Source organism: Tetrao urogallus, assembly GCF_951394365.1.
Source record: "Tetrao urogallus genome assembly, chromosome: 3".
Classification (NCBI taxonomy): domain Eukaryota; kingdom Metazoa; phylum Chordata; class Aves; order Galliformes; family Phasianidae; genus Tetrao; species Tetrao urogallus.
The window spans coordinates 45,908,822-46,053,000 of NC_136815.1; the positions used below are offsets into that span (position 1 = coordinate 45,908,822).

At 39.6% G+C, this 144,179-nt stretch overlaps 3 protein-coding genes across 7 annotated transcripts in view; 2 read left to right on the plus strand and 1 right to left on the minus strand.

Moving 5' to 3' along the window:
- ABHD3 (abhydrolase domain containing 3, phospholipase) overlaps positions 1 to 16,082 on the plus strand; it is a gene marked incomplete at both ends in the record, with an annotated part of 20,904 nt that extends 4,822 nt beyond the window's left edge. Inside the window, 6 exons of the mRNA XM_079533289.1 lie at positions 1,337 to 1,382; positions 4,127 to 4,239; positions 8,322 to 8,495; positions 9,148 to 9,196; positions 9,281 to 9,446; positions 15,904 to 16,082. Coding sequence (XP_079389415.1) covers positions 1,337 to 1,382; positions 4,127 to 4,239; positions 8,322 to 8,495; positions 9,148 to 9,196; positions 9,281 to 9,446; positions 15,904 to 16,082 — 727 coding nt within the window. The remainder of the gene's footprint in view (positions 1 to 1,336; positions 1,383 to 4,126; positions 4,240 to 8,321; positions 8,496 to 9,147; positions 9,197 to 9,280; positions 9,447 to 15,903) is intronic.
- Positions 16,083 to 26,344: 10,262 nt separating this feature from the next.
- Positions 26,345 to 50,710, plus strand: ESCO1 (establishment of sister chromatid cohesion N-acetyltransferase 1; the record flags this gene model as incomplete). The annotated part of the gene is made up of 10 exons (XM_079533416.1): positions 26,345 to 26,541; positions 27,145 to 28,516; positions 29,066 to 29,177; positions 30,408 to 30,471; positions 32,241 to 32,355; positions 40,142 to 40,273; positions 47,425 to 47,514; positions 48,638 to 48,781; positions 49,053 to 49,240; positions 50,563 to 50,710. The coding sequence occupies 10 exons, from the start codon at positions 26,345 to 26,347 to the stop codon at positions 50,708 to 50,710; spliced, it is 2,562 nt and encodes an 853-aa protein (XP_079389542.1).
- A 4,058-nt stretch (positions 50,711 to 54,768) lies between these two features.
- GREB1L (GREB1 like retinoic acid receptor coactivator) lies at positions 54,769 to 111,032 on the minus strand (the record flags this gene model as incomplete). Of its 5 annotated transcripts, none has more annotated exons than XM_079533152.1 (32): positions 54,769 to 54,932; positions 55,578 to 55,716; positions 56,285 to 56,485; positions 57,091 to 57,232; positions 58,022 to 58,249; positions 58,559 to 58,724; positions 59,382 to 59,586; positions 59,911 to 60,072; positions 61,946 to 62,085; positions 62,308 to 62,463; positions 65,676 to 65,778; positions 66,290 to 66,852; positions 68,107 to 68,351; positions 68,726 to 68,841; positions 72,193 to 72,532; positions 75,547 to 75,680; positions 76,106 to 76,298; positions 77,619 to 77,799; positions 79,335 to 79,532; positions 82,103 to 82,237; positions 82,785 to 82,913; positions 83,747 to 84,073; positions 88,175 to 88,360; positions 90,047 to 90,184; positions 91,753 to 91,872; positions 92,208 to 92,345; positions 93,812 to 93,946; positions 97,246 to 97,368; positions 99,598 to 99,774; positions 102,483 to 102,659; positions 110,460 to 110,657; positions 110,876 to 111,032. In XM_079533152.1, 32 exons carry the CDS (start codon positions 111,030 to 111,032, stop codon positions 54,769 to 54,771), a joined length of 5,916 nt encoding a protein of 1,971 aa, XP_079389278.1. The 5 variants fall into 5 exon arrangements, with proteins under 5 accessions (XP_079389278.1, XP_079389277.1, XP_079389276.1 ...); XM_079533151.1 differs by having other exon boundaries at positions 110,864 to 111,032; XM_079533150.1 differs by having other exon boundaries at positions 97,246 to 97,383; positions 110,864 to 111,032.
- Between the last annotated feature and the right edge of the window lie 33,147 nt (positions 111,033 to 144,179).

Here is a 144,179-nt window from a genome sequence, read left to right on the forward strand (position 1 = left end):
AGGTCAGCTGCTGAATGCCAGAACTGCCCGATTCAGTAGCCTTCAATTCGTGAGTGCAGAAAGGGAAGCCAACCCACTCATACTGGTAATGCGGCAGGAAGAGGTTTGTCACCTCTTGACTGCCACTGTGTAACTTAGTTTTGTTATTAAGGCTTCTGGTCAGAATTGGGTATAATGAGTGGATTAGTCAATGAGTAAATTCCTTTATGTAATCATATTCCTGCAACTGTGCTTTAAAATACATTGTCATTGTTCCAAGATTGCTGCTTGAAATGTGGCATTTTGTAACTGCAGACTGGCTTCTGGTATTGACAATATGAAGTTCTTCAAGTATATATGAGTGTTTGTGCTCATTTCTGGCTATTTGTTCTCTGTTTGGACATCTGGGTGACTGCTTTATAAATTGTAAAAATACAGCAGCACTCTTAGCTGTTTAAACTGCTTTTAAAATCACTATTGCTTCAAAACTTATTTGTAAACAGCACTAGAGGAAGAAAGACCCCAGATCAACAACTTAGAATTGTTTTTAAAATAGTCCCAAAAGAAAAATCTGCATTTGATCACCTAACAAAGGAAAATAAGACATTAAAAAGGAGAACTTTAGGTTTTGTTTTTAAACAGCAACATTTGAAAAATAGCAAAGTAAGTCATTTTTTTCATTATTTATTTTTTCACATGCCTTTAACCCATCTAAATGTGTATGTTTTATTTAACAAAGTTATCCCAATGACATGGTAGAAAAGCAATAGAAAAATAAGATTCATTAAGAAAGCGTTTATTCCTAAGGCAACATGTAACTGCTAGAAAATTCAGCAACTCCAACATAGAGAAAGCAGAAATATTGCTGTGCAGGACTAAAAAAAGATCTTGTACATAATGTAGATGCAGCTGTTGTAGTTTTGATTTGGGTCATTTATTGCTATTTCATAAAATGATGTGTGATGGAGAATATCTGCATGTAGCTCTCCCGTTGCAGAGCACTGCTTTAGGCTCAGCACTGCACTGGCATAACTTACAGCCTGTAATTGGCCAGCTCTGAGTGCAGGCAAGCAAGGTCCATGCACTGTTGTCAGGTAAGCCATGCAGTTCTCATCCTGCAGTCTGACCTAGACTGACAGATCACAGAGTTCACTTACAGTCCCATTGACTTCAGTGAAATCCCATTCTGGTATAAAGGTCACTCTGCACCTGTCAGATTTCAGCATTTGTAGAGCAGTGAATGTTTATGTGCTGAACTGGCTTGTAATTCTTTATGTATTTTCATTTGTGTGCGCGCATTATTTTTTTAAGATGAACAAACAATCCGTATAATTGAATTTCCTTTCTCAATTTTCAGATGTGTGGTTTTTAACAATCGAGGAATTGCTGGCGAGGAACTTCTGGTAAGGATGAATGTTAAGATAAACATCTCTCATGTGTAATCAGTATATATATAACCATCGGTGTCTATTTGTAAGGCTCTATTTAGATCAGAGAGGCTCATAGCATATGTTGAAAATGCAGAGAAGAACACCTTATCTGGTAGATCAATAACGAGCAGATATAACCTTTTATTTTAAATCTCAGAGACCAACTGGTCAAGACAAAATTGTTTTTGAGTAGGAGCAGTGGTAATTACTTTTACAATTGCCAGTATCAATTTAAGCTAAATTCTGATGTGGTTAAAAGCTTGTGCTGTTAAAATTGATCTGTATTATGTGTTACTGAATTAATGAAGCAGATTTATACGGATAGCCGTGTCTGAAAATGAAATGCATTTTTCTGTATTTCTCTGCAATTATGACACAAACTCAGCTACAAAATAGCTTTGCTGTGTGTCTGAGACATACATGTCACGTTAGCCTAGAAATAACTGGCAGTCCCACAGATGATAAGATTGTGGAGCTAAACATTTCCTGCAGCTGGGCACAAGGCGTGATGAAATACTGCTGAATAAGCTTTGTTTCTTCATATGTGTTTTGTTGAGAGTTTTGCAGCTGGTATGAGTGTGCATAATGCTCGGTATTGTTTTGCATTTTTTAATCCCCTGGTTTCAAACTTAAAAAGCTCTGAATGTTTCCCATAATCAGATAAAATATTTCAGTGCAAATATTGCCATGTTAGGGTAGTTTTCTGCATACTTCTGGAGATGGATATACAAAGCAGTTTTGTGACACACAAAGTCCTTATTGATAAATTTCTGAAACGCTAACAGAAAAGATCTCTTGTTTGGATGCATTGTGTGTAATTTAGTGTAATCGGATTTACATATTTAAGCATTATAAATTCTTACTGTGAAGCAAAACAGCTGAAATTGTAACATTTTCTGTAAGGGAGTTTCTTTACTTCAACATGAAATCCCTAGTTAATGAGTTTGAAGCATGGTTGAGCAGCACAGTGGAAGTTAGTCATGCAAGTAATTATTTTTCTCATCTCTTTAAAGATGGATGTAAACTTACACTATGTGATAGCTGTATAGGGAATCAGCTAAACAAATTAGCTGTCTTTTTTTTTTTTTTAATTAAAAGTTACTGTGAATTGTTGTTATGGAACAGTCAAATACTAAATGACCACAGCCAATGCGAGCTAAGACACTGTCTTAAAATACCTTAGTACAATAAATAGGTATCCTGATAAAAGTATCAGGAATTAACTGAAATTAAATAGTTTTATAACTTTAGTTAGTTTTAGTTTTATAAACTTTTAATCTGATATACTTTCACTTAGAAGACATTAGACCTTATTTACTAAATGTAATTTATTTTTCCTTGTAAACTTGACAACTTAATTAAAATAAAACACATTTGCACCATTTATAATTACTAGGATGTAATAAAGGGTACAGTGATTCATGTGAATGAGAATTGGAAATGCAACATAAATGGAAAGCATCTTCAGCTTTAATTATCCAGATTTAGTTTTCTCTCCTTTTTTTTTTTAATCTTTTACTTTAACATTTTAATATTCATGTTAAGTGTACTTCAAGTAATTAGCTTCTTCTAATTAAACTTGATAAAATTGTCCACAAACATCCAAGCTGTTTAAGTGAAAACAGTTTAAAACAGCAACAAAAAAGGAAGAAAAAAAAAAACACCTTAAAATACAGTGTTGCTTCAAGCAACAAAAATAAAATCAGTTAATTTAAAATAGAATACTTTTATAGTTAGTTTTAATGTTTGTACTGAATTCTGGCAGACTAGCCACTACCTTAAGTGAAGTCGAGGTCACTAACATGTTTAGTAACAACTACAGAGTTAAAATCTCTCTTGCTGTTAAAAAAAACTAGAGAACACCATTAGAAAAACAACAACAAACAAACAAAAAAACCCAAAAACCCATCACTGTGATTCCTACTGTTCCTGTAAGCATTTAGCTCTCTTACTCTGCTCCACAAAGTCTTCAGGTTGTGACCTGTGGTAGTTGTATGCAGGTGAGGCTCAAAAGCCAGGCTTATCCTACCTTCAGGTAAGCAGGGAGGGGAGTATCCAAGTACCAGTGATGGCAGTGGGAGGCATTCCACATTCCAGTTCAAGATCTGAAGAGATCTTGAAGATCTCTGGTAGAGATAGAGAAGGAATATAATATATGTGTTGCGTTGCTTTTGTTAATAGAGAATAGTAGTAAAGTGGGTAAACTGCATACTGAATTTTTATTTATTTGCTCATATTGTGTATAGAATCTAAATACAGTCTACCTTTCCAGTTTGAGCTGGCAGAACTTGAAATCTAGTATTTTCTTTGGCATTTGAATGTGCGTGGTGATGGTCAAATTGTCATTATAGCTATTTTTTATTAGTAAATTATAACCTTTATGATGGTTTTCATTTCCTTAGGTTATCTTAAAAATACTGGTGCTTGTCTAGTTATATCTAGTTTAGCTAGTGACTCTGTGGTCAGACTTCACCTAATGATTTGATAGTTGCAGGTAGTGAACATCTTTACTACTTATTTTATTTTGTAATGATAGCAAGCGTCTTCTTCGTCCACCTCCTCCTGAAATGCTTGGGTTTCTGTTTGCTATTTAATGCACTTTCAGGATAAGTGTTAAATTTATCTTGTTATATAAATGCCCCACTGTACAGTTTGCTTTGTCCTTAAAGGTTGATAAAAAAGCTTATGGTGGCATTTTTCCCTATGACTCCTTACAGACTCCAAGGACTTACTGCGCAGCTAACACGGAGGATTTGGAGGCAGTTATTCATCACATACACAACTTGCAGCCCTCAGCTCCCTTCATGGCAGCAGGTGTTTCTATGGGAGGGTAAGGTATTATGTAACAGAACTCTTAGCTTATCTGTGATCTTAATAAGACTGTTACAGCATGATTGTAAATTGTAATTATTCGGCAATACTTACTGCAATTAATTTTGGTCTGTCTGTACTTGTGAATATTCAGAAGACTTTTAGAAGCTTAACTTCCTTGAGGCTTTTAGCTCTGTGTCAGGTAAGGCAGAAAGTGGCCAGTGTTCAAAAGATGCGAGGGAGGAGAACAGAGGGACAAACAGGGAACACTGACAGATTGACAGAGAAACAGGTGGGCTATATAATCTGTGGAAGCTATGAAGACCATCTTTGGAACAAAGGAATATAAAATAGAGACTAGAGCTAATGTATCTGTGTAAAATATCTTTCTTAACAGTCTCTGGAATTTACAGGCTTTAAAAAGATTTTCAGCCTGCCTGGGCTCTGCAGTGTGTGGGTAGGTTGTGCTGGAAGAGATGTGGGTATCTGCTCTGTCTCGCTCAAAAGCAAGTAGTAGCATTGTTACTGAAGCCAGCATGGGTTGATTTTAGCATGTGGTGTTAAGACTTGCTGTGTCCTGGCTTGTGTCCAAAAAGCATAGTTAGAACAGATAGTGATAGAACAGTTGCTAGAAAAATCACTGCTAGAAAGTAGGAGAAATGTTCAGACAGCCTCTTGAACAAAAACTGGACGAGCGGAGAGCTTCTCTTAGAAACATAGCAGGCACAGTGGAAACTTTGAGATTTCTTTGTCATGAGTTTTATGGACAGTGTGCAGATAACAGACCTGTACATTGACATTAATCTACTAATGACTTGTAGGAGCTTTGGGATAAATATGGGCTTATTCAAGCATTGTAGTTATTACTAAAATCAGGAACTTGGAAGCCTTTTAAATCAGTTAGGCCAATGTTTTTCCATTGTTGCTATTGAAATTTGGTCAGTATATTCAGGATAAAGAGATATGGACCTCTTCAGTTTGTCAGTATCAGTCTTTCCAGAAAGTCCAGGTTTGGGCCCACTACTCCAGATACCACCTCCTAAGTGCCAAGTACAGAGAAAGAATCACTTGCCTAGACCTGCTTGTTTTGCTTGTACTAACATAGCACAGCATATTGTTAATCTTCATTGCTGCCAGGGTGCGTTGCTGATCCATGTTTGGCTTGCCCAGTCTTTTTCAGCAGTGCCACTCTTTCTCCAGTCATGAATCTGTCTTAGCTGTAAGATTTCATATTTGCCTTTGCTGAACTTCACAAAGTGTCTGCCAGTCCATTTCTACAGCCTGTTGAGGGCACTGAGGATGGCAGCTTTGTCTTTTTGCACCTGCCACTCTCCATAGTTTGGCCTGCAAGCCCACCGAGGTTATAGTTCATCTCATTATGCAGTTGTTAATGCAGTGTTATGCAGTATCAGCCCCAGTATTGGTCCCAAAGGAACATAATGTTAGATCCAACTCCTTCAGTTGTGGATTTCACGTTTCTGATCACAGCCATCTGAACCTAGTAGTATAAGCCAGTTTTCCACCACGTTACAGGTCACCTATTAATACTCTGTCTCTCCACTGGCTGCATGGAGACCGTGGAACATTGTAAAAAGCCCTGCTAAAGTCAAAGTAAGCAACGTTCTCTCTTTTCCTATAATCTTTGAAAGCGGTCAGCTTATTAGAGCAGTCAGTCAGGCATGCTTTGTCCTTGCCTGTTACCAATCACTACCTTATTCTCACATGCTTGGAAATGGCATCCAGATGAGAGTCCCAAATTTGGGCTGACCAGCCTGTATTTCCTCCTCCTGTTTTTGCAGAGTGTGTGACATGTACTTTTTTTCCAGGCATCAGGAATATCTTATAGTTGCTGCAGTGTTTCAAAAGTGATAGCAATTTCACAGAGACCTTGGTTCTCTCCTTCCGGAGCTTTGGTGCACCATAGTTCATCCCATATATGTCCAGTTTGCATAACTGAGTCCTCGCTCAGTCTTCCTCTTCCATAAGTAACACTACAGTCTCCCATATTCTGCCACTGGGCAAAGGGACCTAGTAGGTCTGAGAACAGACCTAACTTCAGCAGTAGAGACAGAAAATGGAAGGTACTCTTGGCATTTTACAAATGTTTTGTCCTAAGATCCCCTGTTCTGTTGAGTAGTTGGTCCAGTGCGGAATACAGGTTGGTCAGCCTCATTCTTTGAGGAGATCCTCTAAAAGCCATTTCCAGTCACACAAAGGATGAGACTGGATTTATCAAGGACACAGTATGCTTGAATGATCTGATTGCCTTCTGTGGTGATATAACTGTTGAGGGGTAAGGAGTGGACGCTGTTCTGAGCATTTCGTTTGTTACCAGTGTACTTAGGGAAGCCCTTCCTGTTCTGCATGTTCCTTCCCAATTCCAATTCCAGCTGAACGTCAGGTATTCCATAGCATCTCCTGCGTGCTTGTGCAATGACTGTATCTCCTTGGCAGCCAAACCCCACCTGCCCCACCTTCCACCTTCAGGATATTTTTTTTTAACTCAATCAAAAGTCCACATGGGGACTGTCTCCATACTTCAAAATTAATTGGAGCACTCACATGTTTAAAATTAAGCAAGAGCAGAGATTTCACCAGGAGATATTGTGAATATCATCCCCTTGTCCAAATCTTACAATATTTTTCATTATTTATCTTTTTTCAGTTTTTTCTGAATTTCCAGTTAAGTTACATAGGATGTATTTGCCCATTTGAAAAGAAAAATAGACATTCACTTTACAAAGGTATCAATATAAATAATCGTCTGATCTTTGGTACATATTATTTTGGAAAGAGATTTAGTTTTCTAACATAAATATTCCTAAACCTTCTCTCCCCTACATACGTTCTGTAAATGCTGTTAGAAGCGGTTTCTTCTGCTACTGCAACATTTTTAATTGGTTTATGGCTCATTTTTCTTCTTGGAGTATATAGACCCAACCTATAGATGGCTCATAGGTTCCTCCTTTTCTGTGAGCACAAACTACCTAGATCCTATATGTATCACGCACAGCTTTCCTCATTGGTTTAACTTGAGTAGTTTGCAGGCACACATTCCCAAGCACTGTTAGTTATTCTTTTCCTGCTTATTCCTACCAACTGGTGAGTAGGCAGGAACCTACATCTCCCTTCTGTACTGCTATCCTGCAATTTGGTGGTAGTGTGCAGGAATAAATTCTCTGTGATGGCAGGCTGGTTTGCATTGTCATTGCTATAGGCTGTCTTCTACAGTACAGCAGATGAAGCCAAGGTATAGAGTGTTGGTGATCCAGGAAGCTACATTAATTTGTGGAGCTTCTAATGTTTTGACTTCAGGACTTGATGTTAAAATGCTGCTTGGAAACCTTGGGGTATCAGGCAGTCAAGTGAAACAGTTATTTTTCTTTTACTATCTTCTTGCTAATTTAATTTTTCAGCATCTGAAGACTCAGGTACTCATGAACTCTCCCTTTTTTCCAACTCAATTAAACATCAGCAGTACAGACTGTAAGTCGCAATTGGTCAGAAAGGCAAGATTTATACTAGTTTTTTGGGTCATGATTTGTTAGTTTTATTAATTATCTATCATTTCATTCTTTACATGCTTTCTGTTAAAGAAAACATGTTCTCTCGTGTCTGAAGTGGGGTAAAGGCATTACTTTCAATTCCAAAGACAGTTTCATAATGATACAAGTGCGCCAGGTGTGCATTTATCAGGTAGACTGATTAGATTTACTGGTTCAGGAAGTCTAAGAGTTGTAAAATTGTAAAACCCACTAACAGTCAAGACTACCTGCTCCATGAGTAAGGTATATTTGCTTGGCATTTTCCTCCCCTTTAGTGATATAAATAAGACTAGCACATATATCTTTATTTTTAAATGCACTTCTACCCACTTCCCACACGATGCACTCAGTTCCTTTCTGAATGTAGAGAGAGAAAGCAAATTTCATGAGTCATATGTTGATAACATTGACTACTTTTTAGAAATATTAGGCACAACTGTAAGGCTCATGCTGTAAGGAAAAGCAGACAAAAAGGCGCCTGATTTTTATGTTTGCTTCAATCTAAAGCAAATAACTTGATAGTATATATGTTTCTGTTTTTCATTTCTGTTTGTAGCATGCTTCTTTTAAATTACCTGGGCAAAACTGGCAGAGACACTCCTTTAATGGCAGCTGCAATTTTCTCTGCGGGTTGGAATGTTTTTGAATCTGTAGAATCTCTGGAGAAGCCGCTAAACTGGCTTCTTTTCAACTATTACTTGACTACTTGTCTACAATCCTCTATCAGCAGGTGAGTTGCCTTCTAAACTATTTGGCAAGATGGAAGGATGTTAGCATAAGGTCTATAGCAGGTACAATAACACTGGCAAAATTAACACTGTAACAACATTTTACAAAGTTGTCCTGCATGCATTTTTCTACTGGCTTTGAAATCAAAGGGATCTTTGCAAGAAAAATTGTCATCAATGTGACTACATTTCTCTGTTCATCTGGGAGTCAGCAGAAGATTAATGTACTTCTGGATTTATGGAATTAGCCAATTTAATTTTTTAGACACCTACACATACAGAGTTTGAGCTGTATACTTATATACATGTATTATATATACTAATTCTTTTAAATCAGCTTTGATTGCAGAAATGTGGAGAGAATTAGTTAATCCTCTGTTTTGTAAAATTAGGTTGTATTTTATATTTCAAATATTTAATTCTCTGAACGTCAGCTTCTTATGACTAATGCAGATTTTGACCATGTTGCTGGATGTGCCTGCAAAGAAATGAATGATTCTTATGTTCTTGATTTCCACAGGCAGATTTTTCATACAATAAAATTAAAAAAAGTCATGTTCTTGATAGGGAGTTGTCTATACAAATGTATCTATGGACCAGAGGGCTTCTACATCTGTTCATATAACCCTACAATTTTTATTCCTTTCTCTCTAGGCATCGGCAAATGCTGGAGAAATTATTCGATATGGATCTCGTGATGAAGGTATGCAAAAATGTTACTTTCACTTTATTTTGATGGTGTTTTCCAAATGCTGACATAATTCCCTGTTTGAATTCTGTACTTCAGGCTAGAACTGTTAGAGAATTCGATACACAGTTCACTTCAGTCATGTTTGGCTACCGTACAATTGATGATTACTATGAAGATGCCAGCCCATGTCTCAAGCTGAAGTCTGTAGGCATTCCAGTATTATGCCTAAACTCTGTGGATGATGTTTTCTCACCAGGTCATGGTAAGTTTAGCTTTTTTGTTGTATGTAAATATTACATACACATAGGATCACAACCTCCAGGAGCTGGTCAGTCTTGCAGTTTACTTAGTATAAAACACATACAAAATAGTTGGGTACAGAGGGGCCTGATTAAAATAGAACACAGAAGAAGCATATGGGGTGGCAGCTATTAGCTTTTAGTCTCTATATAAAAGCAAAGAAATACGGGCATTTAGGGTGTGATTATTTTTTTTTTTTTCTCACTGTAAGAAAGCTACCAGATGTATTGCTCTCCCAAAAGTGCCTTTTTCTATTAACCAAGTATGGAGACAGCCTGTAACAAGGAGCTTAGTTAGAGATGTGTGGACTGTAGGCATCCAGAGTTAACAGAATTTAAAGCAAATATTCTTTGTTACCATTTTTTCCCCAGTCCCTACAAAGAATGTCTGGGGTTTGCTTATGTCTAGGGTTATGCAGGTGACTCAAAGTTCCCTTGTTGTTGCTCATGATTCCAGTGATATGAAATCCAGTCCCTGAAAATTAAAAAGGAAGAAAGCATGTGGACCAAAATCTAGGGCAAGAGAAAAGATACAGAAGAGTTGAGCTTCTAAAAGGGGATGTGTTATAATCAATAAAAACCCAGCTGCATGAAGCAGCAATATTAGATAGTACCTGATTGGCTGAATACCTTGCTTTCCTTTCTCTTCCTATTTTCAGCCAGCCATGCAATCATTATGAACACTGTGCTTTTGATCTTTAACCCTGTTGCTAACTGTCTCAAAAAAGATCTGCTTATTCCCGCAGTCTGTGTATTGGCTACAGTGTCTGAGAAGGAAGAGAGAAAAGAAAACAAAAGTTAATGTATAAGAAAATCACTATAATGAACAGCTGGTTGAGAACACCAATGCAGTGAGCATCTGATACCTTTAAATACAAAGTTCATTCTGTTGATTTATCTCAAGGAAGTTTTCTTCTGTTATCAGAAGTCAAGTGAAATTATTGTAGAATGAATCACAAAATTGAAGTTGCTAAACAGATTAGAACAACAAACAGAAGAATGAAGGAACTGAAAGATACTGTATACACGTGTATGTTCTATTATGTATGCCCACATGTAAAGCATACACTGAAAAATGCACATATTTTATGTTAGTATTTTGAAGACCTGTTAGAGACAAATGTGTCATGAAGAGAAAAGGGCCATTCCAGTGGAGTGCACTAGAAAAACAGTCTTTTTTTTTTTTTTTTTTTTATCCTCTTGAACAAAAATTGTCTGTGCTATTCAGGAACAATATATAGAGCTGGCAGCCACCTATTCCTTACATTGGCCAAAACAGTGACCTTAAAAAAAAAAAGTAAGATCAAGGTAAACATAGTGATACTCTTCCAAAATACTTCATTGACCTTTGACAATTAATAGTTCAGAAATGTATTAAGACAGCGTTTTATTTACTAGCCTCTGTAGGATTTTTTTTTTTTTTCTTGAGTTACTTTCCTGCTGCAAGCATACAATGACTTGGAAATGATAATGGATATGGCTATGACCTTCAACTCTGTATCCAAATGTAAAATCTGGCTAGTCATTCTGAAGATAATTGTTTACTCATGGATGACTTCCCCCATAGTACCACTAGGTGTTCTAGTGTGCCATGTTTCTGCCTCTCTGATTCACCCGTTTAGCTTTAGCTTGGTTTGTGGTTTCTATTCAAAAACGAAATACTGTGACAGGACTAAGCTGGCTAGTTAGCACAAGTAGCTGCAGTGGTGAACTAGACAGCGTACTTGTATCTCCGAGAATATGTTAACTTTATTCCCACTGGGAGTGGGACCTTCGCTAGATAGACTACAGCTAGTGCACAGATACTCCATCCCCCAAATCTGACATCATGAAATTCAGTCTGAACACAGGTAAACACTTCTTTTTTTTTTTTTTTTTTCCCCTCTGTGGTTGGCCACACACTGGAGCAGGTTGTCTGAATAAGTTGTTTGAACACATCCACCCACGGAGGTGTGTCCATCAGGTTTTGAACAGTTCTGGGCAGCCTGTTCTATCTGGTCCTGTCTGAGAGGGAGTGAGCTAGATGATCCCAGGAGGTCCCTTCCATATTCACTGGATCTGGGATTCTGTAGCTTGACAAACCATTGGATTGAGTCCCCTGGAGTATGGCTGTACTGCATTTCTCCTCTCTTGGAACTGGTCTTTAAATGAAACATGGCTCTTGGTGAACAGTGGATTATAAGGATGGTCTCTTGTTTAAGGTTCAAACCTATTCTTAGAACTAAACAATAAAAAATGCCTAAGGTGTCATGCAGTATAGAGAGAGGTGAGGTAGAGCATCATGAAGAATCTGAAACAATAAATGTTGCTATCTGCTAGAGACTGTCCATCCCCTCTAGAACTCTGACTCTAGCTTGCCGTTCTCAATGAAAATGTCTGTGGGAGCAGGCATTCATTTATTTCTTGTTCATAGAATTGCACTGTTGTCGTGATGGTGATTCATTACTCTAGAACAGGTCACCAGAAAAAATACTGATACACAGATAATAGTATGACTGTTACAGATGTGTATCCTTGACTCCTTTTTAGTTGGTGCCATATGTAACAACTTTTTGCATTGAGTGCTGGTAGGAAACACAGGGCACTCCAATTAACAGCCTAGAATTCGCAGCCACTACCATCAGTTGCTGGAGGTCACCCATCTTGACGCTTCAGCTGTCCTTTGCTATCAAACCTACAAGGCTGGTGTTATTCTGGAGAGTGACTTTGTTTGTTTTGGTTCGTTGGTTTGTTTGTTTCGTTTTGCTTGAACTTTAAAGTGTGTGAACACATGTAAGCCTATGGCAACCAGAGAGATTTTCCAGTGACAGCTACATTGGGGATTCAAAGGCACAAACTTCCTTTTCAACCAGACTCCAGTCTTCTGCTCTCTTTGGGAACTGATTATTTCATGCCTCATTGTGGTTCATCTCTCCCAGTAATGCATGCCAGCTTTTAAGATATCTTCAATTCCTTTTGTAGATAGCCCTCTATCTAGGAAACAGGCCTAGAAAACTCACTGGAGAGAAAGCTCTGCCAGAACTCTTTTGTGATTAAAGATCTTTTATAAAGCCAGCCACACCTGTCCTCCTACTCCAGAGTTTGAGGAATGCAAACCCAAGTCTTTTTTATCAATACACAATTTGCACTTGAAGAGAGACATTGTTTATAAAGTGCAAGTGCTGGCTCTGCTGCCTCTTATTACCTGAAAACTTCTTCCATGGCTTCTATGCTTTGTACTTCCCAGCAATTTTTTAAAAATATATTCTGAAAATACATCCTTTGATATTAACTCAGGGTTAGAAAGACAGAATTCATTTGCACATCCTTAATGTTGATGCCTAAATGTTCACAGAGTTTGGCAGTTGATGTATCTGTACTTTAATTCTGGAATGCAGTTCTCATATCACGTATTACTAACTAATGAAAGCAAATGCTTTCTTTGCGTCTCTCACCAAAACTAATTGAAACAAGCCATTGCTTGAGGAAATATGTAATACAATTAAGTCAAGCCCTTTTATTTTGTAAATGTCAAAAATAAATTAAGAAGATGGAATGACAGCATTCAGTATCAGTGTCGCATTTAACTTTTCATCTGAAGTGGATTTTTCTCCTCAAAGACTTTCAGCGACATATTAGGCATCCAACTTACATCATACTAGTGCTTAGCTAATTGCTGCTGGTGTGTGTTGTGTCTAAGCTGAAACCCTACCCTTCAAGTTAGGTACTGTGCTTTTTACTGAACATCTCCAATGCTCTGAATCCAAACTTGATATAATTTCTCTTGGGTGTTACTTTGCCTCCTTTTCTGTAAATATCGTAGTTTTTCTGTTGTCCTGCAAAGATACCACAACAAATTAATTCTGAACAAGGTAATTCTGCACGGGTATTTACACTGTGATTCTGTGATCACAAATTAGAGATCTGTGCACTGCTGGATCAAGCAGCAGTACAAATTTTGGTCAGTGGAAGCATACGTACAAGATTAGATTTGGACAAAGATGAATAGTAATGTCTTTTGGCATGCAACCCTGTAACCCAGAGAGCATCATATCCAGTGCTCCATTTTCTGCACTTTACATTGCAGAATTTGCTCTGTTGCACTATGGGCTTATTTGTGGATAGCTAACAGTCCCTGGAAACAGCTTTGAGAGAAGCATCATGTGGTTGCCAAATGTGCCAAAATGCATCATTTGCATTTTGGCACATTTTTCAGTTCTCTCCTGAGAAGCTGCAGAGCAAGAAACTCTGCTGGGGAAAAATCATACAAATGGTGACCTAACTGTGTCGAGAATGTGCCATGGACAGGCTTTCCTGTGCTCTGTAGGGGAGGTTAGAGCAGATACGTAACAGCAGGTCAAACTTGGCAGCTACTGAACATCCTCACTGCAAATGGAAATAAATGGCTATGTATTCAGCACAGTGCTGCAGCTTTTGATAAGAGCATGATCTGTGGCAGAATTCTGCTGTAAATGAATGTAAGATAGAATAAAGAACATTCAGGATGGGGAAGATGATGTTCACAAAGACCTGCATATGGCTCACACTTTACCCAGCACAGAAGAGTGCTGTTACTTATTTCTGTCTGGCTACCTTGCTGACTTTTCTTTTTAGCTTTGCCTCAGCATTGTTATAAAAGGCCCAGGTCCTGCATGTGGCATTTCCAATTTTCCAGCTGAACAAAGGAAAAGTGAAGCAATTTTTGTGCAGACAGTGAGAAACACAGTTCCTTCCACTTAGTAAAAGACTGAAATCACTTACTAAATGCTGGAATCAATCTACTTAAATGCATGCAACTTTAAAAGAATGAAAAAAAGGACAGTAGTGAGTAATGAAGAATCTCAACTTTGCAAGAGAATTCCCACTGCTCTCTGGAGCTCAAAGGCTGTGCACTACTCAGTACACAATCAAGTTCCTATATCGTGGGCAGGAGCCAGATAACACAACATTCAGAAAAAAAACTAACTGTGCTGCATGTGCAGTGGTTTTAGCATCCATGTTGAGGCCTGGGGAGGAACAGAGCCAGAGTTGTGCCGCACACTGCTGGGATGGACTTCTGAGGCACAGGCTGCTCTCATGAACGTTCAGATCCAGTGCTTCTCCCCAAAAATATTTTAAGGTGGGATCTGTTTGCTACTGTCACTGCATTCAAGATCCCATGCAGCTTCTCTAGCTGACAGTCCTTCTTTAGCTAAGGAACGGGCAACATGCTGTTCCTTTAGTTGATGAAAATGAGGGCAAATCGGCATCTGAAGCATGCAGCAGTGAGCCTGCCAAAATCCAAATGAAAGGAGGGAACGTGTGCATAGAAAAGGTAAAGATGTACAAAGATAATGACTATTCACCTTTATTGCAGGAAATGCATAAGCAGTAAAGAAACACAGACCTCCAGAAAGCAGGGGGGACAAAATTCGATCAGAAAGGATATGGGCAACTGACCCACCCTAAAGTGAACCTGATTTAATGTCTCTTTTAAAAAATGCTTTTTAACGCATAGGGCAGCATTGAAAGTCCTGTGAACAAGTCACTGTTTTCTGTTGTGGTGCCAAGGCAATTTTAACTTAGTGTATGACCTGAAATCGGATTTATTTTCTTGTGGAATCATAACCTTTTTTAGACAAATACAGTGAAATTCCTATTACTTCCTTCTCTCTGGACAAAATGGGTATTCTTTTCCTGCTGCTCTGTCAGTCCTGAATAATTTTAAAAAATCTGAATGAATTTTGGTGGCTTTGTGTTGTTGTTTTGTTTTGTTATTATGTTTGTTTTTATACCACAAAGTTTATTATTTGTAAACTGGAACTTTAAACAGCATTCTTCACTGGAATGTATAGAGATTTCTGCTTGTTCAGGAGAATAGCATATTTAGTGTACGTAAAACTTCAGAGGAAACTGCTTAAAATAACAGTTTCTTGAATCAAGAGCACAAACACCACAGTTCCATAAAATTCTGCCGCTGTGTTGACCAGTTCATATGGTGACAGTGTTATCCCATTTCCTCATCATTTGCTTACCCTGTGTGTTTAGATGATGAGTTCCTCAGAGCAAGCACTATCTCTCGCTATATTTTCATGGTGTGGTCTAAACATACAGGTGTAATCATATAGAAAAACAGATGCAATAATGATAATCCTGGGTTATCAGGATTAAGATGCTCAAGACCCCAACCAACCTGGCCTTGAACACCTCCTGGGACAGAGCATCCAGAACCTGTCTGGGCAGCCTGTTCCAGCCCCTTGTCTCCCTCTCAGTGAAAAACATGAACACGTGATTTCTGACAGTTTTACAGCAGCCAGAAGGATCACACAGAAAACCTGAAGAGGCAGAAATGGCTTTTAACACAGCTCAGTTTCTAACTCCTGCTCTACATTTAAGCTTATAGTGCATATTTATTCATATATAGCATGATAAATACCTAAAGTTCTTTTTCCTCCCTTTTAGCTATACCAGTGGAAACTGCCAAACAAAATGCAAATGTAGCTTTGGTTCTGACTTCTTGTGGAGGCCACATTGGTTTTCTGGAAGGAATATGGCCAAGGAAGTGCACTTACATGGACAGAGTCTTCAAGCAGTTTGTGCAAGCTGTGTTTGAGCATGGAAACAAAATCTTTAGCATGTAGCTTTGGCTATAGCACAATGGCACATTCCAACAAGGGCAGTTAAGCTTAATGCACAAATTTTAACTACCATAAGCCAGCAAATGGAGAAAGTCCATTACTACACGCAAAAATATTTTTTGCCTAAGATTTTGTAGCAAGAAACTAAATAATATGTTGTCACTTTTGTATTTATTTTTAATATGCCTTACTAAGAATGATCTTAAATGAAACAGCATTCTGCATACATCAAATTGCACTTAACCAAAATCATCAAGTAAATAGATTGTAATTCCTCAAGATTTTAATTTAAACCAGTACATATTTAGGAGAGTTAATTTAGATGGCTTTTAATATTAAAATGGCAACATTCAAAATAACATTTGTTGTCCTGCCAAACAGTACAAGTTGGCCCATTCCTTAGCTGAAGATCTTAAGAAAATATAAGGAAGGAACTCAAAGAAGCACTGATTCTTCAAACAAGTCTAAATTGTGGCATGCTATTCCGTAGCATTAGACTGATCAGCTTTTGCTGTTTTACCCTGACAATATCCAGATTTAGGGCTAGTTACTGTGTTTTAAACTATGCCAATGCCATATTCATTTTACGTGTGTATTTTTTTTATGCAGCTTATGTATAGTGTTTACATATAACCAAAAGATTCCTTTAAAAGAGTACTGTAATAACTTATGTAATTAAAAGACATTTTGCATTTCAATGTTTGTGTATAGCTGGGCATTGTCATGTCTGTACTAGATACTCCATATAACTGGTAAATTCAATTACTGTCTGTTATGTTTGTATTACCTTGCAAGAACGTTACAGTTTTAAATAAGAAACCATAGAGCACTAGGAAATTATGATATAGTCTGTTTTAAATTAAAAAATGTATCATTCTGAATCCATTATCTCCGCTATCATTTCCAATAATTTCCAATAAGAGTGTAACAAAGTGTTTCAAGAAAGATGGGAGCTGGACATGGTGGTGTCATTGGTTTGCTTATTTGATCACGTGTCTGCACTTCAGCAATAGGTTGTCAGTCATTGAAGCCTCCACAAACTGATTGCTGCCCTGGTGGCTTATGAGGTGGCTGCCTGAGACAGTGCTGTTTGCAGCCCTGAAAGAGAAAGAGCTACAGTGGATCCTCGAGGAAAACGGACAACTTTGAAAACTGCTGGGAAGGTCTGATTTAGGGCAGAGTGAAACGAAATCTTGTAAGTGGCTTCTGTGGAGGTTCTCTCCCATGCTAATGATTGTTTTGGGCCCAGCATCACAAAATCAGGCAGTGGAGATGCCTTTGCATTTTCATTATGTTTTGAACAGGGTCAGTGCAAGAAGAAAACATGGATACAAAGCAAGTCAGGTCATCTGTCTTAAGTAGTATGTGAACAGTCCTCTTGCAAGGCAAGTATCCTAGTAAAGGCAAAGGCAAGGGAAGAACAGAATTAACTTTTGCCTTCAGATAAAGCAGAAATCAAGATACACTGCATGAAAGCTAATTTTATAAGGTGGGAGGTTACGTTAAAAATTAGGAAGTGTTTTCAAGTTTTGACTTTTTAGGTAAGGCATTGGGCTTTGTACAGATAATAAAGTCTAACTTACTTCTTACCTAATAAGGACAGTGGGAAAAGCAAAATGAAATTTTATGCATGTTGCTACAACAGATGAAATCAGCACATTAGTAGGGTGCCTTACTCATTCTTAAATTCATTCCCATTATAGAAGTTATGTTCCTACAAAAACAATGAGCAATAAACTGTGTATTGAGCATTACATTTGTAAAATCATTTGGGTACGGTACTGTTGAAAACTCAGCAGCAAAATAAAAATAAAAAACCACTTATATTAAAAACACACCTTACTTATTAAATAAAAGTAACATGGTTGATGGCAGAATTTCCGTCTCTTTGCACTTATTTCATTTAGGTCCAATTCCACACGCAGATCCACATGATACATTTCTAAGTATCTATTAAGTGTTTGTCATTCCCTCGATGTAGAGTGTTTTTGCTCACATCCTGTTGGGGAAAATGCTCTGTCCAAAACACTGAATGCTGAGAGACAACAATCAAATTTTACTGCGGTTACCTTCAAACTTTCCTGGTCAGATTTTCTGAAATATAAGATACAGACACTTAAGAGCTAAAGAGACACAAGAGCTAATAAGAAACACTATAAGAAATTTTCCTATGTAGTATTTTATATGTTGTACACAAAGCTTCACTAGCAAGCTAAAATACTGAGTCCAGGATGTGCACTCTGTTCAGAAGTGTGAATTCATATAGGCTCTTTGGCTTTTCATGGGAATCTGAGAAAGCAAACAGCAATAGGGAAACAGGTGTTGGAGATGGGGAGAACAACGTTGTTAGCAAAACACGTTAGAGGTTAGTGGAAAGACAGACAATGAGAACAAAATTCCAAGTCACAAAGGTACAGACACTTTGTAATTGCAACTTTCTTCTTGCTTCAGAACTGTGTAATAGCTGAAGTTGAAAGGAAAATCTAAAAACTGTCTAGTGCAATCCTCCTGCTCACAAGGGTGCCTATTACAGATATGCTCCAGAACATAACCTCAGCTTGCTCTTGGAGCTTATGCAATGTACTGTTTATACCTGTGAGGCCTTCAGTCACCCAGAAACCATGCTGGATCTAAGCAAAGACTAAGGTTTTAGAGTACAATGTATTAAGTCTTGTCAAATAGACCTAGACAAAATGAAAATTTAGAATAGAAATGAAAATATTTTTCTAAGGATGCAAAGAAACTAACCCATTGCATACATTTCACAATGAACAGAAGGATTAATGCTTTTTTTAGGAAGCCAGAACACATACCAGTATGGCTTACAAGACTTAACCAGAATGGGCAATGGAGAGCAGTAAACAACTCCATGAGAGCTGCTGTTGATGAAATGGCAATTAATGCTGTTGGCATGAAGCAGGTCTTCATGGTTGTGTTCGTAAGGCACCGAGTATCAACATTCAGACATCCACATGCTGACTGTCATGGAACACAGTCACTCTAAGAACTAGATTGACCACTACAGGGACTGGAAAAGGCCTCTCCTTTCCAGAGTTACATCCAATATGTGTTTCTGGAAGCTCCCTACCTCCTCTCAGCTGCAAGTTGCCTCTTCCAACTGAGATCCAGTAGGCAATTGCTTGAGCCCTTCAAGCCAACAAAACAAAGCAGCTTGCTTTTCTTAACAGTTCCCAAACGTTTCAGACTTTGGGCCCCTTCCCTTTTTCTGTAATTGTTTGCACCTCTCATGCACAGCTGACACACATTTACAATCACTGGCCTGGCCCCAAATCACTGACATAGCTATATCTCCAACATACACGCTGGTTCCCTTCCTCAAAGCAGGTTAGCAATGTTTCTTGCCAGCCTGGAAAACAACAACTGCAGATAACTGCTGTAGAAATATCCCAGCCATATATATGTATACACATACGTATTATTATTTGTTTCCATTCCAAGAGAGGGAAAGCAAAAATCTGCCAAACACACAGGAACCCACAATGGTCAGCAGTTCTTCACTGGGGCAAAAACCTCTTCTTCTGTGGGATACAATTTTCCTGTCCTTTTTTTTTTTTTTTTTTTTTTTTTCCTACTAGACATGCAAGAATCCAGCCTCTTCCCTCCTCTTGAATGAGAGTATGGGGACTTCATGAATCTGCAGAAAGGATAGGAATAAGATCCCCGTGCTGTCTCAGCTTCCTTTCCGGTCCATTAAAGGAACTATACATACAGTGATTAGAAAACCACTAGTCTAAACCAGCTTCACATGTGGCTTTGGCTAACCTGACTGAGAAATTCTTCAGATGCACTGGCAGCGTGTGCAGGGTTAATCACAGCAGAGAGGTTTAAGACAACAACTACTTCTGCATCTGTCAGTCACCACTTCCTTGCCCAGATGAGGTACCTGATAACCAGCCAGGCAGGTTCAGTATGTGTTAACATGTCAAAGGGGCTGCAAGGTCTCTGTGCTAGCAGGACTGCCGTGGTAGGACACAGGATCAAGAACTCAGACTGCAAGTACGCAGCAATTCCTTCTTGAGTCAGCTGCCATTAACAGGCATTCCAGCAGTATTACACTTAAAATTAGTAAATAAAACTAGGTTAAAATAAAATCCTTCTGGCTTTACACCTGTTCAATCAACACGCTGCACCTGTGTGAATGCAGTTTCTCCTTCCTCTGCAAGTCCTCTAGACTCAGAGTAAAACTGCCCCTAAGCACTGTTGTTTACAGTCACCACATCCTCTGAGGAGAACACATTTCTGAGACGCTCCTGTCCTATCAGCAGGGGAGACATCAGCTCGAACACTCAAACTGAAATTAGTGCTTCCAATGCTGCCACCTTCTGTGGGAAAGCTGGAAGTTTACTCGTATTCTTCTATTCCATTACCTGAGTTTTCTTGAGTTTTGGAATGCAATGCTTTACAAGAACGCTTGCTTCTTTACAAAAATTTGCTGTTCAGCAGATTACTATTCCATGGAAGGATGTGAGAAAAACCTAGCTTTACTTGCTTCATGGTGCTAAGAAAAAAAGATGTAAAAATATCTTGCTAAGTTTACAAAGCTAGCCATCACATTAAAAAATGCTTTTATCATCCTCCAGGAAGTTTACAGGCAAACCAGTGACTAAAGTATCTTTCATCTGGAAAGAATTCTGCACTCCTGCAATAACCTACAAGGGACCATGTGCTGCTGCATTCACTGTAAAGTCACAGCAGATTATCATGCATTGAAAAGAAGCTGTAACAGGAAGTTATAAATAACATTTCCTTGCTATCAGCTTTTTCAAATGCTGCAGCTGCTGAAAATCTCCATTTGCCTAGGAGAAACTGTGCTTCAGAGAGGTTTGTCAAGAAAAAAGACTTATCAAGGGAAGTTCCTTGTTTCAGATAATAAAGGGGGGGGGGGGATTACAGGTAAAGCAAAATGCCTCTACATAATTTGATTTATATATTTAAAAAAAAATAATTCAGCAACTTGTGTATGCTTCCCAACAGTTAATCTAGTATATCTAACAGCTATAGAAACAACAAAATGTTTGAGATTATAAAAAAAGGACTAAAAATTTTAGTATCAAAATGAAAATATCATCTTCAAAATACTTCAAATATTAACAAAGGAATATTTAGAGAAAGTTTATGCTGGGTAGCTCTCAAGTACTACTTTTGTGATCTCTGTTAGTTTGAAATCTGCGCAAGAAACTGGGAATCTATGGGAGAACACCTGTCACACATTACCATGCACAAAAAATAAAAAAATAAACAAAAATTCAACTTTCAAAGTCATTTACTGGGTGGCTAATGCTGAGGTTCACCACACTTGTCTCCACTCGTTCTGATGGAGCGATATATTCTCACCAGCATGAAAATGTATAATCAAATCAACTGAGAGATGGCTGCGTTAGCAAGCAGAACATACCAGTGCCAAAACCAACAAGTATACTACATGCATTTCAGATCACACTTACTTTAGTTTTCTCCTGGCCTGGAACCTCAGAAGGAGAATACTATGTATGATACTAGGTTCCTCAGCATTAGTGCTGAGGAATGGGTTGGGTTGGAAGGGACCTCCAAGCCCACCCAGTCCCACCCCGTGCCATGGGCAGGGCTGCCACTCAGCAGCTCAGCTGCCCAGGGCCCCATCCAACCTGGCTTCGAGCACCTGCAGGGATGCGGCACCACAGCTTACCTGGGCAGCTGTGCCAGCGCCTCACCAATCTCTGAGTGAAAAACTTCCCCTGACATCTAAATTTCCACTCTTTTAGTTTAAACCCTCTCCTTCTAGTCATATCACTATCTACCTGTGTAAATAGTTGATTTCCTTCCTGCTTATAAGCTCCCCTTAAATGCTGAAAGGCTGCTATCAGATCCCCCCAAAGCCTTTGCTTCTTCAGGCTGAATGATGATGAGGAATGAACTTCTGAAGCAACCCCCTCTGTTGCTCCTACTTGTCAGGCTCCCTCTTGGAGAGTGCCAGCCAGATTCCTTTTGAGTGACATCAAACCAGCAGACATATCCCCAGAACATACATAACACACTCCAGCCCTAGTGGTGGCAGCATTTATTGGGCTGAGCTGAAGCCACCCTGGGCTGGTGCATCTGTAAACCTCAGCCCTGCTGATTTAACTCAGAGCATCTCCTATTACTTGCTAATGCGGATGTTAGCTCAGAGCTTGAAATATCCTGAAAGAATGAATCCACGGGGTAAAGTTAGATGGAGTACAAAACCATAATCCAGAGTAACAAGAATCATAGAATCATTAAGCACCTCTAGAGATGAGGACTCCACTGTTTCCCTGGGCAGCCTGTTCCAATACTTGAAGATGGTAAGACATATTTATATACATGTATGCTAGGTGCATGTTATGTACATGTTTATGCATATGAAGGATGCATTTATGTACTTATGCACGTATTTATCTATGTATACTGAAATACAGATCTCAAATATTGGCAGAGGTACTGTGCACTATCTTGATTTCCTGTCAAAGTTCACTAAAGTTGTTGGAGGTAACAGCATGCTAAAAAACCTAAACTTTCTATATTACGCAGCCAAACTGCTCCTAAATTGTAGTCATGAATCTAACTCTCAAAGGAGAATCTAGCTGCTGATGCGAGCTTCTAGTAAGACAGTCATACAATAAATTATTTTCCAAAAATGCTTCTCCTATATGTTTAATTGATGTAATTGCTGTAGGCATATTGACTAATCGCCAAAGGGAAGGGGCAAGTCTCTTAAGCTACAGATCTGCTGTTGGAAAAATATGAATCTTTAAGACTGTCTCTTCACTGAATTAATAAGACCGGAACATCTCAGAGAACAGAGAAAAAAAAATTACAGATGCATGGTTATGCTATAGAATGATTTGTGAAACACGGTGCACAACTTGCCCAGCTGCCGGCATCTTACTGCCAAACGTGGTCAGACAGCGGCGATGAGACGAGCAGGAGTGGCATCACACTGCACCAGGGGAGGTTCAGGTTGGATATTAGTAGAAATTTCTTCTCATACAGAGCTGTAAGGCAACGGCACAGGCTGCCCAGGGAGGTGCTGCAGTCACCGTCCCTGGCGGCGTTCAAGAACCGTGTGGATGCGGCACTCAGAGACGAAGTCAGCAGTCACGGTGGGGACGGGCCGACGGCTGAAACAGATGACGTTAACGGTCTTTTCCAACCTTTAACAATCCTATGAATCCCCGCTGGTTGGTGCAGGCACCTCAGCTCAGAGGACAGCGCGAAGGAAGAGCCCGCCACACAACCGCACAGCACCACCAGCCGAGGCAGCGTCTTACTGCGCCTGCGCAGCCCCTCCCCGCGGCAATGCCCGGATGTGAGCCGCTCCGCGCTCCGCCCACCCTCTCCGCCCCGCCCCTCCTCCCCCCGCCCCGATCCCGCAGCTGGCAGCCCGGTGCGGAGGGCGGCTCGGCGCCGCCGCACGTCCCTACCCTGGCGCGAGGTAAGCGGGCCGGGCGGGCGGTTGGTCCGGGAGTCGCTCCCATCCGCGGGTACGGGCCGCCGCCTGACGGTGGCTCTCGTCGGCTCCGCGCCCGCAGCGCTTCGCCGAGCCGTGCCTTCTCCCCGCCTCGGGCCTGCCGGCCCGGGCCTGCCGCCGGCCGCCGAGCCCCGCGATCGTGGCGGGGGCGAGCGGGCGGTGCCGGCTGTCGTCGTGCCCGGCGGCGCGCGGCCGTTTCCCTCAGCACCCCCCTCGCCCCGCGGGAACGGTCGCCCCGCTCTGAGGAGGGCCCGTCTGGCTGTGGGGCTCCCGCGGGTCCCGCTCCGACAGCGCTGTGGCCGTGGGGCGGTACCGGGCCCGCGCCGAGGCCTTCCCTTTGCCTTTCTCTGAAGTTCCGAGGTCCGTATGTCAGCCCGGCCCTGTCAGGCAGGTGTCTCCCCTCCCCCCCCTCACCCCCCTCACCTCCTCTCCAGCCCGTCAGAAGCCGAAGGCTCGTTCCTGCCTCGGGGGTTCGGCGCTGCGGGTGCTGCGGCGTTGCTGGGCTCTCCTCCACTTCGTGTAGCGAAAGCTTTGGTCGTTGCTTAGTTTGTTCTCGCGTTTCTTCAGCGCCTTCCCTTCTCCTAACCTGGCTTTGTACCAGAGGGACTTCTTCGGGGCAGGAGCTGAAGAACTGGCAGGTCCTTGCCCAGCTGCCGACGGCGTTAGGAGAGAGGGATTGGCTGCTAAGAAGCCGGAGCTGTTTGTGGAAGGAGGATGATTTGTCAGTGCCCTGAAAAGCAGTACCGACGAGGGAAGGATCGCAGTTTTTGCTTTGCTCTTGAAAGTCTTCCTTGAACGTGCCCTGTCATGTGGCCCGGAGTGGCTGGAAAGCACCAGGAAGGTCTGTGTGGCTGCATGGTGTGTGTGTCACCGAGATCCCACCGATGCTGGGAGTCACTGGTGTTCTCTGAACTAAGAGACTGTAAGCCCACAGCCTCATTTGGTCTCTGTGCCTCTTGTTTTTGTCCTGAGTGCAGTTGTAAGCTGGTCATACTGCATCTCTTGACTTTGGGAAGTGGAAAACTTGTTTTTCCTATATGGCACAGAGCACATTCGCTATTAGCAAGGCTCTGTTTTCTGCTTCTTAGAGAGAAACATGGAAATAGAATCAAAGAATGGCTTAGGTTGGAAGGGACCATCAAGGGAAGGGACTCTGCCATGGACGTAGTTGGCAACCACTAGATCAGACTGCTGAGGGCCCCATCCAACCTGGAAAAGAATCAATATGAGAAGTGCTATTAGAGATTTTTTTCGTTATATATGTTCTTTAATGCCACCTCAAATGTATGTTGCTGGTCACATGACTTCTTTAAACAAGAAAGTCAGAAAACAGCATTGGTGTCTGTCTAAATTTGAGCATCGTTCATCTTGTGTGTTTAGAGATGGCCTCACAAGAGAGTGGGTAAATGATAATGGGGTTAATGACAATTGTAGGTGTGAAATATTGGAAAGAATACATAGCTCTTTTCTTTTTGTATGATGAATGGTTATTAGAAGTTGCTTAATGTGAGTATCTGCCAAATTGCTGGGAAAAAGGCATGTGTTTGTGAGTGCTGGAAGACTGACTGATGTTGTGCTGAAACAAAATATCTAAGCAGTGTTGTATAGCTGGTAATTGTGAAGTTCCTGCTTGACCGTGAAATCTGTTTCTTTACATCGGATGAGTTAACACTTGAAAACTATTAGAGTTCTCTTTTAGAAATTTGTCTGGCTGTCCTTGGCAAAAATTAATGGATAAATCTTGACCTAAAAAGGTGGTAGGGAAGTTCTGAGCACTGTGTCTTCCAGCAACCTCAACTTTTTAGAGAGATGATTATACCTTTACTGAACAATTATTACTTAAAATGGTACCTTTGATAAGAGAACTTAAAAGCTGTAGAAGCCACAGGTGTAAAAGAGCCTGGAATGGCTTCACCAAGAATCTGTCAGTTTTTAGACTCTAGTGCTTATTAACTGCTGCTTCTTTAATATTATTTCAGGAGACATCATCTTCCATAATGCCCAGGGCAAATGTCTCAAAAATGCTACTTCCTAGACTTTCTGTCTCTGAACCGTAGCATAATTGGTATTAGATGGAGAAGTTGTAGACAGTTGCTGATGTCCTTAAAGTTCTGTAGAAGCAGACTCAAAACTTAGAATGTAATGAATTGCTGTTGCTGGGATGCACAGAGTTGTGAGGAGGCCCACTATGAAAAAAGGGCACCTTACTGTTTTCTGGAAAAATGCAAAAGTCCAAGAAACTTGAAATATGTACTGTATCTGCCACAGTTCAGTAGGTAAGACAGCAAAATGCCCAGCGTTCTGAGATGTGTAAATAAAAGCAGAAATCTTTGTCTGTTTGTTTTTAAATTGAATATCAAAGGAGTTTTAAGTATTGTTTGAGGGGTTGGAAAAGGGTGGGAATATTGAGTTCAGAGTCTGAGAAGAAACTTAATAAAGTACTGACTTGATCTAAGTGCTGTGTGAACATGTTGTGCTTTTCATAGGTGTCATGAAACGTCTTGTTTGTAAGCATATACGTAAGGAATGCTCTTGGCACACCGTGATCAGTTACTTTGGCCTAAACATCGATTGCCTCTTGTAAAAACCTGTAAGTAAAATAAACGTAATTTGGTTGCTTCAATGATTTGCTCTCTGAACAAAGTTAGCATGGCCTGCCTCTAAAAGGAAAAGTGAATATCAGTTACTTTATTTTATAAAAGGGGCAGATCTTTGATTCTATTGTAACAGCTGTCAAAGACTTTGAAAGCTGAATCAATTGTTGTGTTTTGCAGAAATGGCAGCTCAGAAAAGGAAGTCTGCGTTAGTAGAGCCGTCTGCTAAACGTCCCAGGCTGGACAAGAACAGCAGACCATCATCAGCAAAGAAGGAGAAAGAGGTGTCAGATGCAAAACATGTTTCAAATAAATCGAACTCTAATCAGTGTGCAGTGCAGGAGAAAACTGTACTCAGAACCTCTGTCAAATCAAACAGGTCAGTGATAAAACAAATAAGTAATTATTCTACATTTTCTTCCTAGACTGAATTAGTGCAGAAAACAGTATAAAGAGAGTGAATTGGAGTTAAAGGTAGTTAAAATAGTTAAATATTAAATAGTTAAATATTGCTAGTGGGACAATCAGCTTTATCATTTTGATATCTTCTACATGATCTTTTTCCGGAACCGTTTTAGTGTCTTGAAATGCAGAAGGACTCCTTCAGAAAGGGTTCTGGAGGGAAAATAAAGCTGATACTTCATTTAAAGGCTACAAGTATCAACAATTAACATGTGCTAGAAATGTTGTAAGGCATTTGTTGCGTTGCCTACTACAGGCATTCATGTGGAGTTCATGGTTCAGTCTTGCAATATGTAAAAAGGCATTGAGCACTGCACTTAAGAGTAACCAGGTGGAAGTGATGTCTCTTTAGACAGATTCCAGAGAAAGTGATTCTAAAAGTATTACAAATATATAATTTCTTATAAAGAGGGGGGGAAAAAACCAACAAACCACAAGCAGAGGTTAGTAGGAATGTGACATTTTTAATGACAAATTGGATTTTTCTGGGTGCTGAAGAATAATTATTTGAATATTTCAGTGTCAATGCAAATGAATGTGAACTAGGAACACGCATGACTACGAGGTCGTCGGGATTCAATTCAAATAGTAAAACAGTACCTGACAAAAAGGTCCAACAGCAGCCCAAATCTACAAAAAGTAAAGAGGTGTGCCAGAAAAAAACTGTGCAAGAAATTCCTAGGTCAAAATGCATAACTGCTCCAAGTGAGCCTGGTGCGAGGAGATCACAGAGGCTGCAGCAGCTAACACATGTAGAAGAGTCTGCACGATCCCTTCGCAGCAGAGAAGTTAAAGAAGGAAAAGCTTTGGATGTGAAACAGAGTAGCCAGGTGAAAAAACCTGCTCACAATGTTGCACCAAAAGTGCTTAAGCCTCCTGGAGAGAAAGCAGAGCAGAAAAATACCAAAATAAAGTCAAACAATGCAGAAGATAAAGAAACACATGTAGAAGTGACCAGCTCTCCGAAAGAGAAGAAATGTAAGGCAGACAAGAAAAATGACAATTCAAAAAGCCTTCAACTTAGCGTTGAAGACTCGTCATTATGTCCTGATGACGACCTTGAAGGAGTTAAGAAAGACCAAAAAGACTCTGTATCTCCAATTCCTAGCAGCACAAAGAAAGTGAAAGTAGATTCTCCGAAGCCAAATTCTAAGACAGTAACTAAGGAAAAGCAGCAAGCGCACCAGAACGTAAAAGGCAGTATCAAGGCAAACAAGGTTTCACAGCCATCTGTAAGTGAAACAAAAGTAGCTGATCAACCTGAGAGTGATGTGAAATCCAAAAGGGTGAGCATCCTTGAACTTTGTGAAGAAATTGCGGGTGAAATTGAGTCAGATACAGTAGAGGTGAAAAAAGATTCCCCTAATGCTGAGTGTAGTAAAACAGAAGAAGAAAAGCATGCTGAAGTACAGCTGCAACAAAGTGAAACGCTTACTCAAAAAGAACCTGCTCAAAGTGCTCAGTGCAAACGTTTTTTCCCTAGCAAAAAAGGAATGCCGGTCAAGTGTACTTTGAATGGTAGAAGTAACTCCTCAAACAAAAACTCTAAATGGACCAAAATCAAATTACTGAAAGCTAATAACGTGAAGCAGACTAACTTAAATTCTGTTAATGCCCCCAAGCTTTCTTTGTTAAAAAATTTCCCTGAAGTTTCAGAGGCAAGTCAAATAGCTACAGAAGCACAGCATTCTAAGGCAGAAGGTCAGCTGCCAGTGACAAGACTGTCTGAGAATGAAAGTGCAACTTGTGTGCAGGACAAGTCAGACCCTTCATCTGAAAGAGCTGGAAGTAAAGAAGTGGCATTAGAAATGAAACAACCCACGAAAAGAGGTGCGGAAAATGGTTTGTTGCATAATTTGACAAAACATTTCTCTGAGCCACGACCTGATGAGGTAAGTCATTTTAGTTACAGTGCGTGATGGGGAGGGTGTTCTGAGTCTGTTTTGTTTTCTGAGAATGCCTTGCTTAGAAGGTTTGTTTTAACAAAGACTTTATTTTACAGTAACTTATGCTTTCAGATGTGTTAAAGGTCCTGTCACTGATGTGTTATCATAGATGAAATGACAGTAAACTGGAAAATGGATCTGTTCATTCTCCCAAGTTCCTTAGCCAATTAAATGTTGGTGGTCAAAAATTTCCTGCTGCAGCCAAAGGTTGTACAGGTTCATCTGGATGTTTTGTGATGACTTAAGCTTTTCTGAAAAGATGCATTAAAAGAAGTGGAGTGGGGGGAGTGTTCTCTACTTCAGTATGGACTACCTAAGCTGATGCATTTTGTCTACTTGAAATTGAATTTCAATCTGTGATTGAAATAGGAAAAACTGGTGCTGTATTCAAGGTGTTAATACTGTGTTAATTGACTGGTTTTGATAATATATTAGAGGCATTAGATAGTTGTTTGCTTTTTTTAATTTAAATCTAATCTTCTGTGTTTTATTTAGAACTTCGAATTACGTTTGGAATCAAGTCCAGAAAGCTCTCCAGTCAAGCATCTTACAACTCCTAAACCATCAAAACAATTAAAAAAAGAGCCTGGAGAATGCAACTCACAAGGTAATTGCTTACTAATAATTTTTGTTCTTTTTCTGATCAGCTGCATTGGAAGTAACAGTATTCCTTCCAGAGGGATGTTTCACAGAGCCAAACTTCCAGAACTGGAGCTGTTCTCTGAAGGTTTTAATCTATCTTTGCATCTAACACAATAACCATGTTAGTAGCAGCAAATGTGGTTTTATCTGAGGGTTCTGAAGTGAGAAGTAGTATGTTTTTCTTCCCAGCTCTGCTTCTGGTAATTCTTTGTGATTTATGCATGAATATTTTAATGCTTTAATGTGCTCCATTTCAGCGTAAGTGAAGTGACAACTTATTCATAAGCAAGCACAAAGAACAACCTTTCCGTGTAATAAATTAATAAGAAAACCTTCAATTTTTCAATTTGTGTCTCTTTTTGTTGATGATCCTCTACTGGTTCCCACTTCTTTTGCATAGATATCAGCACTTCTTTCTTCTAATTTGTTGTGCTTATCTTGACCAACTTATGAATTGTGTAGTCGCTCTCCCATTTTATTATGTATTTTTGTTTTTTCAGCCTGTGAATTCTGTTTGTAAGACCTTGTGATTAGTGAGATGTAAATATTTTAGCTCAAGTACGCTTGATTAAGAAATACTATCAGTGGATCACTAGCATATCTTTCCCCTTGAAGTTGTTCATCCTTTTGTTTTGTGCTCTAGAATTCTTTATTTGATAGGGTTTTGTTTTGTTTGAAAATCTGATCTGGAGAGCACTGTTTAATTATTTTGTTCTACTAACCAGTTACAATTTTACTACTATTTTAGGATATTTTTCTAGAGCTGAATACTCTGTGCTGTAAGAGAATGTGAAAATGTGGTGTTTTGTTTTTTTGTTTTTTTGTTTTTTCTAAATCTATTCTGAATTGCTGCTTCAGTGTCATGGAGCATGCTTCAGGTGATGGCATTTATGATTCTAATACTATAAACTCTGGTGTAGTTTCACTACTGCCCGTGCTTAGCGGTTGGCAAGCTGCTCTGCATGAAAAAGCCCAGAAAATGTTAAAGAAAATTGCATATTGTTTAAGTATATGTGGTGAAACACTTGAATACTGCCTCAAAAGTTGCATCTTTTTATTGGTTATGAGCAAATTGCAGCATTATCTTGAACTTCAGTAAATTAGTTTCAGTGTTTAAATGAACACGCTGTGTAGTTCAAATTTCCTTTGTAGCTAACGACTTTCTAATGCAATGACAATCTTTGGTTAGTTGTAGGTTTGGCTCCCAAGCAGTTGACACACACTTCATCTACAAATCAAACTTCTGAAACTGAGAACAGGTATAGTATTTCATACGTGATGGAATGGCTGTAACCTTTCTTAGAGTTACGACCGTTTTTATTATGAGACTGTTCTCCTAACCTCCAAATCAGTAGTTTCTTATTTTTATTAAATAAAAATAGACTTCAATTTTATCTAGTTGTTAAAAGATATTTTTGTTCTGTTAAGAAAGTGAAGGAAGTACTTTTAAATGACTGTACTATTTTAAAGTAGGGTTTAGCAAAGTCAGGCAAACATTTCTAATAATCATCTGATTTGAAGAGGAGACTAAGAAAAAGTATGTAAGGAGGAATTACTATGTGATTTTTGCTTAGTGGATTTTTTTGTCTACTTGTTTTAAGGATTTTACTTGTCGTCTTGTTTTAAAGATTTTCCTAATCCTTAAAGTAGGATCTTCTTTGTATGTGTTTTTTTTCAGGTAAGGAAAAGAGCACTTAATTTGAGACTTTCCTGTGATTGCTGTAAAACTAAAGTTCGGTGCTCTTTTGGTCAGCTGCCTTAAAGAAAAGGGATGTTGGAACTATTAAGTTCAAACTGACACTGTGTACCTAATGTTCAGATTCTGTAGACTTGTAACTTTTTACTATAGTTTTATGACATACTAAAGAAAATAATTTCTTCATCCCTAAAATCTTGAACAGCAATGTAGTTGGCACAGTGGTTAGTCAATTGCTTCTTCTTTCTATATTCATAACAAAGACAAAACATGATTCATTTGCAGTTCTTCCTCTGAGGCCAGATTAACAGTTCAGACTATCCAACACTTTTGTACGTGTTAAACCATACTTGTGGAGTCTCACAGGCAGTGAGGGTTAACGTAGATGTAAGTCTAGTTAAAGGAACGTGTTCGTTCGTAACTGTTCAGTAGCTTTCTGGCATTTACTCAAGTGTACTACATTTTTAGCCATAATATCCGTATTGCCTTACTGTTATGGGGATGCATATATCCTGAGAGCTTTCTTAGCCTGATTTCCATGTTACCTTGATTTGTCCTAGGCTTAAACCATCATTCTGTCTGTGGTACCCTGCTATAATGCAAGAGTAATGCATGTTAGCTACAGCATAGCTCTCTTTTTAGGTGCTTTATCAGAAAAGGTTACAGGGAGAAAAAAGCAACCCTTAAAGTAGCCAGTTAATGCAAATTTTGGGGTGTGACTATGACAGACTTAAACTGACTGAGAATATTGTAGCAATTTGAATTATTTATTCCTTAAGTCCACTTCTTCTTCCCTCTCCCCTTCCCTCTCTTCTTCCCATCTTCCCTCACTGACAGCAATAAGTCTGAATTGAGTTTGAGAGATTTATGTTATCTGTTTTATAGAGCTGTCTGGAATTTGTGGCAATACTTACAGGGTTTGCTTCAGCAGCCTGACACGTGATACCTGTAACTAGTAATCTAAACCTCGTGTGGGAAATGAACGGCATTAGGCACCATCCTTCATGCTCTGAAAACACCTCCATTTTTATTCTCTTAATAGGTGTGAATAACCTATCCTACTTGATAATAAATTCCACCTTTTTTTTTTTTTCATTACAAAAAAAATCTTGTCATTGGTTTAGACACAAACTGTATTTTTAGTTAGTCCTCTTATTTCCCCATTATTCCATCTGGTTTGCAAGCTAAAATATATAGGGCTATGTTTTGGAGCTTGAAACTTACATTTGCATCCTTTCAAAGTTTGGTTATACTAATCACAATGGTTTTAAGTGTCTGGAATGACAGGTATGAGCAGTCCCTTCTTAATATGAAATATGTTTGTATTTCTAGGGCTCCATTGACAAATCCTACATTAACATCAAAGTGCAGTAACTTGCTGCCATCCGAGGAGCACATTCAAAAGCTAAAAGAAGCAGGAAAAGATGGTGAAAAGCAGCTGATCATAGTAAGTAACGCCCTTTTAGTAAGGTTTATAGTTTCTCAAACAGCTTACTTTTGAATTAGCAGTGCAGTGTTTTTAAGAGCAAAAGTCCTCACTTGTACGTACTACTATTGCTATTCTTACTGATTCATGGAACTGAAACCCTTGCTAAATTGTCATTTGGTATTTTTAGAGGGAGTGGTAGCAGAGTGACTTACATTTAAAAGTGATTCTTGTTAGAAAAATTCTGCTGCTTTGAAAAGACTGACTGCTCAGTAGAAGTTCATTTGCTTTAGGGATAATGAATGTGCATTTGCTTACATGCAAAAACTCAGTTTCTTAATATTTCAGATGCATAGGGGGATTTGCATCTGGTAGATGTGTTGTGAATGGTTTTATTCCTGCATCATTCAAGTCTGCAAGGTTCTGAGACAAACTTTTTGTCTTGGAACAAATGTATATTTATTTTTCTATGAACACACTGGTTTTCACCATAGTATGTCACAGAAGCCTTGGGAAATTGAGATCTGGGAAGCTGCTGAGGGAGGGGAAGCCAGAGCGTGAGGAAGAAGGAGCCCATGGGATGCTTCTCAATGAGTTTACCACTCTCATGTTGCGTTGATGTTCTGGCTAAATTGCAGTATTTTTCGTGCAAGGCATGAATTATACATAGGAAAGTATTAACCAAAATAGAACCAGCTGAAACTCGGAATGCTTTAATATTTCAAAAGCAGAACTTCTAAGAAGTGATTTGATAAGTATATCCTTGATTTGCTTAAATGATACCCATTTAGATGCTTGAATCCACAGAATGGTAAACAGTATAAAATAGTATATTATGAACGATAGCTAATAGCAATAACAATAGCTAACAATTTACTTAAGTAGTTTGGCTGTTGCCTCTTTAAAAGTCATTTTACCAACAAAGTTAATGTGAGTGATTAAATAGCTACTTAGAATTGTAGAGTATTCCTCATCACTGCAGTGTATTTTACATATTTTTTAGTTAACAGAGTGTGACTGATGAGTTGCTTAGGACCTTTGGCAAGAAGAAATAACTTGCTGCTTAGCTACTGAGGGGAGTAATTTTTTCACCAGATATTCAAGTAAAAGTTGTCAGTTGTTTAATCCAGCAACATTGTAGATTATAAAGAATGGTCACCTCTGAAGAGTAGTGGAAGAAATGAGAGAGACCTAGTTCTTGTTTTCTGTAAGTATTTCTGGACAGTGCACATTTACAAAATGTGCAGTTTACTTGTAAGCAGCAGCTTCGTACCATCTAGTATGTTTCAGTTCTATCACTTTGCGCAAACCTAATTCACTTCAATTTCACCCTGTTTGGAGTTGACTTTTTTGTTCTCTTGAAAGAGCGTTTTGATAATTGCCCATAGTTTGCTTTACCTGCAGAGCACTGGGGAATGTAGTACTCAGATATTCTGTTAGCAGTACCAAAAATACTGAGGATCTCAAATGTCTGTTATGCCACCCTGTGAAATTGATGTTTGTTACTGCGGAGACAAGACAAAGTTGTGTCAGCAGTAGTTTGTGCTAACATCTGGGGGTGAAAGAATTGCTAAGTGGGCCTTTGAAGTACAGACATAGTTCATACAAATGCTCAAAAGAATGGAATTAAAGGCATCTAACAAACTATGGTACTTTTTGAAGGAAATAGTTGTGTTTTGCAAATTCGTGGTGAATTTCTGAAGTGTTCATTCTGAATGGCTGAACAGCTCTGAGAGATCTGGGGGGAACTGGTTCTATGAATTGGTTTTTGTTGTTCTTAGGGGGGTAGGTTTTTGGTGTGGGGGTTTTTTGTGTTTGTTTGTTTTGGTTTTTTTTTTGGAGATAGTTTCAAAGGTGCTTGTGTATTTCTGCAATGCTCCTCTAACAATAGTGATGCAGTCTCATTCTTCTTTAATTTGAACAAATATGAGAAGTCCTGTTTTTTATTCAGAGCAGGGAACATTTAACTCACTCTTTGTTATATCTTAAAGTAAGTAAATGCCTGAGAGGTGCCTGTTAACTCTCTTGATGGTATCTTGAGGTTCAGAGTTTGAGATGTTAAAAATATCATCTGTGTGTTCTAAATGTTTGGGAAGATGGTATGATGAAGCTAGGCATTGTTTTCTACAGTATGCCTTAATTTCTGTACTCGGTCCTTAAGGGTATATATTACTTTCCTTCTTCTTCCAAGTGATTTTTTTCTTTTTCTTTTTTTTTAAATATAGAATTCTTAACAAGCTTTAAGGCTATTTAATTGCAAGAAGTAAAATAATGACTTCCATTTGTAGAAGCAGTACTTACTAGCTGTACTTGCAACGTTCTTTTTCTTGGTGTACATCATCTAGTCATCTGAGCAACTTTCAAACATTACATCATCATCGTTGTATAAAGGCAGAGCTAAGACAGGATGAGTTGTTTCCGTGTTCCTTGGATTTGCTTTGTCTTGCATATCTTAAAAAGCAGAGATCTTCCAAGTGTGACACTTAAGCTGAAAAAAAAAAGAACAGGGCATCTAATGCTGCAGCTCTTTGTAAAACAAGCAGTGATGGAAAACAGTGCTACTCAATATGATGTGCAGTGAGGTAGGTTCTGAGCTAGGTACATCTGCAGGAAGGTGAGATTGAGCTCCAAAATATATGTTCCAACTCCCCACTTCAGAGAAGTAATCTGTGAATTGTACCGTACAGGTAAAGTGAAGTTCCAAACTGGAACTTTTACAGAATTATGCACTTTTTTCCTTATATTTGAATATGAAATCATCTGTTCTTTCAGTTTCACAAGTTAAAGGAAGTGTAAATGTGCAAAGCAAGTATTGTCAGCTTGCATGAGATTTTGCTTTACATCCAAGACGAGGAAAGTCATCTGTTGTCTTCTTGTGAAATTCTGATTTCCTGCCACATCTAGAACAAAATTTTGACCATGAAAGTATGAAATGAGAATGCTACAAAAGAACGTTCTGAGTAGTATCTCTGTAGCTCACAGGTTTTCTTCCATTTTATGCCACTAAGGACACATGTTTCTCTGCAAATAAAGCTAGTCTGTTGAAAATGGTGCTCACCAGTTTTAGGGAAGAACGTGTACAGTGATTGAACAGTGAAAGCACATAATCAAAGTGATAAAAAATAAAGCATTGCAGAGATTCTTCTGCCTTTCTAATGATCTAAGCTAATACCTGGATGGAAACAAGCCTGAAGAATTGTAGGTGATTTTATGAATGTCAGTAATTGCGTGGATCAGGATTGATTGATGAAAAGTCCTTTGATTCTGGTGCTGTGTATGGAAGTGGTGTGTAATTTAATTCAGTTTATACATTTGGATGTCATACTTGAAATATTCCATATATTTTGTTTAAACTTGGACATAATTTTCAATTTGACTGAAATAGATGTTTTCATTTAAGTTGAAACCACAATCCTTGATGGAAACAATAAAATAAGTGTAAAAGTGATTTCTCATGAGGTTGAATAAACCTGTATAACAAGCATTTAAAATAGCAGATTTCTTCCTTAAACTGGAACAGTCCTGTTGGCAGTTTCTCTGAAGAAGTGGAGAGTGATTTGGGGTCAATATTGTGGTGTTCTCAGTGGTTACATGCCGTCTCCTGCAGTCCCAGTAAGAACAAGGCAGTGGTTACTGTATGAACGTCTGGGAAGGGATTCAGTGGAGATGAGAGTAGTGAGTCTCCCTACTTCTCGTGTAAATCTTACCCTCTGGGACAGCTCTGCCCCTCTAATGATCACCGTCTCTCATGTCATTCCTTTTCATTTCTGCTCCACCAGCAAAGCCCAGCTTTCTCTATCAAATCCAGGTGGCGTGTGTTCAGCATCCTTTGTCCTGAGAGTTTTGAAGACTGTTCCCTAAGGTTAGCTGGGACCTGATGCGGGAATTCAAGCACATCAGGGCACTCTGTGATATACTTGAGCTGTGTTTTCACATGGGTTGAGAATGAATTGTGCAGATTTGGTTTTTAAGTTCGTATTTTTTTCATGTTGCTCTAAGTGATGACCAGTGAGGACATTTCATTTTGCATTTTCTCTAATATATTAAAACAAACAAACAAACAAACAAAAAAAACAACAACACAAAACTGATACATCACAGTTCTGAAAGTTCTGAGTTGGCTAAAATTTCTTTTCAGAAAGATGAGTGTTGCTGGTGATTTATTTTCTTGTTGCTATTGTTGTAATTGCCACGCACAGCAGTTCATTTCCAAGTGAAACTTGTTTCTGAGTTGGGTCGTGTCTTCTGATCCTCTCATCCAAGGGGATCCACCCATCAACTTCTGTCTTGAATGCATCTTTTGTTTAAATAGCGTTCTTTGATGTTTTCATTTGCTGTGGGGAGCCTGAAAATCTCTGTGTTGTTCCTTCCTGTTCTTCTCCATTGTATTTCCTTTCCAGCCTGCCTGTTTTATGGCTGGGTTATATTCTTGCTCTATATGAGAAGATGAGAAGAAAAAATAATCTTGCTCTAACACACACTAGGTAATAAAGGAAGAGGTGACCTAATCTGTGCCTGAAGAGAGAGGGAAGAATAAAAAAGGCCCCTTTTCATCTCCTACAGAGGCACCAAATGCCTTTTTTGCTTGCAGGGCTCCCTATTCCACACATGGAGGATCAGCAGACATGCATCTTCTCAGAGAAGATATTGGTAAGATTTTTCTTTCTGTCTAACACAGATTTAAGAAATCCTTCTGGAGAATGAGACAGCATTGTTGCAACGTTCCATTACAGTTAGCCTAGAAAAGCAGTGCCTCTCACCTATCCTTTACTTTTATGAGTGAGGATTGCCTGATGTATCGGGAATGCTTAACTGCCATCTACACTTGCAGAATCTCATTTGGAAGTAGAAGTATTCCTGCTCCTCGTTGTTTCTGTTTAGAAAACTGAGATTTCCATAGAATAACTCATTTTTCTTCCTACAACCACACATTTTCTTAAATGCTGCTCTGATAAAACCTCTTTGAGTTCTGAGAGCCAAATCTGACACGATTTTCTAGTTCTGGCAAGTCACAGAATCAGAATTGCAGGGGTTGGAAGACAGAGAGATTGAGTCCAAACCCCCGTTCTAAAGCAGGTTCCCTACAATAGTTGTCAGTATATTTATTGTCCAGTTTCTAGAATCTGATGTTGGCTGACAAGATTGACGCCCATCAATTTGAAGTTAAAGCAAGATAAATAAATACCGTAATTAGATTGTGAAAGCATGTTGGGTTTTGTTTGTTGGCTTGTTTGTTTGTTTTTAATTCCCCACATCTGAGTTTTTAAGGGTTTCCTTTACTCCCAAGTGTGGTGCATAACGCTGGTTTGCTCGTATGTCTTCCCATTAGGGAGAACTGGCGACCTTGAATGCAGTGTTGTTTGGGAGCACTTCTTACTCTTGATGCATGCCCCTTCCCCTTTTACTTTTGCAATGGCGCAAGGTTAAAAATAGCCAGATTCTCTAGATGTTTTCTCAAAGTGCAGAATGCATTCTTCATAACTCCTAATTTTATTTTCCGTGTTCTAGTTTTGTATCATATGGATTTACAGAGCTTTTTTCTTTTCCTTCCTTGAAGCCTTATGTCCTGCAGTGTGTGTCTGAAACTCTTTTTCAGTCACAAAAAAAGGCTATTGCCATTATTACCCTCAGGACACTGCTAAGTATTTGCTAAACAAAAAAAAAAGGAAAATAGAGGCAGCATTTGTCGAGGCTACAGAGTTCAGAAGATTGCTGTAGATGCTATAAAGTGTTTTTCTGACGTTCACATAGCAGATTTATAGCATTAACCTGTTTGTGTGTCGCACATTGGTGCAACTGAGTGCGTGTCAAAATGATATCAGCAACATCTAAGGAAGGCAAACTATCAAATATGGCAATACTGCCAAGACAGCATGTGTATTTACAATATGAGATGGGACAAGCTAAGGAGCTTGGCAGCTTTGAGGATTTTCTAGCCCCTTGTTTTTAATGACATCCTACGTAGCTATTTTATTTTTTGTTTGGTTTTGGCTTGAGATAGGTGTTTTGGCTTAAACACCATTAATTTCTCATCGAGTTGAACTGTTTCATTGTTGAATTGTTTCATTGCAGTACTGATATGTTAGGAGTTACTTTATGTAACAGATTTTCTAATTACTTTTTTTTTTTTAAGTGTACTCCAAGCACCAGAGTAGATTCCTTCTTCACTTATTGTACCCTTGACATGAGGCATATGTTCTCTACCTTCATCTAGAAACTGTTTGGTTCATTTTAAGATAATCACCATCACCTCCTGCTGAACTGCCTTTTCTCTCATAGATAAGCCCTTGAGCATACTTTGGTGACCAGATGGGGACCTCCTTTGGTATTATGTTGCTTCCTTAAGGGAAGTCTACAGGTGGAATGAAATGTACTGGATTCAGTTTTTACACCTTTAGAAACTTCATCTTGTCCTGACTTTGTGAATCTAACCTCAGGATGCATCTCTCTTCTTCCTTCATCAAAGTAGTGTACTTCTGTTTGTCTTTCTGTATATGATATGAATGCATGAACTGGCACACCGTGTCAGATTCACCTTCTTTCTTCTGGCTGACTTCCAAGCATGTGCTCTTATAGAGAGGTTCAATTCTGGATCTGCGTGACCAAAGCAGTTGTACCTGTAGTCTCTTCTTGGAAAGAAACTGATACCTACGTGTTGGAATTCTCTTAATGACTGCTTGAAATAAGTTGCTCTCGGTGGAGAACTGAGCTGGCACACAGAGCTTAGACTTGCTTAAAAATATCTTTGAAGATGGAAGGAGTAAGAAGTAGCTAATCAACACTTCTGCACTGTAACAACATGCATTTATCTGTGAAGTAGACCTGTGAATGTATCAGCTATTAGCAAACAAATGTGGGTGATATATTTTCTAGCAAACTGTGTACTTTCAATTTGTGCACAAATATCTATTTCTTTAAAAACAACATGCACAAAGCCTCATCTTTTGCTTACAGAATATCATATGCATCTGAGCATACAATTACTTTGTAACATGTTATATATGTTAAAGTAGATTAAAAGTGACGTTTACTGCTGCTTTCATAAACACAATTTTCAGATGTAGTTACAGAAAATTGCGTTTGAGCATTAAGCCAAAATTGAAGACATGCTTTTTCTGCTGGAGTCTTCAATCTAAACTGGTTTTGTTTCACTCTTTGTGAAAGAGCACTCTCCTCACCTGATGCTGCAATCCTTATTAGGCACTGACTGCTCAGTCTGAGCACATTTCCAAATTCATGTTGCCACCTGGATGAATAAATCCCAAAGCAATATGCGCTGAGTGGTGCCCTTAATTGGAAAATGCTTGGTTGTAGAGTTGGAGGGTTGCACAAAGCGTTTACAAGTAAAGTTGTATGATCCATTCATATTGTAGCTGCAGAACTGTAGAGCACACCAAATACTGTGGGTCTGGATGTGGTTTAGTGTGTGTGAAGAAATGGTTGTATTTACTGCAAGTAGTGTAACAAAGGGAGTTGGTGGGTTTTTTTTTAATAGAGAAAGAAGTCCATTGTCCATAACGTAGGAAGGATGAAATCTAATTTTAGTAAGGGTAGTGTTCTAATGATAGGCAGTGGGAGTGTATGTCTCTTTTAAGGCTGTGTGGGCTTTCGAAAGATGGAATTCTAATTTCTCTACTTATTATTTCTTGTGTTTCACTCAAATTTGGCCTCTGTATTGAGTGTGTCTAGAAGATCAGTTACACTGTTATAAAGGGCATTTCCAATGAGATGGAAGCTCTGTTATATTTTTTGTGCTTGGAATTGACATGGCTTTTTTTTTCTTCTTTTCTTTCTTTTTCTTCCATAGGATGCAGGTCAGAAGAGATTTGGTGCTATTTCTTGTAATATTTGTGGAATGCTTTATACTGCATCAAATCCAGAGGATGAAACCCAACACCTGCTCTTTCATAACCAGTTCATAAGTGCTGTAAAATATGTGGTAAGAAAATATTATCTTTTACTTGCTGTGTACTACTTAAAGTTCATGCTACACTGTCATGTTTGAATAGATTAATATCACAGGAGGCCACTCCACTGTTGGAAATTAATTGTTTCAAAAGCCATAGTAGACAGGCTCTATGTCACTTACAAAAGCATTCATTAGGATAGTGATGTTGCATTGCCATTATATTCCTTTTGTACAGTTCCTTAGTTGTGGGAGGTGGGGACACGGTGGTGGTAGGAAGACAAAGTAATGTCACTGTTTTGAGAGAGCTTAATACAGGTTTGTGCTTGCAGTGGTCGGACTAATTGTCAGGAACAGATCTGACTTTTTGTAATTGTGTAATGTTAGCTGACTTCTAAATTGCTTTTTCTTAATTAGATGCAGTTCAAGAAGACTGCCTGACAGTCCAGTTGATAGAACATCACAGTTTTTTGAAACTTTACCAAATTTATAGTGCAATTGTAATTTTTAAGTATAAATTTCAACTATTGTTCAATAGGTTTGTTCTGTGTGCTCTAGCTAAGTATCTCTCCTATTCAAACTGAGATAGAAAAATTTTATACAATTTGTCTGCCACTGTAAAATCAGCTATTTCTCAGTAGCTGATATTACAAGATCTATAGGAAATATCTGTTCACATGTCTGAAATCCAGAACAGAATCCCCAAAGTCTATTTTCTTTATCACACATGTTACCTTCAGTACTCTACACTCGAGTAGATAAGACCTCCAGGATAGCTGAACTGAGGCCACCAATTCATTTCATGTACGTACCAAATGGCAGTAGGCTGCTTTTAAATCTCAAGCTCAATTTATTCCATGATTCATAAATACAAAAATATACCTTCACAGCTAGCGTTTGAAACTGCCTGGTAAATGGTTCTGGTACTTGTTCTGCTCTTGGTTAGTTTTTGCTGAATAACGCAGACATCTTGAAAGATCTCTTCTGCTACGTGACTGCCACCTTGTAGGATGAGAAAGGTTTTCCCATTTTACTCCTATTTGCCTTCCCCCCATATTCCCACGTATTTTAAGATCTTAAGTGTTAGCAGAGATGATACCAGATAAGTCACTAGAAAGCATTAGTTCTTTTGAGCAGAAGCTGGTATATGAGTTCAGTAGATATTTAAAGCAGCTGGGTTCACATGGCTATAGGAAGCTGCACTGAAGTTTGGAATAAAATATTTCAGAGATTGAAAGAGCTGAAATTTCTTACTTGTATATAAAAAGTGAGAGAGTGGACTGCCTTAAAGCAGCTGTAAATAACTGAAGTTAGGGAAGGTTTACCTCAAATGAAAAGCATACCTACTGTTCTTTCTGCTGCCAGGCATCTTGTTAAACTTCACGCAGTTTGTATTTAAGCAAATGGTTTGCCTTGTCAGTTCAGTAAGTGAACATCTGTATTTCTGAAATGTTAGGGCTTCAGTTACGTTTCATGACAGATGACTACAGAGTGGTGATATACCTGGGTATTCTGTACCAGAAACCGTAGGGTAAGGTGCAAAGGAAGGAGTTTTTGAGTCTTTAACTTCCCCTCTGGCTTTTTTCCCTGATAAAAATTTGACTGACTCGGTTTTCTGCCTTGCTAGGTAGATACGTCTCTACAACTAATCAGTCGTTGGTGGTTTGTTGACTGTAGAGTCGTAGTGTTCATGACAGAAATGCCTTCACCTCCTCTTAGAAAATAATTAGAATTGTAGATAGGCCTTCTTGCCAGTGAATTAGTACACTAGGTATCTTCTTACTAATGCTTTGTTGCCCAGATACCAGAAGAATGCTTGCTTGCTATCCTACTTTTGCTAGGAGGTTTCTAGTGGGGATTTCTGAAAGGATGATTTGGAGGAGATGTGCTTGGTTTCTGAAGACTTATATGTAGTTACTGTATTGAACCTGTAACTACATTCCTTTCCCTGACAGAAGAGATGGTGCCATCAGGCAATTAGAATGTTTTAGAGAAGATCTTAGTTCAACCTAGGTGACCTTGGATGTTACTGTGTTGGCTCTCCAAATGTTGGCTTTATGTCGTTAACACATGTGGTGCTATTGTTGATTTGGAGACTGTTTTAAAATATTTTAGGAGCATATTTGTTTCCTGTTATTAACATTCTTCATCGCATACGGTGCAGTCCCAATCTGACTTGAGATTAACTTTTCCAGTACCTGAAGGGAACCTATAGGAAAGCTGGGGAGGGACTTTCTATAAGGGCAGGTAGGAACAGGATAAGCGGAAATAGCTTTAAACTGGAAGAGTAGATTTAGAGTAGATGTTAGAAAGAAATTCTTTACTGTGAGAGTGATGAGACACTGAACAGGTTGCCCACTGAGGCTGTGGGTGCCCCATCCCTAGAAGCATTCAAGGCCAGGATGGATGGGGCTGTGAGCAACCTGGTCTAGAGGGAGGTGTCCCTGCCTATAGCAGAGGGTTGGAACCGGGTGATCTAAAGGTCCCTTCCAACCCAAACCATTCTATGATTCTCAGCCTTTCTCCCTATTGAGTGTCTCTTGTTATGTACTTGGTGTTTCTGTTGATGATTCATCTCACAGAATCACAAAAAGAAGACTGTATGTATATGATGGCAGAGCTTCTGTTACTGTGAACTGTGAAAACTGGCTTTGTTGTTGTTGTTAGTGGGCTTGCCCTTCTTCATGCAGCTGCTTTGTGGGTTATTTTTGCCTTTTTTATTTAAGTACCAAGTAGCCAGAAGATAGTCTGCGTATAAACAGTAAGTTATTTACTGTGTTCAATAGAACATATTTTTTAAAATATGTTTTAAATATCATATGTATATTATATAGTATGTTTTAATTATTTTCTTACCTTTAGTAAAGAATCTTTTTTAGATATCTCTGTAAGTTGCGTGATGTCCTCAGAGGTAGGACAGCCTGGCAAGGAGATGGCAGAGAAACTCACTTTGTCACTGATGGCTGACAGAGACAACAAGGAAGTTGCAGGCCTTATGTGGAAAGAGAGAAAAATTGGGAAGTGGAATGGTATTTTCTAGATTAGGGAACAGCAGATTGGCAAGGAACGGTATGGCTTTCCTGAAGGGTGATATTTGCTGTTAAACAGAAGTAAGCAAACTGGAAAAGCAAGACGATAACGTGGTCAGGGACAGCACTGAACAGGAGCAGTGTAGGAGATGTGCTGCTGTAGACCAATGCAGGAAGCTGTCTCACTATCCTTCTGGTTTCAGACATCTGAAAATCTCCAGAAAAATACACCATTCTGGCATGTGCTTGCGTTGTGTGATGGCACACACATCAGTTGTTAACTTCAGTGCTAAAAAGTGGATGGATATGTGATTCAGTTTCAGTTTTAAGAAACAGACATTTAGCTGTCTCTGTGACACCATGTATTATCAATTCAGTATTTCAGCACAGACTTTTTTTGAGAGAGACATTATTTTTAATGAGATTTTTATGTTGTGAAGATAAATATTTAAGTTAGGAAATGTATGTGGATTTAGTTGCGTGCTGTGAATGCAGTTAATGCAGTGTTTGTATTTCTAGCTCATTCTCTCAGTTAAGAGTTCAAGAAAGCAGAAGGAACTGTTTGGGCTGATGTCAAATCTGCCTAAGTTTTAAACAGGTATTCTACTGAACAGCACAGGTTTGTCACTGAGATTCTTAGGATTTTCAGATCATAACAACCAGCTTCCTGGAAGCTGAGGTTAACAGACTTGAAGATGCTGATCGGCTGCATGTCATCTTCTCTTGATTTGCATGAATTCCAAAATTGATAATTCTGTGCAAAGTGAAATGTGATATCACAAATTAAGTTCTTACCATTAGCAATCTTCTGTAATATAGTTTGTGAACTGTGTTAGAACAGCTGCATCCACTGATCTTAATGCATTCTGTAGTCGGAACCCCTTCTCCATGTTACTTGAAGGGAGGCTGGGTATCTGGGACTTGATGAAAGAGGCAGGAAGAAGAATGCACTGGGCCTATTTCTCTGCTGCAAATTATTGTAATGTTTCATACTAAAGGGAAAATTCCACCAGTGCTTTTCTACATGAAGGTATCTAGAATTATTCAGTATTAACCACGTCTCACTCTCTAACTCAGTCGTTTTGGGGAAAGAAATTGTGTAAGAAAAGTACACCACCACTTTTGATCTATATGTATTCACTTGGGAAATAGGGCATACAGTCAAGCCAGCACTGACAGAAAAATACCAGCTTTGCTGTCATACTTAGTACTCTTACCTAAGAACTTCTAAAACATGAGGAAATGCACAGGAAGCAGTCTCACTGTGTTTTCCAGTGTATGTCTTTAGAAGCAAATCTGTGTCAGACAGTGTCACTGAGCACAACATACTGTGTGTAGAACTGAGCTCAGAACACTTGAGTTACAGGGCTGTGGGAGCCGCCTTTCCACCTGTGTGCTGCATTGTCATACACGTATCCAGTGTGCTGCAGTGCAGCTGTATTTACTGTCCTTACCACTTCATCCTGATGGACTAACAGCTTTGTCCTTTTTCTGGTCTCTCTTCTGTACTTTTATTACTGTCGTACTCAAGTAAGCAAGCACAAGCAATCTTCAGTCTTGTTTGAATTGGATGGGAAAGTTATCAAATAGCTTGGAACATTATGAAATATCAGGTAGCTTTTCAAGCATTGTGAGTCCCTGTGGGGTAAATAGCCATGGCATGGAAGGGAAGAGGGCATTGCAACTGTTAGTATGCACCAGTGGGGCTCGGTGCAGCACTCATCTGCCCATCTGTGGTGATGAGGTTGTATGTGCCACACTACAGCTACTCATGTAGGTCATCTGCTGTTTTTGAAAGGCTTCCAGTGTCAGAGAGGAGTGGTATAATCACCTTCTTCTACCCCAGGCCTTTGCAGAACACGTGTCCTGGTGAGAACAAGAGCTTCCCTTTTCATTCAGTTCATCACAAGCGATGTACAGGAGTGCCAGGGCATCTTGTTCTGCAGTAAGTCTCATTGCCCTGAAGTAATGTCAATTAAAAGGGAAGGAAAAAGCATTTTCTGACATTGTAGTAGAATACTGTAAAATACACTGCAGACGCTACTCTTTTGTTTCGTACTGTGGTAATACGTTGCTGCCCTCTGCCTGCATTACAGTCCAGTTTTAGTGACAAATCTCGTGCATGATTTCTGTTAGTTCCTTCCTTCCTGAGGCTGAAAACTAAGGATGCTGGGGAGGCAGATACATGAAATGTTAGTTTGTGTGAAATGCATGGAGCTGTTTCAGTAACAAGGGGCTTAAATGTGTCTTCTCTAAGGTAAACAAATGAACTAAAAATGTTGGATGAGCTCAGCGTTTGCAGAGAGGTTTTGAAGAACTGTACCTAAAAGATATGCTTCAGCATCAGTTCCAAAATTCTTGAATTTAGAACTTCTCTGATTAGTTCCTATATGGTACCAATCAGTTAAGAAGATAAATAGGTAAACAGTAGTGAGTTTGGAATATTAGAGAGCAATTTTATCTTCACAGTTATTGTACTTTGACTGAATTAGATTTAGACTTCTGCTTTACAGGCTGTTGCCTGGACATATAACAGCAGCGTGGTGATAGCAGAAAATGTTTCTGAACAGATTTCACTTTGCTGGAAATACCTGGCTGTTAGGGTAACAGAATGCCTGGGCTTTAAACGTAGAGAGCATTTTTGTGCATGAGGCCTGCAACGTTCTGGGTGCTGTACAGGGCTATTTAGCTGTTGAGTGATGCTCAGAGGTGGTTTAATGTAGGTTATCAGAAGCTTTTCTTGTCCGAGGTTGGAGAATAATAGGCCTTGCCCAATTTTTTTGTCCACCTTTTCCAACAGTCTCAAAGCACACATCACAGTCCTACGAATGACACTTGTTTGCTTACCTGAATCATGTTAGACCGCAATAAATACGAATCCAAATGGTTGTGTTGATGCCTAGTGCAAGCAGTACAGAGCAGGGAGGTAGGCAGGATCTAAATGGTATCTGCGTTGCTGCTGTCGCCCTGCTGGGGGCGGGACTTGTCCTGCAGCTATTGAGGTACTGCTGGCAAGCAGGGGAGCTGCTGAAGTAATTCTCTTCACATCATGTTTGGGGTGAGGGACTGAAACCAGCACGGTGCGTCTAGATGCAGATCAAGTGTTGTAAGGCCAAAGTTGGTCACTTTTTTTGGTGGTAGTGTACACGGCATTCGTTCGGTGCCGAATCGCATTGCTTGGTCTTTAGCTGAATGTTATTTTGTGGAAAGTTATGGATTGCAATGAGAATTACTCCATCAATATTGTTTCTTCAAAGGCTTTTCCATTTGCAGTTGCTTTGCGTAAGACTTGTCGATCGGCCTTTCTAGTGGCTGAAGTTACTTCTGCATTCAGTGTTGTAGGTCCCGTCAAAGCAACTTGATTTCTGATATCTACCAGTCCCATCTTACTAGATTTAAGTGGCTTTTTTGTTTTGTTTTTTTCCATGCAGGTACTGCTCATTATTCACCACGAGTGTGGATCTGAAGAAGAGTTAATTACCTCTATTTTTTTGAGTATGTTTATACTTCAGATACACACAACGTAGCCTCCTTCCCCATTAGATTCTTAGAAGGTAGTTATAAAAATTTTTTTATAGTATCCTTCTTGTGGCTTTATTAGTAATGATCAGTAACAAAATAAACTATTCCTTACATTTTGGGCAACTGCATGCCAATCAGTTCACTTAGAACCTCCTGGAGGTCTTTCGCATGCCAAAACTTTAAAACTGAGTGTGTATTTGTGGAGGTAACTATGTTAAAAAGAAATCTTTCAATAACCAGTAGGGTTTTTTCCATTGGCTGGACTCGAAAATAAAAGTGACGTAGGTGTGGAGATCAGTTGTGTGAGCCGAGCGTGCTGCTTCCATTTAAAAACTCAGTGTGCACTGCAGTCCTTGGGGGAAAAAGTCTAGCTGGGAGACGAGACGCTTTCATAAATCATTCCTAGTTGCAGTTAGGCTGTTGTATTCTACCATAAATAAGATCCCCTTATATCTCTTGTGCTCATTTTAAGACTGATTTTTAGCTGGCTGAAGTTTCCTTCGCTAGCACAACAGCTGCTAAATAGTTGGAAGTCTCTGCCTAAGTTCAGTGTCTAGAGCAATGATATGCAGTTTCTGTTTGTGAAAGTACATCTTGTATCTGGTTTAGATAAATCTGGTTTGTTTTATTTAGGGATGGAAAAAGGAGAGAATTTTGGCTGAATATCCTGATGGGAGGATAATAATGGTTCTTCCTGATGACCCAAAGTATGCACTTAAAAAGGTATGGCAAGAAGAACTAGACCTGTATATCTTACTTTGTTTGATATTTTAATATCAGTGATGGGATGTAGAGTTAGTCAATTTAGGTGGAAGCAGTTGAGGTTGGACTCAAAGCTGCCGTGGCTCTGCTCCACCTTCTCCTTGTCCTTCTCCACAAAGGGGTCTGAGATTCCACTCCTACAGTGAGCCTCTCCCAGGGAGCTGGGCCTGGGCTGAAGGGGAGGCAGGGCAGGAGCAGCTCCAGCCAACTGGTGCTCTGGCTGTTTGTGATACGCTTGCTGAATAACTGCCAGATATTTTGTGCAACAAAAATGTTCTGCTTTCAGAACAACAAATTGAAACATGCTGATGGTATTTCACAGCATGAGTGCCTTCACCATTCTCTAGATGATTCTTGGCTAAAAACAGATTTAGTGGCCTCAGTCTTCTCTTCCATTCCAGTGTCCAAAGCAGGATTTGCTCTGGTTATGCTGCATCCAACAACTTTCTAGTACATCTAAAATTGTGGGCTTTTTGTTTGGGCCTTTTTATATAACTCCCTGAGACTTTGTTGCAGTACTTCACTGTCCACGAGGTGGGAATTTTCCCCTCCGTGTCCAATAGAATCTCCATACTGCAGTTTAAGCTCATGAGTGCACGTTGTTCTTCCAAAGCAAACAACTTGTACATCATTTTCATTAGAATGCCACTAACTTTATATATTCATAGCACCGTTACTTCCAATATCGTGTGACTGCAGTGTGCATTACAGCAGCTTCTTGTAGCTTTTAATGCACCACTAAGGGAGGCCACCTCATTTCTGTGCTTTGGCACAGACCTCATCTGCTGGGTAAAGTATTGGAGTCCACATTTTGAGAGCCTGCATTCTATTAGCTCTTAGTAACTGGGGCTTAATGAAAGCTGATGTAGAGGTATCTACTCTTCCTATTTCAGCCAAGCATTATTGAAGAAATGGTTGTATGGACTTGCTGTACGTTCCTTAGGACAATCCTTACTTCTGGAATAGCTTTCAGTGTTTAATGTGCTTTAACGTGTTTCCATAAACCTGTCATTTTAATGAATATTTGTAAGAACGTTTGTTGACATACATAATTCTTATATAGCGTTTACACTTATTTTGACAGGTTGAAGAAATTAGAGAAATGGTAGACAATGACTTGGGATTTCAGCAAGCTCCGCTCATGTGTTACTCGAGAACGAAAACTCTTCTTTTTATTTCTAATGACAAAAAAGTAATTGGCTGTTTAATTGCAGAACATATCCAGTGGGTAAGTGATGACTTGGAGAAGGACTGTCTGCAAGAGCTGGTGCTTGGTAGCTGTGTTCCTCACGTTCTGCAACTACAGAAATACCTTTGAATCCAGGAGTGGCCATTGAGCTGATATGGGAGGAGGGGTGGGGGAGGTTTTTGGTGTTAAATCACTCTGAAATGTAGCCATTCATTTTAGTATGGTCAACGCTGAGCTGAGACAGACAAGAATTAGTTTATTTGATAATGACGCTGTTATAAAGTAACAAATGTTTTGATGTCACCTGTAGGGCTACAGAGTGATAGAAGAGAAGGTTCCAGAAATTAGTTCAGAAAATGAAAAAGTCATATTTGAAAGACAGAAAGCGTGGTGCTGCTCAACCTCCCCAGAGCCTGCTATCTGTGGCATCAGTCGGATATGGGTGTTCAGCATGATGCGTCGGAAGAAGATTGCTTCCCGGATGATAGAGTGTCTGAGGTAATATTAAACACGTTGCTGTGGTTGTATGGCTATTTTAGAACTTAATCCAAGACGCCCTTGCGTTACTTTGTGCTTCAAGCTTGGGTTTTTAAGTCTCCTGTGATACCTGGGAATATAGAGGTGAGTGCAGCTGACAATTCCAGTACAGTGTGGGGTCAGTAACTCACGTCAGCGTTCTGCAGTATCTTGTGTTTAAAAGGGGTCTTTATTTAAGAGCTGTGATCAGCCAGCCTGCAGGTGGGCTTGGGTAAATTCCTCTCAGGTAATGATGAGTGAAGGAAATCAGACTGTCCTTGGGCCGAGTGTTTGAGATCCAAGTGTCAAGGACTGTGATGCTGTCACTGGGCAGAGACACATTCCTGAGAGGTAGGAATGGGGAAGTGAGTGGAAAGAAGGTACATACCACTATTTGGTGGAGCCCAGTCAGTGGCTTACAGCTGCACTTCAGCCATGTGTTTCTGATTTATTTTTTTTAAAGCTTTCCTCAGGTTCACCAAACGTTCTGAGAGAGTTTCAATTTCCATGGGGCTTTAGTAGCTACTGATGGGTAGCCTCAACTGAATACTAAGTGCTAGATATGTAAAAGGACTCAAATATTTGCATCACTGTTTAAACAGATGTTAAAAGACATTGCATCTCACCTTATCGTGTGTTCTGCTGCTTGTCTGCCTTCCAACTAGCTTGTTTTCCTAAATTTGTTCAGGTAGCCATCCAGAAAAGTACAGCAGTACCCTTGCCTATTTCCTTATTTATTCAAGCAAGAATAGAACTTCCTTACATAAAATATTTTCACAAAACAGTAAACAAATTGAATATTCCTTTACGTATAATTATTACTGAATGTGTATTGCTTAAGAATTGTATGAAGGCCATGTTCTTAGATATTCCAAATTAATCCAAGCTGTGCTCTTATCCGAAATGTCAAATGTGATGTATTTCAGACTGGCACTTGAAATTGCATCAAACCCTTCTGTGAGGACCCTGACTTGCTGGTAGCTGTTATTTCCCTTCCTGGTGATTGTCCTTTATATAGTTGGAATAGTTGGAAAGAAGTCAGAGCAAACTCTGAAACTGAACTTGATGCAACTCCGAAGAAATGGCCCCACAGAAACACTTGTTCTAAATGAGGAAAACCTTCCCAGAACGGGGGCTTCTTTTTGCCGTTTGATAAGAGGAGACAGTGGCTCACAGAGAATGAGGCTTCCTCCTGTGGAACATCCCACCTCTTAATCAATGATCTGTGGCCTGATAGCATAAATAATGTTACATTATTCCCTGAGGGTAATTCCCTTTATTTTTCCCCCCTCTCTTTTAAACAGGAGCAACTTCATCTATGGCTCCTATTTAAGTAAAGAAGAAATTGCATTCTCAGACCCCACTCCCGATGGCAAACTCTTTGCGACGCAGTACTGCGGCACCGGCCAGTTCCTGGTGTACAACTTCCTCAACGGGCAGCAGCAGGCTTAGCTGCCCCTGAAGAACTCCATTTGTAGTGGGAGACTTCTGCCAAAACGGACGGAAAGGGTGCAGACCTTATGCAGAAGCCAGGGCCATTTTTCTTACCGTGAACTCAGGACTGGTAACAACCAAAAGGTTGTACTATTTTATTAAAATTGTAAACAATGCAGTAATAGGCTAACTTTGTTTTTGTAAAAGAAAGATATTTTATTAACTTTTACAAAAGTTTGATTGTATTTTATCTAGTTAGTCATGTTTACATGCAGCAGAAAATTGTTCATAGTGGACTGTAAACTAATGCAAAGACTATAGTCTCACTGATGAGTACGTGCTGAAGTTCTTAACGTGGTGATATACCAGTGCTGGGCGGAGCTGGGAGCCCCTCTCCCCCTGCCAGGTGAGGCAGCTGCAGGCTGCCTGCTTGGCAGAGCTCCTAGCCCTGCCCTGTGCCTGCGGAGCCAGGAGCACCTGCACAGCTGTGCTGGGCAGAGACCCTGTGGCTGCTGGTGAGCGTTGGGAGCACCTTTCTGCTGCCAGTGGGCCAGCCTGGCACCGAACCGTACCTAACGGCAGGGCAGGCGTAGAGTAGAAGGGGGAGTGCAAATGGCAGGGAGCGGTGTGCAATTCGTGTTCCCTCAAGCACTGTTCTGAGTATATGCCTTTGTTAGTGGACTTCACGTTGGTACTTGTCACTCCTTCATAAAGCTCTCCTCTTTTAAAGGGTTTGTATGTTGAAAAACTGCTGTGGCCTTTCTTGATCTGTACATAATGTAGATAGATAAAAAATAAAATTCTTGATAGCTTTTTCTAAAGTTACTCTACGTTGATGCCAAGTGTGAATGAATCCTTCCTGTATTCATAGTTCTGTATGTGAAATATGACCGTAGCACGATGGGTTGGACGCGAGCTGTGAAAAACAATCCCTGTGCTCCTGAGGTCAGAATTGCCTCTTTGGCAATCAGTGTGGGGGCAGTGGGTACCGCTGGTCGGTTCCCAGGAGCTCTGGCTCAGCACCACCCTGCTAGGAGGCTGATGGGCTGATGAGAGGTGATAGCATCATCCTCAACTGCTGGCCTAAAGCCCTCCTGGAGGGGGGGGAAGGAACTGAAATTTGTACTTTTGGTTTGCTTTGGGGTTACACTGGTTTTTCTCTGCTGGGTGCTGCCATGGATCTCCTTAACCTTTGTTTAAGTCTGAAGCAAAGAACTCACACTGCCTGTAGAATGTTCTTCACTCAGTGTGCTGCATGGAGTGCCAGTCCACAGAGGCTGCAACCAGCAGGTGTGCAAGGGCGCTGTGAGCTATGCTGCAATGGCCTTCATCACACAGCTGGGGCAGGTGCACAGAAAGCCTGGAGGTGAGCGTTGCTGGTTGGCCACTGCCAATGTCACAACAGAAGCGGTCTTAAATGGTATCTCAATATACTCAAATTTAATGAAAGCACATTATAAACATACCATCGCCACAACTTCAGACAGTTTCAGTTCATAAACAATAGCATGAGGTAGACTGACTAGTGAAGCTAAATTCACCAAGTTTTTTTTGGTTAAGAAAACTTTACACTAGGAAAGCGACATTTTAACTCTCTTCCAAAAAGTCACAAAAAGCAATTACATAAGTTAAGCAAAAAGCATCTGAATACGATTCTTTAAATCTTAGTTTACATTCAAATTTAACCTGTGAATAGGCAATAACATCTACAAGTAAAATATTACGCTGGCCAGTGTAATACATTCATAGGCATGGCTGTGAGGGCGAGGCTTAAATGCAACATGGAATAGCACTAATCCAGCTGTCAACCAAGGGGCTCCTTTCCAGAACTGCACTGGACAGGCCTACATGCTGTGAGCCCATTTGTGTCCTCTTTCCCAGCAGTTCCAGAGCTCCTCCTGTCTGCACATAGGAGGTAAGGAAATCTATTTGCTAGGTTTGCTATTTCTTGGTACATGAAGGCCAATATATTGACATCCTGCAGCCACTCTCAACCTCTGGGACCATTTTGCACTGTTTCACCAAAGGGCTGCATCCTCACAGCAGTCTCAGCATCCAGGATTTCAAGAACTTCTTAGTGCAAACGTTAATTATGCAAACAGAAACGATGTGATTCCTGAACACTGAGTACGTGAACCTTTGATATCGCACTGAGAGCCACAGCCCCCCTTCAGCCCCTCTGGACAAACCGTGACTCTGGTGCTGCATTCAGGGACAAAGCAAAAGCTTCAGCAACCCCCTTTATGTCCCTGCAAGTGTTCAAATAAAAGGCAGGCTGCGACTGCAGGAAAATCAAAAATCCATCTACAGAGGGTGGCGGTCAGTTGAAATTTGCTAAATCTGCTGCATCAGAGTTAACCGACATGAATACAGGCAACTCATTTTCCTTTTGCCTCAGCCTATTATGGTTTCTTTCATCCGTAAACATCTCATGAGATAAAAAAGTTGCTCAGTTACCACAGGATGTGAAAAATAAGGATGCAGCTTTGGCAGCTCCTCCAGCGAGTCGCAGCTAAATAGCAACGTATTCATTTCATTATTTTTCAGAGATTAAATTAACATACCTGGACTTCTCTTAAAAACACACTGCATTTTTTCTTTCAAATAAAGGCATCGCGATGCGCCGGGAGATTTTCTCTTTTAATAACGCATAGAAACATCAGCTGGGTTACCAACGCTAAGGGCAGGAGTGAGGCTGTGTCCCAATGGGATTTAACCCTGACAACCAAATTCTACTGCACCAGGTTCCTCTAACACAACGTACAGATTCCTGATTCTTGTCCAGATTCCTGATTCTTGTCCAGCAGAAGACCACAGTGTGACCGTCACAACAGCCCACAGATCGATGAAAAACAAAGGGCTGACGACCTAAGGGGGTGCATCCAATGGGCACTGCTTCTGGGCAGGAGGCTTCTGGGCAGAAGCGCTCCTAAGAGCCCCAGCTCCCTGGGACTTCTCCCCTTCAGATGCTGCAAGATCTCTTCTCCTTCATTTGGACTCATTTTTTCTCTCTCCAGTCCAGCTCAGGCACCGATACCCTCCCAGCACCTTTGTCTGATACGTGCTGATTTACATAGAGGTGGGAATTGATGGATCTCAGCTCTGCAGCCAACTGCAGCTGACTGAGAAGGATCCGAACAGTGCTTGGCCACCCTCCAGGCACCGTACAGTCATTAAGGTTGGAAAAGACCACTGAGAGCATCCCGTCTTAATCATCTTCCGTCACCATCCACACAGCACGACACATGGGCCACAGCTTTTAAAAACTTGGAGAAGTGGGAACCTGAAGGTCTCCTGCTGGCAGGTTGTGCTGGACTGACTCCAACTGAAGAGAGCCTCTGCAGGAGCCTCCTCACCACGTGAGCCAGCAGCTCTGCCCCTGGAGGTGAGGAACTCCACAGTGGGACGCAGTAGCATAGCAAGGAGGATCCGTGAGCACCGCCCCATGCCTGCCATGCAGTTGCTGATTTGTTCAGGTTCAAGTAGTAAACTTTGAACACCTGTGGAAATTTTGCCAAAGACAGTTTCAGTACAAACACAATTACAAATTTTAAACTAACACTGCACAGAGAACGAGACTATTCCTTTTAATACAAATATCTACAAGACGTTGTAGTTTCAAACCCCTGAGTATTACTGTACCGCAGTACAGTCTGTAGAGGAACAGTGGGCTCTCCTCTGCGGATCCTCAATAAATCCCATATGCTGCATTGAGCTTTTGTAACACATTCAAGTGAGAGGCTGCTGAAGGCAGCTTCTTCCAGAACTAACTCAGCTGGAAACAGAATTCCCCATCAGCCACATTCTGTCCTCTTCCCAAACCCCACGGCGTGGTGGCTGTATGATCGGGGTCAGCGGTTGGGACCGATGTGACAGTAACTGGAATCTGTGATCCTCAAAATTGTAACTGCTGTGATCATTTGATACCTAGGAATAAAGCCTGCTTTAGAATGCTGGGGAATCCCTTAGAGTAGTCTTGGTAAATATTGGTTGCACTTTGCTCCACAGTGATTGTACTTTTTAAAACAAACAAACAAAAAAAAGTGTTTCTTTCATGATAGGTGTCTTCTCAAAGCTTATATATGGCGGCCGGTAAGAAAATAGAGCGGTTTGTCATCACTGCTGTTGGCAGTTTGGAACTCATCCCGCAGGCGGAACTGCCACTCGTCCTCCAGCTCCAGGCGGACGATGGTCTGTCGCAGTGAGCTCCGGTCCTGGCATATGACACACAGCGTGGCACCTTTGAGTGAAAACACAAGAGAGCCTTAAGGAACTGTGACGACTCTCAGCTTCATTCGCTGCCTGACAGCATCGTAAGCACAAGGTGCTGCTATCAGCCACAGCAGGGAGAGCATTAACCTCGATCCCCGATCCATAGATCATTACTGAAGTAATTCTGCCATCCTCAGCACAAGAGGCTGATGTGCTCAGATGTTACCACAAACTCACCCATTTTATCCCATGGCAATTGGCTACGTGTCACTATAAAGACAAGAGAGACTTGGACGATGTCTGTAATGTCCTGGTGAGGGCAAACCCCCTCCATCCTCCAGCTAAGAGCTGTCCCATCCCACAACACTGAGCATTTTGTGCCATGGCACATGGTCACCAACCAGCAGACCAGGCTGCCCAGAGCCACATCCAGCCTGGCCTTGAATGCCTCCAGGGATGGGGCATCCACAGCCTCCTTGGGCAACCTGTTCCAGTGCGTCACCACCATCTGTGTGAAAAACTTCCTCCTAATATCTAACCTAAACCTCCCCTGTCTCAGTTTAAGATCATTCCCCCTTGTGCATCTGTTTACTGCTCTGCCTTCCCATTTCCCCATGTGCAACTCATCCCAGCAAAGCAGAGCCACAGAGCATGCAGCAGGGCAAGGTTTTACCTTTCAGAAACCGGAACCGCTTGAGGAAGTCAGCACCGACAAAGGAGTCGCAGAGGTACAGCAGGAGCCCACTGAAGAACACCCCTTCACAGTTGACATTGACAGAGTGTGGGCGTGAGCTGACATAGCAAATGGCCACCTGCATGAAGGGGAAGCACGCCCTTGTGTTAGACATGGCCTAGTGAGGGCCTTAAGTGGAAGGGAGCACAGAGCGGTGCTGACTGGTAGGTGAACTGGTGCTGGCAGCCAAAGAGACCAACAACAGCAGTGATGAGCTGACTTCACCGGGAAATAACTCACCAGACAGACCAGACTAACTTCAGATTTGGTCACAAACCGTGAAATGCCTTATTTCAGGCCCCTGAATTAACCATAGAACCATTAAGGTTGGAAAAGACTTAAAGATCACCTAGTCCAACTGTCAGCCCATCCCCACCCTGCCCACTGACCACGTCCCTCAGTGCCACATCCACATGGTCCTTGAACACCTCCAGGGATGGTGACTGCACCACTTCCCTGCGCAGCCAGTGCCAATGGCTCACTACTCTTCCTGAGCATAAAATTTTCACCTTCAGAGATGCAGAGCTAGACCAAGCTCTTTTCAATCACAAGAGCCTGTTCACAGAAGAAGAGTTTTCCAATACTAAAGATGCTGAAGTACAGGTTTGCATTTCCTGCTCCCCATTATCCCTGCAAATATTTTGTACCTCAAGACCAATGTTCAGATAGCAGTCAATGGCCAATACTGGGTTCTTGAAGTTATGAATGGCCTTAGGGAAGAGTTTGTATGTCGCATGCTGAAGGAATTTCTCCAGGAGGAACTGAGATGGGGCTGCCAACAGCGTGTGCTCACTGTCTGGGGCACAGACGTACTGAAGAGGCATGATTGGTGCCGGGCTGTCTGAAACCTGCAACGAAGGCAAGAGGAGCCCCTTTAAACCCTCCTGAGTACATCTTCCCTACAGAGGTTCATTCAGCAGGGGAAGGGATCACCACTGCAGAAGGAGGAGAGAAAGCTGGGTGAAGAATCAAAACCCCCACTTTGACACATTAATGCATTAATCATTAAGGTTAGAAAAAACCCTCTAAGATCATCTACTTCAACCATCAATCCATCCCCACCATGCCCACTAACGCCAGCCTCAGGGCCAAATCCACACAGTTCTTCAACACCTCCAGGGACAGCAACACGACCTCCCCAGGCAGCCTGTGCCACTGCCTCACCACTCTTTTGGTGAAGAAATTTTTGACCTTCACCTCAAAGGTGAAGAGCTAGACCATGCTCTTTCCAATCCCAATCTATCTTCTAACTGTTCAGGAGTGTTGCTGTTAGTTATCTCTCCTTAGCAATACTTATTTTTTTCTATGATGTGGCAGCTCCACTACAGAATAGGCCATGAACTTCAAATTTCAAGTGAGCACTAAATAAAACTAACAGACTAGAAAATTCATTCTTTTTCAGGTAAATGGGTTTGGATTTCACCCTTTACATGGCTCAGCACAGACAACTCACCACAATTTTTGGCTTAACAACAAAGTCCTTCTGTCCTCCAACCTGAATATGTTTCTTCATGACACTGAAGTTGTTGAAACGACAGATGAGCAGGCCACTACTGTTTGTCCTCAGATTGAAATCTATATCTTCACAGAAATACCTGGGCATAAAACACAAGGTGATTGAGTCAGCTGCATTCATAGACTCATAGAATCGCTCAGGTTGGAAAAGACCTTAAAGATCATCAAGTCCAACCACAACCTAACCATACTACCCTAACTCTAACAACCCACCACTAAATCATGTCTCTGAGCACAGCTGCTATAAGGGAATAGGATTTTGCTTCGTTCTGATAAGAATTAGAAGTAAGGCCTGTGATAGCTGTGCCTTATTGCAAATGCTTTAGGGTGGAGTTGTTAGAAGGAGAGGGGAAAAAAAAGGAAATATACAGCAGAAAGTGAACTGTTCATCTGTTGTAGTTTCAAGTCACGTGGCAACAGAGAGGAAGAGGTGACTAAAGGAAACAGAATAAATCCCTCATCAATGTTCTTGAAATAGCAATGGCCCAGCCATTGCCCGCACTTTGGTTCTTAGTCATGTAAGAGGCTCCCGCACTCCAGGAGCCTCACACTTCCTGTCACTGACTCATTTTGGCCTCTGTTCCCCAGGTGTGACCTCCCAGTTCTTTTTTTCTCCTGAAGCTTCCCCCTCCCATCCCTGCATTTTCAGCCCTCTGTAGCTCTCTCTTGCCTCACAGCTTCTCTCCCCATTCTTCTGGCTGCTGGTAAGCATGCTTTAATGCCTTATTCATTCTGATGCAGCACACACCACTCTCTTTTTTTTCTGTGATTATGTACCTCAGACAGGATCCTTCCATTCACCTCAGAGACACACAGTGATGAGCTTTTTGCCCTGTCAAAATACTTTACCACCAACATGCACCACCTACCTGTTCAGATCATATTGCACATTCTGGGTCAGGTCTATGTTGAGCAGAATAAAGTCACGCACGTGGCACCGGGAGAATGGAGCCTTTGTCTTCTTAGCATTCAGCTTACTGTTCCACTTCTGAACACCCAATATTGCATAATGAACAATTTTGGGGGTGGCTTCAATGTGCTGGAGAACATTCTTTAAAGACACATTCTTGCTGGTGCCCCCAGGCTCCAAGGACTGGCTGCAGAATGGGAAGGAAGTGCACACAACACACAGACGTGGCTTATTTTGTCTATGTAACAGACACAGTTAATAGCATACCTGTAGATACAGGTGCAAGAAATTCCATTATCGAGACATGCCATTCTGCATGCTGTACATATAGAGGTAAATAAACAAACACAGGCTTTTTAAACAACAGCCAAACAATCCTATCCCATCTATTCAGCTATCATAAGAATAAAGGCCCCTCAGCACAATCGGGTCCTATGCAGCAATTTAGAAAGGGAAAAGGAAGCACCCTATGCACCATTTCTGGAAGGAGATATACCTGGATTGCTCATGGACACTGTGCATGTTCCACAGCACACAGGAGTCATCCATGACCACAATGAAAGGCCACACACACTGGCGCTTGACTCCCAGTTCCTCCAAGCGGTTTCGCTCCAGCTCTAGATTGTGGTAGGAAAGCTCCTTAATAAGAAATCTGGCAGCGCCTGAGGGAACATCGTAAAGAAGACACACAGAGATCTTAGACTTTATCACTCTCTCCTGTCAAAGAAAGGCTATGCAAAGATCTGCAAACCCTTTATGAACTTAGAGTTCGTCACATCTTAGTTTAAGAAGAAATCAAAATGTCCATTTTTCAGTGTGAGTGCAACCTAAAAGGCATATACAAAGAAAAGTGGATCTTCTAAGAGATTACAGAAAACAATTTGGCGGGCATTAGAAGAATAACAAAAAGCAAAAAGTGGCTGAGATCCTAAAATTGAAGCTACTTAAAACTTTATGCAGGTGAAACTCAGGAACTCCATGAAAATGAAGTCCAAAGTTCAAATCCGTGACATTCACCTGCAGTTAATATTTAGCCTCAGCTTAACAACAAAAGAAAATTTGGGTAAAATACCTAGAATGAATGTTCACACATCAGGGCCGAGTAAAATGAATGAATGCAGTCTATAAAACACCATATTTTTAACTGAGAAACCATACACAAATATGCAAACCACATCTCCAACAGCGTTTCTCACAAATCATCGTATCTTGCACACAGATTGCTGTTATTCACAGCACTGGAATGTTTCTCAAACAACATGACCCATACTGCCCAATGTGGATGCTGACATTTTCACAGCACTGGTGGTGTTTCTTACCAACGCCAGCATTGTTGAACATGCCTGGCAGGACGAGCATGATGTGGTTGGGCCAGTACTTGCGGTACAGAGGCATTTCGTACTCCTTGACTACGAGGAGGTGAAGGTGACTGATGCCTTCCATGGCATGATAGAGGTTCAAGAGGCCGTGCTCATGACGTCCACTCGATGGAGTGAAGATAGGACTCTTGACTGCATTCAAATTCTGCTAGAACAAGAGATATTTAGCCAACATGCTGTAAAAAGCAAGTTATTCCTGATAGGGATTTTTATTTATTATTTATACTAGATTTGAACATTATTGATCATTGCAACACATCTGGGATGGATACTAGGAATGCAAATAGGAATGAATCTCTTCAAAAACTCCAGTTCTAATGAAGGTAAGGCAAGAACTATGCAAAGGACTAAAACAAAATAGCAAAAATGACAAAAAGACAAACCAGCCAACCATCAGTTTGCAAAGGCTTGTCAAGCTGACTGCACTCAGCACATGTAGACCACAAACTGAAGGGAGCCATACACGCACCTTGTCAGAAACGAGAGGGAGACGCATGCTTTCTAAATGCTTCCCTTGCTTGCTAAAGACAAAATGGCTTTCTTTGGATTTTGGGATTATAAAATGCAGTTGGACCTCTTCTCCTAGCATTGAAGATGAAAACGTGAACGCATGCAGAGTGGAGTCAGACACCTGTATTAAAAATATTAAAAGGAAAATTAGAAAAAAAGCAGAAGGATTTGAAAGCAGGTAATGGACAAGGAACATATGACCAGGCTGGATGTGGCTCTGGGCAGCCTGGTCTGGTGGTTGGCGACCCTGCACATAGCAGGGGGATTGAAGCTGGATGATCATCGTGGTTCTTTTCAACCCAGGCCATTCTATGATTCTATATATGTCAACGTGCTCTGGCAGTTACAATGCTGGCAGCCTCCAGAGAAGAACCACTACATTTTCTTTCAGTAACTGAAACTAACTTTATTAAATTCTCACTTTCATTTACCACAATCTACGTTATTTAGGCATGTAACTTCCCCTGCTATTGAAACAATCAACCTTCTACACTAGTGATCTTTGGCCCACCTGGACTTTTCTGAATTCTGTTTGAGCTGGAAAGTATTTATTGGTATATACAAGGAGAAATGGAACATGTGTGTGTATACACGCACACACACACAAACACACACGGGAAAAAAACATGCAAACAAATTTTCCCCAAAGATTCAAAGACCACTGCATTATATAGGTGTTTCTTCACAGCAGAATGCTCAGCCATTCGGAGGCAGCAGCAGCATGGTCACACGAGTATGGCATTTTTCCAGTGACAATCCTTCAATCCTCTTCTATGCAAGAAGTAACCAAGGCAGACCACTCCACAAACAAGGCCATGAAAAATATGGGTGAGCCTGAGTTTGCACAGTGCTTCACTGAAGCATGCAAACACATACAAAGTGTCGACATATCTAGTAAGACTTCTTCCTAGAGAGGAGGTGTTGTACCTCAAGGTCAAATCCTTTACTCTTGGCAGTCACTCCTCTATAATCTTTTCTAAAGAGCTGATGTAATTAGCCTAAGTAATGATGAAGCATGAAAAGCATTTTATTTAGATTCTGTTAAAGCGTTTAAGAATCTCTCTCCTTTCATAATGCTTGCAATCCAATGACTCTCCTTTGGATATGTAATTTCTCTGAATTCTCTCTCATAACTCTACATACAAGTAGAACAAGAACAAGTAGATACTTCTATTTATTACTAGTCACTATGTTTGACCAGATGCACAAAGATCTGTAAAAAGAACAACAGATGTCCTTTGGGAGGATTTGTTTGGGTCAACATAGGTAACGAAGCATGAGGTTTAAAAGAGATTTGCTGGTGCAGCTCTGTAATAACTGACATTGTACATCTTCAGGTCAGTGTGTCTATGCTGTGTCTGGTTAATAGCAAGCTGCTGGCAAAGATTAGTAAGCAAGAAAAGAATGAATTGAGATAAGAAGCCTCAAAGTAAATTATTGGTGGTGGTTAATAAGTAATTCTGAGCTACTAAGCAGGAAAAATCTTACCTGCCAGCCTCCTGTGAGCAAAAATCTTCATTTTGGAGAACAAAAGATCAAAAGGATTATGAAACAATTAAAAATGATCCTTTTTGTCCAGTGACTCGTAAGCCACAGCTGAGAAGCAGGTATGGTTACCAACAAAGGGAGGAAAAAGTAGGCCCAGACTCACGCCAGAGGCTGGCTGGCATTTAAGTAAGACAAGCATCCCTCTCAGTCCTACAGTCTTCTCCCATGACACACTAGGAACCCTTTGGGTAGGCTGAATAATGCTCTGGCTTAACTAGTCACAATATTGTCAGAGGCAGCTGTGAAAGAGAACTGCTCATGCATAACACAGCAAACCCAGTTGATGCTCCAGGGTCTGTAGCTCAATGTCTCCCCCGAGAATGGAAGAAATTAAACAATTCCACCTCAAGGAAGGTGAAAGCATGAGTCTTCAGACTAGAGTGGTATGCCTGCAGAGACCACAGAAAAATCAAGGATGCAGTTTACCCTTGGGCCTTGGCACCAACCTGTACAGCAGGATTAATGTCCATATACTGATGGCACTGCTCACAGTGATGGAACGTATTGTAAGCTGCATATTTTGTCAACATCATCGACACAGTCTCTCTTTTCTTAGGCTCCTCTGATTTCATTTCTTTGCTTGTTTCTTTACACAAATGAAAGAAGAAAAAGAAATTTTATGAGCATTCATATCTAGAGATTGCGATCCTTGTGACAACTGTAAAGAACAAATGTTTTGTTTTGCTCTGTATTATTTAGAAGAACAAAGGCTTTTCTTAAGTTCAAGTGTCCAATTAAGATAATAAAAACCTATGTTTTTTTTTTTTATGTGGGAAAGTATTCTGAGAAAATTCTTTTTTTTACTTACCTTGTTTGATTCTTGACAGGTGTTCCGTGTACACTGGACTTATATTTCTGTACTTGGGATCATGTACACTCAGGTCAAAAGACATTTTACTGAAGATCTCAATATCTGGCCAGTGGTCATTGCTAGACTGAGCAATTTCACTGCTTTCTGTATGATCTGCAACAACACATTTTAGGTAAGCAGTATCAGATACCCACTAAATGGTGCTTATGTGATGTTTGCTGATTTACAATTGCACAGGAACTCACACAAGTGTACACGCACACAAACACACCACAGGTATCTCTGAACATCATCAATGTTACCAAAATTGAAAATATGGTCACCAAGAAGTCACTTCAAAGAAACAGCAGTTCCTTGGAAAACATCTGTAGGTGAAGCACCCTCACAGGTAACTTTCTGCTCTGCTCTTTGTCAAGTTGCTGAGGTATAACTCACTCTGGTTTATTCACAAACTGCTCAGATGACCTGTCTCTGCAGAAGTGCTACAGACAGAGCCTCCAGCCCCTCTGTGGTTCCCTTTTCAACACATGGAAAGAAGAGCAGTGGGTAAACAAGAAGCAAAAGCATCCAAAGGCAAGAGGATGAAAGCGAGGAGAAAGAGCGTATAAAATGTACAAACTAGCAGTTGAGTAGGTGATAAAGGCAGTAAAAGACACACTTCTGTTAGAGAATGGGATGTGACAGCAAGGATTAACTAGAACTTTTTTGCTTCATCCAACAGAAGTATGTCCAAGGTAGACAATCAAGTGTGAGCAACAACATCAGAAAGCACTGTCCAAACATGACAAACTGAAACTTGGCGTGAAGTTTGTACAGGAATTGAATTGATCCAGTTTAAAATCAGAGAGAAGAATACATAAGAGTAGGCAAATGAGGTTATTGATTTCAGAAAGGCAAACTCAGATGAAACAAAAGCAGTGTCTCCAAACCAGCATACGCTCACCCTATCAGACTGACTGGTAAGAAGCTGCTGGTCAGAAGTTGTTAACCTCTGAAGCCCATGAATGTGTTCACACACACAAATCCTGAGAGAGCTGGCCCACTGGGCTGAGAACACCAGGCACTTCTCTACAAATGAGAGTTGGATTTCTTGGAGTCGCTGTTACCAAACAATCAGCAACCAGCAAACCAAGCAATGCAAGATCACCAAGAGGAAGGGGCTACAGAGGCACAAAGGACACTAAGAATGTACAAAGTCCAAGAGAAATGGAAAAACCTCGTCAGCAAATAAAGCTTTGCCTCAAGCACCAGCAAGTGCAAGATAAAAAAAGCTTTGCCAAGTATCACGCTAAGGCAGACCTCAGCAAAGCACATGAAAACAAATAGCAATTTTCTTGGCTCTACCACCTCAGCTAGGTAGGCAAATATATGTGCTTTGCTTTAAATTTTGATACACACCTAAATGAATGAGAAAGAATAAACTTCATGACACTTTTCTTAAAGAAAAGGTATCTGAAACCAGGTGTAAGCCTGACTGTAGTGCAAGCACAATGCATATATTGTCCATTTCAGAGGAGATCTATGAAACTCTGTGTCCGTTACTTTGACATTGCTATAAAGATGGAGTAAATGAAAAATGCAATAAAATGCAGTCACATTCCTTGGTTGACCAAAGAAATCCTGCATGACTTTCATTACACATATGTGACATACCTATTTCTTTAAATAAAAAAAGGAAACACATCTTATCTTTCTGGACTTAAGTATTTGATACGATGCTATATGACAAATCACATCAGTTAAAGAAAATAGAGACAAGAAATGGTCTGTAAACCAAACAAGTTGATTAAACAGAAGATGGCAGCATGTAACATTATAAGCATTAATGTTTCTGTAGAGTACCGATGAAGTTAACAGAGATCAGCAGAGAGGCACACTGTTTAATATTTTCACTAGCACCACTGCCTCAAAAAAAAAACCAAAAAAGATTTGCGTCACTAGCAAACTTAAGAGCCACTGTCAATATAAAAAAGGCACAGAAGATCAACCAGAAAGAATTCAATGAGCTCAAAAATTACAGCAACAGAAACTGGGTGACATTCAGAGAAAAAAAAACCTAAGTTGTATGTGCAGTCAAGGTCTAGTAACAAGCATTTCTTCTGTAGGCTGGGAGTCTGTCAGCTGAAACCACTGAGCTGCAGAGGAACCCACGAGCACAAGCTAAGTAGAGCTGTCAGTGAAACAGGAAAATGGAAAAGTGCAATCATAGGTTTCATCAATCATGGGGCTTTCAGTGGAGGCAGGGAAATGTACAAGCTGTTGTACGTTGTATTGGTTAAACATCCTACACAACATCACGTACATTTCTAGTCAGACGTGCTGGAAGGATACAGTGAAAATAGATGTACAGACAAGCTACTAAACTGATGAGAAGAATAATGGGCTTGTCATTTGCGAGGATCCTGCAAGCTGGTTCAGGCTACCTACACGAAAGCTGAGAGGGAGTAAGATTTCTGCATGACTACATTACATAAGCAAACATCAAAGAAGAGTAAAAGCATTCTAAAGCAGTACTTTTTTCAGTCTTCCCTAAAATGTTTCTAACTGGGGCAGGGGAACATCTTTTGACTGGGGGATTGAAAAAATAAAAAAATAATAAAAAAAACCCCACAGAATTGTAGGGGCTGGGAGGGACCTCTAAGAGATCATGTAGTCCAACCCCCAAATATTTTCAACCACCAGAACATGAAGGATCTAGAAAAGCATTCCATTAGAAACTGTGGGAGGAAAAAACCCACAACCAAAAACCCCATGTAAAACCCAAACTGCTCTTCTGACACACTGTCACACATTCCTGAAAGGGGTGTGACACATTTGCTGTGATCACAACAGACCAGACTGCCTTCATCCTAGGCTTCTGGGTGTATTTTAGTTCAAATAATGAGAAAATAACAATACTCAAAATTCCAAATCAAAAGGAAATACTTTTATTTTTAAGATTGGTTTCTAATTTTTAATTAAGTGATATTAATGTCTCAGGCAGAAAAGTAGTGTTCTTCAATCTGTCTTCTCTGCTTAGAAGCAGCCACAGCTTAAAGATCGGCTAGCAGAGATACTGCAAACAGCAAGCAGATGTTTCCTGTATAGAGTTTTAAATTCACTTTCACTTTAGTGCCAAATAAACATATCAGTCAAAAATGCACTTAAGAGTTCTCAGTTAAGTCCAATGTAAAATTTACATTTTTATGAATCTATTTTTAAGCACATGCAGATATCTACAAGTCTAGCTGCCCATTACTAGACAGGACAAGTGGCAGGTGTAATTTATGAAGTCTTTTTGTAAATCCAAAATATTTGTCACTGCTTATCAATATATAACAAAGTCACTGAATAATGTGTATTGATAGTGACTTCTGAATACTCACTGGTATTAATTTCTTCTTCATCATACACATCTACCTCCAGCAACCTGATCAGCATGCGGAAGAGAATCCTTAGGAACTGCAGGTATGAGCCGGTCTTTCCCACCTGAAGCAGAGATGAAAAAAGTCTGAAACCCAACTCAGATTAATACTAAAGAAGGACACAGTTCAGATAAATGCATTTGACCTAATGCCTGTTACTCTGCCACTCTAGTTCTTCCCGATAACACAACTTACTATTGCCCGTTATGCTGAATGGCATTACAGAGTTGATCTGTGAGGAATATCTGGCCTGGAGCCTGTATCACTTCTGTATGAAGAGAGATGTGCAGTGGTTGACCACTTCCCTACTGACACATTCACGGCAATTTAATGTCTGGTGCCATTCACAAGTACATCACACAAGCTTAAATCATGAAACTTAAAGAACCATTCTTTTTACCACTTTCAGCATGAACTTAACCTTCAAATTTGCCTGATTTTTCATCTCTAAATACATAGTTGGGTACAACTTTGCACGAGCCTTTCAAGGACATCTCCACCTGCAGCTATAGCAGTCCTCACCATCGGTCCACTCATCCTGCTAGTAGGGCAGAAGGAAGGAACAGTGCTCTTACTTGTGGTGGCCCTGTCAAAAGCAGCCGCCTGGGGTGAAAACTTCTTGAGCTGGATGCTTCCCCCTGATTGCTGAAGTCTGCATGGTGCTGCCGGGCCGTTGTCCACTGCCTGTAGTAAAGCGACTGCTCCTCACTGCTCATGTCCTTGTGAAGCAGAGGCCTCAGAGAGCTCAGCCAGGACACATCAGCGTGAGGCAGCAGGGAAGAGGAGGAAGGCAAATTCCCACTCTTCTGTGAGCTCAAGAGGCAGTAAGCAGCTTTTGACAGAATGACGATGCGTGGCAGTGCAGCACGGAGAGCCTTGCTGTCTTTGGTTGAATGACCAGGCCACCGAAACGTCTGAGAGACTGATGACAGCGACGATAGTTTTGAAGTGGTGCTGCTTGCCATCTGGTTACCCAAGGAGTCACATTCCTGTTTCAGAGTCTCTCCAGCTGTGAACCCAGGGTAAGTTCCCTCATCTACTGAGCTGTGTGCAACCATTTGAAAGTTAAGTGATGGTGCCTGCTTCTGAGATTTGTCTGCAGCACTTGAGGAGCTCACACCGTTGTCAGCCAGGGAACCTGGTGAAACAAAGAGTGGGTAATAGACAGACATGGCTGACAAGAGGCAATGCAAATAAATCCTGAACTCATCTGGGGCAATCCTACTCTACAAATTCTTCTGCTCCATGAGTACAGCTGGGAGAGCTCACCATGGGCTGTAGATTGGTGCTTCACCATTAAAAAAAAAAAATTATCTTTCTCTTTTGTTGGAGGGGCAACTGCCATTCTTTTCAAGCTCAGAATCCAAATGCAATCCAACCCCAATTCCAAATGAACAATAATCCCAGTATGTTAACCATCATTTTCCATCAGGGATTTAGAACTTGCAGGGGAGCTTCAGGCTGGACATTAGGAAATACTGCTTCTCTGAAAGAGTGGTCAGGTGATGGAATGGGCTGCACAGGGAGGTGGAATCACTGGCCCTGGAGGTGTTCAAGGAACGTTTGGATTTTGTGTTGAGGGACATCGTTTAGTGAGAGCTATTGGTGATGTGTGGATGGTTGGACTGGATGATCTTATGGATCTTTTCCAACCTTGGTGATTCTATGATTATCTTCTGAAATTCAAGTATAAAGCACCATTGTATACACAGATCAATTTCACTCTCCCCTCTATGGAGAACGGAGCTTTTATTTCACGGTGATCTTAATGCGAGTTGGGCTATGCTCTCTCCTCCCTATCAGCCACTTCCATGTTAGTGTACAGCAAGATCTGGCGCACAATTAAGCTGACTTAATACCTCAAATTCATACAGAAGCAAAGGGAAGGACCTAGAAGTGCCAGATGAACACAATGAAGGAAAAGCTTAATGGGGGATGATTCTCTACTGATGCCTGAAGAGGAAGGGCAAGACCCGGCCATTCTGCTTGTGTTAGCCAGAAGGCAAACATCCACCTTCACTCACAGCTACCCCACAGTTACACAGCATTCTGCTACTCCTAACATACCCTATTTATTTCCATCCTCATTTTTAAGATCTTTTCAGGATCCAACAGATGAAACTATTGCAACTGTGAAATGTAAGTTTAAACAAAATCATAAGGACAATTAGGTACGGCATCCCATTCTCCCACTGCAACACTTTCCCCTTTTAGCTGCAGACAGGAAAATTGCTCCCTGTGGCAAGAATCTGCTACTAGCATTTCAATGGTTAGCCTGCAGTAGCATACTTCCAAGCAGTCCACGTTTGTCAAAACATCTCAATATTTGCACTCAAATTTCAAAGATGTATACATGAACACTTACTCTTCAGAGAAGCAGCAGTTAACTGACCTGAGGTTCCAGTGACAGCGCTGCTGTTACTCTGTGGTCTGTCCAAGTCTATCAACAGCTCATCAGCATCATTCTCGCTACCATTTGCCTTCTCATGCTCTTTCTCACTAAGGTCAAGAGCTACAATAGGCCCTCGAATCACCTCCTTTGAGACATAGCAACATGCCAGGCCCACTTCTTGCTCTAATGCAGTCCGAGTTAAGTAGCTTGAGTCAATCAGCCGAAGGTCACAGTACTTCAGTGACCTACAAAATCCAACCAAAGGAAAAACGAAGGTTTGTCTCCTGCAACTCTGGAGAATATTCTGTATTTTTAACTGCTTACTAAATATTCATGAACAATTTCAGTAGCCATGAAATATCACATCGTTTTAAAATATTCAGCACATAAGTCATGCTCCTCGGTACTTGGCGCAGATGATCACTGACCACGCAGTGCAGGAGCCTTACTTTTCACAAACCACCTCAAAATTTTAAACTGCTCCCAAAGAAAGCCTCCTAACATGCACTTCTCTGTGAAAAAAAATAACCACTTTGTATCAAACCACTTATCTTTCCCCAAAGAAACATTTATCTAAGCATTTTACAAAACAACTGTATCACAAGAGCAGTAACAGCACCTGGGGAAAGTCTCGCCCAGAGGATCCTTGCCAGTTAAAATAACAATGCAAGGTAGACCTTCCAGATCCTGATAGGTACGAGGAATCCAGTCGTCCTGCTCATTTCCCCTCCAAGCCTGTGAATGGAGAATATTCAAGTCACATCTAAATGATACCTTTTAAACTATCACTTGTTTTTGTTTCCAGTTCCTGCTTTTTCTTTGTATGAGGTTAGCAGACTCTTGTTTCAGCAGAGCTTAGTGAACATGGCTGAGCCCATTTGTGTTCTCTGTTCTGGCTGCAGACTCCTAAAACACTCCCCTGTCTTGAACACTGACTTTCTTGCACTGTTGCACTACAGCAACTGTTAACAGGAAGCAAAGCTGAATGACTCAGAGACTCTCACTTAAAAAGGCAAGTAGCTATTCTACCTCAACAAACATCAAAATTATAAAGATGAAATGAGAAAATGCAGGTTCATACCTAGCCATCCTTGTCAATACTTTGTGGGTACTGCATGATAAAACTGCCTCTTCAATCAGTGACCAGTCCAGGCAGGAGATCAGCAGTGACTAGCAGTCTCTTTACATATAACGCAAAGATTTCACACTTCCACATTGACTAGAGACATTAAGGGCTCTCCAGACCAAGAAAATAAGCTGTACTGGTTCCAGAATCACCACATGTTTGAACTACATCATAAATTAGTCCACTGGAAGATGTTTTTCTGTCCATTTTTTAATAACGTACAAAACGAGTTGAGAAGAAAACTAAAACCTAGCTGAGGCACAGAATCTACTTTGTTGAGTCACACAGATGACAAACCCAGCCACTCATCTGCCCATTAAAAATAAACATAAAAAATTACTCTTTTCAGCACAGATGGGCAAGACAACAAGACACAGCTGCCTTGGTAAAGCAACTAGACTTATGCAAATTGTATGAAAAACATGACCTGAAGAGAGAATCCTGTCCTGAATTCCCTCTCCGTTCTTCTGTTCTCAACCTAAATGCTTAACCTGATCTTTCCTCACCTTTCCTCCACCACAGAAAGGCCATGTTTTATGAATCATCTCAGACAGACAAAGGGGATTGAAAAGGAGGAATCAACAGCAGATCAGTGACTCAGCATGCCATTTTATCTTTAGAAAATTTCCACTGAAATAACCCATGATTATTTCTTTCTTAGCTTAGGAAGAATGTGATTTGAAGTAGTATTTCCCTTCAATGTTACGGCTTTAATTTTCTTCTCTCAGCCCTGATTTCCTTCCCCTGCTGAATTCTGCATCCTCTATATAACATGTTCACAGAAAAAAAAAATTTCTCCAGCTACCTTAACAAACACTATGGTTCAGTTAGAAGCCTCAAAAGCTGAGATTTTTAGGCTCAGCAGGGTTAGTCTGGCTGTGTGTCAGCCTGCCTCTCCAACACTGGAAGCTCCTCAGAAAAAGCAAGGCTAGAAAATGAAACAGGGGAAGACAGGTTCAAAGATGATTTTATTTCTTCTAGCCTAAAGGTTTAAAAAGAAGCTTGAGTGCCTGGAGCTTTCAGCTGTGGCATACAAACGTATTTCTTGTCCACAGTACTTAGGAGAGGTAGACAGCTGCAGCCCTTTGGTCTCTTCACTTCCGAATGGCTTCAAAACTGATTCTTGTTATGCTTAAAAGGTGATGTCTATAGCCATGACAACAGGCCTGCTCAACAGAACAGTTATTTAAATTATTTCCTATCTCTTCTTTCATTCTGCACCTCCAGGTGATCCTTCCCTCTTGGAGCTCAGCCCTCAGCCTCCCAGGCTGCCATGGGGCTTGTCTGATGGAGAATATTGCTCAGCTACCAGCATCAGAGACCACAGCCCTGCTGGGGAGCCATGCACATTGGTTACTTGCTCTTAGGAAGAGGCTAAATCAAATCAAACATTCCCTCTCCGCTCTTCCAAAAGATTGGAATGAAATCTCATTCTCCCTGCAACTCACAACAGCTATCAGTGGGACCAGCATTTCATGTCTTAGACTCACTAGCAGCCTAGTCTCTTCTCGTCTGTACTCACAAGGAAAGCAGACAGTGATCCATTCCCCACCCTTGTTCTCCAGCTTTAGTATTCCACTTAACATAATGAGAAAAGCAAGTGCCAGACTAGCAGGTATGGCAGCCAAGCACAAGCCTCACAGTTGATCTTCATCTTTCTGGAGCCCTCAACTGAGATAACCCACTTGAAAAGACTTACATTTGGGCAACTAAGTTCTTCTCCTCACTTACATGCATCTTTCTGAATTGAGTAGGCTTTCTTCTAGTTGTTTACAAGGAAAGAAACAAGTTCAAAAGCATCTCATGTTGTGGGTAAGAGGGACATGAAGAATTATTTAGGAGGGTTTTTTTCTGTTGCTTTTTTTTCCCCCTATCTGATCATGTCCTCTATTCAGATCAAGGGCTATATGGATATTTGCTTGCATCAGACTCTCACACTTACCCTGATCTCTTCTAAAAAAACCTAACAGGCAGTTCTAGAAGTGTGCATGGGGCTGCAACCATAAGACAAAGGGCTGTAAAGAAACCCTCACCATACTCACAGCCCAGAATTATTTGAAGTCTAGCCAAATTAAAAAACAAAACAAAACACCCTACACAACTCCCACCAGCAGAGCACAGAGCTGTTACCTCACAACTTATTTTCTCTTTCATTATTTTTCTTCCCTCCTCTGCTACAGGCGAGATTTAGGAAGCAGGAGGGGTGCTTCTCAAAGGACATTTTACCTGGTTTTGGTTGTAGAGAAACTCTTCAGAAGCTCTGCAAAAAGGCTCATACATTTTCTTCATTTTCTGTGTGTTTCTGAACACACTGAACGAATCTTTGTGTGAGACTTAGAGCAGGAATCAGGACTGGTAACCTGAACTACTCTCAGGCTGGTATCTAAGAAAGGCAACCAAATTTGGTTTAATGTGGTGAGGCTAATACAGGAAGTGGATGTGGGTGTTTATACCAGGCTTTTACAGGTCCATGCACAAGTTTAGCTTGGTGCATATATGCTATGCAGAAGAGGCTTTCAGCATGTAGTAGTTCGAGACAAGAAATCTACAAGAGATATACTGGTTACCAGAAGAGCAGAAGGTGGAGAGACTGAGCATGCAGTTACATACACTAGACAGATAAGCTGGCGGTACTAATTAGCCTGTCTAGAGAGATCTGAGCTCTGCTTTTAGAGATTCAAAGAGGAAAACTATCTGACTCATGCTGATATTCAATTTTAAGAAGGGAGATAACATCTGGTGACTGACTTCAGGAATTCAGAAGTCAGGGTTCAGAAACAACCCAATCTTTTTTCTGAGTTTCTAAATCATTACACTCACCAGAAGTACATATACTTCCTTAGAGAAAGATACAGAACATTCATCCTTCTCCTACAAAATAATTAACTTGGGAAAACAAAAAAACATATCCAACAGTCAGACGACGAGAATGGTCATACAAAGAAACAATTTCTGCTCACCTTCAGACGTGTCACAAAGTGTTTCGCAACAGTAAGCTCTGAGGCAGGATTCCCAAGGAGGATCTCAAACCGATACTGCAGACCTAACTTGTCTCTTACTTCTTGCAACCTCTCCTTGGCCAGCATGGCTAGCTGCACAGATGGCACCCTAATGACGAGCATGTGGCCACAGCCGTTCTTATCCTTCCCTGGAGAAGTGATAAGGTCATCCATTATGCTGAGAGTTTCAGGTGTGCTGTGATCTCTTAGCGAGGCCATGGTCGTGAGAGACATCAGAGCTTGGGAATACTGCTGAATGAGAAGGTAGCAGCGAACCACCATGCTGTGTAGCCGTGGATACCTTTGGGGAGATAACAGCGCTGTGTCAGCACATGCAAAATCAAAACAGTGTCTGAAAATTAAAAACAAAACCAAACACCAAGAATGTGGGGTAAAGAAGTGCCCATCTGTCTTTAGTGCTTAAAGAATTAAGTCTTTAATTTTCACAGACAATGACTTTGTACCAAATCTAACTATGTTTTAAAGCATACATTTCTTGAATGCAGAGAATAAAGTGCAAAGTCCTGCTCTCAACTAAAAGGAATGATAGGTTTCTATTATCTTCCTTAGGGAAATAATTTCAGCTAAAGTTCTTCGGTTTGATGGAGATAATGATCACGTCAGATCTGGTTCACTCCAAGACTGGGGGATAATAATTGCTTTGCTGTTCGGAAGGTTTTTTTCTTCTATGAACTCAGAGGATCACTGCTGCTTTAAGTGGTTTCTGTAAGAATTTCTTCATGATTCCCCATTTCCCACTCTCTCAGCAGAAAGCCAGACTTACCAGTGGGGACTGCTGGCTCTGAGCCAAAACTGAACTCGCACTTTGCTTTTTAACTATGTAGTCAACATTTCTTTCTCTCTCGTTACAGCTACATTCAGTGATAACAGATAAGAACTCAAAACGTGAAATGCTAAGAAAAAAAGAAATTAAACCTACTCAAGCTAAAAAGCACTCCATTTCTGCACATTCCCCACAAGTTCACTCATTGCCATAACATATAAAAAAATCCAGCACTAATACACTTTTAGTAGTAGCCTTGTGCTACAGAAGTCCAAACAACTAAAAGCTCCAAATTACTCTGTTCCTTTTCTTGAGTAATTTAATAGAAAGTGTGAAACCCACTTGAATAAAGTTTTGAGCCTGTCTGTTACAGTATCTCTATATACCATTATCAGTAAATTTTTAAACACCTCCTGTTCAAGTATCCACTGCAATTAGAACACTAAAATAAATGGAGTCTTTCTGATAATAACAAGACGTCTGACATGTTTTCAGATTTGTAAGGTTGCATGGCTTACCTACACAAAAGGTACAGTCCAATCTCTCGGAAACAAAAGCTTAATCAGTGAAGTGTGATGAAAAACACATCCTGGCTCCAAGAAACAGGTTCACTTTCTCCCTATTTCTAGGCTGATCTTATCCTCAACATCAAGATAATATTTGCATATGCTCTAATCTTCCTTCTCTGTTTTCCACATCTTGAGAACAGAAAGACAGCAGCAATGGCCACCATCTCTTCCACTGGACTTGGTTAGAAAAACTATGAAAAGCCAAGAGAACCGATGCAATGAGATCACCTGACCTTACTATTATTCATCACATTTATTACTTTATTATTTGTAGATAATAAACATGAATGTGCTTAATGATTCACATTGCTATCTTAGCATATTTGATATTGTATTTTACTTTAAAAATATAGATACGTTTTCAATTATTAATTTTAACAGAATCAAGAAGAAATTCTGTAGGTACATCAGTGAAAGAAGCAAGGCTAGGGAAGATGTGGGCCCTCTTTGGAAGAAAACTGGTCATGAGGGGTAGAGAGAAAACTGACTTCTTTGCCTTAGTCTTCAGTGGCAAGGGCTCTAGCCATATCACCCATGTTGCAGAAATCCCAAGCACAAATACAGGCTGGACAGAGAACAGCTTCAGAACCACCCTGAGGAGAAAGACTTGAGGGTGTCAGTTGATGAGCTGGCAAGTATGTGTTTGCAGCCCAGAAGGTCAACCATATCCTGGGCTGCATCAAGAGAAATAGAGAAATGTGACCAACAGGTCAAGGGTGGTGATTCTGCCCCTCTACTCTGTTCTCACACATCCCACCTGGTGTACTGCGTCCAGTTCTGGGGCCCCCAAAACAAGAAGGACACCAAGCTGTTGGAGTGGAATCAGAGGAGAGCCACAACGATGATCAGAGGGCTGAAGCACCTCCCCAGTGGGGACAAGCTGAGAGAGTTGGGACTCTTCAGCCTGGAGAAGAGCAGACCTTACAACAGCGTTCTGGTACCTGAAGGAGGTCTTACAGGAAAGCTAGAGAGGGACTTTTTATAAGGGCATGTTGTCACAGGACAAAGGGAAATGGCTGTAAACTGGAAGAGGGCAGATCAGACTAGATATTAGGAAGAAATTCTTTACTGTGAGGGTGGTGAGACTCTGGAGCAGGTTGCTCAGAGAGGTTGTGGATTCCCCCCTCCAGGAGGTGCTCAAGGCCAGGATGGATGGGGCTTTGAGCAACCTCATCTGGAGGGAGGCGTATCTGCCTATAGTAGGGGGGTTGGAACTAGGATGATCTCAAAGGTCCCTTCCAACCTAAACCACTCTATGTTTCTGTACTGATCTATATAAAATGGAGAAGAAAAAAAAAAAAAAAAAAAGAGTACTGAAGACAGAACAATCCTGTTCTATTAAAATCAAAAATACAGGAACTACAGCTTGAACAGTTATAACAGATCTATCCTGCTGATATGCAGAATAGATTAGCTCCACAAAATCATAATATTGCTTTTGTTTCTGTAACGTGCACATTTAAATATATATTAGAGATGCACTATGAAACTAACTTGTTCAGGCAGCTGCAGCTTACTAACAAGACACTTTCAAGCTCTGAGATATAGGAATGAAAACCACAGCCAGCTAATGAAATAAATACAGTGGAAGGTTTAGAAATGGTATCACTTATCTGGGACTCTGCTAGCCAATCTGTTGGCAGTCTCAGCAGACAGCCACCAGAAGTGAAGGGGTATGAAACTTCACCTAGCTTAATGAGGGCTGAGCTAAAAGTCAAGAGCACCTGTGAGCATGGATTGTCACTAAATGGGCCTACTAACTCCATAAGGGAATGAAAAATATCCCCTCCTTCTTCATGTTGAAAAATACAATAATTTTTGTTACAAAAATAAAAACTGCATGTGCAACAGATCTCAAGATCAATATCAAATGTCATCACGTCTTCGTCCTCCCATGATGGGGCTGATAAGCACCTGTACACTTAAGATCCCACTTCAGCAGCACCCCACGTTACTATTTACCTTTCTAAAAGCGTGGTGACCATTTTCTCAAAGGTTTCATCACATCTCAAAAGTGGACTTGTGACTCCCCATTGGAGAGATTTGCTGTATTCATTCAAGCCAAAGTACAGCTTGTCTTCACTTGCTGTGTCATCCTGTTTCATACAGAAAAAGCAAGAACATACAAAAAGCTGGATATACTTTCAATTGTAAAGCAATGTGTATTAATTCACTCCATTCCACTATTCTATCTGCTGCTAACAAAAGTTAGACTACTTGAAAATGGAAAGTCAGATCCAGAGGTTTCCAGCACACCTGCAGAACTCTGTCTGACCACAACATAAAAAGCCAGTACTCATCTTACACGACCTGGATAAAGGAAAACATGATTCCTGGGCCTAAAGGTCAATCGTACCTCTACTGTCACAATCCCAGGATTGCGTAGCTAGAACCTGAGCAAACAAACACCAGCAGAGAAAGAGCTCTCTTCTAAAGTTCTTCTTTAATATGAATCTGCTAATTCAGTAAAATTAACAATTCTGTTAAAATTCACAGTTAGAATTATATATTACACACTTACCACAGCATCAAATTGTATCCAATGTACCTCATTGCTAGAGCTGATCCTGGACTGCTGCGTTTGCAAGGCGTAAGGAAAAGAGCTGACCTGAAGAACAAGGAGGTTGAATGCTTCAAGGACCTCTCTGCAATTAATAACTCTATCAGCCAGACCATGACTAGGCTCACCATGTGACAGGGAACTTGAAATGGCACTGCAGAAATAAGAATGCAAAGAATTGCCTTACTGACATTCTGAGATTCAATGGATTACTCTCTTCTCCAGAAAAATCTCCAACAGCACTGAGAATCACAGCTCGAAAAACTCTTGAAAAAGGTGAAGGATGTCAAAAACGTTTGAGTGCTCTCTATAGGTTGAGTCAGGCAAGAGTTAAAAAAACCAACACCTAAATAAAGGACTAAATCTGTCGTAAGTAAGACACTGAATTAGTGGGCTAATTTAATCCATCCTAAAACGGAGGCAACTAAAAATGAGCCAAACTTGATGAAGTCTCTCTTACAGACGAACACTGTTGCATGAATTATGGGGCTAGGATAGACTAACATGTTTACAAAATCCACTTGATTTTCCAGGCAAATGCAACATGTTTTTTAAGAGATTAGAGAACTTGATAGTCTTCTGTTGTCATGATTTCCAGTTCCTGGAATCAAGTTGGCCTCCAGGTTAAATGGGAATTCCAAAATCAGCGTACACCAAACACAGTAATAAAAATTTGATGAGGAGCATAAGGCAGGAAGAACACTGCTTTTAGGTATTTTTCTCTCCCCATTAAGGAAAGTATTTTCATTATTGACTCTGCTGTCAAGTGAGTCCACAACCTTACGCACCACATCTAAATCACATTAACATTTTTCTCCTCAATTTAGTCAAAGAATGAGATCAGAACAATTAGTTTATTTTCTTTTTCCATTGCAAAATTATGATGCAATGTGAAGAAATTTTTCTTAGCATGTGTATGTTGCTCTTTGCAGATCTAACACTGGCCAATTTCAACAGAACTACGGTTTTTTTAAGTCCTTTTTTCACAGGACCTAGGATATTTTTTTCAGAAGATGTTGCTGAAAAGTTAATTATCTGTAACCCTTTTCATTTCAAAAACAACACTATCACTAAAGATAAAAACATGAATTAAAACATGACTAGTTTGTGAACATGGGGAAGTTTTTAGGTTATGCACAGAAATAAAAACCACAGAAACAGAGAATAGGAAAAAGACAAAGAAGTAAACAAAGTTGTAAAATTCCACTCTCCTTGCCAAATTTCAGTACTGTACAACTTATCCCTATTAACAGTTTTATTAAAGACCTAAAAATCCAAAGCTAGACTCATCCTACTTCAATGGAATCAGTTATCAAACATCAGACCCAAACAAAAGGTTGGTATTTGATTCCATGGAACAAAGTGCCTTAAAACTAGGGAAACCTCTGGGTGTCAAAGATGAGCCTCTTTTGAAATATGTAACAGAAAGATATCAGAAGAGGATTGTTTTCCTTCAGTACATTGAATCAGCTACCTCGTTAGATCCACATGGGCGTTGTCATGAACCAGCACAAACAGTGTGTATGGATTCTGCTTCACTCGTTTCATGAAAACTTCAAATTTTGTTTGAATCTCATTGTCTAGCCGAACCACATATTTCTCAGCTCTCTGATATGCTGTTCCGTTGTCTTCTAGGCCCAGGTCCACAAGGACACCTGCCAGAAAGGAGAATGCAACAAAAACTTTTTCCTTTGAGTACATCCAAAAATCCAGTGTCACCTGCAATGTTATCTGCCAATATCAGAGCTTTTCACTGATAGGCATTGGTAAGAAGACGGTGATCAGAATGCACTTTCTCTCACAATGGAGACCGCCATTTGCTTTTCGACTTTTGGGTTTCCTTCAAACAATGCCTGAAGACCTTTCAAGACTTCTCACATTAACAGCAACAAAAAAATATATCCACCAAAAAAAATTCCAGAGCAGCACTCAGTTGCTACATGATATTAACTCAAATTTCCCCACGTTAGGTCATGCTAATCCTGCCAGAATCAGAAACTGTTGCTCAGATCTTACTTTTACAAAAATAATAAACTTAAGTAAAAGTAGCTTTCAAGAATACGATTGTTTTCATGCTCTTTTTGTGCTCTACCTTAAGGTTAAGGTTCAAATGTCAGTAAAATACAGCTACATAGTAGTCTTTGCAATGATCAACTGTCATATTCATAAAAAATGGCAAGTTGTAACGTAGCTTTGAACTCCTTTTGAATTAAAGTAGTAGCAACCAACAGTGGTGATACAGCTCAACTATACATTTACCATCCATGGCCCTAATCACTTTAAAAACTGTAAAATAAAGTAGAAACCACTCACTCAAAAAAATAAAATAAACTAAATGTAAAACACTTAACAGATATCAGACAAGCTCTGGTTTAATGTGAAGCACTGTTATGACACACATATGATTAAGTGAATAAAATGTCTGAAGAAGCAAGAAAGGGAACAACAAGCCGTCATTTTAGAAAAGGAAAAGTAACGCCTACTTCAAGTAATTTATTTCATTCTTTTCATTTTAGCAGTAAAATAGTATTGGGCTGAGAAAAAATACATGCAGAGAGGGACTATAAAATTGACTACAACAAAGAGAAACTCCTACACTTTCCTGGGCACACATCAGTCAATAACAGAATGAATCAAAAGGGTCATTCTATCATCTGCCTCCTAAAGACTTCTTGCTCTTTAAGCATTTGGTATCAGCTATGCTCAGATAAAGAGCCTGACATAAAAACTCACCGTTTGAGCAAGTGATTATTGTTCGCTAATGTGAGTGCACTGCCCACTCACTTATTTATTTTAAGAGTTTCCTGCACCTATCGCTGTGCTCAGTACACAAGAATATATGAACAAATGTGTACCTAGAATGAACTGCACTACCAATTATAGGTGATAAAAGATCTGAACAACTGCAGCCATCCATCCCGTTTTCTCTTGACAGCTGAATATTACTTTAAGTCAAACATTCCTCAGTTCTGAAAGAATTTCTTTTTTTGCTTACGTGATACAGTTTGAGTCTAGTCTGAGAAAGGAATATACTTTGAATTCATCAATAATACCAACTAAAAAAGCTAATATAGGGTGTACAAAATATATGCTAGTGTAGCTTATTTTTGCATTTATATCAGATATCACCTAATAGCAATCACATATTTGCTCTGAATTAACAGTTTCTTTTCCCTCCCCTCCCCTTTACCTGACTGCCGGATCCGCTGCAGGGTCTGCTGCACCAGGACTTCTGAACGAGGAACTATAACGATGAAGTCTACTTTGCTGAAGTGGCCCAGATCCAGGCTCTGATTGCCACTGTCTGCTATAGCACAAACCTGGGACAAGAGCTTTCTGGCAACTGTAAGCTGTGGCTGGTAAATTTGGAAGGTATCAACATCCAAATCTAGTTTGTTTGGAAAAAGAAAAAACAGAACACAAGAAACATGTTTACTTTCCCACCCCTCCAGTAAACATGACCAACCAAATAGTGTCCTCTCTATCATCAAGAAAAAAGAATAACTCACCAGAATAAATTCTAACACAGATCACAAACATCACCTTTCCCTTTTTTGATCAAAACTTGATTATCTGTCAAATGACCTCGAGTACAGAAATCCTATTCTTAAAATGCCTTTTGAGGGTTTTTAAGGGTACAACCCAAGGAAACCTCAGTGCCAACAAAGTAACACGCAGTCTGGTAAATGAACCAACAGATACATAGTATGCATATATTAGAGATATCTATATATCCCTAATCTTTTTCTTGAAGCTTGCAGTTCTCTTTCAGAAGCCTCCTTGCTCCCTTCTGCCAAGAGAACCATCCATGGGTGCTGAGGTTGCTGTACTCAGGGCACTACGGCAAGAGAACCACCACCACACATCTTAAACTGAGGAAATTGAGCCCATGTTGATAATTCTGCCAAAAACATTCTAGCAGGGCAGCCGGGGAGTTCATTCATATATCAGCTCTACTCTGATTGCTTGAGCTCACTCACTCTAAATGAGCACTGAGACAGACATATGTTTGTATACGTCTGTACACTGTCTGATACTAACGTAATACTAATGTATACTGTGAAACTGCAAAACAATGAAGGAGTAGATTACTGAAGTGGGGAGCTTTTTTTTTTTTTTAAAAAAAAAATTTGTTTAGAGGCTTTTCCATTTTTAACAAGATTTTAGTCTTAAATTAATTTGAACTTCATAAAGATCAATATAGTACTAGCTGCAGAGTACTAGCTGGGGGACTGGACTTTTCTATAGGAAATATGAAAGTTCAGATATATGCCTAAAAGAAAAAGCATGTTCCTATACTTTGGTATTTTCTACGCCTAACAATCCAAGTTTCAATAGCCTTGAATTTTTGCATTTTGCAGATTATACTAGACTATACAGACTAATAGTAAACAGTCTATACTAGACTATACAGACTAATAGTAAACAGTATTTACCACAGTAACAATACAGTTTTTGTTTACATCACCTTTCCTAGTACAAATTAAACCCAAATTCATAGATTGTGTATCATAACAATTTCCTAGAAGAACAATCTTTAACATACAAATAAACCCAGATCTACTTCAAAGCTAATACAAAGGAACTGTACTTCCTTTTTCAAGTAATAAGCCACTTTATTAGGTGTTTTCATATGCAAGAAAATTTGAATGCATTTGGGGTCAAAGCTGGTATGTCAATTCTACAAAAACATGCATGTGTTGATGTATGTGTGTTTATCTCGGGTTCAGACCTGCCTCAGTGCTTATTTCCACAGATCTACTTTGGGTGAAAGGTCCCACTCACTGCCTAGGAAACTTACCTCTTTTTATTCAGGCTGATCCCCAATAGCTTCAGTCATTGTAGAGCCATATTTTAAAGACAAAACTAACTCAGAGTAATTGTTTGAGAAAATATGGAGGTTTTAAAAAGCATCGCTGTATATCATTACATGCTAAGAACAACAGAAAAATAAAATAATCAAAAGATGGTTCTCACTTCAAATTAGTTCTGTGAGGAAGCTTAAGGCTTATCCTTCTGGAGGTGCCAGAACAAGGTACCTGGCTGCCACTCTAACTGGATCTTCTGATCCATGTAGAGACTATAAACCATCTTATTTTACTTCAGATTTAACACTGAGACTATTATTTCTAGCTAACTATTGTGAACCATGAGAATACCTTTGTTTCAGGGAAAGCAAAGCTTTATATGAGGTTGAATTTGCTTTGATACTAAACCTAGAACAATCTTGGTGTTCACAGCAGCTCAATGTATCTTCTTTTACCATTACTGTCATACAAAAAGGAAAGTGTGATTAAAATTCGTTAAAACTTTGAGTAATTAAAGAATTCCAAAATGGAAAAATGATAATTAACATTTTTAGACAGACAACTCTGCTTCATCCTTTGCATGTAAGTATCTCACCACGTATGCTGAGTAAGTACACATCTCAGGTAAGAAAACAGGTTGTGCTTGCCTAGCACACTCAATCCAAGATCTTTAAAACTTTCCTGAAAATATGGGAAAATGAAAGTCCCAAGGCACAACTGTGTAGCACATATTAGTATTTCCACTGTAAACGTGGAAAGTGAGGAATATAAAAAAAAATACAGGAAGACACCTAGAGAGATTGGGAAGAGAACACAGCTCCCCTCTGCCTTAAGCCGAAGACTACACACCTTTCCCAGGTTTACAAGAGTCAGACAAGTCCACGCTGACATCTCCTCTACTCTGCTTACTGCAGAGCAGAAGATCATATACTTTGACTTTGGAATTATCAAACACAGGGTGGTAAGCACTACTGAAGGTTATGACTAAGATTTTCTGTCCAAGAGACTGCTTTATTTCTACATCCAGCTGGCAGTATTAGTATTTGAAGGTTGGCACAGTGACTGCAGCCTTCAGACTCTTCTAAGGCATATGCATTTTGACATTTAAAACCTGATCACTTATTTCACATCTTGCATGTAAAAACATTACCTGGTTCCTGTGTAGATACCATGGCAACTGCCTCCTGAGATGACACACACTCACTCACATCTCCATTAAAAGGAATAATGACACTTTCCCCTCTCTGCTGTAGCATCTTCTCTAGCAGCTTATCCAAATCATCACCTAGTTAAGAATTAACAACACCAAATTATCTGGAAACACTTTAAGACAAATGATGTAGAAAATGACATACGTATGTTCTCACACAGCTGATGTAAAATCTGTGAAGGGAAGCTGAAATAAAGGGAAGAGAGGAAAGGAGATTTTGCTAGTTAAATCAATTCCAAGAAAAAAAAGTCACAGCTGAATAATCTCAGTTCTGTGCCTTTATAGCTAATGATGACATCTGATGATTACAAAGAAACATGAACTATAAAACAGCCTCAAGCCAATGCTAAAAACACAAACAAGAGCACTCATACCTATCACATTTAGCAGTACCAACAGTGTTAAAAACATTTTGTCAAAGGATGAGTAATTGTCACTACACAGATGAAGGATAAGATGAGCACTTCTTTACACTCATTCAATGAAGAGAAAAAAGTAATGCCTCTCAATGAGAAGGGAGAGCTATCTTCATGCATGCATGCATTAGCTGCTGAACATCAACCCTAAAGAAATTACACGATCATTGCCTTCACTGGAACTTCTATTTCTTATGATCACTCACCTAGAGAAGTATTTTTGAAGTGTGATGCCAGGAAACTAACTTTCCCCGTGATGAGTTCATAACTGATCTCTTTCAAAAACTCACTGCTGGTAAGCATGCTTTCTGCAAGTGCTCTAGACTGATACTGACCTGGAAAAAAGGTAAGATTCATCTATAATACAGTGCACCATCAACACAATATTTTTGTTCTAGAGTTAAGAGGCACGTTGACCTTCAGTGATGGACCTCCACTGACTGGGAGACCAGTCTCAAAAGAACTGTGACAGTGACAGAACTATTGGATATACGTATAGTATATCCTTTTGCCAGCTGTTGCCCATAAGTTCGCAACTTGGGTAATAAATAATATGCAAAATAAATGTTTGTACCTTGGATGGAATGGAAGATTTTGGCTAAAAATGAAAAAATAATTATCCTCAGTGTGGGAAATTAAAAAAAAAAAAAAAGACATTATTAATTTATCAGCTTACTAAGGAGAGAAGACAAGTCAAAATTCACTCCAAGCCAGACACACACATGCACACACAGATGTCAGAGCCAATCACAAATGAGGAATCTAAAAATCAACATGGTAAAAAGGGTAAAATAAGGGTAAAATAATATCATGTTTTACAGTGACCTGCAGAAAACTGTGGTCAATCCAATACTACCATGTAAGATGGCACAGCTGTTACATGAAAGAGAGAAAGAAAGACTAATTTGCCACTGGGTCACTCCAAGATATTTTGTAAGGTTGCCTCAAAAATAATAAAGTTTCAGGCCTCTCAAGGAGTAGTAACCACTATCGTACAGTAGTTTTTCTAGGTTCCTATGGACACCAGTGCACCAAGTCTTGACGGAGGAACAGTGAACTGTCACATTGCAGTATAACTACACAAAGGAGAATAAAAAGAACAAAACGTATTTGAAAGCTGGAACAATGTCTTGAGAAAATGCATTCAGTGTACTGCAACTGCACTCACCCAGGACTACCACGCAGAATTCATTTCCTCTCATCTTTGATGCACAAATGGCAACTACGTAATCTGGTAGCTTTTGCTGATGTTTCATTTCATTGAGAGTCCTCAATGTCTCTGAGATGCCCTCTGCCAGAGAGTTCTGGGTAACCACCACGTGCACGAGGTCCCGAGACACGCTGGCAATTAACCTAGCGAGCCAGGGGAGTTGAGCTGGTGACACAGAGATGCACTGTGCACTCATCTGCAAGGATCGCTCCCTCAGAGTGAACTCCTGCATAGCTTTCAGCATGATCTGCTCAAATTCTTCCCTCAGGGGTATCTGGTCAGGACCTACATCAAAAACAAATAGAAGAACCTCGTGTCAAAATGTTAACGAACCAGAAATAAACTCTTGTCTGTCTCAACATGAGAAGTTCCTTCACAGTATTTTTAAATGTAAACACCCACTCTCTACTCAGTGGATATCAACCTGCATGACATATTCTTGCTTTCTCATGTTAGAATCCCCCCTCTCCCTCTGTACTTTCTCTCCCACCGTCCCTTTATTTTATTCTGTCAACAAGGTATTCCATTTTATTCCTAGCTTTTCTACCCTCAGAAAATGGTGGCCCAAACAAGAGGGAGGGGAAGCAAGTGCCTGAAACAGAAGGATTAATCACATTCCCTCTATATGTCTTTACAGCAGAAAATGCAAATCCTTGCAGTCTAGTCACAGCCATGCAGTATGACAAAACCTGTCACTGGTCTTCATGTCGATTTTCCTCATTTTTCATACCAGTAAACTAAACTTGGATGCAAACGAATATGCTTAACCTCTTCTTTTATAATTTAATATAGCAAATTTTCAAGCTTGTAAATTTAAGCAGCATATGTACATACAACTTTACATCTACATTCCTCAGAGCTTGTAAATTATATTGCAAACTTCAATGGCAAAACAGAAGTCATCCTATCTCAGTATCAATCACTCAGCTTTAAATAACATTTTGCTCACTAAGATTATTTTACAGCCAGAGATACCCAGGAAGAGATTACAAATATTCATGAATGCAGAGCAAAAAGTAACCATACTTTAAATTGCCTAGGTCCCATGTCTGTGCAAAAGAGACAGAGCTTTACACCTTAGCAGTTTGCTTTTCTGTGACAAAAAGGGGGGCATAAATACCAGCAACACGTGAAATGCTATTTTTTTGTTTGTATGTTTTCTCTCAGGGCCAAATACAAGAAACAAATTGGGTAGTGAAAAAAGAAAACTAAGGTTGTGACAAAAGAAGGGCAGGGAGTGGATGAATAACACAAGTACATGGTATGTAAACGTTGCTGTCTGTTGTCACTTCGCCTTTTTGAGAAGTAAATATGGAGAATGTCACCAACCAATTACCTACCATAGCATGGTAAAAACTACAGACTTCTGAATTCAAACCTGTCTTCATTTTTTTCTGCAAACTGAAAAGTTCTGATGAACTTTTTAACACATCATTTAACATATGGACACTATGGCCTACAGAGCACAGATGGACATATCTCTCTCATTATAATTCTCTTTTTTGGAAAAAGTATTTTCCTTCCTAAGGAAGCATCTCTGAAAATTTCCAAGTAGCAAAAGTAAATGTTAGTCGATAGACAAATAAACAGCTTTCTGCAGGAAAAACTCCATCTACAACGTATCAACCATAAGAAAAAAGATGCTCTAAAGTAAAAGGAAAAATTGAAAGCCTCTCTCTAGAAGCGAGTTCCCAAAGGATCATCTTGACTTTTGAAAATGAAACTGCTAAGGAATATACAATTCACATATACAATTCACATCTGAGAAAGACATTACAGTAGTTATGTTTTCAAAAGCATCTTCTTTAAGTTCAGTGCCATCCAGTTCTGGGAACACACACTTCACTGTGTACCTCAGATAGTCCTCCAGCCATCTAAGGCTGGGGGCACTGCTAGGATAACCTCATGAGGTGTGGGTGTCTGCATATCCCTTTCACAGAATACAGAGGCTTGTTCTTGCCCTGAGCAAGAACACAGTCAAAGTGATTCAACTGAGAAGGAAGGATTTTATGAATCTAGATTGGTAGTTAACAGATAGTCCAGAAATCTCCAGCTGAAAATTCAAAATAGAGACCTTAGGGTCGCATATGATGAAGTAAAGTAAACAGACAATAAACGTCACTGAAATCAAACACATTTCCTCATCATTTTTATGTCATTCCTTCATCAGTCAGCAGAATTTATTTGCAGCAACATTATGGCTTACAATCACAGCTTTAACTGTGAATTGCCTTCATAGTAGATTCAAAATTTAAGTATTAGAGATGTGCTTTACACTAATTTGTAACACTGCTTGTGAGATCATTCACTTGGTTGCAGAAAATTTAACAGCATTTTATTACTATTAATAATGCTGCCATGGTCTCACAGGGAGTCTGAAACAAATTCTCTCTCTCACACACACACAGCCCTATGTATATAGTTTTGGCAATATATATATATATATATTTACCAAAAAGGAGAACTTTTATAAATAATATACATATGATCTGCACTCCTATACAGTTTTATGCACAGATATTTTACATGATCAATGAGATATGAAAAAATTAGGCGAGGCTCAGGATATGTCATTCTTCTGTCTTTTGATCTTTGCCCTTGTCATATGCTTTCATAATACACTCCAGAAGACATAATAGCTTCTTAGACCTTTCTCAAGAAAGAGGTTCACATGCATGAACTATTTATGTACGAAATTTGTCTTTTCTCCTCATCAAAAACTTGGGACATGGTTGCCCTCCGATCATCTTTAATCTGCTTTGATTTTACAGATTGGATGAAGTCTACAGTTCAGTGCAACTGTCAGGACTCCAACAGTTTTCAGTTTGGAGCATGATCAAAACCAGTGCCACGTTTTGATCCCCACACTCTTCAGAACATTTCCAACTTTTCCCTCATTAGGTTATTTCATCTCACAGTGCCAATGCCCATCTCCACATAAGGCCCAGTAGAAAACAGCTCAGCTTTGTGCACCTAGCCAACCCAACACCTGCTAACAAAAGAATTTCTTTATTAGGAAGGCATACTGCTTACTAGACATAGCTGAGCTCAGCTCCAGCCTGCAGCAAGGACAGACAAAACACCTCCTAAGGCAGGATTTACTTATGGAATAAAGCTCACTTATTCCATAGGCTTCAATAAAAAAATATTTCTAATCAGAAGTGCTGTATCAGCTGGCTACATGTCCCTCTGAAGGAAGTCTGCAAGCTGCCTCTACCAATCCAAAACTGTGCGAATCAGCTGCTTTTAAAATGAAAACTCTACAAACCTTCCATTGAGGTTAAAAAACCTCAAATAACAAATATAAGCCCAGTCAAAGAACAGCAAGAAAAATACATTTACCCTTTAAAGAAAAAGAAACGCTTTGTCTGTTCCAGCCTGGCATACAATGGGCTATTAAGGGTATTTCTCAGCAGAGAATGATAAATAAAGCAAACAGGTCACTTAGGGCATTACAACACAGAAGATAGCATTCTTCCTGTCTGTAACAGTACTGCATCAACAGAGAACAGCAGAGCATAAGAACACACGGGTTAAACTGACACAGAGCACATTTATTTCCCAAATTACAGGGTTACCACCAGTTGCACTCCTTTTGAAATGTCTGCACATTTCACACCATCATGTATTACAGATGCTTTAACAGGAATCTAGTACAGGAAAAGGAGTGTGATCTTCACTAAAGTCACTTCACACTCCTCTATGATAAATAGCATCTTTTCAAATACAGAAGTTAAGGCAAAAACTGCTGTGAGAAGCTTCCTAAAGATGTCCTGCATCATTTCTTTGACTTCTAAAACCTTACTGCTGACACTACTATATTTTTATCTAAGGCAGGGAAAAATGTCTGGACCCGTAATAAGAGAAATAAAACCTCCTTTGCTTTCAAATTTGCAAAGGATCCATTTCAAATACATTTACATGAATGAGATATTCTTTGAACAACTTGCCTTCATCTGAATAACAAATGTGGTTTTCATGTAAACGGTGCTGTCACCAAAACAATGATGACCATCACACATCTGCTAGCATTTGTTACAAAACTAAATAAAACAGACCAAGTGTCTTTAGAAAGAGCTGTGGTAACTGATGGTTTGATACCCTAAGCAAATGAGTTATCTGCATTGCAAAGGAGGATTAGTTTTCACAAAGGTGACCTGGTCAATCCCCATATGGAGAGCAGAAGCAGTATCAGCCCTAAAATTCTCTTATTCAACGTGATATTCAAAGTAGGGAATACACACACACACACACACTAGATGGAGCCACCTACCTCTTCCAGGCACAGAAAAATAGTCAGAAAATTGAAGCAGACATAATAGAGAGGGTGACGAGAAAAAGGGCAGTAAAAAATAACAACTGAAGTACTTATGACACACTGCTTACCTAGTTGGACAAGATACTGAATAGTTAAAAGTATCATGTTCTCCACGCTTAGCAGCTGACTGCTGGTCAAACCCAGGAGCTCCAAATCCTTGTTTTCCAGCTGTGGAATCTTGTAGCAATTCACCAGCAAGGGACTTACAACAATATCACCAACATTGCCATAGAAATAAGGTAAAGTGCCATAACCTTTCATAGAAGAAACAAAACAAAAACCAGAAATTCACAAGATATGTCACTACATGTATACATTGTACATGATTTCATTTCCAAATTCCTTTTTTTTTTTTTTTATAAACAATGAATGATCACACAGATTTGCAGAAACTATGGGCAATGGCATATTAGGATAATTATTTTTATTCAAATACAAATGAGAATATTATTTGCTTGGGTCTTACCCTGACCTTTTACACATTCTCCATAATACAGTGTGCAGAAACCCAAAAATCAATGGACGCAAAAGAATATTGATCTTAATGTTACAAAAGCAGCATCGGTATCAGCAGAATTGATTCAGCTGCTGCCATATCGTCTTGATTAGTTTCCCTTTTCTTCCATGTTTTCTTTCTGTTTTCATAAACAGTTTAAAAAGCATCAACAAATAAACATGGTGTTCTGTCAGGTAAAGCAGAGAAGAATAGGCTTTATTCTTTTCCTTGAGAATGTTTTCCTTTCAAAAAAATTTCTGCACAGATATTGCCAAACCCATCCATTTGGGTACATCTGGTTCTGTTCTATTAATAGGACTCCGTTTCTCAGGGACACTAACATGTAGCCTAGCTGAGGACTCCGTTGGCAGCTCTCCAAGAGCCTAAGGGCTGCATTCAATTTGCACTTAATCTGATAACTGTAGACAACCTCATCTATAATAATGAAATGTTTCTCTGAAAACATTAAAGCACTACACTAGAGCTTTAGAATATACTTCTAGAAAACAAGACAAACCAAAGGAAGTGTAACCCTAACCTTGATAGTTTTACTGGTGTAGATAAACCTGTTAATTCTTTGAAATTATGTGTATTAAGATTATCTGTTCAGGTGAGGACTCTGAGAACTTCTCCACTTCTTCATGAATGATAAACTATCCCATGGATTATACAGACAGGCATTTTCTTTTAACACTGAAGTTACTTTATATCTTTATAAAGTATACTTTATATACTTTATAAGGATCTGTACTGTGCTGGACTGGAAAGAGATTTGAAGAATTAAAAATAAAATCTGTCTTCACAATTTTCACAGACCTGGCAAATTTATCTCTGTTATATTTTATGCTTATATAGTTCAGCTTGAGAAGATTATATTCACATTATGAGTCACATTCTGCAGTAAAAGCAATGTCTTTCTAAGGGATAACCATGTACTCATATAGCTAAACAATTTTAAAAGTCTGATCTGTTATCTCAGTTGCCTACAGTAATTACAGACTATAAAAGACAAAAAGTACAATTCACTTTGGATTAGTCAGATCAAATCAATTTTCTGATTTTCGTGTGGAATTCTTGGGCTTTGAGATCTGAACTATAAATGCTGCAGGAAATACGTTCTTGTTTTGTAAGTTGTTCACACCGGAAAGCTGTTTCCATTATACGGAAATATTTCTATTCTTGGATTTTACAAAATTGTCACTTGTACAAAATTTCAGCTTGGCCAGAGGTCAGGACCTGTTTGCAAATCAGGTTCTCTCAGAAATCTAACTTCAAATCTGAAGTGTTGAGCAACTAAAGCAAATTATCCATGATAGAAAGACTACATACTGTACTGGATGCAAAAAGCAACAAAAAGAAACTAAAAAAGAAAGCAACAGTTTTCTCGTAGGGGAACATGCATTTGTTCAAAATGCAGCATTTGACTCCACAGTGTAAAACTTACCTATCAGAATCACTGGTCTGACTCCCGAGTTATTCAGCAGGTTTTCAGGAACAATTACAGTCTCCCCTGCTGAGATGGGTTGAGGCTGTAAAATTCCAGTTAACATGGATTGAGGAACTGGGACTGACAAAAGAGGCTCTATAAAATAAAGAAAAGAGAAGCTTCCATTACTAAAAGGCTCATACTGTGATTTGGCCATATGAACAAATAAAAAAAAATAACTGCAGATCACAAACTGTAATAAAATTCAAAAGGCCTCTGCATTTCCTGCTATATCTTTAAGTAATTTAAATTAAGAAACTATACCCTTCTGTAGCCCCACCCCTAAAATAAAACTTTTCTGGCCACAGTATTGTTGGTGAGAATGAGGGAGGAAAGCACAGGTTTGAATATGCATCTGCAAACAAAGCCAAGTACTAAGCCAAGAGGCCATCTCTAAGGCAGAGGCCATCTCAGTAATATCTTTCAGTAAAAGGGAAGCAACTGGTCTGACTTAGGACCTAGAACATATGTAGACAAGAAAATGGAAGTCAAAATCTCAAAGATGTCCTTAAGCAGCTATTCATGCAAGAAGGTGCAAAAGTAGCTGTCACATGTAAAAAGAAGCAAAGTGCAAGATTCTGTCATGTGTTATCAGCTTTCGGTGTGAGGCCTGCTTCAGAAGTTTCTCAGGCTTCTTTTGGTTGTTTGTAACAGATTTTTCAAACAATGCTATCTGCAGAAAAACACCACAGGCAGCATAAATGAATGTATGCGTGCATATGCTTCAGCTGTGGAAACAGCTGTGACTGACTGGAGGTCCTCAAGTAGGTAGAACTGCTCAAATGGCCCTTTCTGTATGTAACCCTTCTTCCCATGATAAATACGTTTGAAAATAAATTCCAAAATATCTCTCAACCAAATCTTCCAAAGAAGAATTAAAAATAGGTTGTACATGACAACAAATGTTTTGTGCTTTTTTCCTTTCCTTATGTGTTTATTCTCCCACTCTACAGAAAGATCAGCAATTGCATGTTCCCCTTTACAAACTATTCTGACTCCCGCAACTCCAAAGTCCTTAAACAGTAAACAATTTTATTAGTTGTCATGTGTGAAGTAGTACTGATGTGTATTAATGATGACTCACACATGCATATACTTAATCCTGTTTCATATTGTGATATGTCCCTCCTAGAGCTTTTCCACACATAGGCCTTTTGGTCTCACAGACTTCTCCTTCTAACCCAAAATGGGAATATCAGCACTCTGTGTCAGGCCAAAATTCCATAAATACATCCTTCCTGTACGAGAACCAAGTGTGCTGTTTCAGCAGAATGATACACAAGATGGAGACATCATATTCAAGCAGAAGGCTAATGGAAAGCCTTCAAATATGTTCGGATATTCATACAGCTGCACAATTTCAGAAGAACTGAGTTACATTTGGGGAAGTTAGGTAACATTAGATCCTTGTAACTCTCATCTTCCTTTTTTCTTCCTCATGAAGGATCAAGAATTTTGCTTTCTCATCTTTGATTACAGAAACGAAAACCAAATAATTACGTGTTTTTCTTGGACATCTGAAAAACTCTCCACGATGTCTTTAATTACTAACAGCAAGCTTAGCGATATTTTCTGCGCAAATCTTAAGTGAAGCAGTACAGGGCTGCTGGTCTGCCTGAATATAGCTTTTTGCAAATGAAATCTCTGTATCATTCAAGTTTTACCTGTTCTAGTTGACGGTCGAATCGTAGGAACAGGTGCCACTAAACCAGGAGGAGGTACTGGGGATCCAGGAGACCATCCCCGATGACGTTTCTTCGGTGGTCCAGAATTGGACACTGAGGCTGTGAAGAACAGCAAAAACTAATTCCAAACTCCATTTTTGAATGACCTGACTCCAGCCTGCATTTCCATTTCACAATAGTGTTGAGCTGTTTCACACTACAGAGCTCCTCAGGTTTACACCTAGACTTACACAAAGCCAGACTACGATGTGAGAAACCCTGCCATCTCTGTTAAAAACTACAGTGCGTTCATCATCAGAAAACAAATGGATATGTAAAGACTGAACTGCAGAAACAGTATGATGGGAATAAAACCCAAATCCTGAATTTCAGGTCCAACAGACATCACAGCTTAAAAAAAAAAACAAAAAAAAAAACCACAGAGTTTTCTTTACCTTGGTCTCCAGCTGCACAGGCAGGGCTAGGAGAGGTTGAGTGAGGCATTGGCCGAGAGACTGTAGAATTCAATACATTATTTCTTCCTCCATTAGTGTTTCCATTAGCACCATCAGTGGCATGCAGTGAAAGAGGAGCTGAGTATAATAAAATACAGAGTGTGTGGCTTGAGACAATCTTGAAAACAAACAAACAAAACAACACAGCAGCATGCACACACAAAAGAATATGGCGAGATGCCTGACTGAAAGCATGAAGAGTACTTAGCAGAGGATAATTTGGACACAGGCTTTAAGATCTTAATGTTGAAACAAGACATCTGCATTTCTAGGCAGAAAAAATTGTATGAAGAAAAAGTCCAAAATAACCTTGCCAGAATAAAAAGATTACACACACAAAAATCTTGTGAAATGTTTTTCAGACACCCAGAATTTTAAAAAGTGCCCATCGTAAATTCAGTTCATAAAGGCTTCTATTTCTCACTGGTTCATCTACTTATTTTTCTCCCAATTATCTACATGCCATACTCATTAAGTCACTACAAGACTCTCATCTGAAGCCTTAGCATGGGAGATGTAACAGTTTTCTGTGCAGCATGTCCTAAGCATTATCGAGGCAAACCATGCCTCTCAAAATCGGAGTAACAGCACTTGCCCACTGCGAGCTCCCCATTTGTACTCCCATGTCAATGATCCAGTATGAACAGATCTGGTGGATGTGGCTTAATTACAAAAGTAAGTAGAAAAGGGTGGGGAGTAATTCCCCCTGCGTGATGAATTCTCTTACTCAAGTAAAGAGAGACAAAGTACTAGTATACTGAAGATATAATATACTGGCATATTTAAATACAGGATTTGCTGGTATTTTATACAAAACTGTGTTAATGATTTCTTCAATGCAGTGTATCGCCGAGGAGCAATACAGTAATATGTACATAAAATAGCAAAAATAAAGCACTATGTACAAAACATAATGCTCACACATATATAAACCAAGTAAACATAAACATATACTTGAATAAGGAAAAAATATATTTCCCTATATTATTTGTGATAATTTTGATCGTTTAAAGGGCTAACTAGATAAATTAATAAATGATCAGAATACCACAACAGAGTACCTAAATGAGGGGTCGAGGTGCCACAGTTGATACTTCTAACTTACTAAATGTACAGTACAGAAATGATCAATTAAATAGCACATACAGTAAACCTCTTTTAAGTGAGACTGTATTCCACAAAATGCATCTGGAGTAACTATACCCACTACAAAAGGCATACAGGTCTCGGGTACTGTGGCAAGAATCACAGTCAGATCAAGGGGTGACTTTTCCACTCTTTTAGATGTCTTAGCAAGTTCAAGGGAGATATGATATGCATTTCTATCAGAATGTCAAATCTGAAAGCCAAAGTGTGGCTCTGTCTGGAGACAGGAATGACCACGGATAATCTCAGTCCAGAGAACTAAAGAATGTGAGGACTCTAGAAAATACTAGTGAACTTTCTCCTTCCCTTTTTCCATCTCTACGATCATTTTCTTATTTCTTTGCCGCACAGCAGATAATTCCCTTGGCTTTCATTTGTCCTGAAAAGCAAAGTGCTACCTGAAGCAAATGTCTTTCCTACAAGCTGCACTGACAAAGCCAAAGGTTTCACAATGTTCTTGTTCCGAGATGGGTCTTGAGGTCCACTTAAATTAATAGCAGAAGATGATTTTGCTGGACTGAACACTGAAGAATCTGAGAAAAGAAGATGTTTAACTAAGTAATAATTGAAAACTACATATATCAGTATTTATGCTTTGTACTATATTAGCACAACCATGCATGTACATTTATCTATACACCTTTGCAAATAATGCACACAAACTATTTTACACTTAAAAAAAAATCATTTAAAGATATCGTACAAGAGTTGTAACAAACATTTACCAGGCATTTCTGTAGAATCTAATAATATACTAAACCCAGGATAGATCTCTTTCAGAATACTCAGTCTTCACATACCAGCTGAAAAATAATTTTAGTGTACGAGGAGTCTGCTCTCAAAACTGCTCCTTAAAACACACCTGTGAGATAGGCAAGTAAACATATTTATCCTGTGTTACAGATGAGAAAGCTGAGGCAAAGAGTTGGTGTGACTTGTCTCCAGCAAGCACTGCGAATGGGCACTTGGAAAAAGCTGCCTAAAAGACTTTGGAATCTCTGTCACATGAGACTTTCAAGAACATGCTACAGACTTCGCCAGACTAAGATGAGCCTGACTTTGGGTATAAAAAAATTAAATACATAACCTCTGGAGATCAGCTTACACCCCTATTATCTATAAGGCTATGAAAAGTGTTACCCTGCATAAGAAACACTTAAGAAAAAAAATCTAAAAGAAAAAAAAAATCTGCATAAGAAAAAAAATTTAAAGTTTGCCCGGTATAAAAATATAAATCATAACAGGTTCAGAAACTCTCTGCATGCTAACATTAGGCATTTCATGCCTAAAATTTATTTCAAAGAAAAATCCAACATTGGGAAGCTGATATACTGGCAAATCCAAATTTTTCTTCCCAGGGTGAAGGAACATTATCTCAACATCTGTGCAGAAAGTTGTTTGCAAGAAATAGGCTAAGTTCACCTACAGATGTCCTAGTAAAACAGCCAGGAGAAAAAAAAAAAACAGAAGGCAAAGACCAACTTGATCTGCCAAACACATTTCTCCCCAGGCGACACACCATTTGGTGAGGAAGGATGGGAGGAGGAGAGTCTGTTTTGCCAGACAAGCAACTGAGATGGGGAGAAAACAGGAGCCAATAGGGTTGCTCCAGCAGAAAGCCTTGTCCGCGTTCACAGGACAAATGCCGTAAGGACACCAGACTGCTAGCTCAAAGGCTTTGCAAGATAACACTGGTCTCTCTTTTTTTATTATTTTGTTTGTTTTCTCCCACTCTCTGAATTCTAATACATTTCTTGACATTTTATGTGTGAAATCAGGTGGCTGGTATATGTATAAACATCACATTGACACCTAAGCAGGACTTGTAGTACTACCTTTTATTAGTTTATCTTTCATAAAACTTGGTCTCTAGTTGTTTACCATCCTTTAAACACCTGAATTGAAGTTTTATCTCTTGCATGTCTGCCTAAACGGAGTTCTTGATGCTGTTCAAAGTTTCAGCCACTTTTGTAATGCCAATTAAAATACAGCTCATTTGACCCAGAACTGCATCTTCCCATGCTGTTCTGAACAAGGGACAGTGTCACAGCCATACCACACTGTCAAGTTTAACTAGGATATTTCAAAATTCTACTGTGTTCTAATTTCTATCATGAAATTACAATTTCTGACATGACTGCCTGCCTACAGGTGTCTTCTAGGAGATGGAGACTTAATTAATGCCTTACAAAGGCAGAAGACAGAAATACTTACACAAGTTTAAAGGGAAAAATGGGTGAGTTGACAAGAAACTGCAAACAATTTTAAAAAGCAACCTGCTAATGTGTACTCCCATTTTAGAACAACACGCCATCCACCCTGAAGTGCAAGTAGCTATGCAATCCAAGGAGAGCAACAGCCAGACCTTTATGGGCAACATATGTCAGAATTCACACCAGAGGAAAAAAGGTGCCCTTCCCCCTTCTCCTGGTCACTGGGAATTCAAACCTATGGATGTGGCATTATCTTCACTAGAAGATAACCCAGAACAAGATGAAAAGGTCTGAGGCAACTGTGACCTAAGTGTACAAACAATGACACATAAAAACCAAGCAGACTGAAAATCACAGTGAGTGATAAGCAGAAAGCAGTATATAAAAGGTGTATCTATTAACTTGGCAGGTACAATAGAAGACAAACCTGCATTAAATATTCTGTCATTTGTTATTTCAAATAAATAGGTTATCATGCATCTGCACAGTTCTCACATCAGTCTCTAGAAGCCAATGGATCATGCAGTGAAATGCAGATGTGTCTGAATGATACTCTCATTTCATTCTAATAAAAGCCTAAAGCACACAGCCTGCTAAACAGAAGGAGGGTTGACCACTTGGAGAAAGGATTTTTCTGAACGTATTGATTAGTGACTGCAGTTCCATTAAAAGACCTATGTTCAGTTTTTGTTTGTTATGCACTTATAGCTTTTTAATTTTTTTTTTTTTAATTATTTATTTATTTTTACTTTTCTTTCTATTTGAACAAGCTTGTTTTCTCATCTGCATTTCATCCTCCATTAAAGGGATTTCTGTTGTGGCACATACATATCAGCCACTTATAACCACCAAACAGAAAGCTTTTTTCTGCTTTTAATTTTTCAAGAAATAGCAGAAACAGACATAAAAGCATACAACACAGATAAAGCTGCAATGAAACAATGAGAAAACAAAGGTCAAAGAGAAGCTCTTTAGCTATTTCTGAAAAATAAATTAATTTATGATGCTGCTCCTTTGTCAGCCAACGTCCATTTGATTTTTACTGCTTCTCCTCAGTCAGGTCTGTCGTTAATAGCATTTTAGAACTGGAAAGCACACATGAGACTCATAATAGAGCTCAAATAACGTTAAAAAAGCCTGTATTTTAAGAGGAAATGCTTTAATTTTTACTTCTACCCATGTGAAAATAAATAAATAAGCAAATAAGTAAATAAGAACTGTCCTGCTCAGCCCCAAAGGAGAATTTTTTTCCCATTTCTAGGCAAATACCCTATATCTATATACACTAAGTAAGGATCTTGCTATAAATGCTGTAAATATATAATTCAAATATTTTGAGATTCACAAAACGAAGCAAATACAGGGAAATAGAATAAAATAAATTAAACAAAAGACCATTTAATGCTTTTTCATTGACTGCTCCTATGAAGAACAAGTCCGTCTTCAACCTCATCTGGCTCTTAATCTCTCCCACAGCAAATTCCAAAAGGTATCCTCCCAGCTGTAATCTATACATGGCTCAAAGTAAATACTCACTTGTTTATGGCATCTCTAAACCAACAATATCTGAGGTAACTTACCACCCCAATGGTTATCTTTATAGCACTTTCAGCTCCTACCTGTCTGAGTGAACCCTGATTTGTATCCATTAGCTGATCCACCCTCTGGGGTCGTGGACGGTGACACCGCAGAATTTGGTTTAGCAGAGAGGCTAGCAGCAGATGATTGTCTGCTTCTACATTCTGCAAACGAAGCAGCTACAGTACATATTAACAAGGTCTGCCTTCCAGCCAGAAAGTTCAGCAACACCGTGGTGAAAGGTGACAAAATGTTAAAAGCAGACACACAGCACATACAACAAACAGCAGCAAATGGCAGCATTCAACAAAAATACAGCTCAAGCAGTTTAGTCAACTTTGTCTTCTAATTAAGAAAACCTCCCCAGGGGCCACTGAGAGTGCCAGACAAATAGAGACCAGATGCTGCAAAATGGCCAAAAGCCCTCAACTCTCAGCCTTCAAGAGATTTGAAGGTATTGGACATATCCCAGGAAATGCTATGTGACACAATCTTTATACAAACCATCATATGTTGCCCTTTAGAAGGAAAACTGTGCTGACACTCAGATTGTTAGTATGCATCCAGAAAATCTTCAGGGAGATCCCATCCCTGGGAACGTCTGTCTGGATGAAAACTTAGTTGAGGGAGGAGAAAATGACTTTTAAAATCTCATATTAATCTGTTTTTTTTTTTTTTTAAACTGAGATCTAATCAGGTTTTGTTTGAAGAGATTGGGATGTTCAACAGCATTTCTTTTCTGATTAGAGCTTTAACATAAATAAATGGTGAAGGGTGTCTAGATGGATGGTATCAATACAGGGGTAGAGACCATCAGAATAATGCCCAGGAGTTCAATTTTTGGTCAATTTCCTCAAGTTCTGTAGGTTCTGAAAACACATACAGTCAACACATAACCAAAAGCTAGCCTTGCACCTACTTCTTCCACACCATCACATCTGTGATTAAAACAAGGTTTAAAATGGCTTCTCACACATGCTAGCCCTGACGGTATGTACCAAGACATACACCAACCCCAATAGCATGACCATCAGGGGGTTCAGGGAAAGGATTCCATTCCTTGCATTTCAGAATACCAGTAGCCTAATTATTGCCTTCGATGAAAAAAAAAAAAATCTACGTACAACGAAACAAAATGCAAGACTGCAGATTACACTTTCTAACCAAGCGAAGATTAAGTGATTGTTGTCAATGGTCTTGCATAAGAATATCACCAGGCTGCACAAAATGTTCCAACAAAACAATCTGCTAAGTAGTGCATTAGACTGTACTGTATTGCATGGACAAACCTCTCCATAATTCATGGAAAATTGTGTACAAGAAGGGTTTCTTTCTCAGTATTCAGTATTTAAGAGACTACCAAATTAAATTTCAGTAGTTCTTGTGAAAAATGATGATGAAAAACACATCCACTCTGAAGTAGTAGATAATTATACTTGTAATCAAGAAAAACAAAGACAGGACCCCTTTGAACCACAAACTGATACATTACTGTAATTACTCATACAGTTCAGTGATAATCATCTCTCTGGTGTCCTGTTGCCATTCACATGAGGATGTGACTCTTCAGATGTGTGTCAGTCCTCCTGTGGAGTTTCTCCTCTCCTCATCCACTTGGAACAACAGGCACCGGATTGAACTCTGTCATTACTGACATGGCTGAGGAAAATAGGCAGCCAGCATATACACCAGCTTAGCAGGCAATGAGTAGGTAAACTGTTCTCTCCTCAAGACTTTGGACAGCTCTAGCTCAAAAATCCTGCATCCATAATTACCAGACCCCCTTGCCTTGCCTTTGGGTTGCAAATGTCATCTCTTTAGCAGATTTGTTTACAATACTGCAGAGGCAGAGGGTAAGCCCATGTATAAAACACCCAGTGGATGGCACGAGCGTGCATAATCTCCTTTCCTTGCAATCAGTGAGCTGAGCTTTCCTAATACAATGATGTGCTGGCTATCCTCAGGCATTAGCCAGATTGAATTGTACCTGCTAAGATGAATATCAGTGTAAAGCCAGTGCCAGAGCCCTTGCTGTGAGTCATCTTGTTTTAGGTACGGGAAAGAATTACAGATGGAGGAATCTTGTTTCTTCTACCTAGGTGACTGCATATCTTAAGGATAGATTTAGCACTCCCAGTGGAAGCACTGGGAGATGGAAGAAGACAATTTCTATTCGTGTGATTACTAAGAAGATACAAAAAATCTCTTTGGCACAATCCAGACTTCAAAGAAATCGTAGAGAATTTTTTCTTTCAATCAGAAAATAAATTCATTTTCCTTTCTTTTTAACATATACTTTAACATATACAGTTATACACAGTAACTTTCATTTTTTCATTCAACATCACATTAATATAATATTAAAACCCCAAGTGAATGGGCACCTTCATTACCTTTCCAGCAAATAAGAGGTCCCTTTGACAGTACACCTTGGGAACTTCTTACTAGGTAGTACTTTAAGTGCTTCTGCTTCTTTGGCTGAGTGGTTAATTTCAGGTTGATATGATTAGAGAACTCTGTGAAATACCGAAATCCTCTTTCTCCACAGCCTATACAATTCCCAGAAAATCCTGCATGAATGAAGCAGAAGGTACGCACAGATTGAACAGCATGTGACAGCTTCTAGGAACAAACCACTTTACCCTACCTGCACATCCAGTTCAGAGTGCCTAGATGCCATCAGCCAGATAGTTACCACAAATGCACTGCTCACCACACGTGTCAAGCAGCAGCCAAATACAGGCAGATTTTAGTCTTTACCCTTCTGAAACTCTTCCATATTTTCAGGTCACACTAACTTAGGCCAAAATTCCACTACCACTGTTCAACTCTATCCAGAGCAAAGAACTGTGAGGTTGGGAGAAGCTATGATGCCAAGAAAGAAAATTTCCATAAGATCTCCCATTTCTGTTCTACATTTCTACCTCAAAAACCACAGGTTCCAATCCAACTGCTTCCTTCCCTCTCTCAAAATAGTGCCTAATCCATGATATGCACAGACACTTTGTGGGACTAAAATTAACCTAATATCTAGTGACTTTTTCTGAGATTCCTCATGCAAGGCACTCTCCAAGAAAGGTGGACCTTGCATCTTTAAGATCGAAGACTTAACACCACTCATTTAAGGCTGATAAGGCTTGTATAAGCTTATACAAGCTTTCACCAAAGGAAAAAAAAAACAAACATATTTACAAGCAAGGTAGGCAGAAGGCTACTTTTCTGCAATGTTTCTGACATGGTTTCATAAAACGGGATGAAATTTTGCACTGAGTGTGGGGGCCTGGGTCTATACTGAGGACCATATACAGCTCAGTGTATATACCATATACTGAGGACCTTTGACACAGCTGTGAATGGCACTGGAAATCAAGGACAGTACTGTACACAGAGTGCAGCAGTCTGGAATCTTCTAGAACAAAGCATAGAGATATTCTAAAATAAGCCTGCCTTAAAATCCCTGTTGCTTGAATAAATCCACTTCCTTTATTACCCAGCGCTGAACAATTAGAATCCTTTGGCTTATTTGCCACTCCACTAATCTTCAAATTGTTTTCAATCTTTAATGAAAAAATACTTAATACTCTTTCCGGAACTTCAATAACGATTTAGAATAGAGCGGGGCTGATAAATACCTCATAGAAATCCTTTACTTTTGTTTTTGTGTTTTGCTTTGTTTTTCATTTCTCCGATCAAGATCTACAACAGAAGCAATTTTTCACCTTCATTATAATTACTACAATGCTAGGCACCTCAGAAAATAGTTTCCCATGCTTTCCCTATTAAACTCACAGTTTTATAAGAAAAGATATTCGGTCTGCCAGTCCGACAAAATGCATTTTCCATAGAAGTCTAATTAATTTGGCTATTGTCTTCAGCCTAATTGTGCCTAATTATCACATTTTACCATCACATTGCTAGAGATGCCAAGAAGTAGACTTCTTCATTTTGTTTATCCTAGGAATTAATTGGTTCTTCCCTTCTCCTTTGCAATCCATAGGAACTATTGGCTACAATTTTCAGAAACAGTCATCAGGATCTCACAAGGTTACTCAGTCAATTCCTGTGTACCACTTACACAGGCACAGAGTTATTTAAATATGTAACATCAGCAATGCCAGAACACAGTTGTGAGTCAGTAGGCTCTTTATCAATGACATCAGAAACAAATAATTGATACAAAGCTCTGGGCGTGAGATGGGGAGCTTACTCACAATGATTAGTGCTACCACATCTGATCAGACTGAACATCAGATAGCTTGTACTGATCAGCTCTCCACATTCTCCCTGTTCACTGGGAAGCAGTTCCTATAGCAGTAAACACCAGGGTATTCCCCATGACCTCACCTCCCCAACTGTACCCAGCAAGGACACATCACATAGTATCTCCCATCTAATTTTCCCCAGTGGAATCTCTGCCACAGGTCCAAAGGTTTACAGAATATTAAATAGGCTTAAGGGAAAAGTAATACTAAAGCTCATAAGTATGAGGAGGAGGTGCTTTCAATAGTTATTAAAATATTGCTAGAACGGACCAGAATTTGAGTCGTGTGGTTAAGAACAGGTATTTATGCTTCACTGTAATTTCTTCTCCATTGAAAGTCTTTCTGAATGCATGCTAGGCAGTACAGCGAGAAGTGAGAATGTAAATTCAAAACAGGATATAGGTCCAAAATACATTACATCACTTTTACTATTCTGTTAAAATGCGCACCAATTGTAAGCCAGGCAGGAAAATCCAGGTGCCTTTCTTCAGTGACCAAGAAATATTCCTGTATTAAAATACAGAAGCTCATAAATGTAACTAGTGATGTACATGTATTATCAAAATCCGTGTATTAGTTTCTGAGAGCCAAATTGACATCAGAGCTCCTATTGAAAACTATGTCCCTGATGGAGAGAAGAGCAGAATTTGCCCATTAATCTACAGAAAAATAGCTCATCATCTACAGCTGTATGAGCATATTTCTTCTTTAATGAAAGCGCTGCAAGCATCAGCAGAAGTAAAGAGTACTTGGAGAGTTCACATTGCTAGGCAAACAATTGTTTTCAGCCCACACAGAAATCATCCAGCTTCAACTGTGGTTAATTGTGGAATCAGGGACTTATTTCAAAATAACCTTTCATGGCAGGTTCAGCTATAGATTTCATTTAATAAAAACAAGCCTCTTGTCAACATATTTCTAGTAGAAGGTCATCAGCTGAAAGGACTTCAGATAATTCCGAACCAACCTTTTTCTCTGAATTGTTATGGTATGAAGGAAAAAAAAAAACCTCTTACCTAAAAGTGCATTTTTTCCATGATCATCTGGCAAAAACCGCTTGTCAACTGCGCAGACTAGAATGTGCTCAGGAAGGTTTGGAGACTTGGCTCCTACTAACAGGAAGCCTGCTGGGATATCAATTTGCTCCGTGCACAGTGATACTAATCGTAAATCCTTGCCTGCTTGACAAAAACCTAAAAATAAAATAAAACCAAAGCAAGTGATAAATCTTTAAAAGATTTTTATTAGTATTATTTCTTTTTATCAGTTCCATTAACAAATGGGGTTTTTCACAATCTGATGCTGTTTTGTTTTGTTTTTAATATATATTGTTCAAGGGAATAATGATACAGCACCTACTCAACTCAGATCTACTAGCTCAGGGGTTCAAAGACAGTAAATAGACTATTTTAAAGAAATCCTGAACATTCAGGAAGAGAAGACCATAAAGACAAGATATCAAATGGTTCAGAAACTGCTGTTCTTTCCACAAGCTTTCAAAACAAGAAGGAAAACTTGTAATTTTATAGCACAAAGTAGCTCCTAAAACACCCCAAAGAATTATTCTTTACTTCACAAAATCTTAGCTTACAGTTTAAGTTCAGAGCAATCAGTTTTGATTTTGTAGCTTGTCCCAAGCTGGCACTGGTATAAAATTACCACTAAGCAGTATGAAGGTATGATAAAATATGATGAGTGAAGTTTAATATTGACTATTAAAGGAATAATATTTTCAAATTAAATTCTAACTTGTCTCTAGATTAAGCATTCTAATAATTCCAGCAAGGAAAAAATGAGGTAATTCACTGCTTCAGTAAAAGCTTGCTCTCATCAACCTGTCTGCTCTCCAACTCCATACTGATCATGTCAGCTCAGACAGAGTTTTTTCAGAAAGCTTTTAGCATTCCTCCTCAGTTCTTTTTTATAGAAGTTCACTCAGACATCTCTTAGCTGGACATGTTTTTAGAGCTGTACAACATGCTTTCTGTAAATCTCCAGTTGAGTGCTGTGTGACTTCAAGTCTCCAGCTTGTTTTTCCTGCACACAGATATGCAAACGCAGTGTGAACATAACACTGGTTCTCGTACAGCTGGGGTAAAGCCAGTGATGTGGGCAAGGGGAATTGGAGTGAGTTTGTAAATGGCAGGCTGGGACACACCACAAAGCAGCCCAGATCGTGTGGCTGAGCATCCCAGCAGCATCCTTGGGAGCTTAGGACTCATGATGGGCTTGGCAGCCACCTACCAGGCAGCCATGCTCAGGATTTTTTAAAAGGCTAGATGAGATGGCTTTGCGGTTTTCAACATTGCAGAACAATTTAGGGACCTCCGAAGGTCCACCTGGACCAATATTTTATTCAAAAGAAAGCCAATTCCAAAGTTAGATTTTTGTAACATAATTTAAGCTCCCAACAACTTTCAAGGACTCTTCCATTAAGTTCAGTACTGAACCTGAAGGATCACAATCACACAAAACCTTTTTCTTTAGTGATTTCCACTATCAAATGCAATAGTGACAGGTGTGAGAGAAAGCAACAGTTATGTGGTTTCCTCTGTGGGCAAGGATACCATCACATGGGACTTCCTGATTTCCCCTAAGCAGAAGTCAGTGGAAGCACCACCAACTTTTACTAAGATCAAGATTCTAATGTCTAAAGACATTACACAGTCATCCACTGACTACCTCTCTTTTGCTACAACCACAGAAATCTGGTAGCATAAACAACATATGCATGTATCTGTACGAACCAATATTTCTACCTAAAGTATCACCGTAACGTGTTCTGTTTTCACATTATCATTAAAAACATGTCAAACTTAATTTGGAATTATTGAAATACCTACTAACACTTAACCTACTAATCGGTATTAATTAGATTTAAAATATTTTTCAATCACTCCATAGCTAGTAGATAAATGAGAAACAAAAACCAAGCCACTAGAGAAAGATTATAAATATCAAGAAACAATTTGTAGCTTAACCCACAGCCACCTTGAGTATTATTAACTTGGCTGTACTCTCACGTACTATGCTCACACACGGCTTAAAACTTCAGCAAGGATAGTGAAACCTGATGTTGTTTTTCGTTTGTTTTTATCTCACAGCTTTACCTGGCAAGGATCATGTGTGAAGTGGAATGCCTATAGTCAGCTGTTGAACTCCCTGGCAAGCAGCAACTTGCTGAAAATGTGGTACAATACAAGCTCAGTCCTGCGCCTACACCCACAGTCTGCTGAGCCAGTTCTTGGCTGAATATTTTCTTCAGTAATTCAATCAGCTCAGTTGAAGCAACAGCTCATTCAAACTAAGAGCTAGTTCAGATTCGCCCTCTTACATTCCTTCTTCCAACCAATTAATTAAAATTAAATGCCTGAAGTTTTTTATTTGTTTAGAAACCAATGAATTTTAATGATTGCTTACCAATGAGAAGGAGCCTACATTTTAGGGGAAAAACATTGAAATTCCCTGTTTAAAGAAAAACAACTTATTTTATGATTAGACGAAGTTGGATTAAAATAAGTAAAGCTCTTTTAAAGGTGTATTCCTTAAAAACATTAGGATTAATCCTAATCAAATGGAACGCTAGGTGGCCAGGTAAGAATTATCTAGACTTTTTAGTGTAATTTGTGAAGAAACAGTTGCAGATAAATATGTGAATGAAAACTCCCTTACATTCAGAGCAGATTCTTGTTACTCAAATGTTTATGTCGTTTGGATATTATGCACAGAATTTTCAAAATAGATCTGAAATATTTTGTGCATTCGGTGCAATCTGAGTATCTGACATACTTAGAAAATGCCACTGTACATCTAGATTTAAAATAGAAAAATTACCCACTGTTGACTACGTTGGCAAACAGGAAATCTATAGATAAGGATTATGAAACAGCAAATGTGATAAGATTTCAAGGCAGATTTAAACCTGTCTCTTCAAAGAACTATTTTTTCAAGAAATGCCCAGAAGCACAAGCAATGTCTAGAAAGAGGCTATTGACTGAACTGTTGGCAATGGCAATACTGGGACACCAGAGAAAGCAGGATTCTGATTGTCAACACATTTCACTATGGACTTAGTTTCCAACATGCAACATTCAGATGGCTGAATACAGAGATAGTAGAAAAGGTAACAGTTTTAAATTGAAAGAGAGTAGGGTTTAGAGCAGATGTTAGGAGCAAATTCTTTACTAAGAGGTTGGTGAGGCGCTGGCACAGCTGCCCATGTAAGCTGTGGTGCCCCATCCCTGGAGGCGCTCAAGGCCAAGTTGGATGGGGCCCTGGGCAGCTGAGCTGCTGGGTGGCAGCCCTGCCCATGGCATGGGGTGGGCTTTGAGGTCCCTTCCAACCCAAGCCATTTGATGATTCCATATCATACATGAAAATCTGAGTTTTTCTGGATGCTTGAAGGTTTGGATGCCCCAGTGAGATGAAGCATTGCACCAGTACTCTACATAAACTCCTGCACAACTTGCAAATAATATGCATTTGCCCCTATATCATCTCTTCCTCTATCCAAAGCTCTCTGAGATCCCTTCTACAGTCTTCTTCCACCCTGTGCAATCTCCTTCTGCATCTTTTTCTGGCGACATCTCTGCATCAGAGGTATGCATGTGTAGATCAGCTGGCCAGCACATGCCTCCATAATGTTTGGGCTGTGTGAAAGGAGAGGTATAATTACCTTTCTGCCCCAGGGGACGCTAGTTTGGGGGCTCCAATGTCACCTGACAAGCTCCTGAACTTTACAGATCTTGCTGATACTAAGCTCTCTACATTTCAGCCCAAAGTGGCTGAAAGCAGCTACCATCCCCCTGACAGGAGGGCAGCAGGACATCCAGGTAATTGCATCAACCGCGTTTTCCTGGGAAGCAGATTGACAGCACCGATATTGAACGCAGGACCCCCGGCTCCCCTTGCCGCAGGGACAAGCCATCCTTAGAGACAGGCAGCGATAGGGGGCAGCACAGGGAGCCTCACACCTCCAGAGGCTCTGGTTCACCCAGCTGCCACAGCACCAGCGAGGGAAGGCTGGCAGTTTGGCCAGATACAACATAGCTGGTGTTCACTTAAAGCAGGAGATATTCAGAGAATGAAAAGCTGTTGCTGTGCAGTAAAGTCTTGAATTTTCCTTCAAAGAAATGGGGATGGTATTTGCTCAAGACCCCATCGTTACCATCCTTCCCCTTGGTTTTTGGGACTGTAAATCACTTAGTTTCAGCTGCTTTTTAAACTAACTGAGAAAATTCCAAGCAAGAAATAGTTATTTGGAAACAGGTAATTGACTACAGGGAGATGAAGGAAGGATTAACCACTTCGTCTGCTATGTCTGAACTATGAAAGTAACATTTTTCTAGCTAGCAAGCAACACAGAGACCCCAACCTCTTTTCCCCTCTGTTTTGCATTGATTATGCATTGATATTTAATTACCTACTAGAGATAAGCGTTTCCATATTAGGAAAGACAACACAGGATCTCTCTGCACAAATATAAATTGTGTTGCCTGCGTATAAGATTTTGACCATGCAAAATCTATTTCCGTCTCATGGCTGAGATTTATAACTCATTTATAACTGAGTTAATACCTAATTTTTTATGCCGAGCAACCCTAACACGACTAAGAGAATGACAAAACCTCTGAGCCACTGAAATAAATCAGCTTCTCTTTATGAAATTGTTTATCACCGTGCAATCATAAAAAGCAAGAGCACACAGCTGAGCTGCTCCGTTAAAAAAAAATAATAATCTTCCCACAGGATCTCAGCTTTGTTTAAATAAAGAACAGGCATTTGTATTCTGATTGGGGATTTGCAAATATCAAGAGCAGTCACAGAAAGAATAGTGAATGGCTTTTACAGACATTATCTGCATTTCTTTGAAAGAAAATTCATTAGCTTTTGTTTCTAAGTAGCATATTTACATTCTCAACATCACTTTGTTTAGGTTAATTCAGCGTTAATTTTGAAAATGAAAATGTATCTGCTCTACTGTTGACACCCAGAAGCCCTGGAATTTTCTTCAGATTTAAGTTTTTATACATCTTCCCTTTCCTCACCGATAGGAAGAAGCAGTTTCAGTGTGGGCTACCAGCCCCTAGTTGAACTGCAATAAATGAGGTATTTGCATAAGAAATTAGCTTCCAAAAATTACATATGAATTACCAGTCACTGTCACTTGCTATTGTAACTTCACAGTAACTGATCAGGCGTTAAGTACCTGCTTACCTAATTGCCTCGGAAACTGCTTCGGCCCTTCTTTAAGCAACAAGTAAACTGAGGGTTTTCTAACAAAAGAAAGGTGCTACTATTGTGCTTCCCACGTTTTGCATAAAATGCTATTCTACAACTTAGAAACGGTCCGTTTTAAAGCAACAGCAAAGAAATTGTTAAGAGCAGTTTCCTGTATTATTTTGTTGCATTTGAGATACCTGTCTGAAAACAGAATAGTTTTTTTTTCTTAAAATCTTATTTTCGTGGAAATTACAGTAAGTTAATCCTCCAAACTCTATTATTCTTGATTGCAAAGCCCTTACTATATAAATGCAGTTGCTCTTTCCAAAGGCTAACAGGAAAGTTAAGGGATGTAACATTACGGCCAGCCGCGAAGGAGCATCCAACAAGCTGTCATTCACAAAGCACTTATTTTTACCGATGAAGAAAGGCAATGAGTGCTTTCTGCACGCATGTGACTGACAACTCAGCCATCTAAGTAAAAGTACAGGTCATCACAGAAAATAATCTAATGACAACAATATAGATCCTGAATTCAGGAAAAGCAAACAGTACAAATACCTTAAAAGGGAGAAAGATTTCAGCCCATTGGTGCTAAAACATGGGAGATGGGTTTTACAGCAAGAGGAACTACGAACTGTGGGTTCTGGTACCAACGTTTTGCTCTTGGATAAGCAATGAAGCATAGGCTCAGTTTAAAGCATCCAAACAGCCACAGTGACTTCAATTAGTCTACCAGTATTCTTTAACATTTACCTAACATTATTTATCTTTCTAATTAAATAACTAAGATAAGGAATGTAAACAATGGCAGCGATTGTGTCTTAAGCCTCTGGAAGGGCATATTCATGAAAAGAAAGATGAGCTATACAATTAATATCCCACTGAGATACAACTAGCAGAGTGAATGTTTTAAACAAAACTGGGGGTTTAAAGACAAATAAAACTGTTCTTACAGATCATCAGTAATTTTAAATACATATTTTTTCCTTTCATTTTCCAGACACAAAAGGAATATACTCTTAAACACTGAAAACACTGAAGAGAGACAGATTTTGTAAATTCAAAACAGCTAAGTTGACAAAGGGTAATGAACAATCCTAAAATCTGGGAGAATGTTGGGAAACTTTCTTCTAATGTATGCTGATCATAGACGACTTTTAAATAAAAATCAAAACAGAGAATTGTCTATGTAAGGTCTTCCAGAACGTACTAAAGCCAACAATACTACATGAATACATGAGCATATAGTTACAGACACTATGTAACTATAGCGTCACTAGACATAACCTTGTGATAAGCAATATGCAACCACACTGCAATGCAGGGAGCGCTTGTCACTGAGCATCTCCTTGCCTTGACGTGTCAGGCAGCAATGAAGCAGTCCTGAGCAGAGGCAGTATTGATGAACATGTAACAATCTGCATTTTATGTAGATCATAGAATCACCAAGGTTGGAGAAGGCCTCTAAGATCATCTAGGCCAACCAGCCACCTACCACTAAGTATTTCCCCACTAAACCATGCCCCTTAGCAAAACATCTAAACGTTTCTTGAACACCGCCAGAGACAGTGACTCAATCACCTCCCTGAACAGCCAGGAAAAAACTTTTCCTAATATTCAACCTGAACTTCCCTTGGTGCAACTTGAGGCCACTCCCTCTAGTTCTATTGCTAGTTACACAGGTGAAGAAGCCAATCCTCATCTGGTCACAACCTCCTTTCAGGCAGCTGTACAGAGAGATGAGGTCTCCCATGAGCCTCTTCTTCTTCAGAGTGAACAACCCCTATTCCCTCAACCATTCCTCATAAAGCTTGTGCGCCAGATACCTCACCAGCCTCATTGCTCAATTCAGTTGCCTCTCTCATCCCACTTTCAGCTGCAGTGTCCTGCTGGCATGACCTTCTCTTCTTCCTTCTTAGTGTTTAATCTTCAATATATTTAGATGCCATTTCAGCTCTTGTCTGGTAAGCAAAGAACTTCCCATAGCGGTCAGTCTTTCTATTGTTTGTATTAAAGGGAACTGGAGATACACTGTCATGGAGGGTAAATGCTTAAATGAACTACATTCAGAAAGAATAAAGTAAAAGGAAAGTCCAACTGGTATATTCATAATGATCCATCCGTTTCATTCACAAGTTTAAAAGAAAAAAAATAGTACTGTCAGCAATTTTGATCACCTTGAACAACAATCAGGATTGCTCAAGGTAAGCAACCAATAACAAGTGGGCAGGTGGGGAAGAGAAAACAGACAAGGTTCCACTAATGTCCCTCTTATCCTCCTAGTAGCAGAACAAACAGTAAGTTTCTTCCCCACATTCTCCCTCCAACTCTTCTTTCTGCCCATGGAAGCAACAAAATCCAGCGTTGCCAAAGTTTCTGATACACCTCAGTGTCTAAGCACTCTGCCAAGGTTTTAGGGATAGACTGGGAACCAGCCATATCAACGTTGACTCAAGAAACTTCTTTGAGGACAGTAAATCAGTGATTAGTAAAGAAAATAAGGAACTTCCAGAAACTAATGAAGTGCCATGGTGAATCTTAGGAACTGTTTTCAAGTAACACATTTCATTTTATGTCCTAAAAAACAAAACAAAACAAAACAAAACAAAAAAAAAAGTCCTCTTACTCTATGCTATCTTAGATCTAAAGCTTTGACTACGAACAGTTAATTCGAGACCTCCTTGCTCATGTGTTTCTAAGTTCAGAGATAATGCATTTTACTGAGAACTGCTTTTAAAGATCTCACAGGTAAAAGAAAGTACACCAACCATCAGTAGTGCAAGACCCTTCCGGGGCAGGTTTTTGTGAATACGGGATTGGTGGACTGCTTGAATCTGACATGTCTTCATCCTCCTCTTCATCTTCCATTTCATTAACAGTTTGGTTAGTAGAAAAGTCCAAATTTCCATTTTGTGCATAGCGATGTACTAACTCTTTATCCAACTCTTCCACCTTTGGCTTCACATCTGAGCAAGAATAAAATAGAAAATAAAGATTTCATCAGTATTTGTGACTACCCCCTTTTAAAACAACAGTATACTATTCTCCCTCCTCAACAAGGCCTGAAATTCAGATTTTGTGTCACACAATGAGCAGCAGTACAGCTTTTAGTTATTTAATGAAATGCATCCCACCCTTTTCTCAGAAAAACAACAATTGAAATGTGCCATACTTTCATGGTTACCTTCCGGCAAGAAAGGTGGCTGGTCAGGATCCAGGTACAGCTGTGAGAAGATTGGCCGTGGGACGACGCTACTGCATCTCAGAGAAGCTTCTATGGAGTTATGAAGAGCTTCTTCAAAACGAGCAGATTTTAGTTGTCCTGCGTATGAATTCCCCATGATCTAAAAATGCAAAGAAAATGGTTGATAAGCACAAGGGAAGGTGCATACACAGATCTTTTACAAATGTCAGATGAAGTCTCTTTAATATCCACCATGACAGATGTTGGCAGAGACGTCAAGTTAGTAATAATATTGTGCTCTAACTAGCACTATGTTTCTAAGTATTTTGTACCCCACGCATACTCTTGTTTCAATTACAAAGCACAACTGCTTTGTGTTTTGCGCATACACTTCCTTCTCAGAAAACTCAAGAACCCCTCTGGTGTAGAGTTTTGTTGGGTTTGGGAGGAGGAGAGGAAGAAGAGAAAATCATTATTATTGTCATTTTTAAGATTTTCAAAATAGACTAGAGAAATGAATACAACACAGAAAATTGAAAAATGTCAAGTCTGGCTTCATCACTAGTTATTGAACTACTTTAACATTATTTAACTTGGGAGTATGCCATCATTTGCAAAAAAAAAAATCTTATATAGACATGCAGTAACTTGAAATTTTGTTTTTGCTAACATTAACTGAAATTGTGTGGAAGTCAGCTCTCTTTAAGAGTCCTTTGCAAATGCTGTGAAGTGTTTTTATTTTAAATTATGCTTTACATTGCTATAGTGTTAATGACCTTCTAAATTGTCTATTTTTACAGTTAACATTCATGTTTATAACAATGATTAATTTATGAACTTTATGAAATACTAAGCACAAATAGACCTTGAGATCATCACTTCTCCTTGGGCAACATTATTCACCCCACAGCCACTTATATTTGTTCCCTCAGCATTAGGAATCAGTAAACATCTAGTAACAGGATGGCCATGGAAAGGTTTACAACTAGCTAGGGCAGACTCAATGAAAATGAATTTTTCTACTTTGCTGGGTCTTCACGCTATGTAACATTTACTCAAAAAAAATTAAGATGTAACATTTTCTGCTGTTCAAAATACAAGACTGCATTTTCAGAAAATTTTATTTCAACAAAAGTTACTTTTCCTCTGTTAAATCAATAGTAGAAAGGACAAACACTTATAATATTGTCTTTGTAATTTCCTTCAGTAGATGTCACCTAGTCCTGTGACCAGAAAAAAATCTCAGCCAAGAAGATAAGTAGGCATTTAGAAAATCTACAATTCTATTCCTGGTTGATTACTGGGTTGCTCAAGGTTTTTCAACAACGATGATAGCTGCTTACATTAGTGTTTCAGAGCTCCCAGCATAGAAAAATATTTCTGACTCAGGGATGAAGTTTATCTAATTACTCACCTCAGGTGGATGAGAGGCATAGTTAGATGTTCAGAATTTGTACAACTCTGGGTAAAAAATTCCACATAGAGTCATTAAGGCTGGAAAGACCACTAAGATCACCTAGTCCTTCCATCACCCCATCTCCACCATGCCCACTGACTACGTCCCTCAGTGCCACATCACACAGTTCTCGAACAGCTCCATAGACAGTGACTGTACCACCTCCCTGGGCAGGCTGTTCCACTGCATCACCACTCTTTCTGAGAATAAATTTCTCTTAATATTCAACCTGAACCTTCTAACAAATCTGAGGCATTTCCTTACCCAAAACGAAGACAATACAAAGATAATTTTTTTTCCTAAGCTTTCATTAAATTCAAAAAACATCAGGGAGTGTGTATAAACAGACAGTACCATAATAAAAGCGAATCAGCATTTAATTATTAAAAAAATTTCCACTTCCCACAGGGCACTGTCTATCTGAAGTCACTTCATACTCTGTTTTCTTCATAATCTATGTGATGTATATTGTTTATGCCTTTTTTTGAGAGAAAAATATTAATAAAATGCCATATGCTTGAAGGCAAAAGTGTATTTTTTTCATTTAATTTTTCTTCATGGGATCTATGCAGAGAGACCTGCTTGTGGAGGACAGCTGTCACGGATTAATTTGAAATGGTGGGTTAACATTACTGGAGGACCGTTCCAGCTTGATGTGAGAAAACAAAGCAAGATTACAAGGACCTTGGAAACATCCAGTAGAGGGAGGCTCAGGAATTGGTCTCCTCAAGCCACAGAATGGAGCAATGAAGCAAGAGGAAGGCTCCTCTCAAGACTTGGAGGGAGAAGGGTGAGGCACTGGTGGGAAGGAAGGGGGTGGAGGGAGCAGAAGCAAGGCACAGGCCTGGCTGCAGCAGGGGAAGCTAGGCCCCAGGGAGCCCAGTGCCAGCAAGCCAGAGCTGGGCAGCTGATGTCCTAACGCTGCCCCAGGCCATTAGGGCAGCTGGGCCTCACAGGGAGTTCAAGGGAGCTGGGGAGAGGAGGGGCAGGAGGAGAAGGAGGCTTCCTCTGCAAGGGAGAGGGCTGGAGAGGCCTTGCCTCAGCACGCAGCTCACCCATCCACTCTTCTGATCCAGCCGACCGAAAGTCAAGGGCACTGATTCAGGGCATTGCTGCCTTTGTGTTTCTGTTTTTGAATCTACCCTGAGTGCTTGGTGCAATTAGGAAGCATTTCATTTTCCTCCTGACTTTGTCAATGGTAGGGGGCTTGCAGTCAGCGCACTGCAGCAGTGGCGGAGCTGCAGCATAGCATCGTCTGCTTTAAGTGTGTCTGTGAAGGGGCTCTGAGGATGCAGCAGCCTGGGGGAAAAATAAAGAGGTGGAATTGGAAGGGAGAGAAAAAGGAGCAAAAAGTATTTCTGTCATTAGAACATGTACCTGCTGTCTCTGCATTAAAATTTGACCAAAACTAGCGATTTAACATGAATTAATGATCATTATTAAAGAAGTTTTCCAAATAATATGTTTACCCTATATTTCCACGTTGGTTTAAAAAAAAATTAAAAAACCAGTCAAAATTGGACTATTTGAGCACACTCAGGGGTCTCTAATGTACAAGGGGTTTAATCTGTTGTGCATGGAAAGAAATATGTGCCCCCAACTGTAGCTAGTTTAGCACAGACCTGATTAAATTCCCAGATTTCAGCCTTATTAATTCACACCACTGGATACCATGATTTAGAAATTGCCTTTTGTTTTAAAATCTCAGCAGAAGTCTGTAGCCCAGTCTATTCTTAGCTGTTTCAAACTGTATATAATAACAGAGCATTATTATGTGTAGTAAGATTTTCCTCTACACTTTCTCATTACTCCGCCAAGGAAGAAGGTTCAGACATCCCTTCTATTTCACCAACTTTGCCACTCTAGGCAGGCAATTTTTAGTCCATGCCCTAAAAACACTACTGAGAGACACAAGACAATTAAAATGGAACAACTTCAAAATGAAATTTGCAGCAAAACCTAAGAAGAAAACTTCCTGACATTCAGATGACCTGCACCTCCCACCTCTATCGCTCTGAGGGTGCTTCTCTGTAAAGATCCTGACACTAAGTCATCATGACTCCTACCCTACACATCCTGAGCATCTCCACTACTGCTGTGCTGCTTCAAAGCAGATTTACTGAGACTATTTCACGCCTTCTTTGCAGTAGCCAACACTGAGCTGGAGGATTAAGGGGCATTTGCTGGAGTTAGAGAGCTACTCTGTAGTCTGAATTGGGGTACTAATGCTGCAAGTTTTGGTTGGAAATTAACTATAGATGTTCACTGTAGAAAACAATACTAGGACTGACAGGTGACTCCGTAAAGGCAGACAGAATTGGAAGTGACTAAAGATTACAAAGACGATTTTAGCACTGCAGTAAAGGACACAGGCAAATCTGAATGCTTCTTTCAACCACTGAAACCAAGAGGCTGAATTTGCAATAGAGTCGTATCAATTCAAGCAAATAATCTAGTTCTGTACTGTCAAGAGATCTGCGCACAAATAGGACACTGCATGTTCTGGAAGAAGCAGGGCCTAGCTTCTCTACAGCTCCAGCAGACTGGCAGTGTCTGGGCACTGCAAACATTGCAAACTTATTCCAATCAGAAAAATACATCACTGTGGTCCTGCACATACCCCTCCCACACACTAAGAAAAAGAAGAAAAAAAAAAACGTTTTTGGAAAGTAGACCATTACCCAGCAATTCTCTGGAGCAGATCTACACATTGAGCTGAAGGCTTTACGAGTAAAAATATAATCAGATCATTCAGTACACCAGATAGCACATATCTGGCCTCCAGGTGGGTCATGACCCCAGAGACTTTAAAGGAGAGGAACTGAACTGGAGGATGAGGGAGGGGGTGACTGTTGTTGTTATGGCTTAAAGCAATTTCACAATTACCTGATAGCGAATGATGAATCTGATGCAAACACCCTCCATTAAGTCAGCTCTATCAAGTCCTTACTTTGTGTTTAACCTAATGATGTAATTGTATTCTCCAAAACACATAATCTGACTTTTGATCTGGCCTAACCCCACAGAAAAGTTTCTCTTCAAAGGAAAGGAAAACAAGCTCCTTGACAAAGGTACTGTCAGGCCCCACAAAGCTTCTGTATCTTGAAGGGTCATCTTAGGCAAAGGGAAAGCAGGCATCTATTTATACTGTAAAATCATTTGGGAGCTGATTGCTTCAGGTACATTGAGCATTTTCTGTTATTTACATCAGCCTTAACTGATGTTCTGGGAGTCATAGTTTTTCCACTAAGGCATCATTAGGATCTATCACAAACATGCATACAAGCAGAAAGGATGACAGCTAACAACACCAGTAACAAAGATACTTGTTAATTAAAAGTGTACACTACAGTGACAGAAGTATATCTGTCATAAGTATATATATTGGAAGTATAACCAGCATTAACCATAGCAACAAGTAGGAAAGACTTAATATGGGAGCCAATACAAGAATGCAAGACAGTGTTCTCATTAACAGGTACCTTATCTCACAGCCTTTGTAAGATCCCCTTTACCCCCACAGTCCTTTCAAGATCCTGAGATTCTCACCCTGCTTTTGTCTGTGTTGGGGTTATTCAAGCTCAACTGCAAAAGAGTTTACAGTTTTATCTGGTGAGTGACAAGACAATTCACAAAGCCTTCCAGAAAAAATGAACAATTTGATTATACTGACTGTTTATGGTGTTACGGTCTCTTAAAATTTTTCATTTACTTTGAAGAAAATATTGATAACATCCTATATCCACTACCACATCCAAGTGGAGAATGTGAAAGACGAAGAACACTTACTTTTCCTGACAGTACTCACTTACTTTTCCTTCTTCTTACTCAGTTAGTAGTATCTCTCTACAGTTGGAGTACTGAACTAGATTACATGCGATTTGGAAAATTCCTTCACCAGATGCAGATAAAAAAGCTATTCCACAACAAGAACAGAAAGCAAACCCCAAATGGCTGCTATAGCCTGACTGCATCAGACACCCTCATACTCTTTCAGGCACAGCTCACAAAATAATAAACATGCTAAAGGTAAAATTTGCACCCGAACTCAGAAAACTCAGTGATGCAGCACTGAGGACAAAAAAGGAAAATAACCAAGAAACAAAATCTGAAACCTATTTAAAACTTTGAATATCTCTAATTCTTTTTAATATTATTAGCACACATCAAGAGGAGCTTACAGCTGCAATCAAACTCAGAATACATTGTGAGGTGCTGTGCTACAGAAGTCTCTCAAAGTTAAGCTCAAGTTTTACAGAATTGTCACTCAGTAGTTTTAAGTTATGAGCTCAGCAGTTTATTGCTCAACATCCTGCATTTTCCTTCATCTTTCAAATGCTCTGCAAAAGCCTTCCCAGAATCATTAGATGTAATCTTTGCCAAGACTGAAGTTTTCAAGCACTCTTTCAAAGTTCAGCGTGTGTGGTTAGAGTCAATCCGTGTCAAACTGACAGCAGTGGGTCCTCCTTAGCCCCATCTGGAGCTGAAAACCATTTGGCCAGATTCCCACACACGAGTCTTTGTGAGTTGAACTACACAGAGCTTGGACTGGATTTAGTTTCCTCCAGGCCATGGCTCCAACTCAGAAACCAGACGCCGAATCCCAGGTAGTCTGAGCTCACATGCCACAAAGAGAGGAAGGCTGGGGATGCTGATCACATTCCTCTTGTGAGATTTGAGATGATTTACAGATTGAGCTTACCAAACTACCTCTGACGCCATTTCCTCAGTAAACAGATGCAACAAACAGATGAAAGAAAACATTTGACTACTTAATTTAAGCAAGTTCACCCACAGTGATTGCACAATACACAATAATCATGAGGGGCTAGTATCCGTGAATGACATGCTATAAGCATTTAAGGCAGTGGATGCCTACTTGAAGACATAAAAGTTACTGTAAGTATTGTAAAAAGACTGGAAAACGAATGGAGCAACATCTAGCAGGCTGCTCTGAAACAAGGAACATCTTTTGATGGCTGCCATACGCATGCAGCTTCATGTGCAAAGAACCTCCTATGCATGTAAATGCTCATCTACAAATAAACACTGTGTGTCCTGTCACTACTTGCATGCATACACAAACTTTTACTGCCTCTTTTACACCCTCAGTTCTCCAATTGTTCACACATACACCCCCAAGCAAACTCCCCAAACATTTTCCTCTGATGGACTACTGTGGAAAAACAAACCTACTTAGAAACCATAAACAAACTGTAGTTTGTGTTTATAATAATTTAAATAAGTAAACAATAAATAATTTAAATCATTTTAATTCTTTGCTCATTGATTCGTGTTTTTCTTTGTTGTTTCACGGAAAGTTCTTCAATATAGGTTTGTGGAAGAGTGCAGAAAGAAGACAACAAATTTGAACATAAGGGCAAAAAAAGAGTGGAAGAATTAATAAAAAACTAATTTGCCAGTAATATAAAAGTTTACTTACATATAACCATATGAGAATGAGAAGATTATACAGTGGAACCTGAGCTTTACACAAACAGATTTATGTTCTTCATGAAACAGAAGCTTCCAGAAGTTAATTATTTTGATTTAACCCATTCTGACTGCAAATCTTCTTTGAGTCCATTAAATGATTCTATGAAATTAGCAGAGAAGTTACAGTAAAGGTTTTCTAAGGTTTTTAAAATTAAGTTGTGAAAGCTGGAGAAAATCCTTTTATGCTACTGGGATCTTCCACTATGTACACAGGGAACAGAACATTTCTATGTACCTTCAACAAAAAGAGTACATTTTCCTCTTTTATTTAAATGGAAAAGCCTTCAGAAAAAAATAAAATCATCATAAAAGTCTAGCTTTTCCTTTTTAGTTTTTGGTAATGTTGAAATACTTCATCAATTTAAAGCAAAGGATGTGCTCACACTGATTGCAGAGGCAGCACAAGAAAATCACCAAGGAGCACTTCCGAAAATCTCATCTTGCCTCCTTAAAACAAGCCCATTCCTACTCAGTTTTCACCATTTATGGCCTTTCCCCTAAATCAATAGGGCTATTAACCACATTATTAATGCCAGTGCAATACAACTAAATCAGTAATGGTGCTTAATCTCAGCTCTAAGATCAAGGCATATTTGGCTGTGTAATTCTGATTTAGCAATTAGTTGCAGACATGAATTGAGGCTCCCAAAAACTTTGCGTCTTAGCACAACCAGGAAAGTTATATGTTTGAAAACTTTGAGGTACCACCACTAACACCTCAGCAGATGAAACTAAAGAATGAGTAGTATCTATGAAATTAATATAAGAATGATTTAAATAACTATAGCCTGATGTAGCAAAACGGAGATGTTTCTCTGATCTCAAATAAAAATAAGTTCCAAAATCATATAATCAAAACTGGTATCTGTTTCCAGGCCTAAAGATTTTCATTGTTGTTTTGTTTTTTTTTTTTTTTAATATATACATATAACTTAATATATTAATTAATACTTAATACTTTTAATATAATTTTATTAATATATATAATAATATTATATTTAATAATACTTAATACTTTTAATATATACATATAACTTAATATAATAACTTAATATAGTTTTCATGCATACAGACATACAGGCATTCACTGACAAAACATATTCTGATAGTAAGCTACTAGGTAAAATACATTTAGTGATTGCTAAGTAAAACAAACTAATTAGAACTACTGCAGACACAACATTTTAACATACTTTACATTAATCTATAACACAGAAATGTATCTTCTCAGTCACATCAGTTAGCTAACTTAAATCTACATTAAAACTTAAGGTTTAATGGGTATTACAATGGAGCACTATCTAATAATACCCCATTTAGATATACATATATACTTTAATATATATTTTTTAAATTTCCATGACTTAGAAACTCAGTGAAGAGTCTTGATATATATTTCCAAGTAAAAAAGTTTAAAAAATATATACAAATCCATATTTGTCAAGAATTTTAGCATTAATTATTTCTAAATTGTTTAGTTTCAGGAATTAGGTTTTGTTTTTGTTTTTTTTTTTTTTTTTCCCTGAGGGGTTGCTTTTGAGAAAGTGGAAGGGAAAGCTACCAGTGTTTCAAAGGAGATGTGCAATGAGAGAAAATGAAGCATTAATGGTGGCATTTCAACTTGCGCTGCTAGTAAAAATGGACTTCATTGCTGTCTATTAGGGTAAGTTGGCCTGACTGTGAGAAGCTGAGTGCTTCACCTATAGCCCCAAACATCATCTGAATGCCTCATCAGTAAAGTTTGTGATCAACTCTTCAACACTACTGGACTAACAAAAATCACCATGTGAAACTGCTAATATCCATGTTGTTTTGAACCCTGACATTCACTCAATTTGTTCTTAACTCATACTCTTTTTTTTTTTTTTTTTTTTTTTTTTTTTTTTTTTTTTTCTTTTGGCACCTATGCTCTATACCAGTTTTCTTGGTCTGCCTTAAGTCCTTAGTCCTGTAAGTACATATTCATTTGCTTAGTGTTGTATTACTGTTTTCAGTATGACTATGGAATAGGGCTTTGCACTGTGGATTAGCAAAACACATATATAAATTAGATTGTTAGTACTCTGTACCATAAAACGTAATCTGTTCTGAAACATCTCAACATTGAATTCTAGGGTATAGGCACTAAAATGCCTACTAAAGATTCACATAGGCAGCTTTTCCCCACTCACATGCTAACTACTAAATAAAGGAACCAGGAACACCGTCTACTGCCAAGCAATAGAAAATAATTTCTATGCATCTTGCAGAGATAGTCTTAATTCCAACAACATGTACTCACTGACACCAAAAATAAAAATAAGGAAATCCCAGTATGAAGCTTAATGGCAATACAGGTTTCATTGGCTATTGGAACATTCCAAACAGACAATCTGATTCTTCAGGAACATCATGCCTGTTCTGATTTGTGACAGTTGTAAAATACTAAAACTGAAGCTCTGCAGGAGGACTTTGTAAGCTGCATCCCTTCCTTTGCTGCAAGCAGCTCATTTTTACTCCTTGAAGCCAGCAGAACTGCAGTCATCGTGTGGCAGTTTCTCAAGTAAGCAACCAGAAAGCCACCTCAGCATTGCTCTTCTGCTGGGGTTAGCACCTTGAAAACAAGATGGGCTCCACAGCCAGAGCATGGCTGTGATGTGGCACGAATCAGGATACTTGGCAGCCAAGAACCTCACAAGCTCTGTTTCCCACATCTCCTTCACCCATAAAATGTAGAATCCTGCCAAAAGCACTAAGTTTTGTTTCTTTCTCTCTCTCGCATTATTAAACAAATCCGTAACACAGATTTCTAGATTAAAAAGTACAAATAAATCAAGGACTAATAAATAACGTCTTGAGAAATCAAACTGCCTTCACTAAAGCATTTGCATAAAAATGCATACACGGGTTATGGGTTACAATCCTCTTTAAAACAAATTTGTCTCTTTTCTTCCATAATGCTCAGACTGAAAACAAGGCAAGTCCAAAAAATGTGTTATCCTTGCTTTTAGGAAATGAACCAGCAAAGGTGGAAAGGAGCCTCTCTTCTGTTGTGGAGAGACTGTGTCAGGATGTTTGTCAGAAGTTCTCAGAGCACATTCCTGTGCAACTCTTCCCAAAACTACTGTTTTCAAATAGGTCAAAATGGTTTCATTTCTCCTCATCAGAACTCAGAATATGTTGTTTTTCATTTCTCCTCATCAGAACTCAGAATATGTTTTTAAAAAGGAACAAGCAATTATTTTCTAATCTGAAGCTCCCACGCTGTCTACAGGTTGAGAGATGTATGTAGTATCTTTTTTCTGCAGCCTCTTTTAATAGTAATGCAGAGGCAAACAAATAATAAAGCAAGCTGCTTTCACAGCCATTTCTCTTAAAAAAGCAAGCATTGAACAGACACAAAACCTTGCATAGGTCAAAACCATAGCAATCACCTTAAACACACAATCTTAAGTCAAATATTGTATGGACATTTTTTGCAGCCTACCTGCTGAGACTGTTTATATCACGGATAGAATTGCTATTAAAAAGAAAAACGCCTCACACAGAATCTTGTTGGAAATGAACTTCAAATTGTGGAGTGTTTTGTAGAGTCCTTTTTCCTTCCCCGAAACATGTGTTTATCATGTGTCAAAGCTGACTACTTTCTCCCCTTCCCAGAATACCATGAATTCTTCTGTAAAATAAACAAAGCTCTGTCAAGCATCTCTGAAATTACCAGAGGCAGTCCCTGTTTGAGATCAAAGATGCACATCACTGCTAGGCCTTCTGCAACATCCAGCCTTTCAGTAAAATGAAAATTACCACAAACAGGTAATCAACAGAACAAAACATTAACATCATCATATCCAAGGGATGTATCTAAAAAGAACAGTTTTGTCATTGAAAGGGATATATCTAAACAGAAAATTGCCACTGAGGCGTCTCTTCGGAATCCCAATAGGTGTTTGAGGGATGTACCCATTTCTGGGCATTTATATAACACCATTTAAATCTGACAAAGAAAAATGTTAATCTTTACCTAAAACATGCAAAAAATCAATAATTGCATATTAACACCCCAATAGGAGAAGAAGAGTTTCGTAATTCTATTGCTCATATTTGTTCTGTGATGCAATTCATTACTTGTTCTGACACACTGTGTATGGGGTCTTTATGTCCTGGAAGGAGAAGAAATGATACTAAAATTATTATTTATTGGAGGCATCAGATGTGCTCTCTACTTGTTTTTCTCCCAAAATGAAAAGTCTTAAGAATGTTCATAAGCTGGGCTTAATTTACCTGCCACATAAACATGCTATCAGAGGCAATTTTGCTTCCCAAAGTTGCTATTATTGTTTAGTGAGTTGGTAATACAAAAAATTTACTGGGCCTATGCACTCTTGAAGGCACTTATATAAAACTTCCAGTGAATACTGACATTCAGTATGAAGAAAATAGCCTTCCCAGTATTTATATTCTACTTTTGCAGCAGTCAGAGAAAAGTACTATGTGCAAAATACTTACTGTGGGCTAAAATCTTCTTTGGGTTTTAAAAAAAAAAAAAAAAAAAAAAAAAAAAAAAAAAAGAAACATTTTAATAAGATACAGAGACATTCTCTACAGAACAGCAGATGAAAAAAAATCTTAATAATACATGTACTTCCATGTTATATATCTTATCTAACTAAAGTATAGGATCTTGGAAGTTAGTTTTCCAGCTCACACATATACTCCCCAAAATGTTTTAATTATAAAGCTGATATTAAATATCTCTTCATTTCATATAGATACATATATAAAATGGGATATCCGTGTTTTTAAAGCTGAACAGACATCCCATCAAGTTCCTATGGCAAAAGTCAGTCCAATCTCATGAATAAATAAATCACTAATTCTTTCTTCATCTGTTACTGCCTCACTGCAAAAGAATTAAGCTAAGGCCTAGAAAGTCAAAGTTAAGGCTTGACCTTCCATCCCTACCCAATCTATCCACTCCCTTGTGTACCCCTCAAACACACATGCTATCATTTCCTGATGATTTGATGTGGTTATCAAGAGAAATTCAGAATATGTGTCAGTTTTGTAGCAACTTGAATGCTATACAAATATCTTGATTTGTTTTTTAGTAGCTTTATTCATTCACAACTTTATTTGTTTAAAGGTGCCTTAACCTTGACATAAATCAATGCTAAGCATCTGTAAATAGCATTTTTAAAGAGTTTAAAAATTAAGCTCTTTCGAGAGCCATAATTTGCAGTCAAGTTTCTTCCCAAAAATAAAAAGGAAAAAAATCAAATACAAAACTGTTTGTCAACATCTTTGCTCTTTTTTTTTTTTCCCTTGAAAATTATGCAGTTTATTCTTCTTCACTCTTCTTACAGTGTTCTTTTAAAGATCATGAGAAACCACCATGTTAGTTACTATAAAAATATAAAAACTAGCTACCACTGGCTCCCAAATATCTTTTTCTTCCTAATTTGACAATGACTGTTTGTGTATGACAGTAGGGCCAAGGAGTCTGAGATCTTGGATTGTGGCCCATGGCCACCCCCCTTTCCAAAGGGAAACAAAAAGCACTAAACCTTCTCAGCCACACACACGCTCCTTCCCCCACCACCTTTCTTGCAAAGACAGTTGCTATTGCATTTCCTTTCTTGTTACTTACGAGGTCTTGGTTCTTGACATTGATTTCTTATCTGTTTCTGTGACAAATGTTAAACGTTAATAATCTGTCAATTTGAAGAAAGATAATGCTAAATAAATTATTGGAATTAATTACTCAAAAATTATCCTTTAAAACTCACTGCAAGCATTACAACATGAGCAACAAAAATTGCTCAAGAGCAACAAGAAAAAACCCATATTTTCAACCAATTAGTAAGTGTTAGGAGATTAAAAAGTTATAATTTAAACGAGGATGTATCCTGATAATCTAAAGCAAATCTTTGAGGAGACACAGAGTGACTGGGATAGGACAGCTCCTTAAGAAGCAGTCTTTTAATTTCTAACTGATGGATTTTACTTCGTACTTTTCGATTATGACATATAAATTTTAGGGTCAAAAGGTGAAAGTTCAGGAACGTTTTCAGTTATAGAACCAATAAAATGATAAACATTTGGGATACCGAAGTACACTTCTACTCTAACTGTTCTTTCAGACCCGCACTGACCACACTATAATAGCTGCCAACATTTGGTAAGGATTAGCCTTTCATTTAGACAAAAGAAAGCATTCCTTAGCTAAATCAGCACTTTTTGCCATCAGACTCATAAAACCTTTTCACAACACAGATTTTCAAGAGAATCCTTTAGGGTTTTAGGATGCTGCTCCTTTTACTAAGTAACAAAATACACCCCAGGGTGTCTCATTGACCGCACTCAGCTGTCCTTTGACCTCTGCAATTGTTTAGGCCTAACTTCAGGGCCACAGAATCTGCCTCCCCCCCATCAAGGAGGCGAGTGTTGCATCTTCCAGGCACCCAGGGAAGCAAAACGCTGGAGGTTCCCCGCTTACTGACTTCTACTACGATCCAGATGTTGCCAAGTAAAACCTTCCTGCAGGCAGGTTTTGGGACCCTGTGGGGGCCACTCAGGACATAGGTGGTGGCAATGACCCCCTCGCTCTGCTAGGCCTCCATGCCGCCCTTGCCCCAGGGATGCGAGAGGTCATAAAGCATCTCCAGCCTTCTGGGTACACTAGCTATTTAAATGCAACAAGAAACTATGCAAGCCCAATACTGTGTACTGAGTCAAGCCTCCCCCTTTAAGAAGTCACAAAAAACGCTTGTGAGAATCTCAGTTGGAAGCACAAATCTATCCTGATCATGACAAAGATCTGCATTCTTCTTCCCATTTGTTTTAAGCCCTTTGAGAGGACAAACAAACAAACACCCACTCTCCAAATGAATAAAACTCATATTTAGCTGGTAGCTTAGGTATTTGCAGTGCTTCTAAGTACAGTATCAGAAGAAAAATGTTACAGCTTCAAAAGAAGTGCTATTAAATAACAAAGTTGACCTCACAGTGGATATGTAAGAAAAAAACAGAAGTGTACATCAGACCTCTCCGGAGAACTTAAGATATATACACGATCAAAGCAAAACAAAAGAGAAATTTACTGTCTACAGCATTTTTAAAATGTAGTCAGTGTATTTGAAACCTCAAACATTAAACACAAACATCCCACATATTCTCTATGAGGAAAGAGGAGTACAGTACCTTCTCAGATTCCTTTTAGCCTATCTGAAATGCTGTCATGATTAAAGGATGCAGCTAAGAGTTTGTGAAGTCTTGCTGCGAAACTGCTTAAAACTCCTAACCGCCTGAAAAATAAAAAGGGAGAAAAAAAAAAAAACAAAAAACACATTAGAATGATTTATGCCAGCATGTATTTTATAACAACCCAAAAAAAACCTGCCTATCCACACCTGGAACAGAGCATACTTGGTTAAATCTGCATTGCTTTTTCCCATTCTACCAGAGGAAAAGTCCAAGTCGGTCACTATATCTGTATATTTTTGGTGCTCAAGTCACCATATGCAATATTAGGAACCTACCTCATCAGTATGAAACATTTAACTGTTACAAAAACATCAAAAAGAAATGATAACGTAGAAATAATTATTTGACTCCTCATTTAAAAAGAAGCCAACTAAATGGGAGGTTGGTTATCTATTCTGAACTAGAGATCAGTTTTCAAAATGAAGTCAGAATTTGCTGATTTCTCTCCTATTTGACATTCCAGAAAGGTACTTATACGAAAGTATTTCTAATAGAAATGACAACTCATAAAAGAGAATACACCTGAAATACCCAAAAGAATGAAAACAATGGTAGAGCAAGTAGTGAGCAGAACAGTATCTCCTAAAATACTTAGGGGTGTACACAACAGTAATTAACATCAGGAAAAGCATGAAATTAAGTTATCATCAGTGAGATTCTGACAAGACTTTTAGGCATACAAGCTGGTTTGACTTCTTAATATTTTGTGAAAAGATTTCAAGAAGATTATTTCAAAAGATTCTTGCTCACAGATAGGATTTTGGGCTTAAAGCTGCTACCACACCTTTACACCTGCTGTCAAGAACAGAGTTAATACAAGTCTTTCAGATGTATGCCTGTAGTTCAGAACCCAGGGTTTAAAATGCAAAGTGAAATAGCTTTAAACTTCTTCCTTCTCCTGTTTTTAGAAATTAGACTATTGAAGAAAGCAACTCTAGTCTTTACCTCTTACCAAGGAAATGTTTTTGTTCGGAATTGTGTTCTGGGAGAAGACACGTACACAGCTCTACTCATGCCCCACATCCCTGCAAGGCCCGCAGCAGATCCACCACAGACGGCCCACGAGGTTAACATGCTCAGCTCCCGACCAAACCAGAGTACTCTGCGAGGACTTTAATAATGGCAGAACGGCAGTAATCCAATTCCAGCAGCTCCTGGGTTTGAAATTGCTATTTTTTGGACACGTGCTGAACATTTCACCTGCTAGTAATGACATTTTTGTATTTTCTTCTAATTACACTCAAAGCTAAGACCTTTGGCCCTAGGCCACAGACCGCTATTCAGGCTGCACACATTCTCTTAAACGCCCTGATCCTTTGTTGTCACCCTTAGTCTTTCATCTGTTATTTACATCCATTGAGAAGAGAGATACTCTACCATTTGTGAAGCTTTAAAGCTTCTAATCATCTTAATTTCTTCGCCTTTCAACCAGTGCTTCCCCTTATGGACCAATGCCAATAGTGTGACAAAATAATTTTTCAAGTCGAGATCCTCCCAGACCCTTCCCAAACCTTGACACGCACTGGGCTGCGCCTTTTGTTTGCAGCCAGCTGCTTTTGCAAACACAGACCTCTGCTCGGTTTGGAGCTCTGACTTCACTTGTTAGCGTGTTGGCAGCAGTTTTGGGGGACTTGGGGTATGTTGTTTGTTTGTTTGTTTGTTTGTTTTATACCACTTTCTTTCCATTACAATGTTCAACCGAGCTAGTTAGTTAGGCTGCATCAGAGATACTGTACTGAAACTGTTTAAAACATTAAGCACCCTTTGAAAGCCAAATTGCCACAAATTTCAAGTTTCCCACTCTTCCAGAAGCAAATCTACTAATAAGCTCAGCTTTGATTTTCTGTTGTTAAACACTCGGTATTGAAAGATTTCAAATACTATTTAAGAAATGCAAAAAAATCGGCAACCTTTCTGCTGGTTAACAGCAGCATTGATTTGTCTTAGCCTTAGAGCATGATGCAAAAATACAGTTTCTTCATGTGATCTTGTACCCTTCAGATCCTCTTTTATTTGCAAATAGGAAGAAAACCTATGGCATTTTCACCAAGACAGGTCTCTTCAGCATACATCTGTCTTCAGTCTTAGTTTCCAAGACTCGTGGGGTGTGATCCATCTTGGCTCTTCCTTCCACTACTGCCTGGCTTACTTTTGATTTCTAACAGAGCTTCCTTGTTGTCCGTCCCTTCTGACGACCCCAGCCCCCTCAGCTTCTCTTATTTTCACCATTTGCTTCAACCAGCAGTTCACTTGAGACTCATCCATCTTACAATGCCCCAAGTGACAGATGCTCTTAGGAATGACCACGCTGCTAAGGGAACAAAAGATAACATCACCTCTAGGAACTCAGAGAGAAATACAACTTCAACCCTAAGACAGGGCTGTCCTGAAGGACATGGCACCATAAACCTCTCTCAAGTGGAAAAGAAAAAAAAAAAAAAAAAAAAAGGACAATTGCAAAGAAAAGGAATCTGACACAATCAAAGGCCAAAAAGAGTATGTGTTTTGTTGCAGCTGTAGTTAGTAGCATTGATGGCCTTTTTACTTTCTTTATCCTAGCAACCTATGGAAGGATTTTGTGAAATTTGCCTGTGATCAAAACGAAAGAATAGAGATATTTGGTATAAAAACTGTTGAAAAATTCCTACAAAATTTAGAAGGCGTTTGGAAACAGTTTCAGCCACATGGCACAGAAGCAAACAGACCAGCTGTTGCTCAGTTAAGTTCTATAGGAATTCATAATCACAGTACAAGCAAGTGTACTTGATGAACAAATAGTGTAATGGGAGTTATGTTACTTCAACATCACAGCTGCTTGACAAATCTATAATTTACAAAGTCTGCTTTGACATTTGAGCACATATCATTTAAATTATTATTAGTTTTTAAAATTAGAGTGATATATTTTGCAAGCTAAAACTCACACTTCATCAGATTGAAGCAAAAATCTCTGCATCAAAATGCACCCAGAGTCTTTTATCGAGTTGGTGCAAACAGACTTCTGAGTGGGAGAGAAGCAGTTCTGGGTGGTTCTGTAAAACTCTTACTCAACAAAGAGGAGGGCATATTAGCATCTCCCAGTGACATACTAGCAAAAGTGATAACACAAATTCAGAGAATCCCTTCATCTACAGTGGCATGCAGAGAAACCTACTTCTCTCTCAGGAAAGCTTCAAACAGCATCTCATGATCGATTTTCAAATACTACAGGAAATAACCATCATTACAGTACATGAGATTGACAGCACATGAGGCTAATGGACACAAAAGCCAGAGCTGTAACACAAAGCATAGGAGGTCTATTAGCCAAAAGTTCTCTGTTTAATGTAAGGTCTGGAGAAAACTGCAATATGCACTTCTGCAGCCATACTTTTGACAGGACTTGAGTTAGTCTCTCTGCATATCAACTGCAAAAAAGAAAAAAATAACATCAGCTACATTTGGTCCTTTTTGAACAGAAACTGTGGAAGCATCCCAACAACAGAGGTGCATCCTAATTTCACGGTTGCTCTCCCACTCTGAGCCACTGAATGATCCCTGCACCAAAAGGTTTGATAACGTCCCACTCGGTTGGGAAAAAAAAATGTAGGAACCTCTGTCATACTGGGACATGACTGAAACAGCTGCACAAAAGACTCTGCTTTCTACCTCACTGCCTGGCCTGATCAGTCTACGATTTCAGAGTGATGTGTTCTGATTACTTTGATGTCTTGGCATCAAGTATAGACCAAAAGTAGCAAAATATATGCTGCCCTACAAAATCTATACTCAGATAGCTATCTTATCATAGAGATAATCTTTACATGTTGTAACTCCAAATATTGATCACAGTAGAGAGAAGTGTGTATAGTTAATATGCAGTCCATCTTCTAGGTAAACGAGACCAAGAGAAAGGTAAAAGGTCAAAACTACAATGTGGAGCTCTGAGTAATTCCTCTGACTTTATAAATCTCTTGCAAGAAAGGACAAGGTGTAAAATATGTCCTTGGAGTCCAACTTTCTACATAATAGATCAGGTGAAGGACACTGACCTGACCTAAGCAGTTATGAAGAGTAACACAACTACCTGCGTTGATGCATTTACTAATACCAGACTGCTTTGAAAATGCCTTGTTTGATGAGTATAACATTTTTCAATTGAAACTATTTTTTAAAATATTTTCGTAAAACCAATTCTAACACAATTCAATATTAACAGAGTAACTGAAATATTGCTACTACTGCCATTATTATTAAGTTATTGACACTGAAACATGACCTTGAAATGACAACTCCATTAATGCAAGTCTTACGGAGGAAGGTTTCAAAAAGCCCCGATTAAATTAACTACTTTTAAACACAATAGGATCAATATGTATGCAGAGAATGTACACCCCCATAGCAAGTCCTGTTCGCTTGATTGATCAAAAACAAAAAAATCCTGTGGCCTTCCAGATCTCAGCTGGTGCCAGAAATTCACATAGAAAAAAAAAAATCCATCTAAATGAAACTCTGAAAAGGTTTACCCTTCACCAGTCTATTTGCACTTCAAAAACTCCTTAAGTCCTTCAGCTAAACCCCAGGGTTGAACCATTTCAAAAATGAGAGGGGGATGGCCATGATTTATCTTCCTTCTGTGCTCTGGACAGAGCTGTAAAATCTGCCTGCCTGCCTGCGTGCCATAGACTCGTTTTCAGGAGCCTTGGAATATTTACCATTTTTAGAAATAACGCTGCCCACTTCCTTACTGTCACTTATCTCCTCAGTCAGACACACGAACATTAATAAAGGAGTACTTCGATTTCTGCTGCCTGATACGCAGCACGTGAAGCTGAGTCAACAAAATGGCCAAGCGTTTGAAATCGTTTTAAATAAAAATACAGCAGACCTCATTAATGCCTGCAAATATCACTTTCTACCTTACTGAATTTGTGCTGAGAGAACATTTACTTAAGAACGTAATTTAATCCTACCCCTTACGTCTGTTTGTATCAAAGACATTTTCGGCAAAACGCTCAAAATAATTTTCCCACTTGTACATAATCAGCACATTGGGTCACACAGTATGCATTTTTCAGTCCTCTATACGTCAGGATACATTACCAATAGAAGGAAAGCGGAGATTCCATGGCTCACAAACTTCTGGGTCGCAAGGACCTTCAGTACTGCTGTCAGCTTGGTAAAACTCAGTTGACATACTCTTGCTTAACATGGCCATTATTGAAAATTTCTACACATTTTCTGAAGTATAAACATCAACTCGACATTACTGCAATTCTTTGAACAGAAATTAAAGCTCCAATATTCAGGTTATGTGTTAAAAATATAAATATACATTCACGAAACAATGAAACATAACCTTCTCCAACATCATGGGTAAATCCTGAAGCATCAACATCACAGAATAGCACGAAGGAAGGGCACTGAAACATGCCTATGTTTTACTATTTATAAAGCTCTCTCCTAAAGATTCAACCCTTCAAGCCTCATATCGGTGATACAACTCTTATCACTCTAAATTCTTCAGACTCGGATAAATAGATTCACTATTATCTCCTGAAAAGGGCCCATTTATTTCCAAAATCCTTTTGCTTTTATCACGGGTTCGGTATCTAAAACAACAAAAACAAAAACATTTTACAAAGAGATAAAAAAAAATGCAGATCCTGTCACTGTAGGTCCTGTCTTAATTAGACTAGCAGGAAGCCTGAAAAACATTGACATTGTGCTTGTTTTCGTGCAAGCCAAATGCTGGCTGTAACAAAATGGTAGGCCTAATCCAAAAAAAAAAAAAACAACCCTAATCACTCTATTAGTCCCCACTCAGATCAACAAGGATAGTTAAGTAGGAGGTTGTGGATACAGACTGATTGGCAACTTACTCAGCATTTGACATTCCTCCCAGCTTAACTCCTCAGAGCCTGAAACTCACCTCTACTTTAGAAAAGAAGTACAAAATGTTTAAGCATATATTCTCACTGTGTATATATATGCGTGTGCATGTATTTTTTTCCATTTAAAAAAAAAAAACCTCAGATCTTTACATTTTTGCAAAGTCTAACACAATATTTATTTGACTATGTCAACTATGCCCTTCACTGGCTCAGAACAAACAGACTGCACTGATGGTGTTTCTCAACTTAGGTCTAACTCTGGTGTGCTTGCAAGACTTACAATTCCAGCTGCAGCACAATTAATAAAACACTTCAACTTCCTTATTTATCACATTTGCTATTTTAATTGAAACAATTTTCTTGAAGGAAGGCACTTTTCTTTCTCAATTCTACATTCAGTAGCACAAGGAACAACTTCTGTTTCTTTTTGTTATAAGGAAGCTTTGAGTATTTAGTGTAACTGCTCATTTTTATTTATAAGTTCAGAAAACAAAATAAAGTAAAATAAAATAAAAAGCACATTCTGATCAACAAGATTTGGAATTTCATTTAAAACATGAATGCCACCAGAGCCAAGTAAAGCAACTTAAAGAGCAGAGGGGAAAAAAATGCATAAGAACACAAACAGTTCACAGGCTGTTCCCTCTCCTCCCCTCCTCCCCCCCAAAAAAAAGCCGAAAAAATGAAACATAAACAAGAAATACCCTGTGGATTCATTAGCAACCAGGGTGGCAGGCCTTCCTCTAATTCCCTTATAAAAGCCCATGACTACCTGCAGAGCCTGGGAGTGCAAATCACATTAGTGGAGACACCAGATGACCAAAGAAAGCACTGGAGGCCTGGTAAAACCAGTAAACAAAAGGCGGCATTCCAGCTGAATACCACTGCTAGAGTCAGCATTGTAAGATGCTTGGATCTGATAACCCAGAAGCAGATTAGCTGCAGGCAACAAAAGAGTAAAATGAGAAACAAAGGGGTCATTTTGACACATGAAGAAATCATTTCCATTAAGCCATCTTGAGTTTACGGTGTAGTTATAAAAACCGCTCCTGCTTCAAGTGACATGTGAAGCAATGAAGCCGAGGCAGTGCAGCAGCACAGACAAGCTCCTGAAACAACGCGTTCCTCGATGCAACATAAAGAGGTAAACGAGCCTCTCTGCCTTGGAATCCTTGTGACTTTTTAGAGATTTAATAATGCTTTTTAAATCTGCTGTACAGATTTCCGTTGAAAGACTGCCATGTTTAATAGGCAAAGTGAACAGAAGACTTATTAGTTCCACCTGTACGTAAGAGCCACGTGCAGAGAAGGCATATACCACAAATATTCTCATGTCACTCCATGAGAAGGTTCCTGTGCTGCACACATACGTGTCTCAGTTGTTCACTCTCATCGCAGGAAAAAAAAAAAAAAGAGTTGTACTACATGGCTTATCAGAAGGGGACCATTCGAGGGACTTTTATCCTGAAACAGGTCCGGGCATACTTCTATCACTAGAAAAAAAACTGTAAAATCAAAGCACGGAGGTCTGTACAGATACACAGATATTAGAATAAGCAAAGTTTTCAGGCTAAACTCGGAAAAATTGCCACAATTTTGTCTTACCCAGAACACAAAGAAGAATTAAATATGCTGAAAAGAAATGCAGGTATTTTGCTTTCTTTCCTAGAGAGTGAACTGTCGTGCTATGAAGTACCTATAGGGAACACAGGGAACATTCTGGCTTGCTAGCTGTGTGCTGTGCATGTCCTGTGTGCAGCAGGACATGCAGAAACCTGGCACACAGTGAGGAATCCATCCTTCCTTTCACACAGTGAAATTTCCTACCCTTCCTTTTGCAGAGACACACCAACTAACCTGCCAGATTCAGGTTCAGGATTTCATAAGCATATGCATCCACAGCTGATTCTTCTCAGGGGAAAGCATGGTGAATATACTTTGAAAAAACAGCCTGGATAAGTCAGAGATACCATAAATTCCAAACAGTGACTCTGTCCAGGTACAAATTACAGTACATATTGACCTGCTATCAAGGCATCCCATGAAGACTCTGCAAAGATCCTCTGTTACCTGATGGCTTTGCACATCACATATGCAGTAACACATGAAACATATCTGAAAAGAGGAAAATGGTACAGACATCTCATTCCACACTAAGGACATCCTCTGATGACACTCGTACCAGCATACTGACATCAAGACAGGAATAAAAACACAAGAAAAACAGTCCAATGGCATAGAATAGATATTGTGCAAGAGTGATTTTCCATGGTCCCAAACTGCTCTGCTGTGGGACATCACCATGGCTCTGCACTGCAGCAAAAATACTGCAGGCAAGACCCGGGAGACAGAATATTGACAGAGCAGAAGACCCACTCTATTACTGTGCTTTTGAAGTTCACTTCTCATCCAAAATAGGCTTAAGTGTGCCTTTATGAATTCACAGAAAGAAAAATGCAGGGAAAGATGTAAGAAGCGTCATGAAAGAAGCAGATTGAAAAAAGAAAAAAAAGTAACATCGTGAAAATGTACATGCTGTATAAATCTGTGTGCAGGGAAAGCATCAGATACTGTCATGCACCAGGCTCATCTTGAATCCCTATGCTAAGGAGAAGGAAAACCAAACTGAAACTCAGAGATTCCACCTCTCATCATTCAGAGAAACACTTTCTGCCAAGTCACCCAAAATGTTTATATTTACAGCCATCAGTCTGAACCTAAAGGTGGATGCTGCTAGTAATCATATAAAACGATCCACTTCGACCAAGTTAGCCTTTACTTTGCTGAAGGACAACACAATCTTTGCTGGCAACCATGGACACTAAATTTCCCATTAGCAATCTTTTCAAAGTATCTTTCTTATAAAAGTGTCAGAGCACCCTAACCAAAAAGGCAAGCAGACTAGCCCAGAATATTAGAAGTAATCTTTCGATTCTTAATCCAAGCAGATCCCATATTTCATTTACAAAGGGCTTTTCTAAGCAACATTATTTTCTAAGCAAGAACCTTTGGGTTCTTTCAGCACTGTGGTAATCCAGCAAAAGAGAAATCCTTGGACTTGCTGCTTAACTGCCGTTGCTTGTGCAGAAAGACATACATAGCCACATCTTCCTAAAAATTCTAATGTTGAAAGTCTTTGTGTCGTTCAGGAATTCTAGATATTTTTCCATAGGGGTGAGCATCTGACTCACCAGTCTTCCCTCTTTGGACAGCTGACTGAACATCTTGGAGGTGGAAGAGATTAGGTTTCTTGTTCCTAAAGTTCCTCAGCAGAACTGGCAAGAAGCCTCCAGAAGGAAGACCCTCATTGGCAAACTGATGGGCTCCTCTCTAGACTTGGTATAACTGCAAGCAGGTCATGGCATCTTCACTATTTGTGCTGATCAAATCCTCTAAGAGTGCAGTTGGAGTCTAAAACTTCTTTCGCAAAACAAGGACCTCCAGAAAGCCTAGAAAACTACCTGAAGTGACAAACTTGGCTAAACATTTGGGTTACAAATAACAAACGCCAGAAGAGCTATCCTAGTAGAGAAGAAACTATATCTATACAGATATTATGTCTAATTTAGACACTGCTTGTTAAAAGGAGTATTTCTGAAAATGGATGTTGAAATTTATTTTAAGGTTGTTGGTGAAACCAAACACATTGCTCTTTGAGCAATTAAGAAATCTAGAATAGACAAAGGCCTAAGTGAATGGAACAGGACTGGGAAGGACAAATACTCAGGTTTCACATGGACAAGACAGTGATTTTGCTCAGTCCTGCCACATCTCCAGTGCTCTAACATAGAGGGAAAAAAATACAGTTTAGGAAAGAAAAGGTCTTTCAAGAAGAATTTTATAAGAAAAGCAAATAGGAAGAAAACACCTTGTTCTCTCTCTCTCACACACTGAAATAAAGAGATCCCTCTGCCCAGAAGATTCAGGAATAAGGAAAAGTTTGTTCTATGCTTGAAATATAGGAGATTAGCAAGGGATGGCAATACCAATAAGGAGGTTCTCTATACTTGTGATTATGTTCTGCATAGTCTAATAAAGGTGGAAATAATAACATCTTCTTCTTCTGGAATCATAACCAACCATCAGAACTCCTCAGGACAGAGCTTATCTTCCTATAACTAGTACAGGCCTCTGTTTTAGTCAATGCTTCTTTAGTGAGCACTGCAGAATGCATGAACTGAAACACTCAGAGAGATCCTGGAAAAGGCTTTCATATTTCCAGCTGTTAATTATAACATAAAAATCAGGACTATATACAAATACACTTACTAATCTAAGCCTTTCTGCAGGCCTAATAGGTCTGATTTGCTGTGAAACATACATCCTCCATCTGCCTCTTTTTTCTTTCAGAGAAAAAGCTCCACTGCTGCTAAATGTATTGGCTTTCAAGGCCATAATCATACACTGCTCTATAAAGAAAACAACATGCTTTGTAGAGTGGGAACCTTTTCAACGAATTCAAAAAGAAGCAATTTTTTGTTCCCTGCTTAGTAGGTTCTTATTGTACAGACAGTTTCTGAGAACAGGTTGTGTACAAGCTAAGCAGGGAAAAATCCTAGCTTCACTGCCTGTCAACCCTGAAATCCCTAATGTGACAATAAGCATTACTTCCCCACCATATGCTGCACACTTCTGGTGCCTTCTAGGAAGCCTCTTTATCTGATACTCTGAACAGACTCTTACTGCAGATTTGAATGCAGAAGATTGAAAATACTGAGATGGAGCTGAAAAAAATGGGTGGTTGAGGATACGAAGAAAGAGGAAATGATTTCTCAGAGATGCTATTTTTGCTTTATTGCTTCTGTTCCACCTCCCACCATTCCAAAGCCCACTGCCTGGGCTGTAGTGACCATGCTATGGTTGAGTTCATGCTCTAAAGGAATATGAAACAGGCAAAGAGTAAAATTATGATGCCAAATTTTAGGAAAGCTAAATTCCAGCTCTTCAGGGAGTTAGTCAACAAAACAGCCCGGGAAACTGTCCTCATGGGTAAGGGTGCAGAGCAGAGCTGGCAGATCTTTAAGGAAGCTTTCCTCAGCACAGAAGAAGTCTCCAAACCCAGTGTACCGAGTCAGGAAAGTCAGAAGGCAAGAGACTGGCATGGCCGGAACCTGCTGTTCAAACTGAAGAGTGAGAAGAAAATGCACAGGCAGTGAAAACAGGGATAGGTACTGTGGGAAGAGTATACAGAAGTTGCTAGGCTGTGTAGGGGGTGGGGCTGAGAAAGCCAATGCCCAGCTTGAACTAAATCTTGCAGGGGATGGCAAGAACAAGAAAGGCTTCTACAAGTACCTCAACCCAAAAGGAAAGTCCAGGAATGAGAATCCCCCCTACTGAGTGACACAGGCAAACTGGTAACAATGGAAAAGGCTGAGGTACTTAAAATTTTTTTGCCTCAGTCTTCTCTGATAACTACACGCTGCACAGCCCTCAAATGTTCAGTTTGGTAGGAGAGGGTTTAGGAAGCAATATCCCTGTAAGTGAAAATCAGTTGTATGATCACCTGCAGAACCTGAACATAGATAAGCCTATGGATTCCAATGAGATGAATCCCAGAGTCCTGACAGAATTAGCTGATGTAGTCGCCAAGGCACTCTCAATGATATCTGAAAGTTGCAATCAGGTGAAGTCTCTGGTGACTGGAAAAGGCAACATCACACCCATTTTTAAAAAGGTAAAAAGGATGACTGCAGGAAAAACAAACCTGTCAGTCTCACCTCTGTGCTGGGAAAGTTCATGGAGCAGATCCTCTTGGAACTGATGCTAAGACACATGGAAGACAGGGAGGCGATACAGGAGAACCAGCATGGCTTCACCAAGGGCAAATCCTGCTTGACCACTGTAGCAGCCTTTTATGATGGGTCGCTGCAACAGTGGACGAGGGAAGAGCCATTGATGTCACCTATCTGGACTTCAGAAAGGACTTTCACACGGTACCCCACAGCATCCTTCTCTTCAAATTGGAAAGATACGGATTTGATGGGGGGGGATTGTTCAATGGATTGTAGGATCAAGTCCACAGAGTGGAGGTCAATGGTCATGTCTGGATGGAGATCAGTGATGAGCAGTGTCTCCCAGAGATCAGTGCTGGGACTGATACTCTTAAACATCTTCATCAGTGACATTAACAGTAAGGTAAACTGTACCCTCAGCAAGTTTGCTGATGACACCAAACTGTGGGGGGCTTTTGACACACCAGAGGGATGGGATATCATTCAGAAGGACCTAGATAGACTTGAATAGTGGGCCCACATGAACCTCATGAGGTTCAACAAATTCGAATGCAAGGTCTTGCACCTGGGTCAACATGACCCTCACTACCAATACAAGCTGGAGGATGAAAGGATTGAGCACAGCCCTGCCAAAAAAGACCCAAGGGACTGGTGGATGAGAAGCTGGACATGAGCCAGCAATTTGCCCTCACAGCCCAGAAAACTAATCATATTCCATGCCTCAAAAGCAGCATAGCCAACAGGATGAGGGAGGTAATCTCTGCACAAAAGGCCTCAGCTGAGCACTGCGTCCAGATGCAGGTCCAGATTCCGTCCTTAGTACAGGAGAGACATGGACCTGCTGGAGCACGTCCAGAGGATGGCCACAGAAGTGGTGCAAGGGATGGAACACCTCTCCTATGAAGACAGCTGGGGCTGTTCAGCCTGGAGGAGAGAAGGCTCTAGGAAGTCCTGATAGCAGCCTTGCAGTATCTAAAAGGGAGCTGTAAGAAAGAAGGGGACAATTCTTTAACAGGGTCTATTGTGATAGAACAAGGGGAAATGGTTTAAACTAAAAGAGAGGAGATTTTGATTGGATATAAGGAAGAAGTATTTTATAGTGAGTATAGTGAGGCACTGGAACAGGTTGCCCAGAGATGTGGTTGATGTGCCATCCCTGGAGACTTTCAAGGTGATGCTGGAACACAACCTGGGCAACCTGATCTAGCTGTGGTGTCCCTGTTCATTGCAGGGGAGTTGCACCAGATGACCTTTAAAAATCTCTTCCAACTCTAAGGATTCCATGATTCTTGCTCTCCATCCCTCACCAGCTTCCAATCATATCAGCTCTTTCCTAGCTACTACCTCTTGAAACAATGAAACTTTACCAAGAGCATCTCCCTCTACTGGTGCACTACAACTCTCTAATTAGAGTACTGTCTGGTTTACCCTGGCCTATCTTTGGCTTCCATGTGAAAAGCAGCAACTGTTTTACTTGCAGCTTTTCCCACTTCCCTGAACAGTTTTAAATCCCAACTAATGACACGGTTAGAGATCTTGGGGAAACTCCAAGAAATCAGCAGAAAGACGAAAATTACAGTGTACGAAGAATAAACAGTCATTTTTCTTTTTGGAAAACCATAGTCCAGCAGGATAACAATTCCTGATAAGATTTAAATAAACGAACGTGGGAGGTAACAGAGAAGACAGTTGGTTCCTTATGCTCACAGGTAATGACCTCTGTCTCTCTTGCTCTCCTAAAGCTAACAGTGCTGGTTATTGCACCCCTCCACTGTGATCTGGAAAGGATCCAGCACGCTACTGATTACATTTCATCCCCAGTTAGCTTAACCTTTGAAACATGTCAGTCAGCTGCACAGAATAGACCAGCACGTAGGGTCAGCTCAACCTTGTTGGTCCCCACATTCTCCCAGTGTTTGCACAGAAAACAAGCCTTAGTGCTTAGGGATTCCTTCCTGATAAATACAAAAGACCTAATGGGAACAGCACTGAAACACTGACTTTATTGCAAGGTGCCGTTCACAGCCATTCATCTACTAAAGCAGAAAAACAGTAGTTCTTATCTTTCTAAAACTGCAAGAAATAACGTATGGAAATACTCTCTGTAGGAAAGCAGAGACTCAACTGTTTTATCTGACATTAGGTATCAAGCAAAAGTGGCGTACAGATTACTCCTCCATGAATATGTGAACAACAACAACAACAAAATCAAAGAAAATACACTCTGCAATGACACTGAAGCAATCGGGTCAGCAAGCGTAACAAAAATACTTTGCGCTAAAAGCAAGGTTAAAACATTCCTATTAAATTGCCTCTTTTTCTCAAGTTCACTGCCTTCCCAGAACACTCTATTTTCAAGCTCACATTTAATCTGCTGGAGATCTAATTTTGAAAAAGAAGAATCACCATCTTCCATTTCCTGGTACTCCTACAGAAATGCACAGATCTTTGCAAGATCAGATACTTTGTCCCTTGTAAAATATTTTTTAGGTTTCAACAAAACCCTTAGTTACAAAAAAAACATGCAAAAGGAGGGTAACACTAAAGTTCTCAGCTTCAAAAAGCTGCTCATTTGTTATTTAGGAGTTGCTATACTTTCCTTCAGGATAGATTGTGAGTGTTTTAAAGTTATTGAAATGGGGAAAAAAAAAAAAAGAATTTTCCATAGGAACTAAGGCCATCTAACGTAACAGCAGCAATGCTGAACTGTCCCTTGGAGCACGTGCACTTGGATTTTTCATTATTTGGGTAAGTGTTTGTGTGGATGGCTCAGGGAACACAGGCTTTTCAAAAGCCAGAGAGAGGTGAAAAAGAGGTCACTTCAGCAGAATTCATTTTCTCTTAAATTCTCAGAGAGATGCTGCTGAAACGGTAACAAAGCTTTCACCTCTACCTCTCCCTGCCAGCATCCTCCTAAGGTTCCTTCAGACACAATATAACAGTATCCTTAGGTTTACCCCACCATCCTATTTTTGCCTCTCAGAGAGGAATTTTAAGACAAAAGATGGTGACAGTGAGAGCAGAGCTGGCTGGGCCCTCCAGATCCCTTCTCCAGCCACCCCTCTGGCACTGCCACCACCACCCACTCCCTCAGGAGCATCACCCCCTCAGAGGGGAGGCCTCTCCGCACTTCCACGCACACTGCTGTAAAAACATACTAGCCTCCAGGCTTCTCTGTAGGAAACATCGGGCTCTTCATCCCGCCCAAAGCTTCCACTGGAATGCAAGCACCCCCAAGCCCAGAGGAACGGGCAGAGAACTGCACCGGCTAACACAAAAATCCAAGTCCAGAGCCAGCCTGGCCCTAGATCAAGGTCGGCTGTGTCTGCCCCATTAGGCACTGCAGGCTGAATGGGTCCGGGGCTGACATCTCAATAACAAGGAAAGACAGGGGGCAGATAATGGGAAGGAAAAAACCTCAGGGATTTGAGGGCCTTGAAAGAGAAGATAAAGAGCTTAAATTCGATGCTATAAAGACAAGACAACACAAGCAGAGGAATGCGAAAAAAGAAAGGTAACACAATCAAGGCGCAGAAAACACAGGACAGGCACTAGGTTCTATTTGTCCAAGTCAGCGAACAAGGGCTCAACACAGAGAAGGTAGGAGGTGAAAATCTGTGATTCCTCCCCAATGAAAGAGCAAACCCATCCCAAAGGGCCATCAGGGAGGTAGGCTTTGCCACTGCTGGCAGGGGAGGCTCAGGGGAGAAGGGATGCGAGAGGGAAGATATCGTCTGCTCTCATGATGCTGAGCTGACAGCAGAATGTCCCCACGGCAGAGACAGGTCAGGGCTTCGGCTTGAGCACAGGGAGGTGGGCGACTCACTTTATGACCTGTGAGTGCTTCCCTCCAAAGTTCACACAGGATGATAATATCCCCTTCAAATGAATTCATGCAGACGATGGTTCGTCTGAAGGATGCCCTTTCAATTCAAAATGAAAACATGCCATGTCTTCAGCAGGCAAAAACTAGCAAAAGTCAGTTATTGCTATGTGAATTATTTCTACAGCTGCTTGTTCCATTTCAGTGGCAATTCGCACCACTGGGCTACGCACGCAGGGCCACCAGGCCAGGAAGGCAGATCCCTATCTCCTGTCAACTCCATAGGCCACACCAAGGCCATACTCCTCAAAAGATACAAGTGAAAAAACAGATTGTGTATGGTCCTGCAATCTAGCTTCTGAATTCACAATAAATCCTGCAATGTAACTTCTGAATAAAATAAAAGTGTACCCCAAGATGGACAAGTGCTGAAACAGTACAAAATTGAATGTTTCAGGAAAATGCTATTTGTGAGACAAGCAATGTTCACCTCAAGTCAGACTTAAAAAAAACAAAAACAAAAAAAAAACACAATTATATTGATGCCATGATTCAGTAAGACACAATAAATATATAAATAAGCTGCAAGCAAGCTATTCCTTGTCCACTCCATTATTCATTTTCCTGTGTTTTTCTCATGTGAACTTGTGATCCTTAAAGAGGTTTACATACGTAAAAATAAAGTTTCAAGCCGTAATAAGCGTTACCTCCCCACCAAGGCAACAATGTCAGGCATTCAATACAATAAAGTACAGTGGCAGGGGGATGCAAAAATAACCATTTCATTTTGCTGCCATTGAAATCAGACATTGAAACTTGTTCACTGATTTTCCTTCATTAAAAAATAACCGATCATAAAAGAAGCGTTGCTTTGTAGGATCAAAGCCAATATATCCTACAGGAAACACACACACGCACAAAGCATTTGGAAATGAGGGTTAATTTGGCATGCAATTTAACAGCATTAGCTTTTATCAGCAGCATTTCAAGGTCAGGCACATCCATGTTGAAAATGCTGGTTTAGTTACTATTTCAGTTATCATATATTGGAGTTCAACAGTTTTAAAGTGACATTAATTTGAAGGGAAGCTGCACAGGAGCATCAACATCAAACATTAAAAATTGAAAACTCAATTCAAAAAATACACTGCCTTTCATGGAGTTGTGCTGCAAACATTAAAAGCAGAAAACCTATTCCAGAGACACTCAGCTGAAAAACCTGATGCAGCTGTTTAAGTCTCCAATTCTCTTTTACTAATTTAAAACTTAACTCCTAAGAAGTACGTAAGTACATATAAGCCAACAAATTACAAAAAATGCTTTCCATCTGACCACAGGACTAAGTCACAGAAAGGAGTCCTTTCACTGATCTAATTTGTGCAACATTTCAAGAGCTTGCAAAGAGACTTGCTTACTATCTCAAGTAACAAAGTCAAAATGGCCTCACATTTTAAAGAGGCTTTCTTTTCCCCAGGTCCCTGATTTTTAAGACTTTTTTTTTTTTTTTTTTAAACTTCAACCTATTCTGTTCAGAATTCAAGTTAACTCACTATATTGATCTGCTAAAAGACTAATTTAAAATTCAGATCATTCCATTTTTACTGTACTCTACGCTTTGTTTATTCAAAACATGCAGAAGGGCAATGGTAAAATAAGATACCAAACAGAGTTCTACAGATCCAATAAGAAAATATCCCACAACTGTTTAAGGGAAATTTCCCATTTTAGTGAAAAAGCGTGATTTCAGAAACTAACACACTGTTGCATGCTTTTGCATTCATGGTTAAGTCACAGAAAGGCTTTATGCAGCTCTTCATTGAAAATTTGATCTTTAAAAACCTAAACAAACCCACAGTGCTGACAGACTGCAGTTCAGTTAGCACCACATGTTTCATGGAATCAAGTCCATACTGCATCTGAAACAAATACTTTGATCAATCATTTACTGGCAGAACCTCACAGTACCAGGGTTGTGTGCCTAAGAGCTTTACAAATGCTTACAGGACAGTAATGTTACAGCACTGAAATCTCTTAAGCCTCTTTCTTTGCAATTCTGTCACAGTTCAGAAGAATGCCACCCTATTACACCAAAATGAGAGGGGGGAAAAGTTCTCACTGCTTGCATGAGCATAATTAATCTTGTGACACCTTGACAAAGCAGCTTATTGACAGTGAAAGAAAGGATTTTTCTGATTTCCTCTCAAGACAGGAGATGGTCTTTATCCATCATCCCTTCTTCCTGATCTCTTCTTCCAGAGTACCCACATCAGCAGATCTGTCTATCAGAGCCGACAGCAGGAGGGAAAGGCCTGAATGATTGATAGGGCACCAGTGCTCACAGTGCTATTTAAGTGCAGGAACCTATTGTTGGAAACTTACTTTAGAGCAGTTAAACAAATATAATGGCAACCGATTCAACCATTGTGTGGCTAGAGTCAGCTCAGGCTAATAAGTAAAGTTAGCTAATTACACAGGTCTGATTTAAAATCCAGAAAAATTGTAGAGACAGTCAGCCTTACAGTGCATTGAAAGCAGAGGAATTTGAAATAAAAGTTGTAAGCATATTGTGCTTTTTAAATGATGGCTGCTTCCATTCTCACTCTCCTTTGTGAGCAGGATTGCACACCCAGATCTCCTTTCCTTCTCTCCCATTCACAGGCCTGCTAGAGATTCCTAACTAATGTTTTTCTTATTACACTGTTCAGTTGCCTCCTCTTTTCCTACTTTCCCCAAGTTGTAACATATTCACTTGTGAAAACTGAGAGGCATTTCATCTTTTAAAGGGAAAACAATTAAAATCGCCTTCTTAAAAGAGGATACTATATACTACATACCCAACTGAGCTCTGCCCTAGTAATGCATCTTTGAGGTTGGAGATTTGTTGTAATCCACCACGGATATCCTCATGTGTAAAAAAAAATAAATAAAAAATCTGAATACTTCTCAAAAACATGCACTTACTGAGCAAAATGCTGTTTTTCTCATATATATGTATATATTCTTATTATATGCACATTTCATATAATTGAACTCATCTCCCTCACCTTTTCCAAGAAAAACATAAAGCAAAGACTTAGCTATAATTATATGCCCATTTATGCACTCACAGAGAGGGGGAAAACAATGTTATATACTTCTTTTAACGTCCTAATTCCTTGACAACTCTTGGTCCGGGCCAGAGAGGATCAGGGAATGGCACTCTGGCAACTACTGCAGCCAGGGATGTCTGATTCAGTTCCTGGTGACCTATTTCAAATGCAATTGAGCCATAACCTGTACAGTCCTCCGTCTCGCAAATGTAACCACCAAAGAAAAGCCTACAGTAGTCTGCGTTCTCTGAGGCTGCCAAGACAGACAGCCTCATTCAAGACATGGGAACTCAGTAACCCTGGGTTTATCTGTCCCATTTCATTCTTGAGTGTTTAGACTGAGACTTACCCAACTCCCCCTTAAAAATAATTGCTCATGCTGTCTGGCCCTGACCAATTCTCAAAGCACTCTTCTTTTGCTCAGTTACACCAGAGAGTCTGGTCACCATTTCTATGATGTATAAAATCAATTCAGTAAAGTTTGCTGTTCAAAGAATGAATGCAGTGTTCTTTCCACAAACTGTGTAATATTTTAGGGGACACCAAGCAGTCTGGAACTGTCTGTAAGTTCAAATACTGCTTATGTCAGACTA